The following is a 144,179-nucleotide window of genomic DNA, read 5'->3' on the forward strand; positions in this document are numbered from 1 at the left end:
GACACCGGAAAATACGGGGGACACTGACACTAGGGGACACTGGGAGAAATGGGTACACTGAGACACATGGGGACACTGAGACATAGAGACATTGGGAGACACTAAGACATTGGGACACGGAGACACTAGGGACACAGTGTCCCCTAGTCTCTGTGTCCCCTAGTCTCTCAGTGTCCCCTAGTCTCCCAGTGTCTGTGTCCCCATGTCTCAGTGTCCCTAGTGTCTCAGTGTCCCCATGGCTCCCAGTTGCCCCATGTCTCCCAGTTTCCCTAGTGACTCAGTGTCTCCATGTCTCCCTGTGTCCTCAAGTGTCTCAGTGCCCCATGTCTCCCAGTGTCCCCAAGTGTCTCAGTGTCCCCGGGTCTCTCAGTGACATGGGGACACAGTTAGACATGGGAACACTGGGAGAAATGGGAACACTGGGAGAAATGGGAACACTGAGACACTGGAAGACTAGGGGACTGGGTGACATTGGGACACTTACACTGTGATACATAGGGACACTGAGAGACTGGGTGACTTGCGAGACTGAGACACTGGGAGTCAATGAGACCCCACTGGGAGCAGTCCATCTATACAGCAGAATCAAACTGTGAGTAGTTTCTTGGTGATTTTACAGAATTTTCTCTTATGTCACTCCTTGTGATTTACATCATGTGATGTCACGCATAACTAATTAATTATACAACTGTATAAGGCTGGTATTTTTTTCCAAGAAAGGTGGCAACCCTAACTGCTCTTCACATACTCTTTCTTAAAGGAACACTAAAGGGTCAGGAACACAATCATGTATTTCTAACCTTATTATGTTAAAACCACTATTTAGCACCCCCTGCCTCCCTAAATATAATAAACTCTTACTTGTATTCAAGTCTGCAGCTGCTGGCTCTGTCCCTGTCTGCCTCTGAACTGACATCATCATAAGTGGTGGTCTGAGCAAATTACAATGCTTCCCCATAGGATTGGCTGAGACTGTAAACTAGGGAGATCAGGGGCAGAGCCAGCACAAGTCAAACATAGCCCTGGCCAATCAGCATCTCATCATGAAGATAAATTGATTCAATGCATCTCTATGAGAAAAGTTCTGCATGCAGAGGGTGGAGACACTGAATGGCAGTGAAGCACACTAGGCAGTACTGCCCCAGGAGGCACCTCTAGCAGCCATCTAAGGAGTGGATATCAGAGTTATTTTCTCTGAAAAGACAGTGTTTACTGCACAAAACCTGGAGGGAATGATTCTACTTACCAGAACAAATACAATAAGCTGTAGTTGTTCTGGTAACTATAGTGTCCCTTTAAATTTGGAAGTTTAAGAGGGATGCATGGGAATAAAACCTGTGTGGACTGGCTGACAATAAAATTAGTTAAGATAATGCAGACTTTGGTCTCTCTAACACTGTGGCATGTCCCCTTTCTTCTACACTCACTACATACACATTTTCTCTGTCCCAGACTATATACCAGGAGAAGGTAAGGAGACAAGTGGACATGTGAGTGCTAGGGGACAGACCTTAGAAAGCATGGAGTAGGCACATCATTTGATGCATTTATGTTAAGCTCAGGGTGCTGCCTGCATAGTATGCCTTTAGTTGGACAGCCTGCATGATTGGCAGGCAGCCTGACATGCATTCATGCCAGGCTGGCCTTCCAATTCTTTGGACAAACATGCCCCCTTTTTGGGCATGTTCACGCCGTTTGGCAGGTCTGATCACGTGATTCGCGCCAGTGGCACACCCTTTTACCCTGCACATTGACTTCCTGCTTCACTGGACACTGCTCTTAGGGGATATGGATTTACTTGAAAGATGAAAGCATAAATTAGAGAGAGATTAGCATAGAGTATGTGTTTTCCTATAGCTGCATCTTTTGAGTTTTCCCTCCAACACCATCTCCATCAGAAACATGATGCTTGGGAGGTATGGTTGTATTTTTGGTCGATAAGATTCTGTAAATAGGCCCATCATAATTGTCAGCACCAGGCCCACTGGGCTCTTAATCTGGTCCTGTGTGTTTCATCCCCCCTCACCCCTTAAATATTAGTTAGTTACTGCTCCTCGTACCACAACGAGGAAACAAGACCGTACGTTCAAACCTGTTTGTATTTGTATTTGTTTTGGTTTGTTTAAAATGTTCAAAAACTTGTCAGAACAAAATCCCTCACAAAAACATAACGTTGCATTACCAGATAACTACTATACCTGCATATGCCTCTCTGTATCACAATGCTTTTTTATATGAGCTGTTCGCACTTTGGCTTTTGCATAAGCCCACACAATACCTTTTGTGCAACATATGTGTACCTGTCACTTCTGTCAATCGAAAAATAAAGAATTTATAAAAAAAAAAACAGAAACCAAACAGGATGAAACGATAACATAAAACTACTTTAGAAAGTTTTCTGAAATCCTCAGTTAGTTCTGAAGTAGAAACTATAACAAATCCACAAAGTGATATTGAAGAATTCATGAACACCATTGTAGAATCAAACTGTGGAACAAACAAACACTGAATTAATAATATATAAAATGATGAAATATATAAAAAAAAAAAGTGATAATTATAGTGAGATCCAAACGGTTTGGCATGGAAGTAGCTGTTAATGCTAACCACTTTAAATCAAGGCTCTCTCCCTCTGACACTCTGCCTCTTTATCCTTTGGTGGTCTTCAATTTTCCCACAACCCAAGAAACTCTGAAAATAAAGGTGGTGGCGTAGGGTTTCTGCTCTCACCTCACTGCTTGTTCAAACCTCTACCCACACCCCCTTCCCTCTCTTTCTCATCATTTGAGATTCATTCAATCCGCCTTTTTAAACCCATCTCTGCTAACATTGCGGTTATCTATCATCCCCCTGGTTCCCCACTTCTCTTCCTTGACCATTTTGCTGCCTGGCTTCCTTACTTCCTCTCCTCTAGCATTCCATCTGTAATTCTTGGAGACTTCAACATTCCCATTAACTCACCCTTGACCTCAGCAGCCTCAAAACTACTTTCTATTACCTCCTCACTTGGGCTATCACAGTGGGCTAATTCCCCCACCCATGTAGCAGGCAATACTCTAGACCTTATTTTCACTTTCGCTTATTTTCATGATTGTACAGTCTCTATCATCTGCAACACTCCATTTCCTCTCTCAGATCATCATTTCCTATCATTTGCTCTCAATAGTCCCCTCCCCCAAAAATCTCAACCTAACCTCCCTCAACTCAGAAGGAATCTGAGTTCTATAAATCTCCAGCAGCTGTCAGCTGATATCAATTCCCAACTATTATCCATTCCTGCTCACTCATGTCCCTCACTAGCTATCTCCTCATATAACTCTACCCTCACCTCAGCCCTGGACGCTGCAGCCCCTCTCCAAATACACACCGCAAAGAGGACACGCCCCCAACCATGGCACACTAAATCTTCTTGTTCTGCTGAATGCTGCTGGAGGAAGTCTCACATCGAGTCAGACTTTCTACACTACAAATTCATATTGCGTTCATACAGCACAGCCCTTGCCCTTGCCAAACAGTCATACTTTTCTTCTCCCATTCGTTCATGCTCCCACAATCCCAGGCATCTCTTTGATATCTTTAACTCTCTTCTTTGCCCTGCTGTGGCCACCCCCAAAACTAACCTTACAGCTGATAGTCTTGTTCGCTACTTTACTGACAAGATTGAACAGAGGAAATAATTCTCACCACCTTCCCCTTCACCTTTTCAACCTCCCCTGGATCATGCCTCTCCAACCCTCCCAACCTTCTCCCAGGCTACCGAACAAGAGGTGGCTGCACTTATCCTTTCCTCTCGCCCCACCACTTTCCCGCTTGATCCTGTCCTGTCTGACCTTATTAGATCTCTCTCCTCTTGTCTTGTAACCTCCTTAACACACATCTTCAACTGCTCTCTTTCTACTGGCACTGTTCCTGCTGTCCTGAAACATGCTCATGTAGTACCCGTCTTTAAAAAAAAAAAAAAAAATACATGTCTCGACCCATCCTCCCCCTCTAACTATCGTCCTATATCCCTGCTCCCTTTTTCCTCAAAGCTTCTTGAAAGACTAGTCTTCACCCGTCTGGCCTGCTTCCTCAACTCCTACTCTCTCCTCGACCCTCTTCAGTCCAGCTTCCGCCCCCTCCACTCTACTGAGACTGCCCTTATCAAATTCACTAATGACCTTATCACAGCTAAATTCAAAGGTCACTACTCCATACTAATTCTTCTTGACCTCTCCGCTGCTTTTGACACTGTTGATCATGTTCTCCTTCTCCAAACTCTTCAATCACTCGGCCTCTGTGACTTTGTCTTCTCATGGTTTTCCTCCTATCTCTCCCAACGCTCAGTGTCGCCCTTTTCTAATGATACCTCCACCGTTCATCCTGTCTCAGTTGGAGTCCCCCAAGGCTCTGTCCTTGGTCCCCTTCTATTTTCTCTTTACACTGCCTCTCTGGGCAAGCCTATTACCTCTTTTGGATTCAAATACCACCTGTACGCTGATGACACCCAAATATGTCTCTCCTCCCCAGACCTCTCCCCTGATGTCCTGCAACGTGTCACCTCTTGCCTTTCTTCTATCTCTGATTGGATGTCCTCCCGCTTTCTGAAACTGAATCTTTCTAAAACAGAACTTCTTGTCTTTCTTCCTCCTAATATTAATCCTCCTCTCTCGCTCTCCCTTCAGATTGGTGGTACCCATATCAGCCAATCCTTACAAGCACATTGTCTTGGTGTTACTTTTGATTCTGGCCTCACCTTTGAGCCTCACACGCGGTCTGTTGTCAAATCATGCCAATTCCACCTCAAAAACATCACCCGCATCCGCCCCTTACTTACACAAGATGCTACTAAAGAGCTTGTCCATGCTCTAGTAATCTCTCGCATGGACTATTGTAACTCTCTCCTAATTGGTCTTCCCAATAGCCGTATTGCCCCGCTACAGTCTGTAATGAATGCTGCCGCCAGACTGATTTTCCTCTCCAGTCGGTCCTCTCACACCTCACCCCTCTGTCAGTCCTTACAATGGCTTCCTGTATACTATAGGAGCCAATACAAAGTGCTAACCAATACCTATAAAGCACTGAATAATCTTAGCCCCTCTTATATCTCCTCACAGATCCATAGGTATGGCCCATCTCGGTCTCTCCGCTCTGCCCGTGACCTTCTTCTGTCCGCTAATCGTACCCGTACGGCCAACTCACACTTGCAGGACTTTTCGCGGGTGGCTCCCATCCTATGGAATAGCCTGCCTAACGCCATCAGACTCTCCCCTAGTCTTCAATCATTTAAGAAGTGCCTTAAAACTAATTTCTTTAGGAAAGCATATGGCCTCCCAGACTAACCTCTACCTCACATACCTGTCTCTTGCTCTCTCCTAAAGGGCAGCACTCTACTCTCTCCTCCAGCTCTGCTCCACTCCCACCTAATTTGACTTCTATTCCCTGTCCTAATGTGTTTTATACCCCACCTCCTATAGACTGTAAGCTCGTTTGAGCACGGTCCTCTTCAACCCTTTGTTTCTGTAAGTTTTCTTGTAATTGTCCTATTTATAGTCAAATCCCCCCTCTAATAATATTGTAAAGCGCTACGGAATCTGTTGGCACTATATAAACCGCAATAATAATAATAATAAGGGACCCTTGGAGCCATCATACCAGCTGCACATGGCTGACACTCAGTGAAAATGGCTTACTGCCAACATGTTGGGACTCTCAGCCCATTTCCAACACTTTGAGGATATATTTTGTAGCAATTGTACATTTCTATATATTTTGTAGATTTTGGCACTTTATATTTGTCTAATTACTGATATTGCATACTATTTAATTTGGCTTGATATGTACTTATTGGGAAGTATAAATAATAGAGATCATCATTTTACTAAAATACGGTTTTGTGTGGTAGTTATATATAGATATTTACTACGGTTTCTCATAAAGGATATTGACCATACTATGAGAGGGTTGTGACTCTGACAAAGGATAGAAAAGGGAGGGGTCACCGTAAGAAGGGGTATGTCAGTCTGGTGTAAAAGCATACAAAATATACACAAAGTATACAGTTGTGTAGGCGCTTCCAACCTTAAATATAGACAATTAAAGGGAGTGTGAAAAAAAGGTGTAATCCCTTAACACCTAAAAATAAAGTGAAACAATTAGAGTAATTCACACCCACTCAGAAAGATATACAAAGTATAAAATAAATATACCACCTATTGTAGATATAAGTATGGTGGTTACATCTGTAAAACAAATGGGACATACATAGTGCTTTCCATATAAATAACAACAAACAATTATAATGTATGAGGATTGAACTCACAAAGATGGAGCCTCATAGGCTCTATGTACTTCACCCTTGGGTGCCTATCCAGGCTCTCGGTAAATCCGGTTGAAGAACTCAAAATCCATGGATTCAAGTGTAAATATAGATTTATTAAATAATAAAATATTAATATTGAGGGACAAAGTAGGCAGATATAAATATAGAATACAGCACAGTATTGTACCGCAATTATGGCCAAAAAGTAAAAGCAGTAGAATACCACAGCATTTAGACAATACAATAATACCGTCAAAAAAAAGTTCCAGTAAAAGTCCAGTAAAGTGCAAACGCGTTTCAGCCCTTGATAGGGCCTTCCTCAGTGCTAAATTCCTGGAGAAACTTCAGGGCTTAAGTAGCCCCCTTAATACGTCCAACTAGATCCAGCTGTACTTCTAGATTGTCGACGACCATATCACTTCCGGTTTCGGCAAGACGCACGTGACTTCCGGTTGAATGCGGTCACGTGATGCTTTTGCGTTCCACCATGCGTTCCAAATTCTAGCATGGTGGAACTAGTCATAAAAGTGTCCATATTGGGGGAGGGCATTTGCCCAAACAAGTTATACAATAACACAGTATAAAAATATATATTATTTTTTTTAGCAAGCTGTGAATTAATGAATCAATAAGAAATACATGTTAATAGTAGTACACACAAAACACAGGGCATAATAGGTAAAACCAAAAGGATAAAACAAAGAATATAACAAAAATAATATAGAAGGGGGAGGAAATGTCCAAGAATAAAAAATAAATAAGTATATAAAAGCAATAATATGCAATACATACACATTATAATAAATATATGAATATAAAATTTTATAAAAAATGGACTAATTCAAAATCTATATTAAGACCTTTAGGGCACATAGTGTCCAAGGTAAAAATCAATTTACCCTCTAATTTGCTAAGTTCTCGGACATTATCCTCTCCTCTCCAATTCATCCACTTTTCCCAATAACCATAAAACTTAAAAGAGAAGTGTGCCAATAACCATAAAACTTAAAAGAGAAGTGTCCCAATAACCATAAAACTTAAAAGAGAAGTGTAATGTAAACTGTAAAGTGGATGAATTGGAGAGGAGAGGATAATGTCCGAGAACTTAGCAAATTAGAGGGTAAATGGATTTTTACCTTGGACACTATGTGCCCTAAAGGTTTTAATATAGATTTTGAATTAGTCCATTTTTTATAACATTTTATATTCATATATTTATTATAATGTGTATGTATTGCATATTATTGCTTTTATATACTTATTTATTTTTTATTCTTGGACATTTCCTCCCCCTTCTATATTCTTTTTGTTTTATCCTTTTGGTTTTACCTATTATGCCCTGTGTTTTGTGTGTACTACTATTAACATGTATTTCTTATTGATTCATTAATTCACAGCTTGCTAAAAAAAAATTTTTTTATTTTTATACTGTGTTATTGTATAACTTGTTTGGGCAAATGCCCTCCCCAATATGGACACTTTTATGACTAGTTCCACCATGCTCGAATATGGAACGCATGGTGGAACGCAAAAGCATCACGTGACCGCATTCAACCGGAAGTCACGTGCGTCTTGCCGAAATCGGAAGTGATATGGTCGGCGGCAATCTAGAAGTACAGCTGGATCTAGTTGGACGTATTAAGGGGGCTACTTAAGCCCTGAAGTTTCTCCAGGAATTTAGCACTGAGGAAGGCCCTATCAAGGGCTGAAACGCGTTTGCACTTTACGGGACTTTTACTGGGACTTTCTTTTAGCGGTATTATTGTATTGTCTATATGCTGTGGTATTCTACTGCTTTGTCAGGGTCTTACCTGAGTTGGGAGTCTGTAGCGCAGATATGACGCTCACCCTTGCAGATAGCCACAGGCCGAGGTGGTCAGGTAAGAATTCACCAGGCCTGTGGGTCTGTGCACGGGGGCTGTGCAGGATGCAGTACCAAATTCGCAGGACAGGCAAGGACAGAACCAGCAGGATAGTCGAGGGATAGCCGAGGTCAAAGGATGCCAGAGTTCAGAATAACGTAGTCACAAGCCGAGGTCAAAAATACGAAGCACAATAAACAGGAACACTGGTACGACACAGGAACACAGATCAAAGACTTGACAATGAGTGCTGGGCGAGGCTGGGTTTAAATACCCTGCTAATGGAGATCAGAGTCAGGTGAGAAGCAGGCAAGTCCTGGTGCAGCCCCCGGTGTAGTAGCCAAGCCAGAATGAACAAGGCCGGAATCAGAAGTCTCAGGTAAAGCCGCTGTGGCTCAGAGGTAGAGAGCAGGACTGGGATAGACAAGTACCCCGGTTCAAGTCCCCTGTTGGGAATTCCAGGAGCGACCACGTCTTGCCGTCTGTCTCACAGGTGAGTACCCTGACAGTACCTCCCCCTTCAAAAACGACCTCTGGGCGTAAGCAGGCTCCTCATCGAAGTAATCCGTCTCACCAGTGTCACTCTCAGAATCCGTCGAGTCCCCATAGTGAAAGTCCTCAGCATGGGATCCCTGATTAGTTCGGGATTTCCCAGTACCAGCTTCTGGTACAGCTGACGATCGGTCTAGGTTCCGGGTAGGGGTGACAAAAACTTCCACCACTTCGGGAGGGACAGTGCTCGCAGCTAGCAGTGCTTTTTCGAACACTTCCAAGTCTTTTTTACAGACCGTAGTGCCATTAGAAGAAATGACACAATCCTTGGGTAAATCCTTTTCAAGTGGGTAGGAAGTAGTGGTGGTAATACAGGAAGCAACTTTGGTAGTAACGGCAGACGACTCTGGAGCAGGAGGTCTAGGAGGGCGAACAGGACAAAGGGTGATGAAGTGTCCACCTTCTCCACAGTAAAAGCACAGACCATGGCTTCTCCTTCGGTCCCTCTCTCCCGGTGTGACTTTGCAGTGGACACGTCCAATTTGCATAGGCTCCTCAGGATCAAGTTGAACACAGGATACCTCTGGAGTTCTCCTGGGAACTGGATCATAAGAGGGTATCACTGGGGTGTGGTGACGTAGACTCCGCGATTTTTTAGTAGTAGGAGCTGGCTTGGGCTTAGTGATCCTGCACTGTGAGTCCAAAGCAATAATAAAGGACTCCCAGCTGACAAGGACAGGACTCTTCCTCTGCAACATTTGGTAAGACCAGGCTTTAATGCGTCCAGACAACAGGTTGATAGCCGCTCTGACCCTGATGAAATCCGTGGCGTAAGTTCGAGGCTTTAAAGAGAACAATACCTCGCAATCCATCCTGAATGACTGGAAGGACGTGTAGTTACCATCAAATCTGTCGGGCATGATGACAAAGGGTTCCGGAGCTGGATGTACTGCGCCTTTAAGAGATAAAAGTTCCTGCTGCAACTCCGAAACAATCTGGGCCAGGCTGGACACTTGCTGGAGTGAGGGTGAGCACATTTCTGCGGACTCCATATTGGTCAAGTCTTTTGTCAGGGTCTTACCTGAGTTGGGAGTCTGTAGCGCAGATATGACGCTCACCCTTGCAGATAGCCACAGGCCGAGGTGGTCAGGTAAGAATTCACCAGGCCTGTGGGTCTGTGCACGGGGGCTGTGCAGGATGCAGTACCAAATTCGCAGGACAGGCAAGGACAGAACCAGCAGGATAGTCGAGGGATAGCCGAGGTCAAAGGATGCCAGAGTTCAGAATAACGTAGTCACAAGCCGAGGTCAAAAATACGAAGCACAATAAACAGGAACACTGGTACGACACAGGAACACAGATCAAAGACTTGACAATGAGTGCTGGGCGAGGCTGGGTTTAAATACCCTGCTAATGGAGATCAGAGTCAGGTGAGAAGCAGGCAAGTCCTGGTGCAGCCCCCGGTGTAGTAGCCAAGCCAGAATGAACAAGGCCGGAATCAGAAGTCTCAGGTAAAGCCGCTGTGGCTCAGAGGTAGAGAGCAGGACTGGGATAGACAAGTACCCCGGTTCAAGTCCCCTGTTGGGAATTCCAGGAGCGACCACGTCTTGCCGTCTGTCTCACAGGTGAGTACCCTGACATGCTTTTACTTTTTGGCCATAATTGCGGTACAATACTGTGCTGTATTCTATATTTATATCTGCCTACTTTGTCCCTCAATATTAATATTTTATTATTTAATAAATCTATATTTACACTTTAATCCGTGGATTTCTAGTTCTTCATCTGGAATTTACTGAGAGCCTGGATAGGCACCCAAGGGTGAAGTACATAGAGCCTATGAGGCTCCATCTTTGTGAGTTCAATCCTCATACATTATAATTGTTTGTTGTCATTTATATGGAAAGCACTATGTATGTCCCATTTGTTTTACAGATGTAACCACCATACTTATATCTACAATAGGTGGTATATTTATTTTATACTTGGTGTAAAATCATACCAGGCTTACTTTCAACCTGTCAGTCAGCCCCAATCTGAGCAGATCATGCAGAGAGTCCTAGTGTCCTCAGCACAAGAACGTTTAATGATGCCCTCGCTGTGCTGACTTGGGGCTGTTCATTATGGTCTCTGGAATGCAAGACATCAGGGAACCAACCTGGTGGAACAGGACCCTGAAATAGGAACTGTCCCACTAAAATTGGGAAACTTGGGATATGTGTGCCCTCACATTTAAGGTACAATATAGGCACTCAGACCAATTCATCTCATTGATGTGAACTGGGTGCAGTGTCCCTGTCCCCTTAATCCTGCAATGTAAAACATTGCTGTTTTAGAGGGGTTAAGACAGCCTCTGGTGCTGTCTACCTGCAGTTTTAACTCTGTAAAACAACACTGGACATGCATGAGGATGTCCAGCGTCATTAGGTGGAGGGCCTAATGTGCATGTGCGTGGCGCTCACTGCGCATGCTAATTAGGTCCTCCCTTGTGTTGACAGAGGAGAAGAAGACGGAGCACCAAGTGATCAGGCAAATGGTTAAAGAGATTTTAACCCTTTCATTGCGGTGGTGGGGAGGAGGTGTGGGCCCAGGGGACATTACAGTGTTAGGAATACAACTTTTGATTCCTAATATTAAAGTAGTCTTTTGAGGTCCACTACTTATCCAATATGCAAAACTGTTAGGGCTATTTTTCTTTCCCCCAAGGATCCTAACGTCTGCAATCTGTACTTCAGGAATTTCAAAGAGCATGTTACACCTACCTGCCTGGATAATTAACTCCGACACAGCACCACTGTGATGTCTAACTCATCAGATTATATAGCAATCTGATCCAGGGCCGTCTTTAATATGGATTGGACCCTGGGCAAACATTTGCTTGGGCCCCCTGAACCCTGTCGTCCCCTCCCTGGCATGCAATCATGCCCCCCACATAAACGCAGAGGCGGACGTAAAGTAGAGAGGGCTCTGGTGCATGAATTATTTTGGGCAAGAGGGGGCAAAAGGTAGATCCCCATCTGTCATGCAACTCCAACAATGCTTTGACAGCTGGGGCGCTACCATTTTCCCATGCATGCAGGGTTGTATTTAGCACTGAGCAGTATTTGTGTGTTTGAGTGTAAGCATGTTTTTGTATGGAGTATGTTTGTGTGAATGTAGGGGTGTGTTTGTATGTGGAGATGGCATTTAAATGCAAGTATGCATTTATGTGTAGTGTTGGTTTATATATACACTGGTGTGTTTATATATAATTTTTTTGTTTAAAAAAAGAGGTGTGTTTATATGTAGTGTTGAAATTTGAATGCAGGTGTGTATTTGCGTGTAGTGTTGAATGCTGAGATGTATGCACAAATACACATGCACTGTCACAAACACACACACACACTGTGATACACATACACACACAGAAACACTTGCAGATACACAGATATACACAATCATACAGATGCAGCTATACAGACACATTTACACACACTGACACACACACATACAGACACACAACCTGGCACACATGCACACACTGACACATACGCAGATACACTGACAACATACAGATACACAGACACACACAATGACAACATACAGACACACAGATACATAACATGACAAATGCAGATACAAACACTGATACACCTGCAGATACACACATTGGCTACATACAGATACATGCACAGGTATACACACTGGCACACACACAGATACATACATACTGACAACATACAGATACACACTGACACACACACACACAGACACTGTGACAGACATACTGACACTGTGACAGACATACATACTGACACATACACAGACATACTGACTGGCACACCGACATACATACAGACACACAAACTGACACACACAGACATTCTGACATACACACAGACATACATACTGACACACACAGAGACATACAAACTGACACACAGACATATACTGACTGACACATACATACTGACACACTCACAGACATACTGACACACACACAGACATATACTGACTGACACATACATACTGACACACACACAGGCATACATACATACTGACACACACACATACATACTGACACACACAAAGACATACATACTGACACACTCAATTATGTAACTGAGATATAGAATTTTTACGCGGTCTGGGTATTTCAGCCTAAACTTTGCAATTTATTCTCAGTTTACCCCGTTTCCTGGCTTGGTAAATCCGTGTTTCTCATCTGATTGTCAGAAAAACAAACCATTTATAACACAGCAAAGAATGCATTAACATGGAAAGCCTCCAACTCCCCTTATATTTTACTTTATGTGAAACTGTGGCAGTGTGGGGTGACAGTGGCGGTGTGAGGTGACAGTGACATTGTGGGGTGACAGTGGCGGTGAGTTGTGACAGTGGCAGTGTGGGGTAGCGGTGTTGCATTCAACACACACAGACATACTGACACACAGACATACATACATACTGACACACAGACAGACATACTGAAAGACACACATAAATACTGATACACAGACAGACATACTGACACACACAGACAGACATACTGACACACACAGACATACATACTGACACACACAGACATACATACTGACACACACACACAGACAAACTGACACACACACACACACACACACACAGACATACTGACACACAGACACACACAGACAGACACTCTTCAGTTTCCTACCTTTGAAAGAGGCTTCCTTCCCTGGGGTCCAGTGTGCTGGCTGGGGTAGTTGGGAGTTGGGGGTCTGCTCCCCCTCCTCACTGGATGCTGGCTCAGCAGCCTCCTGCGCGTCCCGATGTCTGTGAGGTGGGAGGAAGTGATTTGCGGACGTCACTTCCTCCCATGCAGCCGTTAAGCAAGGGCCCGGTCGCGCTGTTAAAGGGCCACAGCGCCAACCGGACCCCTGCTGGAACATGCTCACTGGGTGGCCCTAAGGGTATGGGCCACCCGGTGGGCCCCCTTAGTGTGCGGGCCCCGGTGCAGCCGCAATACTAGCACCGCGGGCCCATTAGGTAGGGATATATTTAAAAAAACAACAAATTTTATTGCAGGCAGCGGGGCCCACGGGGCAGCTGCTTTGGGCCCCCCATGAGTAACTGGGCCCAGGGCAGCTGCCCCGTTTGCCCCTCCTTAAAGACGGCCCTGATCTGATCATGTCACATAACATCACATTATACAGAATGAGCAATTATTTTGGACAGCTGTCAAAGATTACTCATAGTCTCAAGGCATGGTTCGTTTATAGTTCATTGACTACGTTCGGACTTATCAAACGGCAACTCTTCCTGACCATTTTGCTAATTTTGCTGAGTTCTTTATTTTTAAAGTATTAATATTTTAAAGGAAACATCTGTTAAGATCAGATTTAGTAAAAATGTTATTTTATATTAAGAATATTTCTCTTGGATAATATTTTTAAGTAGTTATGAGCAGGAAATTTCAAGATGGAAGGAAGGTTAAAACAAAATGGCACATTGGTTATATGATTTTATTCTATCAATAACTATACTATGTATGGAAGAAACCCATAATAAGTGCCAAATCATGACCTAATATGGAGATCTGGTAAGCATATCTATTTTTATTTATTTATATTAAAAGTTATCTCCCCCTGGGCACCACCAAAAACAAAACTTTGAGAAGTAGTTGTCTTCTAAATGTTTTTTACTTTAAAGTAATACTTGAGTCACCCAGAACGCTTAATCTCCATTATATGGTCTGGGTGCAGTGATCCTGTCATTTCAACCCTGCAATGTAAAACATAGCCCTTTTTGAGAAACTGCAATGTTTCCACTCCAGGTTTAGATCTACCTCTAATGTCTGTCTTCCTGATAGCCAGAAGAGGTGCTTCCTCCTCCATAGTGGAGTGAAGCTCGGCAGAATTTGATTGGAGAAGTGTAGAGTTTTGAATCTATTTCGCTCCCCGATCCAAAGCTTATCTGAGAAGAATTGGATTGGATGAGATCTTGGTTAATGTCAACATGCTTTCTGACATCACTGGAGGTGGAGCTGGAGGCTGCAGCGGAGGAGTCCCAGCACTGGAAATGAGGTGAGTAATATTAATGTACATTTTTACACAGCAAAGGTGGGTAGACAATGTAGACAATAGTACCCAAATAATGATAATAGAAAGTTCATTAAAACAAAACAGTCAATATATTTATATCTAGCAAATTCTCACGGTAGGGCAGTTCATTTTCGCACAGTGATGTGGCACACCTAACACATGACCAACAACGACCACAAACTGTGTGAGCTGGGTCATACTCTTGTATATAAACCACAGAACTAGAGTTGCCAGCTTGGTGTATATCTTGGTGTACATCTTGGTGTGATCTTAGAACACAAAAAGTGTTTTAAGCGATGCTGGACGTCCTCACGCTATGTGAGGACCTCCAGTGTTGACAAAATCCCAATAGGAAAGCATAGAATAATGCTTTCCTATGGGGAGGTCTAATGCGCGTGCACAGCCATTGCCACGCATGTGCATTAGGTCTCCCCACCGGCTGACGTCAGCAGGGGAGGAGAGTAGGTGGAGCCTGACCCAGCGCCGAGGGACATTGGCGCTGGACTCCGGTAAATCACTGAAGAAGTTTTAACCCCTTCAGCAACTTGGGATGGGGGGTGGGAAGGAAAGGGGCACTGTAGAGTCCTGCAGTGCCAGGAAAACTAGTATGTTTTCCTGGAACTGGAGAGTCCCTTTAATTCTAGCAATATCTACTAGGTATGATATGTATGAGACCTGACAAAAAACATACAAAAAATACACAATTCCTTGTAACATTTCACGGACTGGAAACCATATCAGGTCTCTCATGTGTTAAATTTGTGATATTGCATGTTGCACTTTAATAGGTTCTTATATTCATTTTTCATTGCATTTCAAGAGCAGGGAGAGCTCTGATGTCACCCAACACAATACAGAGATTAAAAGAACACCTGGCTTTAAAAGACATCTGGCTTTTACTGCTGAAGAAGCTGAATGTGGCTCTGACGTCCAGAGGGACCAATGTTATTAAACGGTTTGAGTACTTACTTGAGCGGGTGTCAGGACACTCCAGTGGATAGTAGTGGTTATGGTACTTGGAGTGTTCCTTTAATGCAAACTGCAGTAATACTTTCCAAATCTGTAGAAATAGAAAGATTTAACTATATTTATTCTTGTGGGTATTATACTCGCATATCAGATTTCTACATTCTGCTGCCAGGGTTATTCAAATTCCGCTGTAGTGGTTATGATGTAACCTGTCATGCCCCAAACTACTTGTGCTCTTCTGGAAGAGCATGGAATTTAAAAGGGATTCTATAGTGCCAGGAAAACAAATTCTAATGTGCCCCCCTTCCGCAGCCCTGAAAGTGTCAAAACCCCATTTAGTCAGGCTCCCCCCACCGACTTCAGCCGGCAGGGGAGACCTAATGTGCATGCACGGCAGTGGCCCCGCTCGCATTAGGATTTCTGCATAGGAAAGCATTATTCAATGCTTTACTATGGGGACAAATCTGACACTGGAGATCCTCATGCAGAGCGTGAGGACGTCCAGCGCAAGATACCGGACCAATGGTCCGTTTCAAAGCAAGAATTCCCTCTAGTGGCTGTCTGGTAGTCAGCCACTTGAGGTGGAGTTAACTCTGGATAGTAATTATTGCAGCCACATAGTAGCCTCGTTTGGCAAGATATAAATATATTTTTTTTACATGTATTGTTTTCTCCTCACTTTAGATATAGTATGTATAATTTTGGTTTATTTGCTCACAATCCTGTGGAAATATTAGATATTATACAGGGTGGGCCAAAATCCAGAACTAAAAGAACACCGGGCATTAAAAGACATCTAGTATTTACTGCAGAAGAAGCTGCAGTAAAAAGAGGAGTCGATAACTTTTCTATTACTGAGCCAATTTCAATCATATTACATACAATGAATAATACCGTATGGAGATTTGTTTGACAACGTACAGAAGATGACTTCTTTAAATGAGTTCCATTTGCTGCCTCTCCAAGTTGGGCTCTTTCACTTGTTTGTAACATTCCTTACAATGACACTATAGTCACCTGAACAACTACAGCTTATTGCATTTGTTCTGGTGTGTATAATCATTCCCTTCATACTTTTGGCTGTAAACACTGTCTTTTCAGAGAAAATGCAGTGTTTACATTACAGCCTAGTGATAACTTCACTGGCCACTCCTAAGATGGCTGCCAGAGGTGCTCTGCAGGCAAACACTGAACTTTCCTCATACAGATGCATTGATTCAATTCATCTTTATGAGGAGATGCTGATTTGCTGGGTTGTGTTTGGCTTGTGCTGGCTCTGCCCTTGATCTGCCTCCTTGACAGTATAAGCCAATCCTATGGGGAAGCATTGTGATTAGCTAACAGAAAAACTTCTGATGATACCAGCAGAGCCAGCAGCAGACGACTGGAATAAAAGTAAGATTTTACTATATTTCATGGGACAAGGGGAGGGTGGGGAAACAGGGGGACTGTCATTTTAACACTAGAGGGTCAGGAATACGTTTGTGTTCCTATCCCTTTAGTGTTCCTTTAATGTTTGAGGCTCTAGCAGTTGAATTTCTGACCGATAACTTCTGGTGAGGCCTGCATCAGTTATCAATAATCTGTGGATTTTCTGTACCCCAGAACGACCGTTTTGATTATTGACGAAGCCATTTAAAGAAAATGAGCTTCATTAGACATGATGAGTTGAATAAATGGTTCTCTCTGGCTAATTCCTTGTTCCTTTGTGAAATGACTCCTGATGAATCTCCCAAGACTCCGTCATCATATGAACCTGCAACAAAACAGTAACTACTAGCAAATAAGTAATTTACTTGTCTAAATCTATTCTGAATTTTGTCCCAACCTGTATGTTTGGTTTTGGTAGCTAGCTGTATATTCATTGTTTTAAGGATATGCATGATAAGTAGTATAAATAAAAATAAAACCCTCTATTTTCAATGTAAAATTGTTTTATTACATTGCTTTATAAAAAGACTTCTCAGTGTGAGAATTTAACTTCATATAGCAAAAATGTGTGTGACCCAGTAGTTTATGGGTTAATAAAGGTTTTGGCTACTGAGGGTGTTGTTGCGATACATTGTGGCTCTGGTTTATCCAGGGTTAGGTCTCTTTTAGGTCTGTTCTCAGTTTGCACACTTCAGATCTTGATAAGGTATGCGTGAATTCATACAAAATGCGTGGGTCATGAACTGAACAATTAGGAGAGTCTCCTCTCCTCTATGCTATTGCTTGTGTGGCTTGTGGATTTAAAAAAATATAAAAATATAACAGAATGTTTGTTTTTAATGCAGCAATGGCACTTTTCCCTATATAGGACACTGTTGATGAACTAAATATTTTTACAACAAAAAAATGCTTGGCAGTGAAGTGGTTAAGGGCTGTAAATCCTTGTTAATGGAATAATCTGTCAGTTGTCAAATATATATGATTTTCAAAACCTGTTATTTTAGAGGTTTTAATGCAACTCTCATCACACACAGTAATATAAATAAAGGATTGTTAACAGGGGAAATTCAGACTGATGATGCACAACCTGAGCAGATCTGTGAACATGTTTTCATTTCTACACTTTCGAACAACATAAATTACAACAGCGCTAATGGAACTTAATGTGGCACGCGATGAGCAGGCTGACGTTATATTAAATATTGTTCAATACCCACCATAAAAAAAGGCAAGTAAAAAAAATCATTAGAAAGTAGTTTGATCTGATACAATTTCCAGACTTTTCAAGGTTTTTTCTACAGTAATGAAGGCAGGATATCTATATTGAAGAGGCAGTGTAGTAGTAACTGGGAGATTAAACAAAATATAAATAGATTTGCATAGTAGAAAGATATAAGATATCGCCCATCTGTCCTGGCTCCACCAAGACAGGCTGATATTGGATCCCAGTCACACTGTCCTGTTTTTTTTATTTTTTCTGCTTAAAGGACCACTATAGTGCCAGGAAAACATAATTGTTTTCCTGGCACTATAGTGCCCTGAGGGTTCCCCCACCCTCAGGGTCCCACTCCCGTGGCGCTGAAGGGGGAGGACGGGGTTAATCCCTTACCTTTTTTCCAGCGCCGGGCTCCCTCGCCGCTGGGGACTCTCGTCCCTCTTCTTCCGTCATCGGCTGAATGCGCATACGCGGAAAGAGCTGCGCGCGCATTCAGCCAGTCCATAGGAAGGCATTCTCAATGCTTTCCTATGGACGCTGGCGTCTTCTCACTGTGAAAATCACAGTGAGAAGCGCGGAAGCGCCTCTAGCGGCTGTCAATGAGACAGCCACTAGTGGCTGGATTAACCCTAAAGTAAACTGCTATGTTTACAGCAAAAAGGGTTAAACCTAGCTGGACCTGGCACCCAGACCACTTCATTAAGCTGAAGTGGTCTGGGTGCCTATAGTGGTCCTTTAAAACATTGGAGAAAAGCCCCCGAAAACCACAAGACAGAATTATTAAAGGGGCTTCAAACAGCTTGAAGCTACTCCAGTGCAATGTGACATACATGAGAGTGCTCAGTAGTGCTCTAGATAATGCCCACTCTCAAGAGGATGCGTTAAAGGGAATCGGTCATTCCCCAAACTATTTGTGCTCTTTGAAAGAGCATGAAATGTAATCTATATATTGTGCTACCAGATCTGTAGGTGAATGTATAGAATGGGAGTAAAACCTGTTTAAATATAGATCTTTTTTCCACTTCTCGGTTACATTTTTGGAAAATACTTTGTCGATGATCTGACTAAGAAGGGAGAGCAGAAAATGCCTCCCACATGCAGTCAATTCTGCTTTCCCAAGCACAGCAACCACAGCACAGTGTTTACAATTGAAACTCTCTAGCCGACGTTTCTAGCCCTAGGAATGACTGATTTTACTCTGTTCAGATGCCATCATGATGGTAACAAAGCCAACGTGTCGGTGTCACACTAAAGGTTTTCCCTGTTTGAGGAGTCACTCGAATTACTTTTTAAAGTGAATTTATTAATGTTTAATATTAGCTCATTACATTTGTTACAGTGTTGTATCATTCCATATCTTCAATAGGTACTTCAGAAGATGATGTTCCACCAACTATTTATTAGTCACTCACCTGTACCAAACTTGGATCCCTTCACACCACCCTCTGAATCCTGCTGATCAAATACGTTTCCACCAAGGAATGACCTGTATAAAAGGGCTCCCTTCTTGTCACTTACTGGTTCCATGCTGAATATTTGCTTCATGTCACAGTCACTCACACCCGTATACTCCATAGCAAAATAAAACCAGTGGTGGTAGTAATTTGACTAGCCATAGACTGGACTTCCTCCTCGACAGTGATTTATCTGAAGACTTAGGACAGATTAAACTGTATATCAGACTCACACATTTATCATACAGAGATATCACCATTCAATATATCCCACATTGTTGCGTATATATATATTGCCATTCCAGGAAGATAGAAAAATCTGTTTCAACAGTCAAACAGTTAACTTTCAGCTTAATATTTTACATTTACTGAACATTTAATGGATCACATATATACACATAGACTAATGGAAAGAATACAGTGTATTATTCCAAAGGGTATTCATTGTATGAATGGCAATGAGGGACCTGCCACATTATGCTGTCTTATTTATTACGTTCATAAGAGACAGGCAAACAATATCACACACCGTAGAGCAGGCAAAAAGATCACAACCCAATTTTCCTGTCATGTGAATCAAGAAAAAAAATATATGTAAAAAGGGCCCAACAAAAGGATGACACTAACAGTGCACTTGCCTTGATTCTAGGAGCTTGTGATGAAAGGTATTAGTAAAATAAAAGTCAATCATCCAGGAATTATAAAAACACAATAACAGCTTTGCCGCAAGATACATTTTAACTTTCATTAAGTTCAACAAATAACACTGTGTACAATTTATGAAATCTTGGCTGCTGGGAAGACCTTTAACTTGGTTTTCTAAAAATTATACCATTGGCTGATAAGGACTTAGAAGAAAACATTATAACACATCTTCAGTATAAGTGACATAACAGGTTGGTCTCAAACAAATGACTTTCCTAACTGTAGTCTTGTATGAATTAAGGTAGATGTTGCTCGGTTATGAAGCCATCTAAAGGCCTACTCCATTGAAGGTTTTTTTTTTTTTTTAATTATTGTTAAATCATTGCTCCCTTCTCTTGTCAGAGAATGACATATGAAGCCAGAGTGTTTCAAACATTTGTCTCCAGTTGGGATCAGTAAAGAGGTTCAATCACATCATGAAAATAACCACCTTATCCACTATTGGACACATTTTGATTTTGTGCATACAGATGGCTTGGAATTTCATGAAAATTTTAAAAGATACCGTGTTAGAACAAAACCCACTGAAGCTATGGATTGTGGGTGAACATTAATATAAACTTACTCCAGAGAAAGGTTTGCAATATGTATTATTTCAACAGGGTGACCCATGAGGTTTCAGGCTAGGCTCTCTCTAATACATTGAAGTAAGCATGTCTAAATGAGAAGAGCCCTCGCTACAATGAGACAAGGCGGAGGCAACACATTTCATATAGTAAATAATATAGAGCTTTATTTTGTCCATTAGGACAGCTTTAAATAGTGGTTGCCTGTATAGCAGTAATGACAGTGACATGTTAAATGCTACCCAATCAAGCTCCAAAAACAGTAAATCATTGCAAATTTTAAAAAAAATTTAAAGTCAAATTCTCAAGAATTTTATTATTATTTCAGTAAATTTGTTTTTACATATTAGTTTGAAAAAGATTGAAATTTAATCAATGTCTCTCATCTTTCAACGCATCTTTCATCGTCCTATCTTTTATTACCGTCTCCACTCTTCCCTCATCATTTATTGCAGCCTCCACTCTTCTATCATCATTTATTGCAGCCTCCACTCTTCCTTCACAGTCTTCATCCTCACCTCATATTCCTTCACAGTGTCCCCTTCCCCTCCTCTCCTTTCACAGGTCTCATCCTCTCCTCTCATCTCACTTGCCACTAGTACCATTATTTTTAGAATGTCTGTTTTAATTACTGGAAAGTGTGGGATTGCATGAGAAATAAAAGATTCTAACGCCCAGAGCTTAAATCACATATGATTTTCCTGGCTAATCCATGTCAGTATCACTAATGGGTTAAGCGCCTCCCTCTCAGCTGATAGGACAGGGATAATAAACTTTGAATTAACATATTCAAAGGACCCTACTCCCCAATACCAGCAGTGTTTTTTCCTGTCCTCCAGCTTCATCTGAAATACGTTTCTCAATATGGCCCACTAGGGAGTTCAGCCTCTCTCCCCAAGGAAGAACCCAGATACAGCCCAAGCGGATTGGGACTCCTTGGGTTAAGATTACTATCTTAGTTAATAGTAATTAAAGAAATCAACTCTATTCTCATCCTCAATATATACATGAATCACAGCATCTTATTATATTTGAGGCGGTAAGGAAGCCCCTCTTTCGTATGAACTATAGAAAGAGGGTCCTTGCTAGAATTCGAAAAAGCTCCAAAGCTTATCATGATTAAGTCATCAATATCAGTTAATAAAGAATTCCAACTGAAAGAATGCATAAAGAAGCTTATACATCAGAAGGTTATATGTCAAGTACCCTACACGGAAGAATTTACAGGGAATTACTCCACAGTTTTCTCGCTCCAAAACTATCAGGAAAATGGAGAATGATACTGGATATAAGCAACCTAAATACATTCCTAAAGAACAGAACATTCAAGATGGAAAGCTTTCAAATCAATAATTCCACAACTGCATACATCAGATTGGCTAAGTTCAGTAGATGCCTACTACCATATACCAATCGCACCCAAACACGGAAAATATCTGAGGTTCTGGACATTCAACAACCATTATCAGTTGCAAGGTATGCCATTTGGTCTTACCGCAGCACTCAGGACATTTTCAAAAAACCTCATCAATATCATAGCAATCCTGAGAGAAAAAGGATTACAACTATTCTGTTATTTGAACGATATTCTGGTGGTAAACAATAGCCCCACTACTTTTTTATTACAACACAAAGACATGGTGATACAGACCTTACAGGAATTCAGATAGATCCTGAACTTCAACAATAGCCAATAAGATCTATTCCAAGATGTAAACTTCCTAGGAGCACGGATCAACTCGAGGACATATTGGATATCATTATCGGCAGACAAAATATAAAGATTACTGAACAAGGGGGGCGGAGCCTGGCAGCTAAGCTAAATGGTTGTGCTAAGCCTCAGCTCCTGCACAAAACAACACAAATCAGGGGAAAAACCCCAAAAGAACTGGCACAAAGCACACACTAAAGTGGAGCCAGCGAGACGGGGACACCCCGGTGAACCTTCTGATACCAGAAACAAACGTGTGACCCACCGGAACCCTGCTCTGCTAACCTGAGGCCTACCGGAGATCGAGATATGGAGAGACGGACGCTCTCCATGCTGACTGGCCTGGGTATGGATCCCTCGGGGCTCCCTCCTCCTACCCTCCCCACCTCCCCCTGGACCGATGGGGGTCATCTAGATCCACAGCGTGCGATGGGAGAGGTGGACACGGATGGGTTCAGCTGCCTGGGGTCCAACAGCAACGGGGCGGCCAAGCACATGGCGCTCCCAAAATGGCGGCGGCAAGCCTATTAAGTGAACATCCTCACAGACCTGAACTGGAGGAAGGCAGCGACATACAGCAGCGCATAAACGCAACCTTTGCCCGATTCTGGACCAGCCTCAGGGAAAAGATGCAAATACCCCAGGCAAAAGCACAAACCCAACTACTCATGGATGAGCGGAGTCACAAGCACATAGAGCGGAGAGAGACTCCCTGGAAGCAGTGGGAGATGAAACGGCAACATGTAAGTGAGCCGCGACCCGCGATACCTATTACAAGGCGCCCCAAGCACCAGCTAGCCGCACAGACAACCCACACACACAAGTACCCCAAGCAGACTCCCCGGGATCCCCGCCCGCGCACAGGCGCCAAACACCTAACTCTACAGGACCGAGCTCGCGGTCGGGGGGCCCGGAGAAGCACCAAATTAACACCGCTTAAACAAGAGGGCCGAAAATCTACACAGCAAGGGAAAATACACCTCAGAGCCAGTCCCGGAAAGACAGAGGACACAAGAGGGCCGAAAATCTACACAGCAAGGGAAAATACACCTCAGAGCCAGTCCCGGAAAGACAGAGGACCCGACCCTTAATCAACCTGTAACCCACAGAATGACGGCACACACCCAGACATCTGGACATTTATGCTCAAATTCTTACCAAGCTAAACACAGGGCAAGGAGAACTTACACAACCACAGGTTGCTGAGCCTCCGGTGAGGGGCATTGGCTGAAGGAGCAGACGGCACAACAGGAGCTTCTCCCCCAGCCATACCTAACCCTTTGAACTGCCAATATATGTTATCTTACTGCCTTTATGATTTACTCCCTTATATGTCTCATGTACAACTCGACCGCACTTAGACACAGAGCACAGCATGCCTGACTACACTCTAGGAACCACACACACTGCACCAGTCGTAGTCTGTCTATTATTAATTGGCTACACATCAAATTATTAATAATGTGTTTACATGTTTGTCAGGCCGGAATGACGGGCAGCTCACTGCCCATTACCAGCTCATGCCAATCCCTAACACTGAAGGGCCCTTACTAGCCAGCAAACTGGGTAAATCTCCAGGCAAACCCACAGCGAGGTGCCCCATCACCGGACTTAACTCCTTCACTCCCTTACTTGTACAACCCTAGAGACCAGGCTTTCTCATAAACATAGCCCACCACTCATAGGAGGGGAATGCGTTCAGCCCATAGCCTCGAGTTGCCATCTACTGCGAGCTTAAGCGATCTAAGATCATTACAGAGGAGAATTAATGGTAGTTAAGCATAGCTCACTACATTTAAGTTAAGCGTATATCCTCAGAGGGAGTGTGAAAGGAAAATGTGCCAGCTCTCTACCAACCTAGCACAGGTCTTGTCGTAGCCTATGATGCGGCCTTCTTGTGATAGAGCCTCACCTAATGTTTATGATACGATCACATTCTCTGGTTGTTTCACCCCATTAGTATAAACCCCCTAGCTAAACAACTAATACTATAAAAGCAACAGTACCCAAGTTTTAGTTTTACACAGCAAAGTTTTTTGGTTTTTTTTTCCTCTTTGTTTTTCACTAGTTTACAAACATGTTGAAACTATTGCACCGCTTCAAGCTATTCACACTAATGTAGCTTAAACCAAATCGACAATGGCTTGTTTACCTTATCGTTACCTTACCTAATTAAAAATGTATGCTAACCCACCAAGCCACACCACTGTGATGCTATGTCTATGATAATCGAGCCTACTGACGCTGTTGTGGCAATACAGGCACTGCTGTACTTACCTGAATACCAAAAATAAAGAATTAAAAAAAAATAAAAAAAAATTACTGAACAAAGGCCCACTGGAGTACCAAGAATGAGAAATGGTGACAACGGATGCCAGTGTGAAAGGTTGGGGTGCTCAATTGATACACCACCTAACACAAGGAGTTTGGCCATTAAACAACTGGAACTTACAGTCGAACATCCTGGAAATAAGAGCAGTATATCGAGCCTTGATTGCTTTCAAGACTTTCCTGAAGAACAAATGGGTAAAAGTGCAAGTGGACAACATGATTTGTGGACCCAGGACATACTTGAAAACAAGAGAAATCTCAATGTATCTTTCCTGGTAAAATATTTTATAAATAAATAAATAAATAACAGCTATGGCATATATAAATCACCAAGGCAGAACCAAAAGCAAGAAGTTAATACAAGAAACAAAACCCATCATCTTCTGGGCTCAGCAAAATTTAGAAGGTCTCCCAGCTATCTACCTTCCAGGGAAATAAAACAAAGTGGCAGACTATCTGAACAGGAATTATATAGACTCAGGAGAATGGAAACTAGACACAAAGATATTCCAAGAAATGGGGAAAGCCGGTAATAGACCCCATGGCAACTTTCAAAAACAAGCAACTTCCTATCTTCTTTTTCCAAGAGCAAAGGGGCAAGATGCACTCTCTATCCATCATGACAATCCTGCTCAATTTCAATTAAGGGCCTGGAAATTGAAAAGAACATCCTAAAGTCAAGACATCTGTATAATAGTGCTGAAAACTATTCTAAAATCAAGAAATAGCAATACTTCTAATGTATACTATACAATTTGGAAAGCCTACTCAGATTGGGCAAGATTTATGGGGGAAAATACAAGTTTGATTAACCTTTCATATCTGCTGGGGGTTTTTCAGAAAGTACTGGAGAAAGGTCTATGCCTGAGCTCCCTAAAAGTTCAAATATCGTCCTTTTCAGCTATATCTAATAGACAATTGGCTCTGGATCCTACTATCAAGCATTTCATGAGGGGTGTAATGCGTATCAGACCCCCAATAAAGAATGTAATTCCCGCATGGGATCTACAGTGTTGCAAGCCCTACATTTGAACCTATAGAATCCTCATCCATATGGGATATATAATTGAAATGCATTTTCTTGATTGCCATCAGGTCAGCTCGCAGAGCTTTGGAGCTATGGGCTTTATCTTCTGAATCTCCTGTTACTCAATTCCTGTGAGAAAAAGCGGTAACAATCCTGGAATTCTTGCCAAAGGAAGTCTCAAGATTTCACCTAAATCAAGAAATAATTCTACCTACTTTTTTCCCAAATCCATCATTAGGGGGTTAGACCTATTGGCATAAACATGATGTAGTAAGAGCCCTAAAGGCCTACCTTGAGAGAACCAAGAATATTAGAAAAACTCTTTGTAATTCCGTTTGGTTATAGGAGAGGTATGCCGGGATCAATTCCAACAACACAAAGATGGATAACATCTGCCATTCAGAAAGTATACAAAGTTTCAGGAAAAGTTATTCCTGAAGGGATTAAGGCTCATTCAGCCAGGGCTGTCTCTGAAATTTGGGAGTTTTTGGCAGACACATCAACTGAAGAAATATGTAGGGCTGCAGCTTGTTCTTCATCCAAAACATTTGTAAGACACTACCGCCTAAATGTCTCAAGTCAAGCTTCACAATCTTTTAGGGAAAGTGTTCTCACTTCTGCAGTTTCCCGCAAATAAACTTAAGTTAGCAGCATTCTGTTTTGTTCGATCAATTCCTGCCCAATTCGCTTTGGAAGTCCCATTACTGATGCTAACATGGATTAGCCAGGAATACAGACAATTTGAAAGATACCTACAGTAATTTTCTTTTCCTGGCTAATATTAATGTTGGCATCTAAAGTTCCTCCCATTCAGTTTTTTTGAAAACTTGACTGCTGGTATTAGGTAGAAGAGTCCTTTATATATTAATTCAAAGTTTATTATTCCTGTCCTATCAGCTGAGAGGGGGGAGCTTAACCCATTAGTGATGATGACATGGAAATTAGCTAGGAAAAGAACATTAAGGTATTTTTTAAAATGTTCTGTTTTAGTTCAGTTAAAGAGGGACTGTCACTTTTCTGGATATTACACCATTGAATAAAACATTGAAAATTACTTCTAACATATGTCAACCTTTTTATCATGTGATGCTTTGTTTCTACTTTAAATGTATTAAATGTACAGGCACAGCTCTCATTGAGGGGAGGAAAAAATAAACAACACATTGCTCTGATCCACATACCATGTTCAATGTCAAGGACATGGATTATAGAGTGACAGTAATCCAAGATTGAGGCACTGAGTTCCAGGACAGAACACTGTGGATATCTATATTTCATTCTATTTTTTTCACACCCCACAAACACATATATAGTGATAAGCAAGAAAATAAAAACTCCTGGGAAGTCACAGTTCACCATTAAATGTTTAAGTGGCTCTGTCACCAATGGTGGTATCGCCACCGGGTGCCTGGTGACCACGGAAAGCAGGGGAAGGTAGGTTATACTTACCTAAACCTGTCCCTTGTGGGCTCCGCCATTCTCTTCAGATCATGGTGCATGTGCAAGAGTACAGCATTGAGGTCTATGATAGAGCTTTTTTTCCCCTACAGCCACCACTGGTGGGAAATGACAAGCTTGACAAAATATAGATCCACATTTTGTCAAGCAGAGGAAACATACTGAGACAAAGTAGTCCTTACTTTGTCTCAGTATATGCCCCGACTGGGCCGGCATTTCAGTGAAATTCCAACACAGTCAATGTGAGTATTTCATAAATACTTTTTCTTTATGATTTTTTTTTTTTTTTTTTGTATGGGGTTGATAGAGCCACCTTAAAATGTCTTGGATCCCTATAGAAAGATTTAATACTTTAATGCCATTTTAAATTTCTAGCAAGCGATACTAATGTAATATATTTGTAAAATTTGATATATCCACATCCATATTATTTTTAATAATTTAATTAATTATGAATGTTCATGTACATGCCATGTTAGGCTACACTAAGAGAAATCACAATAATTTTTAGATGCTAAGGGTCCTACTTTGCCTGTGGCTTAGCGTGACTCCACAATGTTGCCACATAATGAACCTTGATGCCACTCCAGAGGTGATGCGTGGGTTGCAAAGCAGCCATTAAAGGGCACCTGATCTGCAAGAGCCTTGACCTGCACCTGGGACTCGACCAGGGCACCAGGAAAACAGGAGATTTTCCAGTGGGCTGTACAAGGCTGGAGCCATCTGCTGTAAAAGAAAAGGTGATAACCTAGCTAAAGATAGGGGACTGAAGGAGAGAAGATGCAAATAGCGCTGGCAGCCAATCGCTGTCTTCCAGGCCTATGGGATGCAAGATGTCATACCCAGCGCCCGAGATTCCTGTGGAGTAGACCCAGTGACAACACTGTAGGGACATTAGGCAGCTGTTGAGAAGAGAGATATTAATGGGAGTTCACAATATATGTGTGTGTTGCCATGCCCAATGAACAATATTTATTGTCAATCAAAGTTGTGTGTATTTATGGTTTAATTGTCAAAATATAGTTAGTTAATGTTATATGTGTAGTGGATGCATAGACAGGTTACCCAATATAGGTGGTATGATTGATTAGAGCATGGTAAGGGTTAATTCGGCAGCCTTTAATTAGACCTATGAGTTGAACTGCATCTGGAAACCAATGGATGTTGTTGGTGTCTGGAAGATACCCTGAAATGGTACAGCAATTATGGCATATTTCATTTTCCTGTTTGTCAACCAAATAGTGCAGAGGAATATGTGACTGGTATCCAGTGATAAATATTACTGTACTTTGTCAGATAAGCTGACAAAACACTTCTTTATTGTTAGTTCAATCAAGGGTGATTTGCTTAAAGTTTGAAGATTATTCTAGATACGGTCTTGTTTTTGTGGCATTATGTATGAAAAATATACCAAGTTTGTTTGTTTGTTTTTTAAATTAATTGTCTGGGTACACCAAGATGATCTGACCTGTTTACAAAGAGATTAGAAGCATCTGTACATAAGTACATTGCATTGTACATTTTCACCCAGGTTTTGAAAAAATTGGCACACGTAACACTGGAATTCCGGCACCCACCTGCCCCTCCTCAGGATCCGGGCTAGAACTGGAGATGAGCAGAAAGGTTTATATAATCCCTGATATAAAATGAAGTAATGTAATCAATACTGAGAGCTAAAATAAATATGTAGTGGATTTCATTTTTCTTTATCAAAAGCTAAAAATTGTGTTCCATATTTTGCATTTGTATGCACTATGCATATTTTTGTTCATAATAAGCATTCCTTTGTTAAGTTGTGCCTTTGTTTGGTATAAGAATCATGTTACCAAAGAGACTGTGGTTTCACAAATAATTTTGCCAAATTGTGTTTTGAGGGTTTTTCAAATTTGATTTTGTGGGGTAACCCAATGGGTCCCATTTATAAATTGTGTTGGTGGTGGCAGTTTTTATAGGTGTGGATCTAGACTATTAGACAAATAGTAATTTTAACCCTTTCACACACTGAAGTAAAATGTCCACCAGATGGTGGTGGTGTTTGGGACGTGTGTGTGAGTGAGTGTATGTATCAGTAAGGGTGAGTGTGAGTCAGTGAGTGTATGTGTTATTATGTTTGGGTCAATACGTTTGTCATTGAAACTCTTAACCCCTTAAGGACCAAACTTCTGGAATAAAAGGGAATCATGACATGTCACACATGTCATGTGTCCTTAAGGGGTTAATATTTCCCCTGAAAAGGAAAAAGTAAAAAAAAAAAAAAAGTTACATAGTTTTCATTCATTTATATGATTTGAGAGTAAATTATGCATGTGTAAAAAAATAAATACAAAGTAAATAATAATAATATATATATATTGTGAACACTCCCTGATGCTCATCCAGCACTGGGAAAAGGGCAGGGAATATAAGATAAGTATTTATAAAGGGGAATTAAAATACACTCACATGGTGGTCAAAAGAGAATAGAAAAAAAATCTCGTACCCATGTCAACACACTTCACTCACCCCTGCCCAACTCTACATGGCATCAATATTGAGAGGAATGATATGATATGTCAATGCCAAGCAAATCTGGCGAGTTTTGATCCATCAGAAAGTGCTGCCAATTAATTTTAACACTGATTCACCTGTATTATTGATTTATTTGTATATATTTATACACACATTTACTGGGGTCTATTCATAGATTATAGTGGCTGTATTACTGTATACCACTGCGAAACATTCAAAAACACACTACACATTCTCACATGCCAGAAAAATAAAAAAAAACACACTAAATAAGGAAGACAGACAGATGTGTTTCTTCAGAAGAACACTTGAGAGGTATGGTAGAAATAAGTCTAATCCTTACTTACATAAAATATTAAATAAAACGTACATATGTTTACATTACTTCCAAAATTGTTAATCCAGTTCCCTTTGGTCTCTGGCTCAATCCATAATTTAGTTGTTTTTAACTATATAATATACTGTCTGATTAATGCAATAATTTAATATGTTTCTCTTAATATGTTTTTTTTTTTTAATTTTCAGGTGTAACTTAACATGTCACTGTCATACATTTGCCATGTGTACTATATAACTTTTTATTTTAGTGTCTAACATTATGATTATGTGATTCCACTCTCTTCCACCCAAAATATTTTATTTAACTAATTCAAGACCAATGACTTGGGTGAAGTGCCATCCATGATAGCAATGAATTTGCTGATCTTGGTCCTGAAGGATTAATGCAAGGTAGACTTGCAGGATTCAACAGTATGTGACCCTACAATTTGTTATTGAGCTATGAATATGAGGAGTGATTGGAGCTTTAGTACAAAGCAACTGGAGATCCATTGGTCCTTAAGAGCTAGGTTTAGAATGAAAATGAGAATTCTATTAAAGCTAATTCTACAGAACAGACCAACATGTACATGTTCAGCCACAATCAGAGCCTGAAGACCATGTACCAATAAACTATGCTGCATTCAGCAACAGTATAACAGTCAGAACGTAGGGTCTAGAGCAAGTCCCTGAAACTTTATCACGATGTTCGCTTTCTTAATCACTCATGTTACATCTGGCTCATAGCACACTTTGGGCAGTTTTTATAAGGAGACGTATTGCAGCTTCCACAGTTGTCCTCCACCAGTCCTTGGCCACATTTGCAGTACGAAACATTAAAGACACGTTAAATGGACTATTACACTATTATTGTTCATCTTGTGGCTAACTCTGCTCGCTTCATGTTCGTCTTGTCTTTGTTTTTCTGAAATCTTCAATTCCGTTCCTCTCTTGACATCAATCTCCAGATCCATCATGAGAGCTTCGATTGAAGATATCCTCTTGGCAAACGTGATGGTCTATTCCATCGTAATATGAATTGCCATTATGGAAGAAAGTACCTACAGCACGTCCTTGACGAGCATGGCCTACAGCATCGCTGAAAACTTTGTTTATTTGCTCTTCGGATGGCATCCACCAGTCAGGATTTGACGTGCAATGCATCCTAATAAACTCTGGGATGTTTGGGAGAAATAAAAAAACACATTAGGAGAATCACACATTTAAAAACAAGTAAACATAGCATATGGATAGTATTAAGATCAAAATGAATTGGATTAGACATCACCAAAGTTCCCTCCTGTATTAATAATAAGTCTGGTTACCACATTAGAATGATTGAAAATATTTTGAGCTTCTTAGACACATGGATTGAAAATAAGGAACTAGAACATTAATGTCATCAATGGTACTCAAAGGGTTCAGTTTGGTGCTTATGGTAAGCAGTCTACCACGTGTGGAACTGGCAATTCCAGATTTATATTACAGAATCTAAATAGACAAATAATATGGAATGTTTTGCAACAGGCATCTGCTTGCTATAGTTTCAAGGAGACTATATTTAAAAGAAAAGCTACCACAACAAGAATTAGAGGGGCAAAGATTAGAAAAAAATATCAGGAAGTATTACTTTACCGAGAGGGTAGTGAATGCATGGAATAGCCTTCCAGCTGAAGTGGTAGAGGTTCACACAGTGAAGGAGTTTAAGCATGCTTGGGATAGGCATAAGGCTATCCTAGATATAAGGCCAAGGATTAATGAAAGTATTTAGAAAATTGGGCAGACTAGATTGGCCAAATGGTTCTTATCTGCCTTTACATTCTATATTTCTATGAATTGGCGGAGACTGTCAAGGAGGCAGATCGGGGCAGAGCCAGCACAAGTCAGTCAAACACAGCCCTGCTCAGTCAGCATCTTCTCTATGTGGAAAGTTCAGTGTCTCCATGTAGAGGGTGGAGACACTGAATGGCAGTGCTGCTCACTGTGCAGCACTGCCCCAGGAAGCAGCTCTAGAAGCCATCTGAGGAGTGGCCAGTGGAGTTATCACTAGGCTGTAATGTAAACACTGCATGTTCTCTGAAAAGACAATGTTTACAGCAAAAAGCCTGAAGGGAATGATTCTACTCACCAGAACAAATACAATAAGCTGTAGTTGTTCTGGTGACTATAGTGTCCCTTTAAAGATGTTTGTGCCTGATTAAGCATCATGGGAATTGTAGTTAGGAAGCACATTTAGTGCCTCATGTTGTCAGATGTTTAATAATGATATCTCCTATGACACTCATTACACCTCTAAGGCTGCTTGAATATATCAAAGTCTCTTTCCTTACAAGGTCTGGGGACAAGATCTGGGGACCTTGTGAGGAAAGAGACTTTGATATATTGGACTTTTTTGCCATTATAGTGGTATTTTATGTATATACATTATTTTATTATTTTTTAATATATAAGTTATAATAAATTGTTTATTACTTCTATACCACTTTTGGCATTTCCTGCTATTTTTACAAAGAAGGCTTGTAGTCCTTAACCTCCCTGGCGGTATGATTATGTCAGGAATTTTGTACCAAAAGCGGTACCATTTTTTTGCATTTGAATTACCCGCCCAGTTCTGCCCCCATGTCAGGCATGTCAATCCAATTTTAATTAATCAAATCACATAATTACGTTAAAAGATTATTTAAATATACATGTAGAATTTTAATACCGTATATACTCGAGTATAAGCCGAGTTTTTCAGCCCATTTTTTGGGCTGAAAAACCCCAACTCGGCTTATACTCGAGTCAAGGTCTGTATTATGGCAATTTGCATTGCCATAATACAGACCGGGGGAGAGGGGGGCTGGCAGAGCTGTAACTTACCTTTCCTGCAGCTCCTGTCAGCTCTCTCCTCCTCTGCGCCGTCCGTTCAGCACCTCGGTCAGCTCCCAGTGTAAATCTCGCGAGAGCCGCGGCTCTCGCGAGACTTACAGTGTAAGCTGACAGAAGAGCAGAACGGACGGCGCAGAGGAGGAGAGAGCTGACAGGAGCTGCAGAACAGGTAAGTACAGCTCTGCCAGCCCCCCTCTCCCCCCCACTGAACTGCCACTGGACCACCAGTGAAGGAGAGCCCCCCTCCCTGCCATATATCAAGCAGGGAGGGGGGACGAAAAAATAAATAAATAAATAAAATAAGAAATAATAATAAAAAATAATAAATAATAATAAAAAAATTAATAACAAAAAAGGGGTATAAGGTCCACTATGGGAGGGGAGGGGGGGTATAAGGACCACTATGGGAGGGATGGGGTGGGTTAAGGACCACTATGGGAGGGAGGGGGGTATAAGGACCACTATGGGAGGGGAGGGGGGGGGGTATAAGGACCACTATGGGAGGGATGGGGTGGGTTAAGGACCACTATGGGAGGGAGGGGGGTATAAGGACCACTATGGGAGGGAGGGGGGGGGGGATAAGGACCACTATGGGAGGGAGGGGGGTATAAGGACCACTATGGGAGGGAGGGGGGGGATAAGGACCACTATGGGAGGGAGGGGGGTATAAGGACCACTATGGGAGGGAGGGGGGGGGGATGAGGACCACTATTGGAGGGAGGGGGGTATAAGGACCACTATGGGAGGGAGGGGGGGGATAAGGACCACTATGGGAGGGAGGGGGGTATAAGGACCACTATGGGAGGGGGGGGGGTATAAGGACCACTATGGGAGGGATGGGGTGGGTTAAGGACCACTATGGGAGGGAGGGGGGTATAAGGACCACTATGGGAGGGAGGGGGGGGGATAAGGACCACTATGGGAGGGAGGGGGGTATAAGGACCACTATGGGAGGGAGGGGGGGGGATAAGGACCACTATGGGAGGGAGGGGGGTATAAGGACCACTATGGGAGGGAGGGGGGGGGATGAGGACCACTATTGGAGGGAGGGGAGTATAAGGACCACTATGGGAGGGAGGGGGGGGATAAGGACCACTATGGGAGGGAGGGGGGGGATAAGGACCACTATGGAAGGGAGGGGGGGGATAAGGACCACTATTGGAGGGAGGGGGGTATAAGGACCACTATGGGAGGGAGGGGGGGGATAAGGACCACTATGGGAGGGAGGGGGGGGATAAGGACCACTATTGGAGGGAGGGGGGTATAAGGACCACTATGGGAGGGAGGGGGGGATAAGGACCACTATGGGAGGGAGGGGGGGGGATAAGGACCACTATTGGAGGGAGGGGGTATAAGGACCACTATGGGAGGGAGGGGGGGTATAAGGACCACTATGGGAGGGGGTGGGATAAGGACCACTATGGGAGGGATGGGGGGTATAAGGACCACTATGGGAGGGATGGGGGGGATAAGGAACACTATGGGAGGGAGAAGGGGGATAAGGACCACTATGAGAGGGAGGGGGTGGGATAAATGGGAGGGGAGGGGGAAGTAAGGACCACTAGGGGAGGGAAGGGTAAGGACCACTAGGGGAGGGGTGAGTCAGGACCACTGGGGGGGGGGGTGAAGGAACACGGGGGTGGGGAGGTAAGGACCACTGAGGGAGGAGGAGGGGAAGTCAGGACATATGGGGGGGGGAGGGGCGGCAAAAATGTTTTTGCCTACGGCGGCAAATATCCTTGCACCGGCCCTGCACACACTGTATTCACACACTGCATTCATACACACACACACTGCACTCATACACACACGCTGCACTCATACACACACGCTGCACTCATACACACACACATACGCACACACTGCATTCATTATACACACACTGTAAATAAATATTCTATTAATATATTTTTTTTAGGATCTAATTTTATTTAGAAATTTACCAGTAGCTGCTGCATTTCCCACCCTAGTCTTATACTCGAGTCAATAAGTTTTCCCAGTTTTTTGGGATAAAATTAGGGGCCTCGGCTTATATTCGGGTCGGCTTATACTCGAGTATATACGGTATATATGCATTTATAGGTATTTAACCCCTTAAGGACCAAACTTCTGGAATAAAAGGGAATCATGACGTGTCAGACACGTCATGTGTCCTTAAGGGGTTAAATTCTACGTGTATACTAATGTAATCTTTTATGTAATTATATGTATTTATCTATATATATATATTTGCGGTTATTTGTATTTTATATATATATATATATAGATATATATAGAATGTCATTCTAAGTGTATTTTGTTACCGATATATATATATATATATATATTAATAACAAAATACAGTTAGAATGAAATTACATATGCATATATAATTTATATTAAATTTTGTTTCAATATTTTATTTATTTATTTATTTTATTTATTTATTACCGTATATACTCGAGTATAAGCCGACCCGAATATAAGCCGAGGCCCCTAATTTTACCCCAAAAACTGGAAAAACATATTGACTCGAGTATAAGACTAGGGTGGGAAATGCAGTAGCTGCTGGTAAATTTCTAAATAAAATTAGATCCTAAAAAATGTATATTAATTGAATATTTATTTACAGTGTGTGTGTGTATATAATGAATGCAGTGTGTGTGTATGAATGCAGTGTGTGTATGAGTGCAGTGTGTGTATGAGTGCAGCGTGTGTGTATGAGTGATGTGTGCGTATGTATGAATGCAGTGTGTGTGTATGAGTGCAGTGTGTGTATGAGTGATGTGTGTGTATGAGTGATGTGTGTGTATGTATGAATGCAGTGTGTGTGTATATGAGTGCAGTGTGTGTGTATATGAGTGCAGTGTGTGTGTGTATGAGTGCAGTGTGTGTATGAGTGCACACATTTAATTTTTTTTGTCCCCCCTCCCTGCTTGATACATGGCAGGGAGGGGGGCTCTCCTTCCCTGGTGGTCCAGTGGCATTGGCAGTTCAGTGGGGGGGAGGGGGGCTGTCAGAGAGCACTTACCTCTCTTGCAGCTCCTGTCAGCTCCCTTCTCCTCCACGCCGGTCCGTGCAGCTTCTCTGTCAGCTCACACTGTAAGTCTCGCGAGAGCCGCACTTTGACCCCGCGGCTCTTGCGAGATTTACACAGGGAGCTGACAGAGGTGCTGACTGGACCGGCGCGGAGGAGAAGGGAGCTGACAGGAGCTGCAGGAGAGGTAAGCGCTCGCTGCCAGCCCCCAGTCTGTATTATGGCAATGTAAATTGCTATAATACAGACATTGACTCGAGTATAAGCCGAGTTGGGGGTTTTCAGAACAAAAAATGTGCTGAAAAACTCGGCTTATACTCGAGTATATACGGTATTTTAATTATGTCATTTGATCCTGAGGAAGGTCCCTGAGAGGACCGAAACGTCGATTTTGCTTCAATCTATGGAATAAATGTATAACTTTTTATTCAAGTCCGTGAGTGCAACCCAATTATTCCTGCTTTGATTCTATCTACAACCCCATGGGAAGTGGCACCCGGCAAGTAACATTTATACTGTTTATTATCTTTTGAGCAAGAGTGCATGGACTATTCAATTTTTTTGTATATATATAATATATATACATATTATATATATGTAACGTCATTCTAAGTGTATTTTAATATTAATATATATACTTATATTAATATTAAAATACACTTTGTATGACGTTACATATATATAATATGTATATATATTATATATATACATATTATATATATATATATATATATATAAAAATATATTTAATTTATTTTTACACTCTGATATTTCAAACAGTCCCCCTGCTGGCAGATCCACAGCCAGCTATAGGGGGTCATGTGATCGCTCTTTGAGAGCGATCACATGCCCCCCGGGGGCCTGATTTGCCGTGGGAGGGCTGCCTGGGCTGTGAGGCAGTCCTCCCGAAGCGGATCGCGGCGGAGGTAAGTACATCTTACCTCCGGGGGCTCTGTTATCTACCCCGAGCGTGACTCGGGGTTACCGCTTCTGGCAGCGAAAATTAACCCCGAGTCACGCTCGGGAATACCGCCAGGGAGGTTAACTACATATACCCTTAGACCAGAGCCGATGTGGAGGGCTCTGGGTTTGTAAGTACATATTTTACTTTTTTGATATCATTACTGGGACCCACAATATTGCACCATATATGTTTGTGTTTGATTTAGAGAACAAGAAATAAAAAGAACAACCATCCAAGGGATAGGGTCGCCTCTACGGACCCTACAAGCGATTACAGTGAGCTATATATGTTTAGCTCCTGAAAGTGTGAGTGGGCATATTTTCCCTATTTTTGTACACTGTTTCTTTATATCACAGTATACACTATGTGTGGCTATTTTGTCTTTAAGGTACTGCATACCTCCATTGTGATTTCTATATTAAGAAATATCAAAAGGTAGAGGTATTGCTTTATATTCCGCACTTTATATCACAGGATACATATTATCAGCGCTTCACCTTCACCTTTCTACCCAATGTTTTAAGATAAGATTTTGGTGTTATAGCGGCTGTTTTTTGCGGGGTTATATAACAACCACCCATCTTCTCATATTAGCACTAGTACACTCTGTTTTCTATATATGCATATATGTATGTATGTATGTCTGTATGTATGTCTGTATGTCTGTATGCATGCATGTATGTATGTACGTACATACATACATACATACATACAGTTTTGTTTTGCTTTTTTTAAATGGGCATAGTTTGCTACACAGTATCTATGCAACCAATTATCCATATCTTATTAATCAAACAGGAAAAGTCTGCATCCCTTTAATACAGTAATTCTGCTCAAGAATGCTTCAGTATATTAGTTTATAGTTTGTAATCTCTGCTGGCTTAATTTATATAGCAGCAACATCTGGCAAGGATTTAAATAATGATGAAAAGGCACATCTGTTAATCTGTACTTATGGAATGATATCATTTGTTCAAATGTTCATTGAGGTTTATAGATTTTAATTAATGAGCTCATATCAGCCCCCTCTTTGCAGCAAATTGATATTAAAATGATTTACACAAATTAAGGCACATAAGGAAAATGGATAACAAAATATAATAATAATAATAAAAAAAAAACCTTTAAAGAACCCCATCCCCCCCCTTCTCATCATTATTAACTATGTGAATGCTAAAGGCTGGACAAAATATTTCACAGCCTACTGACCATTAAAAGACAAATAAGATAATACAGTCATTATTTTCCACGTGATACACCTGATGAAGTCAAAGGATTCCATAATTCTGATCAGATATTAAAGTGCATCTGTCATTGTACATACAATTTAGCTTTCATTTATACAGTATAAAAAAAATGTATACATTGTGTTTGCAAAAATGCCAGTATATATAGAGATTTTATTCAAGATCGGTTTAAAAACGTGCCGCCTGTCCATCTGTTGATCACTTCTCGGCATAGACCGCACAGGCATTCCTTTCAACAATCACACCAGGATAACTGGGACGCGTTTGGCGGGGTAATGAGGGGGCATTGTAAGTGACGTGACTCGAGTCGTTAGCGACGCCTGCAAGGTGTGGGCCTACCCTCTGACAACCTCAACCAATCAGTGACAAATTTATATTAAAAAGATGCTAATACTAAATAAATTATTACAGTTCTATACATCTTGTTTAGCAAAAAATAAAATATATAGATTTTTAAATACACTTTCTCTGCAGAGAATTATACATCTTCATCAATGTTGCTATAAAGAACCCTTTCCTATGCTGTAGGCCAAATCTCAATGTATAAATTCGTATGCCTTGCACAGTCCTGCTAGTGAACAGTTCATTAGAGTAAGGCTCCAGACAAGCAAGCTATCACTGGCCACCAACTGTCAGTAAGGCTTCAGACAAGCAAGCTATCACTGGCCACCAACTGTCAGTAAGGCTTCAGACAAGCAAGCTATCACTGGCCACCAACTGTCAGTAAGGCTTTAGACAAGCAAGCTACCACTGGCCACCAACTGTCAGTAAGGCTTGAGAACGATCTACTGAAGTTCCGCCGGAGCTTAAAAACAGCTTTATTTGCTCAGGCGTACGGGATGACATGAAAATTTTTAACTTGGTCCAAATGCATGTGATTATAATGCTGTTGTTTGCTGGATATTGTTTTGTCTGTTTTTTATTGCTGGTATGCGCATCGAGACCCTATGGGTAATAAGACTGCGTTTCTTAAGAATTTTTAATAAATAATAAATAATAGAGAGAACCATTTCCACTATTTTTTCCAAGTTTGTTAAAAACTAAGTTGTTTGCCTTTTTTTGGATCAACAACAAAAACAGATGTGAGAAAGGCTGAACTTGGACACATCTTTTTTTTCAGCCTCTATATCTATGTAATTATATGTATGTACTGACACTGAAAATAGTTGTTATCACATTCCCTCTGAGATGCCTTTTTATCCAAACTAAGCAAATTTGACTTTTCTAGCCTTTCCTCTTAACCACGGTATTAAAGGCCTCCTTTATGATTTTGTTTTAGTCTCCATTTATCCTTCTAAAGAAAACAAAAAAAAATGAAAACAAACTGGTGCACACTTTGCCAGCATTATGACTTTGAGAGTCCAAAACATCTGGAGGCCTGAAGGTTTGCTAACCTTGTTCTATAACATAATACAACATCTTGAACATATTACATTATCTTACCCTCTTACATTGTTGTAATGTTTTCATGAATAATAAAAAAAATTAAAAATGCCTTTACTTACTTTGAATTTCATCTAATGTGTCCAGATCTGGATAAAGAAGTAATATCTTGCTCAGAGTGTATTACCTTATCTGTGTATTACTTAGGTATAGGTAAAAACAATAATTTTCATGTAAAACAATGGCCTTCAAATTATACCGTAACCTTTTGTATGGCACTCTATAAAATGCCTTAGCAAAATCCAAATAGATCATGTCCACTGCAACACTGATATTCACTTATGCTGACTTCTTCATAGAATGCAATTAGGCTAGTTTGACATGAAGCGTCCATCATAACACCTTTTATTTTTTCCATTTCTTACACTTATCCATTTCATATGCTCAGATTGAATTTCAGAATACTGATCCTTTATAACCCTTAAACAGATGTTAAACTCAGAGGTCTGAAATTTCTTGACGGAGATTCTGCCTAAAATAAATATAAATTTCAATATAAATATCGGCACCATGCCTTCTTTACAGTAAACCTCCTGGAAGATAATAGTTTGGCTTCTACTAACCTATCTCTAGTGGCAGTGGCGGAACTACCATGGTCGCAGGGGTCTCAAATGCAACCGCGCTCGTCGCCGCAGAGGGCCTGGCCGCACAGTCGAGCCCTGTGACCGTGGGCCACCCACATCACTTCAGGGCCGGTGCACAGCACAACAGGCCCGGGGCCCGCGGTCGCCTGAAGACCGGAAGGAGGGGAGCACACAGCACAGTGTGTAGCGTGGCTGAGCGGGTGCACAATCTGGCAGGCCGGCAACTGCGCACGCTGAGCAGGTAAGGAGGGGAGGGGGAAAAGAATCATGGAGGGGCATGAGAGAGGGGGGGGAAGAGAACATGATGGAGGGGAGGCATCATGGGGGGGCAGGGGAGGAGGGAGCATGATGGAAGGACTGGGGAGAGGGGAGAGCATGATGGAAGGGCCGGGGAGTGGGGAGAGCATGATGGAAGGGCTGGGGAGGGGTGAGAGCATTATGGAGGGGCTGGGGAGGAAGGGAGAGAGCATCATGGAGGGGTAGAGCATCATGGAGGGGCTGAGGAGGGGGGGGGCATGATGGGGGGGCTAGGGAGGGGGGAGAGAATGATAGAGGGGCTAGGGAGGGGGGGAGAGAATGATAGAGGGGCTGGGAAAAGGGTGAGCATCATGGAGGGGCAGGGGAGGGGGAGAGCATTATGGAGGGGCTGGGGAGGAGCATCATGGAGGGGCTGGGGAGGGGGAGGAGCATCATGGAGGGGCTGGGGAGGGGGGGGAGCATCATGGAGGGGCTGGGTACAGGTGAGGGAGAGCATGGTGGAGGGGCTGGGTACAGGGTGAGGGAGAGCATGATGGAGGGGCTGGGGAGAGAGTGAACATCATGGAGGGCAGAAAAGGGGGGAGGAGGGGGAGCATGATGGAGGAGCTGTGGAGGGGGGAGAGCATCATGGGTTGGCTGGGGAGGGAGAAGAGAATCATGGAGGGGCTGGGGAGGGAGGAAAGCGTCATGTAGGGACTGGGGAGAGAATCATAGAGGGGCTGGGGAGGGGGGAGAGAATCATTCAAGGGAGGGGAGAGAGAAACACAAGGAGGAGCTGTGGTGTGGGAGAGACTCAGAGGGGCTAAGGGGAATGAATGAGACACAAAGAGGGGGGATGAGACACGTGGAGGGTCTGGTGTAGGGTGAGACACGTTGAGAGACTGTGAGGGAGAATGAGACATGTGGAGGGACTCAGGGGGAAAATGAGACATGTAGAGCATCTGGGGAGCAATGAGACACGTGGAGGGGGAAGGGGGGGAATGAAACACATGGAGAGGCTAAGGGGGAAGAATGAGTGTTGGGAATAGTACACTTTGCCTATATTTACCCAGGGCTTAATATACAGATGACCGGCTGGCCAGTCTGGTTAACATGTCAGCTATTTGCAATAATATATTTTATCTATATCCAATGCTTAGTGAATATACCCCTAGACAATTAAGAGCTGTAGAACATCATGTATCAAGTGATAGGCGTTATATCCTGTATTCTTCTGTCTGTCGGCCTTATTTCCTGTTTTTCTCCCTTTGATCATAACTACATAGTAATGTGTAATTTTGAACTTAGTAGTAGTAAATATCTTTAATTCGTAGTGCGCATGCATATTAGTTTGAAGTGCGTAGTTATAGTGAAACTTAGCTTTGGGCAAGGTCCAAACATGAAGATACACCTACAAGATTGCTAGAGGTTAAGATGTTAAGATAAGATAGATGATTTTATTGGGATTGGATAATGCTTGTAATGACCACCCCTGTTTCCTGCTCTATAAAACCTGTTAGACATCTCATTAAAGGCTCAGAAGTCACTTTGAACCTTACCTTGTCTTGTATCTTTCATTGGGGCTACTCACCATATGGTTTGGAGAAGAGGAGAAATACAGAGAGTTGCAAATTAATACAAAGGGCCAAGGCAAGGGAAAACGCCTGACAGAGAAAATTCCTCACTATCAATGAGACACGTAGAGGCCGGGGGGGAGGGAGTGGGGAATGAGACACATGGGGGAGCCCCAGGGCAATTTTTGCACCGGGGCCCGTGGTTTCTAGTTACGTCTCTGTCTAGGGGCATTTATTTTCATCAACACATTTTGCCAACACAATGTATACAGTAACTATAAGCCTGTCATCTGCATTTTGCAACATAAAATGTTGCACTAGCTGTTGCAACTAAGAAGGGGAGTCGACAATTAGTCTGTGAATATAGTGATAGGAAGTATCGATATATGTGATCTTAGTAACTTGGCCATGCATCAAATTTCAGCCAACAATTTCTGAGGTTCAAGAATAAATGAGTTCCTTCAGAATATGCAAGGAAAACACATTAACTCTCTCACAGTACAAGTGTAACATTTCTTCATAACAGCACTATAAACATTTCAATAAGTCTGAATATGATCAAATGTTTCCGATATCGTCTGTACCTTGTGGAGATCAGGGCCGTCTTTAACTTTTAAGTGGGACTCTTTTAAAGATACTCTACACATATTTTTTATTGCTTTTGTTAATAAATGGTACATGTTTAATCTTTTAAAATTTACTCTATACCTTCGATTTTTTATTTCCTGGTTACCATCATACTCCCAGGTGGGGATTATACCACCCATGCTGTATACACTAGAGCAAGTTCTGCTCTAGTAAATGTGAGTACATTACTTTATTTTCTTTTTAACATCTATAAGTACGGACTTCACTATCGGATTATTTATCCATGTCTTTTTATATATCACCTACCAAAGACGCCAATTTCTTCATATATCCTGAGACGGGGATTGTTCTGTCTACGCTTACTAACAGCTGAGCTCTGAGTTAGCTCTGACAAATGTGAGTGATACCATATAAGAGTACTTAAACACTCACTCACTGAATATAGCATATTGCACTATTATTTATTTATGTCCTTTTGTTTTTTGAGGTCAATTGTATATATAACACCACTAAAGACTTGTGTACGTATACGATTTTTAATTATACTGTCTGGGGCGTGGTTTCCTCCTCCTTCTCTATACTTTAACACTCACAAGGTCGGGAATCCTTGTATTGGTTACTGCTGCCCAACATCATCCCAGGTTTATTACTATAGTGAGCGCCTATTCCTTTTTCTTACAATATTAAAGACGGCCCTGGTGGAGATGATTCTCTTTTTTTTGAATGCCATAGGGAAGAGGTAGGTGATAATACAAAAAGTAAAATACAATAAAAAGAGGGAGACTGAACTCTTTCTCTCCGGTAGGAGCTAAAAAGCTGATTTGAAAAGGAGCATGTTTCCCTGCCGGATTTAAATATCCCAATAATTTATTTTAGCTTTCAGCGGTAAGTCACCTCTCTCTAAACCACACATACCTTAAAATAAAGCTAAAGACTAGCCTTACAATAAAGCAGGTGCAGTGTCAACTTCACTGAAAATTGAGTGGTTTTAGTTATGCAATGTGGTTTTCATTAAAGATTAGGGTGTATAACTAGATTAATATCTTGGTGGTATTTATCAAGGAAAATATCTGACAACATGTACACTAAAACCATATTAAATTATTATTTTCATCTCATAAACCTCATGCTATTTTAAAAAGAAAAGGTCTGTAAATAGCACATACACTACCCAGGAAAGACTTTTTCCATACGCTTAATAATAATTTATATATACACACAAGGACCTATTTTCTATTCTGCAAATATAACTTAGAAGAGGGTGCCAATCAGTTCCAGTGAATCTCTGACTGTGCATTGGCACAAAAATGTCTCGCATATAAGTAAATAACTCACAAAACCTGAACCAGGAGTACAGAGGTGTGTCTTGTCCCCCCCCCACAGCCCCTCCATGTGTCTCATTCCCCCCCAGCCCCTTCATGTGTCTCATTCCTCCCCCCCAGCCCCTCCATGTGTCTCATTCCTCCCCCCCAGCCAGCCCCTCCATGTGTCTCATTCCTCCCCACAGCCCATCCATGTGTCTCATTCCTCCCCCCCAGCCCATCCATGTGTCTCATTCCTCCCCCCCAGCCCCTCCATGTGTCTCATTCCTCCCCCCCAGCCCCTCCATGTGTCTCATTCCTCCCCCCCAGCCCCTCCATGTGTCTCATTCCTCCCCCCCAGCCCCTCCATGTGTCTCATTCCTCCCCCCCAGCCCCTCCATGTGTCTCATTCCTCCCCCCCAGCCCCTCCATGTGTCTCACCCCCCAGCCCCTCCATGTGTCTCACCCCCCAGCCCCTCCATGTGTCTCACCCCCCCATGTGTCTCACCCCCCCAGCCCCTCCATGTGTCTCACCCCCCCAGCCCCTCCATGTGTCTCATTCCCCCCAGCCCCTCCATGTGTCTCATTCCCCCCCAGCCCCTCCATGTGTCTCATTCCCCCCCAGCCCCTCCATGTGTCTCATTCCCCCCCAGCCCCTCCATGTGTCTCATTCCTCCCCCAGCCCCTCCATGTGTATCATTCCTCCCCCAGCCCCTCCATGTGTATCATTCCTCCCCCAGCCCCTCCATGTGTATCATTCCTCCCCCAGCCCCTCCATGTGTATCATTCCCCCCAGCCCCTCCATGTGTATCATTCCCCCCAGCCCCTCCATGTGTATCATTCCCCCCAGCCCCTCCATGTGTATCATTCCCCCCAGCCCCTCCATGTGTCTCATTCCCCCCAGGCCTTCCATGTGTCTCATTCCCCCCAGCCCCTCCACGTGTCTTATTTCTCCCCCAGCCCCTCCATGTGTCTTATTTGAATTTCCCTACCTTAGATACAAAATTCACAGCCACAGTGTAACTAAACAACAGAAGGGAATCCTATGGAAATCTGCTGCTCATTTGTGGGGCAGTAACTGAAAACAGTCAAGAAACGACTTCAAGGAATGAGTGATGTTTGTGTAGAGACCATGTGGCATTTATTTAAAGCTTTGGTACCAACTATCTAATGCCTCTAAGGTGTTGCACTCCTTTTTAAGGACAGTCCTGGTTTTATGTCTAAATCAAATTGTCTCTTTTTTGAGGGTTTCAGATTATTGGCATGTTCAAGTGTAGAACAGGCAGTTCACAGTAATAAAGCTCAAAAAGAGCTTCAATTGTTCAAACATAGTCACATAATTCTACATACTTTTGAACTTCTCCTAAATTAAACTTTCAGTAACATAAACTGTTATCTCCTAATCTGTCAAATATCCTTAATCTTTGAATCATCTCAAAAACTGGTATCAACCGCTAACAGATGCCTGGAAACCCACTGACAGCCCTACAAATAATTGTCATATTATTTGTTGCCTTTTTTGTGGCATATCTCCCATGTAAAGCACAATAAGACATCAGTTACTCTCTGTGTTCCATTCTACGTTCTATGTTTGACACATGATTGTGACTGCACACTATTCCTGAATTCCTGAGAAAGCAGGAAAAGCATATTGAAATCATTTTAGAACTTTGTGGCCAAATACACATATTCACTTGCCCAGGAACTTGACTGATCAATATATCAAGGCCATAAAAAACAGTGACAATGCAGTATTGATTTTAAAGGCAGGTGTAGTTTTGCAGGAGAGGAATGGATACCTTGGGGCAACCAGAGACTGTGGAGGGTTGGCAGAAACTCCGTATAAATGATATCAATGAAATGAGATCATGGACAGTTTACGCTGAGTGAAAAGATGCAGTACCTCTGAGACATGTAACTTTAACAGGATCCAGAGGACGTCTTTCAGGACCAGTGTCTCCTGACTGCACTGACCTTTTCCTTTTCCCAAGGCCGCACGAATATTTTAGCTCATCTGTTGAGAATACAAATCTGATGAGGTACCGGAGGAGTCGTCTTCCATCTTTCTTAGACGAGTTAACTGCCTCATCCCATTGCTTACTAGTGATGTATACAGGATAGCTGTTCAGCAGCTGTTTGCTGCCCTGGGGGAAAAAAAAAAAATGTTTAGGGAGAATCACACTTTCTAATTATAATACTTGATTTTTCTAGAGAGAATGTTATATTAAAAGTACAACCAATAGATGGCAAACATTTAGATGGTTATTTTTTTTTTTTTTTTAGTATACAATTGCTTTAAAAATGTCCTTGATAGTACTCTCTATGGTATTTCACTTCACTGTTGCAGCCACATCGAGGCCCATCAGAAACGAGTTTACAGAAGGTATTTAACTCCCAGCAGACTCCACCACATATATCCCAATGTCCCTTCCACTTGTTGGTGGTGTGGAGAACGAGAAGATACAATGCTGCATATTTGGTGGTCATGCCCAAAATCGGAACCCATTTAGAAACAAAGAGCTCAATTGTTGGCTAAGATGGAGTTATTTTATTTTTTATACCATTTATACTATTTCCTTTACATCAGCCATTATATATCTCTTGTTGCTGTTCCCTAAAACCACCCCGTCACACACCAAAACTTTTTTGGACAGAGAGTCCTAGCTTTGTCAGGTTATCAAGAAAATTAAACATAACTTTAAATGAAATTACAATGCCAATTGTTAACTTATATATGCTCTGTTTTTTTTTTAATATGTTGTTCTTTTAATCCATTGTCTTTACTGTGTAAAGAAAATGTATGCTTGTGTTATTGTATCTGTAGCGGAGAGCCGATCTTGCACAGCTATTCTCCACTAGAGATACCAGTGAGGCTCAGGAACAAGGTGATGTTAAGTCCACAGGCAAGGTTTCCAGCAGGTAGAGTAATACAGCAATATCCCCATCGCAATCCCAATAACTGGACGACACACAGTTTCAGGAGTAGAACTAACTAGCTTTATTTCACAGTTCCTTATAAAGCCCTCTCCCATGCAAGGGAGGAGGTTCTATCACTTAAGACATTATCCAATCTACAAGCAGTAACCTCCCACAGATCTCCTCCCCTCCTCTAGCATCATAATCCCCTTATCGTGTACACAGTTTTCCCCGAGTTTTGGATGTACCCTAAATACTTGGGGTACATCCACAAATCCAACATCCCCAGATAGCTCTATTCTGGGGGACCAACATACTTTAAAATTAGCCCATTCGGATAAAGCGTTCGGGAGTTATGGGACTTTGAAGTTTGGACCGACCGCAGAGGTAAAGTATCCGAAAACAGTTCCATGTATTCTGGCCCTGCGGTCGGTCACAAACAGGCGAATGCAAAGGGGTGAAATATTACTGTTAAGTGGCCTGACGGGGATTCGGATGAATCCCCTAGTTTGTGGGGTTCTTTCTACCGAACGGCGGGCCGTTCGGTAGTTTCCCCACGAAGTATTAGGAGTCTGGAGGTCTCAGCGGTGTTTGCCTAGTCAAGTGTCCGATTTTGGTTCCAGACACTCGACGGCAAAACACCGCTGTTCGGCAGTCCAAGATGGCCGCCTCCACGTGTTCGCATCCCGAATGGCGGCCACCCAGAGAACAAAGACCACACTGCATGAATAGGTAATTACCCGTTTGCAACATTGTTGCAAACGGTAATTGAAGGCACACTTTACACAGGGTGGTCTGGTTGTTCGGTAGTTTCATTCCCTTGTTTTATTTGAATGATTCTACCGAACAACCAGAGGAATACAGTTCTTTACATACATTCAACTGTCAATATAACCGGATACCATGATTTCTATACATGTTCACACACATTAAACCAGCAATATGACCAAATACACTTATTCTCATACATGTCGTGGGACAGCCCGGTACCAATCCGCTACAGTATCCATATACAAAAATTCAATTAACTACAAAATTAAAAAAATCCCTTAAAGTAACACTCCAAGCACCCTAACCACTACAGCTCACTGTAGTGGTTAGGATGCCTGGACTGCGCTGGCAAACCCCCATTTTACATAGTTAAACTGTTTTTAAATGGTTTGATGTCTTACCTGGAGTCCACCAGGTGCATCTCCCCACTCAAACAACTAGTGCTGGAGACCGAGCAGTTCCTAAGCAAGAACTTTTGTAAGCTCAAAAAAAAGAGAATATAAGAACTCTGAAAACAGGAAAAAGCTCAAAGAAACCACAATAGCCTTCCCGTGGGTTAGTCCACGCTCAGTTCTTAAAATGTTTTACTTCCTAACCATAAGGCACCGGGCCCAGATGGGTTTCCAAATAATTATTATATAGTTTTTGAGGCCCAACTGGTCCCGCACCTTACCAAACTTTTCAATTTTTTTAATAATTCAGGTACAATACCCGAAGAGATGTTAGTAGCCCATATAATTACGAAAACCAGGCAAATCACCAACACTATGTGCAAATTTAAGACCCATCTCATTATTAAACTCGGATACAAAATGATATGCTAAATTACTAGCAGCATGCCTAAAACCGTTAATAGTGGATCTGGTTTCACCAGAACAAGTGGGATTCGTCCCTAATAGACAACCAGGAGACAACACATGCCACTGTTTAAATGCAATTACTTGGGCACATCTTAGTAACCAACAGGGGTTATTGCTGGCACTCGACGCTGAAAAAGCGTTCGATCGCTTGAATTGGCAATACATGGAAGAAGTATTTTTGAGCATGGGTTTCCCTTTAGCATTTCTTCAAAGTATTTTAGTTCTTTACTCTCGACCAGCAGCGAAAAGAAGCAATTCTGGTTTTCTTTCCCGTCTGTTTTATATTACTAATGGTTCCAGACAGGGATGCCCTCTTTCACCATTAATCTTTATTTTGTGTATGGAGCCGTTAATAAGACATGTTAAAAATCATAATGGGATACAGGGACTGAATACCCCTGTGGGTGTCTCAAAAATAGTTCTTTATGCGGATGATGTTTTGCTTTTTTTTTAACTAATCCAGATTTATCAATTCCAAATTTTATTAAAGACACTACAAAGATTTGGAGAGATATCCTACTATAAAAATAACCCAAAAAAATATCAAGCATTGTCTATTGGTCTTCCCACATCTGTGGTACACGCATTACAAAATATAAATCCTTTTGACTGGCGGAAAAAGTCAATAACATACTTAGGAATTAAACTTCCTTCCGCACATAATTTAATTATAACAGAGAAGCATATACCACTTATAATTAAATTAGAACAACAATTGAGAAAATGGGAAGCCAAAAGCATATCTTGGCTGGGCCAAATACATACAATAAAAATTATGGTTTTACCACATATTTTGTACCTCTTCCGTACTCTCCCAATTGCTATACCGAATACAATATTAAGTAAATTTCAAATCTTAATAAATGCACACATTTGGAAAAGGAAACCTCCTCGAGTAAAGCAGAACTTACTGTGGCTTCCATATGAGAAAGGTGGCCTTGGTATTCCGAATGTTAAAATGTATTATAAAGCCTCAATATTAGCACAGGGCATATCAGTATTAGAAGGGATACCTTCCCCTTTGTGGTTAGCATTAGAAAATGCTTGCGTGCATCAAGGCACATTACCACAAGCCTTGTGGACAGGTAAAATAAAAATAGGGAAGAAAAATGATATGCTACCAGTTACCAAAACACTACTTCAAATTTGGAAACAAATTATCCCCAAAATTGTAGCTGATAAGGTTTTGCTATATGCAGCCCTGCTACAGATTATTACTGCCTTCCCATCAGACTTACGAGTGGACACCTGGTTAAATCATGGTGTCACACAGGTTTGTTTTTTTATAATACTATAGGCATTAAGCAATTCCCTGAAATACTTAAAGATTATTCCATACCTCAGAGAGAGTTGTTTTCCTACCTACGCATTAGGAATATACTTCATGGATTTAATATAAAAATAGAGAAATAAAAACACTTCCACCTTTGATATACAAATGTATGGGTAAATTACCGAGTATTAAAACTTTATCATTATCTTATAATAACATTATGAATATAGGGAATGAAGCAAAACCTATATATATGCAGAAATGGGAGTTAGATTTAGATTTAGGTTATCAATTTTCTTTATCCAAATGGTATCAAGCATTAAAACTAACCAAAAAGGCATCATGTGATTTACAACACAAATGTTTTTTATTACATATGTTTTCTATACCGCTCCCAGAAGAGGTTATTTATATTATTATTCACAGTTTGATAGCAACTAAAACTGCTATGGCATACAGCTGGAAAAAAATACAGACTCCTTTATTGTCAGAGATAATGATAAGACGACTCCTCATGTACTTAAGAATTGATGGCTGGTCGTTTGAAAGGACAGGAAACTTTATACAAAAAAAGGTGGAATAAATGGTTAGAAATAAGAGATAGATATGTTTAAGGGTTATTATATTTTTCTCCCCTTTATGCTTTTCTTAACGTTTAAAGACTATAATGAGAGCTAGACTCAAAAGGGATTTAGCTAAATAGGCTGTTGTTCTATCCCCCATTCCCCACCCCTCCCTGTTACAATACTTTATAAGAACGTAAATTAATCTTTCGATTTGGACCGAGAGGAAATGATAGTTTTCAGTGGTTTCTCTAAACTTTAAGCAAATGAATATTGATTGATTAAAAAAAAAAAAAAAAAATAGAGAAAGGAAATAATCTGAAAAATATTGTTGTAATCAATTGTTTTACATGAATTAACGCATACTGTTACGTGAATAATATTGTTTTTTTAATAGTATGTAATTACAGATTAAATTATGTACTGTTCCCTTTTTCCCACTTCTCTCTTTTGTATCCCAATATTATATATATATATATATGCATAAAACATTAACAATAAAAATTATACATTGTAAAAAAATAAATAATTAAAATGTTTTTACTTGCTTGTGCCATTACACAGAAAAACTATACCATTTATATATCAGATTGATGGATCTGAAATGCTGGCAAGTTTTATACTACAATCCCAGACTATCGTTTTGGCCTTCTTTGGGCCTCTTAAGCGAGGTGTAGCTGATACCCCTCTAGGCACAGTGTGCACGGTGTCCATGTCTGGATTACCCTTTTAACTTGGGGAGAGCCAAGTTAATGCACTGCAACAAAAACAGAGAATATGAGAACTCTGAGAAAGGGCAAAAGCTCTCCTTGCATCTGACCACGCTCAGCCAATGAGGTAAGCCCTGCAATGTAGGACTTCGCACACTAGAACTAATCAAAGTCCCTGCTTAGGATTTCCTGGCTCGGCGGCATTAGTAGAGGATGTTAGGAGTCTAGATGACTTCATAGATTGTGCGGGGTGGAGCACCAGGCACCCAGGGCCGGATTAACATAGGGGCTGATGGAGCTGCAGCTCCAGGCCCAGGCCCATGGAATAGGCCCATTTAAAAAAAAAAAAAAAAAAAAATTCTTTTTTTTTTTTTTTTTTTTACACACTACTCTTAGGTTTGCCACCTGACTGGTATTTTAAGGCACAGCCTGTATTTGAGGCTGCCTGGCCGTGATGGTATTGCAGTAATACCAGCAATACAAATGCAAATATTTTTCTCAGTATAAAGGGAGATTACTCTGCAATACCAACACCGGCCAGTAGGGGTCACTGTGTATGGAGAGAGGCAGGGATAGGAAGTTACAGCATATCCCTCCCTGCCTCTCTCTACTCACTGATACGCAGAGGAGCAGCTACACAGCACAGAGAGTTCAGACAGCAGCTCCCAGCCTGCAGAGAAAGACTACAGCTCAGGGAAGTGAGGGATGAGGGGAAAGGCATCAGGGAGACACGGGGACACTGAGACACTAGGGGACACATGGTGACACTGAGACACTAGGGGACACTGGGAGATGTGGGGACACTGAGACACATGGGACACTGAGACACTAGGGGGCACTGTGAGACATGGGGACGCTGTGAGACATAGGTAGACACATTGGGACATGGAGACACTAGGGACACAGTGTTTCCATGTCTCCCAGTGTCCCCATGCCTCCCAGCCAGTGTCCCAATGGCTCCCAGTGTCCCCAAATGTCTGTTTCCCCATGTTTCCCATATGTCTGTGTCCCCATGACTCCCAGTGTCCCCATGTCTCCCAGCCAGTGTCTGTGTCCCCATGTCTCCCAGTGTCCCTATGTCTCCCAGCCAGTGTCCCTAGTGTCCCCATGTCTCCCAGTGTCTGCGTCCCCATGTCTCTGTGTCCCTAGTGTCTGTGACCCAATTTCTCCCAGTGTCCCCAAATGTCTGTGTCCCCGTGTCTCCATGTCTCTCAGTGTCCCCATGTCTGTAACCACAAGTGCCCTCATGTCTCCCAGTCTCCCCAAGTGTCTCAGTGCCCCCATGTCTCTCAGTCCCGTGTCTCTGTGTCCCCATGTCTCTGTGTCTCCTAGTGACACAGGACACACTGAGACATGGGGACACTGGGAGAAATGGGGACACAGACACTGGGAGAATAGGGGACTGGGCGACATGGGGACACTGACACTGTGATGCATAGGGACACTGATGCCAGGCTGGCCTTTCAATTCTTTGGACAGACATACCCCCTTTTTGGGCATGTTCGCCCCTTTTGGCAGTTCTGGTCATGTGATTCACATCAGTGGCCTTCTCTTTTACCCCGCCCATAAGCTTCCTGCTTCACTGGACACTGCTGTTGGTATTGATTAATTGAAAGATGAAAGCATAAATTAGACGAAGAGATTAGCATAGAGTATGTGTTTTCTTATAGCTGAATCCTTTGAGTTTCCCTCCAACACCAACTCCACCAGATACATAACGCTTGAGAGGTATGACTGTTTTTGTGTTTTTGGTCGATAAGATTTTGTAATTAGGCCCCATCATAATTGTCAGCACCAGGCCCACTGGGCTCTTAATCCGGCCCTGCAGGCACCATAATCACTACAAGCTGTTGTGGTTATGGTGCTTGGAGTGTTCCTTTAAAATGAAATACTGAAATGTACCGTACTACCTTGTAAAGTCAGATTTAATCATGATGATCAACCAGTACGAAAAATTTTGTTAAAATGTATGATTATTTTGTTTTCATGCATATTCAAGCACGAGTACTTATTTGTCCCATATTTGTGCAAGTTGTGTTCTCAAGTCCCCATTAATGTTAAAGAGGAATTCATTCTGACAAATATATAATGAAACATGCACATTGTTCCAATTTAATTATACTTAAGGATATGGGCAACATTAGGATGAATGAAATGCACACATCACTCCTTTTATTAAGGTTTTAGTGATAAAACTTTTATGTACTTTTATGTACTTTTATTAATCAATACATATTAAAATAAAGTAATGAATAAAAATATGAATATCACAACTGCTAGCAGCCTAAATACGCCAGGTTTAAAAATACTCCTATGTCAAAAATGACAATTACTGTCTAAACTTTCCACATGTGTTAGAATGCACATACAGAGCAAAAATAACATCTTTTATAATCTTGAGATAATTAAGTTTAAAAATCCATACGCACTGGGAGTTACTTACTAGAAAAAATGAGAGATAACGTATCCATTAATTAGAGGACAAGATGCTGCAAATGTTGCTTACTAATGCCATTCTTGTAATGATTTTCCAGTGTGAATGTGAACTATATGTCACTGCAGTGACAACTTTAAATATTAAGTAAATTACATGAGATAGGCACAGTGCTCATGGTACTTGGCATCCCTAATCCAATGCAGTAATTAAAATGAAGACAGATAAACAGGTTAACATATTGGCTACATATATTTGAGAGAAATAAAATTAAAATGCCAATGTGCTACCCCCAAAAAAATACAGAGGAGCAAATGTGAATGCGAAAATACAAGGATGTTGTAAATAAAATAAAGATAATATATATATATATATATATATATATATATATATATATATATATATATATATATATATGAATTAGCGAGAAAAAAAAAAACAGCAGGAAATGTTAATGTGAAAATACACAGTGTGAACAAATTGCATAATATATTTCTTTAAATAGAGTTTCCCATCCTATGACCTAACCCCAATTCTAGAACTGATTCAGTGCAGCCACCCCATTATTGAGCATGTGGCAAGGATTACTAGAGTAAATGTTCTAAACTGCAAGTCAACCTCATGTGCACCCATGCTCAATTCTGCTTTTATACTGTTAAGAAATGAAACTAGCCCTGAATGACAGAAAGGGTATATGGTGACCCAAATTGAAAATGGTGACGAGAAAACTACAGGCTTGTTACAACAGACATATTAGAATGTCGGCACTCACTTACTGAATGTATGTCGCAAAGAAACTTACTCAAGAGGTTTCGCATGAAAAATAAAAACAAGTTCTTACGCCGACAATAAAAAAAATGCATTAAAATGAACAAGTAATTGCTCATTCTAAAGGCTGACACTTTTAAATTACATTTGCATTTTCTATAACAAGACCCAATGAGGTATAATGAACACCTTCGAGAAAAGTAGTTATTTATAATTTGCACTTTAACAGGTAGGAGCAAAAGTGTCAACGATATAGTGACTGAGAACATCATTTAAATATAACCCGTAACCTTCCGATTCCTCCATTAACATGTCAAAGGTCTGATGAAAGAGTTGTCTTTATGGAAGTTGACAGCCACACAATGCACAAAACGAGGGTTTATCATCTACTCTTTAAATGACGGTTTCAGAATTATAATGGCGTAAAATGCGATGTTCATTTTACGGTGGAATAAAAACTATGGGTAAATCATGTACAAGAGAAGTATTAAATTAAGATAATTAAAAAGCTGATTAATAGTTATGCAAAGCATATTAGCTTAAGTTTGCAGAATTAAACAAATGCCACTGTGTCAACCTCAGACCATCTCCACAGCTCGGAATTTACACGAGCTATAACAGCTGAAGGCTAACGTAAAGTGCCAGGACTAATTGCTCAAATTTGTCGAACCAACACAGCATTTACAGATGATTAGCCAATTATACCTAAATGGTATAACTTTGGTGACAAATGCATGTGGCATTTAGAACATCGACATTTCAAAGCAAATAGTTTTTTACATTTTTTTTTTATTAGAAGTCACACAAAAACTTCTATACAAAACATATTTAACATCTTTTTACATTGCGAGGGAATTAAAGCTATGATGGTGGAATCAAGGGTTTATTTCTTCAGTCCAAAAAAATAAAAAAAACAATTAAAAATCATAAATACGAAACCAGAACCTAGCAAATGCACTTAACTTGTGTTGGAGTCCTTAGTGATCCTTTAATTGTGCTGAGGACTACAAATAGTTTTAATTATCGACAAATTAAGAGCTGCCAGTAAATGATCACAATCCCACCTTTCTGATAATTTTCAATAGCACGGCTACAACTAATGAATCAAATAAAAAAACGCCTTATATCTTATGTCAAACATGAAAGATTCAGAGTTCACAATCTGTTTAAAGAAGACCAATAGACAAGTTAACAGACCCACTGGACAGTTAGCAAATTCTCCACTTAAAAATACTTTAAAAACTTGTAAAAGACACGTTATTGTGAATAAACCAATACCCCAAAATATTCCCAAGTGTTGTCAATGTGCAGAACAAACACCTCCCATGCCTTGATGTATGCAAGCAATTTTAAGTAAAGATGCCTTGTTAATCAGTAATGCCAATTAAAGGATAAATAAGCACTGTACAATGTACGAGTACAAAATCTGTAACATAAACACACATGTGCACCTGAACCTGAAATGTCAAATGAAACACGCTAGAATATCCATATTCAACTCAATTGGTTAATGGACACCGGTCACCTAGTAGCAAAATTAATATTTTTGGCTTTTTAACATTCAGCCTGTGATGTAATCAGAAAACCATCACATGTTCCTATATCATCAAGACTCCCCAATATGAGGGAATATCTTACATGGTTTTATTAATATCTCTTAAAAAAAATGTAACAAAAATTTTTTTTTGAAGAAGAATGGGCAACACAATGGACAATTTTAATGACGATGTTAATGGACTGCTCAACACATTGCAGCACAAATTTAATTTCAATAAATTAATTTTAGTTAACGAGACAACAGAGGTATATTTAACTCATCTGCAACATGAAAAATTGATGAAAAAAAAAATAGCACGTAAAACAGAAGAGAAAAAACATTAAGACACCTTACAAAAAAATCTCCATCCCATCTTCAAAACTAGATAAAGGTAAAACAAATGTTTTTAAAAATGAAAACTAGTTACAAATCACAATCAATGCTTCATGGCTAACTGATGTCAAAAGGATTTTAAAAAAATGAGATAATACGATGTACGCTATCTTAATCACTAAGGACTCGGCATTGTCAGCTGGAGGAAAACAGATGTGCTGGCATTTAAAAATAGAACACGGACACTACTGTAGTAATTTCTAAAATCACACGTTAGCAGTGGCCACTGGCATGCTTAGCAGCAAGGTCAGAACATTGGCTCTGGCAAACTTATTTGAAGCCTTGTCACACAAGAAACATTTTCCCAAGATAAGGGAAGGATGCCTAGGTAAATCATCTCCACACGGAGGGAAGACTTGTTGATGGATATAAATTCAAATAGCTCAGAGTGGACTAGGGTTACTTTGGAAAGATGTTAAAAGCAACTCTTCTACAGTTTAGGTGGCAGGAAATCGTGCATTTGTTAGCGGTTGGAAAGTAAGCAACCAACGAATGAGCTAAATGCATTCTAGAAAAATCAAAAGAATAAAACAAAACAAAAACAGACAAAACTCAGTATGGTTTAGAAGTTCTAGTATTGAATACTGTTTAGCAGATATACCCACAATAACAAACATGCATGCATTTAATGATACATTTTTTTTCATTGGGGGTATAATACTCTAATAAGAGTTTTTGTTCTCTTATCTACTGCCTTTGTAAGCCCTCCCCTTCTGACTCCGCCCAGACTTTCTGTGGCTGTCCAATTCCCAACTAACAGCCAAAAACTGAGAAGACCTGTTGGCTTACTGGAAGGCAGGGGGATGTAACAAGGTTAATTTAGTGTCAAATTATATTGAAATCTGCACTTTTTTGTAAAATGAAAAAACAAAACCAAGAGGACACACTCATCAAGCTAAAGCGCTTTAGGTGTTTTGAAGTTTTCCTTTAATATTATTCATGTTATCAAACTTGGAAAAGTGAATGGCAGATGGCTACCATACTTCTTCAGAGCATCTCACTGTGGAATTGTGTGCATGTGACTCAGAAAAAATAAAAATACACACCTACATTCACACATTGGTCTATATGCATATTGCTATCTGAATAAAATACCGACCACACACAGCCAATAAACTCAGCACAAAAATCACACACATTCAATACACATGTATATCACGCACATTCAATATACACGTATATCACACACATTCAATACACACGTATATCACGCACATTCAATACACACGTATATCACACACATTCAATACACACGTATATCACACACAGTCACCATCACACATATATCACACATAGTCAATACACACATATATCACACACAGTCAATACACACATATATCACACACAGTCAATACACGCATATTATACACAGGCAATATACCAATTACAAAGATCACACACTCCCAACACATAGCATACATATCACACACAGCCATCACGCTGATCACACACACAGACAGCACACACTTTTTTTGTTGCTGGGAAGCTCAGTAATAAATCGATAAACAGCGCATTACTGTGAGTTGTTTAATTTGAAGGAGGTCAAGGTAAAAAGTAAAAGCCAGAGCTCCAAAGCAAAACAAATCACAGTACAAGATCACAACGACACATATTACTTAATCTACCCCTCTGTAATGCTGGGGAGGAAGTCTGGCACCTCTAGCCTGCACCACTGGTGGCTGTAGACCATAAGTAGCTGTTTCCCGTGGTTCGGACGTTGCTGCGGATTACCTTAGCAAAACTCTTACACTGTAAGTGCCTGAGCTCACAAGACAGTTACTCATGGTCTGCAACCAACAGAGGCGCACACCAGATTCCCCTCCCTGCAAGGTAACCACAGAGAATTGGGAATGAATGTTTGGTTTAAAAAAATTATTAATGTAATAAATCCTCCATACACACACTATACGTGGACCAGGAAGGGGCACTGTTAAGATTTTTCACACAGGGCGCATAAAAGTGTAAGGTCGGCCCTACTTACTTGTACTTACTAGAGTAATTAGGGAAGACATTAAATATAACACTTACACAAACTACTTAATACACATAATGACTGCAGTTTGGATGGACATTATCGCTGTGGAGCTCCATGATACATTGTTGATTGATTACATAGGAAGAATGGATGCTTAAAGGGACACTATAGTCACCAGAACAACTACAGCTTATTGAATTTGTTCTGGTGAGTAGAATCATTACCTTCAGGTTTTTTGCTGTAAACACTGTATTTTCAGAGAAAATGCAGTGTTTACATTACAGCCTAGTGATAACTTCACTGGCCACTCCTCAGATGGCTGTTAGAGATCCTTCCTGGGTCATGGCTGCCTAAAATGCATCCAAACATTCAGTATCTCCCACCACTGCATGCAGACACTGAACTTTCCTCATAGAGATTAATTGATTCAATTCATCTCTATGAAGAGATGCTGATTGGTGAGGGCTGTGTTTGAATCGTGCTGGCTCTGCCCCTGATCTGCCTCTTTGTCAGTCTCAGCCAATCCTATGGGGAAGCATTGTGATTGGATCAGACTACCACTTCTGATGATGTCAGCAGACTGCTTGTTTTTCTGAGACAAACAGCATGCATAGTTATAGCTCCAGGCTTGAATACAGTAAGATTTTGCTATATTTCTGGAGGCATGAGGGGCCCAGGATGGCTAGATGGTGGTTTTAACCCAAGGAATCAGGAATACGTGTTAGTGTTCCTGACCAGGGATGTATTAGCCATGAGGCAAACAAGGCATTTGCCTTGGGCGGCATTTTCCAGGGGGCGGCAAAAAAAGCCGCCCCAAATGCCTAGGGCAAATGTTCAAGCAGGCGGGCGGCTAGGTAAAAATCTGTGACGTCATATTCCGGCTCCCAGCCTCACTCTGTGGCGCGCGAGGGAGCTGAGCAGAGAGCTCAGGCCCGACAGCCTAGCAGCCCGCACGCCCCACTAGACCCCAAGGAGAGGAAGAACCCCTCCCCCAGCATTCCCAAAGGTAAGGAGGCTGGGGGGGGGGTTGAATAAAAAAAAAAAAAAAACACAAGTGAGTGTGTTAGTATGTGAGTGAGTGTGTCTGTTAGTGAGTGAGTGTGTCTGTTAGTGTGTGTGTGTGTGTTAGTGTGTGAGTGTGCTAGTGTGTGAGTGTGCTAGTGTGTGAGTGTCTGTTAGTGTGTGAGTGTCTGTTAGTGAGTGAGTGTGTGTGTTAGTGAGTGAGTGTGTGTGTGTTAGTGAGTGAGTGTATGTTAGTGAGTGTGTGTGTTAGTGAGTGAGTGTGTGTTAGTGAGTGAGTGTGTGTTAGTGAGTGAGTGTGTGTTAGTGTGTGTGTGTGTGTGTTAGTGAGTGTGTGTGTGTGTTAGTGAGTGTCTGTTAGTGTGTGTGTGCCTGTTAGTGAGTGTCTGTTAGTGAGTGTGTGTGTGTCTGTTAGTGTGTGTGTGTTAGTGTGTGTGTTAGTGAGTGAGTGTGTGTGTGTTAGTGAGTGTGTCAGTGAGTGTGTGTGTGTCAGTGAGTGTGTGTGTGTCTGTTAGTGTGTGTGTGTCTGTTAGTGTGTGTGTGTCTGTTAGTGTGTGTGTGTCTGTTAGTGTGTGTGTGCCTGTTAGTGAGTGTGTGTATGTCAGGGAGTGTGTCTGTTAGGGAGTGTGTTACTATGTGTGTGTCTGTTAGTGAGAGTGTATGCATATCTGTTATTGAATGTGTGTGTCTGCTAGTGAGGGTGTATTTAGAAGGCGGGGCAGGGGGGGAAGGGTGAGGTGGTGCGGGGGAGGGGGAGAGGGAGGTGCGAGTTTTTTCCTGCCTAGGGCAGCACAAAACCAGGATACACCACTGTTCCTGACCCTATAGTGATCCTTTAAGCTGACAGCAACTACACTCAGGCTTCTATCAACTTTCCTGACAGTTTAAATGTCAGACATGATTTTGCAATTGAAAAAAATCCCCACAGAAATAAGTTCTGCGTCCACTACTCTTGGGCGGCAACAATGGCTATAGTATCCATCAGCTCAAATACATAGAAGACAAACTAAAAGATGCACATTTAAATTAAAGAGGTTTGCACCCTGTAATGGCTATTAAAGCATAAGCTCATCGTTCGCAATAAGACAAATGCATTTTAAGTAAGTCCTAAAATAAAAACCCACCTTAAAAAGCAAAATCTTGAAAGAGATAGAATGAATGTTTGCCTTGAAGCCTTGTATTTTAGCTGCCCTATTAAGGGTTAATAAGTGTGTAGGTGTGAATAGACATATGTGCCTTAATAGAGATGTTGCTTTTTAGCTGAAAGCAAGATGAATATTCTAGGTAATTTATAGAGTTAAAGGGTTACTTCAATCACTATGACCACTTCAGTGTTTTGAATTGGTCATTGTACCTGGAGTCTGTAAGTGTAGTGTTCACTATGAAACATGCACATACAGAGTTTAAAACCTTGCTGCAGGAGTTGTAATTCCAGTAATTCCACTACTGGCAGGATCTTTGGGGTGTCATCAGCCAGGTCAGAACTAGATTTCCAGGATAGTTCACATAAATTCTGTGCAATGTTCATTGCACAGAATGTCAGCCACTGGCTGAGAGCATTCAGCTCTGACTCTCTCAGCCAATGAACGGCAATGGACGCAGACTCAGAGCCCGGCCAAGAACCCAGAAAAGGAGGCAAAATGTTTACCAGCATTTGGCATTGCCATGGAATCGTACTCCTAGGATCAGACGCACTACAACTGGCTATAGTGGTAATGGTGATTGGAACAATTCTGTATATTCAATTATGGCTTATTTGCCACTTAAGATCTAAATCACTTGTTTCTGTTTATGCAGCCTTAGCCACGCCTCCCATGGCTGTAACCCACACAGCCTGCATAAAAAAAAATGGTTTCATTTTTAATTAGATGTTATTTTACTTTAGAAGCATTTATCTCCCGCTCTGTGAATGGAACTTTAATCACACACAGGAGACTCCTGCAGGTTGTATAAGTCTACTAACAGAGTAGAAGATAAGAATTTCTAAATTGAACACAATTTGCAATAAAATAAGTTTAAACATTAGATCTCTTTACAGTAAATGTGTAGGGAGACTGTGTAGGTCACATGCAGCGAGGTGTGACTAGGGCTGCATAAACAAAATTCCTAAAAACTCCTAAATGGCAGAGAATTGAGCAGTGACATTGCATGGGCACGATCTATACACCAAAACTGCTTAATTAAGCTAAAGTCGTTTTGATGCCTATAGTGTCCCTTTAACCACTTTTCCCAACCATTTCTGCTGTCCATGCTATCACTTTAACCCCTTAAGAACGGCGGGCGTGCTTTGCCGTCCTTGGGGACCTGGCTCTAAACGCTGGGGGGGCAGCATAGCACGTCCCCGCCATCCTATGTACTTACCCAGTCGCCGGTGATCACAGTCTGGGGACTTACCTGGGAGCCCAGGGAGTCCCCGTCCTTCCACTTCTCACAAATGGCACTTACACGGACGATATTGTTGTGATACGTTTTACTGTTTTGAAACACTAATATTTGTGTTCAGCAAAGTCTCCTGAGGATAACAGTACCCTTCATTTACAGGTTTTATGGTGTTTTCAGAAGTTACAGAGTCAAATATAAGGCTTGCGTTTCAGTTTTTTCACATTGAAATTCACCATATTAGTTACGTTGCCTTTGAGACCGTATGGTAGCCAAGGAATGAGAATTACCCCCATGATGGCATACCATTTGCAAAAGTAGACAACCCAAGGTATTGCAAATGGGGTATGTCCAGTCTTTTTTAGTAGCCACTTAGTCACAAAATTGGCGTTCATATTTGTTTGTGTGTGAAAAAGGCAAAAAACTAATTTGAACACTAACTTTGGCCAGTGTTTGTGACCAAGTGGCTACTAACAAAGACTGGACATACCCCATTTGAAATACATTGGGTTGTCTACTTTTGCAAATGGTATGCCATCATGGGAGTAATTCTCATTCCTGGGTTACCATATGGACTCAAAGGCAAAGTGACCAACCAATCTGGTGAATTTCAATGTGAAAAAAACTGAAAAATTTTACATGCTATATTTCACCCTGTGACTTCCCACAACACCATAAAACCTGTACATAGGGTATACTGTTTTATACGTGAGACATTGCTGAATACAAATATGTGTATTTTATTGCAGTAAAAGCAAACAGTATTATGACATCCACAGTTAGAATGTCATGTAGAACTAAACATTTTTTTAAAATTCTTATTTTCTAATTTTTTTATATTTTATTCATATTAAATTATGTTTCATACCAAAATATTTTATGTTAAATGAAAGCCCTGTTTCGCCTGAATAAAATGATAAATAATAAGTGTGGGTGCACATAATATGAAAGAGGCAAATTACGCCTGAACAGACATATAGCGCAAATTCAAGTTTTTGTTTAAGTTTTGTTTTGATCACAACGTGTACATTTGGCTCAATCCTTAACCCCTTAAGGACCAAACTTCTGGAATAAAAGGCAATCATGACATGTCACACATGTCATGTGTCCTTAAGGGGTTAAGGGGTACACAGAGCTCAAAATGTTAGTATTTTAACATAAACTGCACTTAGAATCATTGGTATTATTTTTTGTACATTGAATGCTTTACTGTTTTTATGAAAATATTTGTCCGTGTGAGGAGGTAGTCTGTGTCAGTGTGAGGGGGCAGTGTGTGTGTGTGTGTGTGTGTGTGTGAAGGGTGCATAGGGTCTATGCTGTGTGAAGGTGGGTGAGATGTGAAAATTTATCGTAATGTCTCCCACTCCCTTCTTCTTACCTTTTACCAGGGAGGGGGGACATAATGCTGCAAGCCCTGGTGGTCCAATGGTGGCATGTTCACTTTAGCCTGCAGCTCCTCTGGCTGCAGGCTGACTCCTGTCCTCCTGCGAGCACAGCACTGTATCAGAGTGTTGCCATGGTAATGCGCAGCAACGCTCCGACCAGCCTGCTCGCGGGAGGAACACAGAGCCTCCCACGCCCTTCCCTCCCTTGGCTGGAATTAAGTGCTAGCAGGCCAGTGACGGAGATCTTTGATTTCCTCACCATCCCGAGTGTGCTTACAGCAAGGCTGACCCGGCATTGGCCAACAGGGGAGATGAAAGGATCTCCGCTGCCGGCCTTGGTCTGTGGCCATCGAGGCCCACTAGGCATTTTCTGCAGAACCCACCACCGCCCAGCTGAAATCCCTACCCCTGGTTTAGAGTATGCGTGGTCCTTTAAATCTTTAGAAGCATTAAGAAAAACAAACTATGGATGCAAAAAGTATTTAAAAAAACCCAAATAACTTATGATAGAAAAATCAAAAGATGACAGTAGCATTATGGGTAGATAGTATGATATAAATCTAAATGTGTAGGAAATGCAACTATAAAGCAAACACAGCTTGTTCAGCTTCTTGGGAGATAAAAGAAGATACTGTAACTTATCTGTAATAAGCTCGAGATACAGATGGGCAGATAATTTGTTTGATTTAGCAGTAAACCAGCAGTCAGCCAGGTTCGCAAATACGGTAGTTTAAAATGGGACACTCTGGGACATATTCTGACTGCAATTGGAGACAGGTAAAAAAAAAGATGAGACATGCTTATTTCACGGAGAAATGATTTACCAGGTAAAAAAAAAAAATTAAAATAAAACTATAGTATGCCCTATTAATCCTTATTCAACACAGGCTTTAAAACACATTTTTTGATAAAATTCTCTCTGTTCTTTTCTGTACTGACATTATACAATTGATTTTTGTTAAGGCTGCAAAAACTACACTAGTTAACATTAGGCAATAGAACAGACACGCTCTCATTGGGAATTACAATAACATAAAATAACTTCATATCTTCTGTACAGTACTGTGTGCTTTATAAATAATAACAATAATCATAATAATAGTTTGTGATTTACAAAATTATTTTTTCAGTGTGCAGAAAAAGAATCCCCCAAACATATACTTGCTTTTGCTTTAAAGAGAGGAACAATTCATTTTTTTATTCCAAAAACAAAACAATTTGATGAATATTTACCAAGCCCACTTATCAAAGGCATCAGCAGTAGCTGAAATTACCACATCTTCAGGTGCGCATTCAAGAACTTTACAGCTCTCACTGTACAAATCTGTTCCTTTGATTAAACAGAGCCTGCCACTAACTCAGCCTCCGCTCTACTACCGCATTCTCATTACAGAGGTGGGTGTTACACTACTGTAACGATCACCTGCAGTCTGCCCTCGCTCCTCCTGCTCTCTTTACTGATTTGCCCTCCTTGGGGACACTTCTCAGAGCAGGGCAAACCTCCCCCATAATTCGTTGCTAGGCAGGGCAGACCTGACGTGATGCCAATGACGTGATCATGTCACTGACCCGACGTTTTCCCTCCCTCCTACTGGTGTCCCGATTCACAGGACGACAGAATTGAGTCATATGTTTACAAATTAAAACTATGGCCTTATGGTGCAACTGAATCCCCATATTTGTTTGCTAAGATAGGCAAATTTAAGTAGCATTGTAGCACTGCGAGGGCAGTGGTTGTCTAAGTACCAGATATTACATGTGATGTTTAAATTCCACTTCTGCTCTGCTGCCTTTTTTCAGTCATGCCTCCTTCAATGATCCACTACTGTCTATTTCAACAACCTCTGGGCGTAATCTAAAGCAATTCATTTTCCAATTGATCTGTGACATAGCGGAATGGGAACCAGAAGACTAATTGTGCTGAGATGGATCTGACAACCCATATGCCAGGATATTTCAAAGGTGCAGCTGTCACTGAATACAGCTCATCATTGGTTTGAAGATTTCAGATGGTGAGTACATCGGGTTCTGGGGTTACAGGAACAAGGCCAAATCAATTAATTAGTCAATGCTTGTAAGATTCCATTCACAACACATACTGCAGATCACAGTGTTAGGACAAAATATCTATGTTCTGCATCAGAGATATGCAGATTTTAAATAGAAACAAGATTATGAGAGTCACGAAAACTGTCCCCTATAGCCACACAACCCAAAAATAGTATACGGTCTTCAACTCTGAAATAATCAAAATCCCAGTTACACCAAAAATGTAAACAGTCCTCATCTGTTAAAGAAAGAACAGTTTATTCATTTTATTATATTTAAATTTTGGCTGTTCCAGTATTAAGCTGCCACGCTCAGGCTATTCCCAAGGATTACTTTAAAAAGTATCCCATATTTACACCTGTTTATTACAGGTGGGTGAACATAGTTAGGATGAATGGGGTAACTTCTGAGATGTCACATGTTGACACCAGCAACTTCAGTGCAGCTGTGACCTGAACATCACACCTTCATATGCGTAATATGTGAATAAAAAAATTAATAAAAATAAAAAAGTGACACGATTATGAGATTTCTATTTCAATGGGCATTGTATTTTCAAACTTTGTACCATGTGGTAGGTGGCCTCATTCATGACATGTGCAGTACAGGTGTCAGTGCAGTATCGTGCTCTAATGTCAGGACATAACCAACATGTGCATTCCCTGATCTGCCCAATATTACCGGACATTATGCTCCAAGGGGACAGCTTGCACAATCCGTCTTCCGATAATGATATTGCAGGAGGAGTGCTGAAGAAACATTGCAATTCTGTCTCCCCAGTTCCTCTGCTAGCTTATCACTAATACTAGAGGGCTGAACTAATGGTGGAAAGTGAAAATAGCAGCTGCCGCCCAACAAAGTAACTCCCATCAATCTTAGGCAGATAGGGACATGTCTGTTGCTGTGCTAAATTAAGATTAATTGAACCCTCACGTCAGGGCTAGATCAAGAGCCCATTGCTCCAGGTGCTGACAATTATGATGAGCCTAATTACAGAATCTTATAGACCGAAAACACTGAAAACAGTCATACCTTCCAAGTATCCTGTATCTTGTGGAGGTGGTGCTGGAGGGAAACTCCTAGGATGCAGCCATAAGAAAACACTTACCCTATGCTAATCTCTCGAACATGCCACAGTGTTAGAGAGACCGAAACAGCAAATGCTGGATCGACGCTCCACCTCCTCCGATGTCCCGCAACAAACGGGCACTAATGCGCATGTGTGGCAAATGTTGCGCGCGCATTAGACCTCCCCATAGGAAAGCACTGAATCAGTGCTTACCTATGGGGAAAAATCTGACGCTGGATGTCCTCATGCGGAGCGTGAGGAAGTCCAGCGTCAGATACCGGATCAAAGGTTTGTTTCAATCCACGAAGCCCTCTAGTGGCTGTCTGGTAGACAGCCACTGGAGGCTGCTTTAGTGCTGCAATGTAAACACTAGGTACAAAAGGGACACTGCACCCAGACCACCTCAATGAGATGATGTGGTCTGGGTGCCTACAATGTCCCTTAAACTAATTTCATTGTCAGTCAGTCCACACAAGTTTTGTTCCCCTAGATCACTCTGAAGTTTCCATACTTAAAGAAGAGTAGGTGCAGAGTAGTAAAAAAAAAAACATTTAAAAATAAATAAATTATTATTTCTTTTTAATCAATGGGCCTATTCCATGAGCATGGGCCTGGCTTATTATGATGTCTTCAGAATGCCTCAATGGCATTATTTTTCCACAATGCACGAGTAATGTCACCATCGTGCTTGAATATGTATAATTTTCATGTTCACAGACTACTATAAAAGATATCTAAGATATACATTTATATGCATTAATTTCACTTTAAAAATTACCATTATATATGTTTAGTATTTTAGTAGAAAGCCAGACTTTGCAGAGGGTAAGTTCTAACCATTGCCATTCGGTTTCCTTCAGGCACAAATAAATATGGTACTAATTAGCTACAAATCGACATCTTTATGTTTAATTAAAATTAAATGTGGCCCAAACTAAATTTATTAATAGGATGGGTTGTTAATTGTTCTAAATATCGCTGTAAATAACACTGTGTGACATTGCTTATTTACAAGGGCAAGATGTGAACAGAATAGGCACTAAAATAGTATCCTCTAAAAACAAACCAATGGCAGGGAATTCATGCACCCGAAATAACAAAACTTACAGACTGCTAAATGCACGGAGAAAACGCCATAAACTTATAAATAGGCAGAATGGATACTGCAACCCTGTGTATAGACCTGTTCACAAAATCTCCGACCAATGGGATGCTGAATAACACTGTCAACCTATACCTGTATGCTATTTACTTTACTGAAATGTTTTGTTACACAGTAATCATATTTATATCAGAATATATCTTCATTAGCTTACAATAAAATTCAAGAAACAACGTGATTACTTGAGAATGGAAATGTGAAGCCCCATCCACAGCTTATGAGGCAATATTAACCCAGAGGGAGTTGAGAAGTCTTTGTTTTGCCATTAAAGCTATGCAAACGAGTAATTTTCAGCTTCAATCAATGTATCAAGACTTCTTCCATCAAAGCGTTTGGAAATTTTGTAAAGTTAAAGTGCGTTCCACCTCTCAACACATCTGAAGACCAAGGGGAATTGCGAAGATACATTTCTTATACAAATGCCCCAAGAACAAATGTGAAATTATCATAATGTTTTTCCTTTTCTTTTTTTTTTTCAAAAAGATTCCATCTCTGCAAGTCTCCAAGAGGAACAGAAGACGAGAACTCTCTGTGTACTTTATACATTAATCAAGTATTCCATCCTAGCGAGGAAGGATTCTGAGTAACAGGCATTGCACTTTTCTTGGAAAACAGAATTGTTCTGCCATGCCCAATGTAAGCTACGGAGGCTTGTCCGATGAATGTCTTACACATACGTTTACTTGGCTGACCTGAAGTCAACAGTACTTTCTCCAGTGGAAACAAAACAAACCAGAAGATGATTTTGACTTATTGTGCATCTCTCTACGTCAGTTTCTGGTGCTTCACTCCTTGGTGTCTTCCCTCCCTGAATCTGCATCATTTTCTGGTGTTGCAGCGGTTTGCATTTTTACAGTAATACCCTTCCCCTAGGTTTTGAAACTATTTTCAGCCAATAGCGTCAGTGTCAGGACTATTTAAGACCATGACTCAGTTTGCTTCTTGCCCTTTCGTGGTCTTTGTTACTCCATATTGCGTTCTGTTTATGATTGGTGATATTGTGGTTTTTGACTTGGCTCTTTTCCTCGTTTATTCTTATCTAATTTCTCCCTGACTGGCATGCTCATCGACCTTTTGTTCTGCATCCTTGATCCTGGAGTAACTTGGACTACTCTCTATTGCTCTCTTAAGCGCAGCCACTCATAAGACCAGTGAAAGTTTTTCTTGTACTGTTTGCCCTGGGTTTGCGTACTGGGATATAATCACCTTAACACTTATTACTGAATGCTGGAAAGCTTCATTGGGATGAATCCAGAAATCTGGTTATAAAGATATTTAAATAGCCAACATATACTACCATATGTCACCAAGGCTACACATGGTGGTAGTGTGTTCTGTCATTACTAATTAATTAAAGACAAACATATGTATCTATTAACATATTAAATAATATGTAATACCCTATAGAAAGTTAGCTTACAGGGTTTAAAAAAATCTTGTTTTACCTCTGTTGGTTGCTCTACTGGCTGCGGTATCACTAGTTGATTGTGGTGTTGGAGTACAGTCTTCAAGTAGTCTAGGACGGTCTGGCAGGGCACTAAGAGAAACAGAATAAACTTTGAATAAATCAGTTTTAAGCAGAAACATTTGTCTTGGGTCTTTTATAAACCATTTAAAGAAAGCTCTTGCAAAGACATGAGTGGGGTTTTTGGGAGGAGGTGTATGAGGCATAGGAGATGCACAGTTATGAAGGGAGATACAAGTGGGTAAGATTTGTGACAGAAGTGTAGTGAGGTAGATGTGGAGAAAGACAAAGAGTTTGATAATAGATAGACATACAGGTGGGTTGTGTAAAGACACAAATGATGGAGAATGGTGAATATATACATTGAGGAAGAATGAGAGAGACATAGAGTCAAAAGTAAATGGGGGAGTACGAAAGATAAAAAAATAAAAACATTTGTACCTTATAAATACACCCCTCATTCTCACACAGGCAGATTTCAAATACATCCCTCATTCACACACACCCTGATCATAGAAACATAGAATGTGACGGCAGATAAGAACCATTCGGTCCATCTAGTCTGCCCAATATTTCAAAATACTTTTTTTAATTAGTCCCTGGCCTTATCTTAAGTCTGGGATAGCCTTATGCCTATCCCACGCATGCTTAAACTAAATGCTTGATATGAACTATTTTTCCCACAGACCAATTTACTTATAAGCTTCTAAAGGTTAATGCTATCTAATGGAAAGGTTCCACTGAGATTTGAACTTGGATCGCTGGATTCAGAGTCCAGAGTGCTAACCATTACACCATGGAACCACTGATCTGTATTTGTAATACACTCTTTATTTACACAAGCTTACAGGCAACACACATTCACACTCACACATCTCACAAGTGCACACCCATATTCACACACTGCTCAAAAATACTCCTACGTTGTTTACACATAGACAGGCAACATAACTATAGCCCACCATTCATACACAAACTCTCACACTTTTACATATTAGCCTTCATACATCAACACCCGCTTGTATTCTCACACACACTCCATGAAAATACACCCCTGCGCTCACAGGTACTTAACATAAATACACCCTTACATTCATACGTTACCAATTTAATAGAAATACACCCCTGCTTTCACACACATCTTTTCTACTCAATTGTAAAACATTTAAGCTACATACAAATCAATCCCTCCATCCCTCTGACCGTAAATAAATTATACTTTAGGATTGGCATACATCAGCATTACACACACAGATACACACCTACTATGACATATAGATTGACAATATGTAATCACATTGAAATTCTTCATTGCATCACAACATCACAGCAGCTGTACTGCAGACAAAAGTACATTCCTCTATTCACATGAACTTTAACTGCATTCAACTACATACTCATCCAAAGGAACATAATATTCTTATTTGAAAGTAATATTTAACATTTCCCACCTCACCTCTTTTTATATAAATCCCAACCCTGTCATTTAAGCTCCACCTCCCCTCTCAGTTATATACATAAATTCATTCTGTCACCTAACCCCTACCTCACAGCCCATTTATATTATATGGACCCTGCCACTTAGCCCCCACCTTGTCACCTAATCTTCCATTTACATACACATCCGCACAGTTACCCAGTCACCTAACCTTGGCTCCCCATTGTCTTCCCGTTCCATCCCACTGGTGTACATACTTTGTTTGATAATTCTTGGTGTACATACTTTGTTTGATAATTCACGGTTGGTTATTGTTGGAGTTGTTGGAATTACAGGGCCTGTAATTTCATAGTCATCCCATCTAACTGCAACCCATAAACCAATGTAGGTTCCAAAGCCTTATACTCCAACCCTGTATGTGAAGTACAGTTACTCATCATATTGTAACAATTATCCTTATTGTTTCTACTGTATACAATTCTTGTCAAATAAACATATTTAAAGAGCAGTAAATATTTGTTCATGGGATGTGAATTATCCCACCTGGAGGTGCCTTTAAAGGGACACTATAGTCACCTGAACAACTTCAGCTTAATGAGGTTGTTTAGGTGAGTGCTACAGCTACCCGGAGCCTTTTTCTTGTAAGCACTGTATTTTCTGAGAAAATGCAGTGTTTACATTGGAAGCTTGGAACACCTCTTGTTGCAGTCAATCAGACGGCCACCAGAGGGACTTCCGAGTTCAGAGGCCCTAAAAAGGCCTCTCGTCCGATGCATTCTGGGTGAATGCATCAGACGGGCTATCAGCACACAAAGCACTGTGAACGCGCTTTGTGTGCTGACAGCCTGTCAGCACTGCTGTGGGCGTGGCTTCAGCTGACAGCTGAAGCCCGAACCCACAGGGATGCTGTCTGGCCACAATAGTGGTTGAAGGGAGGGGGGGGACGGACCTACTCTCCTCCCCCCCCCCCCGGCCCCCACCCCTGAGCGGTGAGTGGGGGCCCTAAAAATAAGGGTGGCACATACTGCCCCCCCGACCCCCACCCCTGTGCGGCGGGTGGGGGCACTAAAATTATCAATAAGGGGGGACCTATTGTCCCCCCCCCGGCCCCCACCCCTGTGCGGTGGGTGGGGGCCTTAAAATAAAAAATAAGGGGGGGACATACTGCCCCCCCCCGGCCCCCACCCCTGTGCGGCGGGTGGGGGCCCTAAAATTCACAATAAGGGGGGGGGGGCCTACTGCCCCCCCCCCCGGCCCCCACCCCTGAGCGGTGGGTGGGGGCCCTAAAATTCACAATAAGGGGGGGGACCTACTGCCCCCCCCCCCCGGCCCCCACCCCTGAGCGGTGGGTGGGGGCCCTAAAATTCACAATAGGGGGGGGACCTACTGTCCCCCCCCGGCCCCCACCCCTGAGCGGTGGGTGGGGGCCATAAAATTATCAATAGGGGGGGACCTATTGTCCCCCCCCGGCCCCCACCCCTGAGCGGTGGGTGGGGGCCCTAAATACAAAGGGGGTGGGGACCCTAGTTAACCCTCTCCCCCCCCCCCCCCCCCAAAAAAAAAAACTTATCTCCCTACCTACCCCCTCACCCTAAAAATAATGAGGGGGGACCCTTTAACTAAAAACCTGTAAAGAAAAAAAAAATAAGATAAAAACAACTTACCATTCGATGTTTTCTTTCTTCTAAAATCTTCTTTCTTCAGCCCCAAAAAAGGCCAAATAAAAATCCATAATAACCGACGCAATAAAAAAAAAAAAAAAAAAACCCGAGCGCAAAAAAAATAATCCATCTTCACCCATGGAGGGCTCCGCGCAGACTGAGCTCCGCAGGGCGGGGGAAGGCTTATAAAGCCTTGCCCCGCCCTGCAATTAGGCTAAGAACACTCTGATTGGTGGGTTTAAGCCAATCAGAGTGCTCTTTGTCATTTTACAAGCGTGGGAAAGTTCTTTGGAATTTTCCCACGCTTGTAAAATGACACAGAGCAATGTGATTGGATGGCTTGAAATCCATCCAATCACAGTGCTCTTTGTCATTTTACAAGCGTGGGAAAGTTCTTTGGAATTTTCCCACGCTTGTAAAATGACACAGAGCACTGTGATTGGATGGATTTCAAGCCATCCAATCACATTGCTCTGTGTCATTTTACAAGCGTGGGAAAATTCCAAAGAACTTTCCCACGCTTGTAAAATGACAAAGAGCACTGTGATTGGATGGCTTGAAATCCATCCAATCACAGTGCTCTTTGTCATTTTACAAGCGTGGGAAAATTCCAAAGAACTTTCCCACGCTTGTAAAATGACACAGAGCACGGTGATTGGATGGCTTGAAATCCATCCAATCACAGTGCTCTTTGTCATTTTACAAGCGTGGGAAAATTCCAAAGAACTTTCCCACGCTTGTAAAATGACACAGAGCACTGTGATTGGATGGCTTGAAATCCATCCAATCACAGTGCTCTGTGTCATTTTACAAGCGTGGGAAAATTCCAAAGAACTTTCCCACGCTTGTAAAATGACAAAGAGCACTCTGATTGGCTTAAACCCACCAATCAGAGTGTTCTTAGCCTAATTGCAGGGCGGGGCAAGGCTTTATAAGCCTTCCCCCGCCCTGCGGAGCTCAGTCTGCGCGGAGCCCTCCATGGGTGAAGATGGATTATTTTTTTTTGCGCTCGTTTTTTTTTTTTTTTTTTTTTAATTGCGTCGGTTATTATGGATTTTTATTTGGCCTTTTTTGGGGCTGAAGAAAGAAGATTTTAGAAGAAAGAAAACATCGAATGGTAAGTTGATTTTATCTCATTTTTTTTACAGGTTTTTAGTTAATGGTCCCCCCTCATTATTTTTAGGGTGAGGGGGGTAGGTAGAGAGATATTTTTTTTTGGGGGGGGGGAGGGTTAACTAGGGTCCCCCCCCTTTGTATTTAGGGCCCCCACCCACCGCTCAGGGGTGGGGGCCGGGGGGGGACAATAGGTCCCCCCCCCTTATTGATAATTTTAGGGCCCCCACCCGCCGCTCAGGGGTGGGGGCCGGGGGGGGGACAGTAGGTCCCCCCCCCTTATTGATAATTTTAGGGCCCCCACCCGCCGCTCAGGGGTGGGGGCCGGGGGGGGGGACAGTAGGTCCCCCCCCCTTATTGATAATTTTAGGGCCCCCACCCGCCGCACAGGGGTGGGGGCCAGGGGGGGGCAGTAGGTCCCCCCCCTTATTGATCATTTTAGGGCCCCCACCCGCCGCTCAGGGGTGGGGGCCGGGGGGGGGGACAGTAGGTCCCCCCCCTATTGATCATTTTAGGGCCCCCACCCGCCGCACAGGGGTGGGGGCCGGGGGGGGGACAGTAGGTCCCCCCCCCTTACTGATCATTTTAGGGCCCCCACCCGCCGCTCAGGGGTGGGGGCCGGGGGGGGGCAGTAGGTCCCCCCCCTCATTGATAATTGTAGGGCCCCCACCCGCCGCTCAGGGGTGGGGGCCGGGGGGGGACAGTAGGTCCCCCCCTCATTGATAATTTTAGGGCCCCCACCCGCCGCACAGGGGTGGGGGCCGGGGGGGGGACAGTAGGTCCCCCCCCCCTCATTGATAATTTTAGGGCCCCCACCCGCCGCACAGGGGTGGGGTCCGGGGGGGGACAGTAGGTCCCCCCCTCATTGATAATTTTAGGGCCCCCACCCGCCGCACAGGGGTGGGGGCCGGGGGGGGGACAGTAGGTCCCCCCCTCATTGATAATTTTAGGGCCCCCACCCGCCGCACAGGGCGGGTGGGGGCCCTAAATTATTATTGATAATTTTAGAAAGCGAGCTGAGCTGTCAGTCAGACAGCTCAGCTCGCGAACGCGCATTCCGCGCACATGCGCGGTAAAGCGCTCAGGTTCTTCATAGGGCGGCATTCAATGCCGCTCTATGAAGAACGCGATTGGTCCAGCGCGAAGCCGTCCCATTGGGCCCCGCGATTTCGTCATTTTGACGAAAAAGGGGGCGCAGCCTAGCGGGGAGCTCGGCGCTGGAACGGAGGTAAGTTTTTAATATAAAAACACCGATTTTTTTTTTTTAATGAATGAAAGTTCATATAAAAGCAAGAAGGAAGGCTGGGGGACCTGTCTTTCTTGCTTTTATATGGTGACTATAGAGTCCCTTTAATACACGTCATATAAATATGACATAGCAGTATTTGGTGGAATTATATATATATATTATATATTGGGCAAGTTTAGCAAATATATAATCAAGACAGCAATGGTCAATATAGTTAAATATCTTGTACATCAAGTTAGGAAACCACCGGTATAAAAGCATAAAATATAAGTTAAAGGAACACTACAGAATCAGGAACATAAACATGTATTCCTGACCCTATAGTGTGAAAAACACTATTAAGGTTCCCAGCCCTCCCTTAACCCCCTTAAATAGTGTTAAACTCACCTTTCTTCCAGCGCCTCATGGGCCTACAGGTGCTATCCCTGCCCCTGATTTACAGCCTTGGTTGACAACATCAGAATTGACGATCTCAGCCAATCCAATGCTTTCCCATAGGAAATTCTGATGACACCCAGGCCAATCAGCATCTCCTCATAAAGATGCATTGTATCAGTGCGTCTCTATGGGGAAAGTTCAATGTCTTATGTAGAGAATGGAGACGCTGAACACTGATGGTGCCCTTAGGCTGTAATGTAAACCCTGTCTTTTCTCAGAAAAGGCAGTGTTTACATATAAAATCCTTTAGTGAACGGATTATACTCACCAGAACAGCTACATAAAGCTGTAGATTTCTGGTGACTATAGTGTTCCCTTAAATGTGCATGTTCCTTTGTGTGCATGTGTAACTCTTTTCAAGCCTGCATACGTCTTAGAGCATGGCAGTGGTGTAGTAGCTTTATATGACATTATTAGTTAGATACTTAGTACCAGGTGGATTGCACATTTCACTGGGACTGTTCGTGATGGAAAATAGCACTATTCGTGCCAGGACAGTTGGATACCTGATTCACAGTGTTGTGAGTTGAGCTGAGATGCTGCAAGCATGTAAATCATCTATCTCTATTATGCACAGAGAGAGAGTTTTGTTGGAGAAGGTCTAGACAAAGGTGGATGTAAAGGCACACTATAGTCATCAGAACCACTACTGCTTAAATGGACCCTATAGGCACTAGAACAACTGTAGCTTAATGAAACAGTTTTGGAGTACAAATCATGCCCCTGCAGTCTCACTGCTCAATTATCTTTCATTTAGGAGTTAAATCACTTTGTTTACACAACATAGTCACACCTCCCTGTATGTGATCTGCACAGTTTCCTAAACACTTCCTGTAAAGAGAGATCTAATGTTTCAACTTCCTTTATTGCACAGTCTGTCTAATTTAAAAGTTCTTATCTCCTGCTCTGTTAATAGCCTTCTACACCATGCAAAAGTCTCCTTAGTGTGATTTAAGTTCAATTTACAGAGAGGGATATAAAAAACTTCTTAAGCAAGTTATGTTATAACTGCTATATGCAACAGAAAAAGGGAACCAGCTGATGATCTGAAATTAAAGAAATATATAAAACATAGTGTAAATCTATATAACCAAATAATATGCACTATAATTAGATGCACTCACAATATACTTGTATAATGTGTATATACTTTGGCTGATGTGAGATCATCGACTGGGGGTGACTCAAGGGAGGCTGATAATTTTTGCTTTTGGAGGAGTATAACTTTTGTGATCACTATTATATTATATTGTATTTTAGGTGAAAGTATATTTAGTATGATATAACTGCTGGGGGGGGGGGGAGGGGGGGGGGCTAGTGCCACTCCTAAATGGCCGTAAATTGAACAGTGAGACTTTAATGTAATGGTTCTGGTGTCTATAGTATGTACCTGCAGTCTTAGAACTGTTAAAGCTACCTGTAAAAGGCAGTTTTTGAATTGATGCCTGGTAACATATTTGGATGCAGTCACCCAGACAGCCAGTAGATGTGCTTCCTATTCGAGTGATGCATTCATCGCTCCTCATAGAGATGCATTTATTCAATGCAGCTCTTTGAGGAGATGCTGATTGGTGCAGCACAGCACTTTGCCTCTCTATGGTTTCCTATGGGAAACATTGAATTGGCAGAGATCATCAAGATTAATTATCTCAGCCATGGAGGCGGGGCCAGCTACACCAAGACCAACTCAAGGATGAATAAAAGGTAAGTAAGCTACTTTTTTAACTCCTTACTGAGGGGGGCAGGACACCTAATTAGGTAGTTCAGCACTATAGTGTTAGGAATACGTGTTTGAATTTCTAACACTATAGGGTTCCATTAAAGGAACACTATAGTCACCTAAATTACTTTAGCTAAATAAAGCAGTTTTAGTGTATAGATCATTCCCCTGCAATTTCACTGCCCAATTCACTGTCATTTAGGAGTTAAATCACTTTGTTTCTGTTTATGCAGCCCTAGCCACACCTCCCCTGGCTATGATTGACAGAGCCTGCATGAAAAAAAAACTGGTTTCACTTTCAAACAGATGTAATTTACCTTAAATAATTGTATCTCAATATCTAAATTGAACTTTAATCACATACAGGAGGCTCTTGCAGGGTCTAGCAAGCTATTAACATAGCAGGGGATAAGAAAATCTTAATTAAACAGAACTTGCAATAAAGAAAGCCTAAATATGGCTCTCTTTACAGGAAGTGTTTATGGAAGGCTGTGCAAGTCACATGCAGGGAGGTGTGACTAGGGTTCATAAACAAAGGGATTTAACTCCTAAATGGCAGAGGATTGAGCAGTGAGGCTGCAGGGGCATGTTCTACACACCAAAACTGCTTCATTAAGCTAAAGTTGTTCAGGTGACTATAGTGTCCCTTTAACCTTGCAACATAAATATTGCCATTTAAAAAAAAAAAAAAAAATTCTATATTTTACATGGATTTTGCAGGATTAAAAAAGACAGGGAAACTGCACCAAGAGTACTTCATTGAGATGACTTCGTCTGAATAACTATAGTGTCTCTTTAGTGCTGCAGTCCCATAAGTGCTGCAGTCCCATAAACACTCAACATTTTAAACTCTTATAAAAAGAGTGACAAAACAAAAATTTCAAAGCAAAGAAGATCATTATTTGGAATCTTTTCATCTTAAACATACAGCGCCCTCCTAAAGAGGAACACTTATGAGGCAAGTTTAGCCAATAACCCACAGGGATTGCACCAATTGTAACCTATTTCTTGATATGATGTAGGATAACGAAGGACATAATCAAAACAGCTTATTGATCCACAAAGAAATCTAGCTTTCATTTTGAAGTCAAGAAGCATTTTCTTCTCTTTTTAAGCAAGATTAGATATGTCAGTCTAGAGATTGTTTGCCTTCTTTTGAATCCATAAAAGTAAGAATGGTGTGTGAAAAGTTGAGCTCACTGAGCTTTATGTTCTTCTCACCTTAAACATCTATATCTTTATAGAGCTTGGAGACTTAACTGCTAGCTCCAACACATGTGAAGTACATATTGACCATATTCTGTATCCGGAGTCACCTCTTTTTGGAGAATACCTAGAGAGCAGTGGATAAACAGTCCTCTGCGCTTCCTTACTGTAGGTGAAGAGATCTGCCAACATGGACAACTTCCATTCACGGACCACACCTTTTTATGAGGACAATCTACCGTATATACTCGAGTATAAGCCGACCCGAATATAAGCCGAGGCCCCTAATTTTTCCCCAAAAAACTGGGAAAACTTATTGACTCGAGTATAAGACTAGGGTGGGAAATGCAGCAGCTACTGGTAAATTTCTAAATAAAATTAGATCCTAAAAAAAATATATTAATTGAATATTTATTTACAGTGTGTGTATAATGAATGCAGTGTGTGCGTATGAGTGCAGCGTGTGTGTATGAGTGCAGCGTGTGTGTATGAGTGCAGTGTGTGTATGAGTGCAGTGTGTGTATGAGTGCAGTGTGTGTATGAGTGCAGTGTGTGTATGAGTGCAGTGTGTGTGTGTATGAATGCAGTGTGTGTGTATGAGTGCAGTGTGTGTATGAATGCAGTGTATGAATGCAGTGTGTGCAGGGCCGGTGCAAGGATATTTGCCCCCCCCCCATATGTCCTGACCTCCCCTCCTCCTCCCTCAGTGGTCCTTACCTCCCCACCCCCGTGTTCCTTCACCCCCCTCCCCCAGTGGTCCTGACTCACCCCTCCCCTAGTGGTCCTTACTTCCCCCTCCCCTCCCCTAGTGGTCCTTACTTCCCCCTCCCCTACCCTAGTGGTCCTTATCCCCCCCTCCCCTCCCCTAGTGGTCCTTATCCCCCCTCCCTCCCCTAGTGGTCCTTATCCCCCCCCTCCCTCCCATAGTGGTCCTTATCCCCCCCCTCCCTCCCATAGTGGTCCTTATCCCCCTCCCTCCCATAGTGGTCCTTATCCCCCCCCTCCCTTCCTCCCATAGTGGTCCTTATCCCCCCCTCCCTCCCATAGTGTTCCTTTTCTCCCCCCTCCCTCCCATAGTGGTCCTTATCCCACCCCCCTCCCTCCGATAGTGGTCCTTATCCCCCCCTCCCTTCCATAGTGGTATAGTGGTCCTTATCCCCCCTCCCTCCCACATAGTGGTCCTTATCCCCCCCTCCCTCCCATAGTGGTCCTTATCCCCCCCTTCCCTCTCATAGTGGTCCTTATCCCCCCTCCCTCCCTCCCATAGTGGTCCTTATCCCCCCCTCCCTCCCATAGTGGTCCTTATCCCCCCCCTCCCTCCCATAGCGGTCCTTATACCCCCCTCCCTCCCTCCCATAGCGGTCCTTATACCCCCTCCCTCCCATAGTGGTCCTTATCCCACCCCCTCCCTCCAATAGTGGTCCTTATCCCACCCCCTCCCTCCAATAGTGGTCCTTATCCCCCCCCTCCCTCCCATAGCGGTCCTTATACCCCCCCCTCCCTCCCATAGCGGTCCTTATACCCCCCCTCCCTCCCATAGTGGTCCTTATCCCACCCCCTCCCTCCAATAGTGGTCCTTATACCCCCCCCTTCCCACAGTGGTCCTTATACCCCCTTTTTTAAAAAAAAAGTGGTCCAGTGGCAGTTCAGTGGGGGGGAGAGGGGGGCTGGCAGAGCTGTACTTACCTGTTCTGCAGCTCCTGTCAGCTCTCTCCTCCTCTGCGCCGTCCGTGCAGCTCCTTCTATCAGCTCACACTGTAAGTCTCGCGAGAGCCGCGGCTCTCGCGAGATTTACACTGGGAGCTGACCGAGGTGCTGAACGGACGGCGCGGAGGAGGAGAGAGCTGACAGGAGCTGCAGAACAGGTAAGTACAGCTCTGCCAGCCCTCCTCTCCCCCAGTCTGTATTATGGCAATGCAAATTGCCATAATACAGACCTTGACTCGAGTATAAGCCGAGTTGGGGTTTTTCAGCCCAAAAAATGGGCTGAAAAACTCGGCTTATACTCGAGTATATACGGTAATTACCAAAACAGCTTTAGCTTAATGGAGAGATCCAATTTTTAAACTTCTTTTAATGCAAAGTATGTTTAATTTAGAATCTATTATCTCCTGCTCTGTTAATAGCCTGCTACAACCTGCAGTTGCCTACTGTGTGTGATAAAAGTTAAATTAACAGAGCAGGAGATACGATCTTCTTAAGTAAACACAATGCACAGATTGAGAATGAAAATAGTTTTTATGCAGGGGAGGTGTGACTAAGGCTGCATAAACAGAAACAAAAGTGATTTAACTTCTTAGGGCATTAGCTACAGTTGTAATCAAACATTTTCAACCCCCAATAAAAATCAGGTTTATTGTCAAAATCTACAGACGTTCAGCTGGGGTATACAGTTGTAATCAAAATTATTTAACCCCCATTGAAAATATGTTTGCAATGAACAAGTCAAACAAAAGCAATTGAAATAGCTCAACACAAAAAATGCTTCCAGTAGTTTCCCCAAATTCAACTCAAACCCATAGCATGTGGAAGGCAAGATGGATTCATTGACATATCATGAAATCATAGGAGAAAATATCATGCCGTTTGTGAGGAAGCTGAAGCTTGGGCGTCCTTGGACCTTCCAACAAGACACTGATCCCAAGCAAACCTCAAATTCCACCATGGCTTGGTTGCAGAAGTCCTGGAAAATTCTACAGTGGTAACCTGACTTGAACCCTATAGAAAATCTCTGGTGGGATTTGAAGAAGGCGGTTGTAGCATGCAAACCCAATAATATTACTGAACTGGAGGCCATTGCTCATGAGCAATGGGCTAAGATTCCGCAGGAACACTGCTGGAACCTGGTGTCTGGCTATGCATCTTGTTTGCAGCAGGTCATAGCAGCAAAAGGCTACTAAGTACTAAATATGCTTGCCACGAAGGGGCTGAATAATTTTGAGGCTGGAGAAATTGTTATAAGTTACATTTTTAATTGAATTTGGGAAAACCACTTGAAGCATTCATTGCGTTGGGCTATTTTAATTGCTTTGTTTGATTTGTTCATTGCAAACAGCTGAAAGTCTGCAAATTTTTTACAAAAAACAAACAAACTGATTTTCAATGGGGGTTAAATAATTTTGATTTCAACTGTATACCCCAGCAGTTCCCAAACTGTGTGCCGATGGGCAAGATATTTTCCTGGTGCTCTGCTTATATGATCATTGCATCGGGAACTGTGCCTCCCTCTTCCCTGCCGGCTCTGCAGGACCGGAGGGGAGATCAGAGATTTCCCTCACCGGCCAGTTGGCAGTGTTATGCCGGCAGAGGAGGGAGGGAGAACCCGGGGGAGCTGTAACCTGCAGCTCCGCCAGGTTCTACTCTCCCGAGCTTGACACAACGGCGCCCCAAATCTTGCGAGAGTGAACTCTAGCAGCTCCTTAGGCTGCTAGAGTTCACTCTTACCACTGGGACCACCAGGGCTTTCACAGGTCTTGCAGGAAATGTCCCCCGTCCAAGGCAAAGGTAAGCAGGGAGGGGTATATCAAAATTATTTTATTTTTATTTTTTAAGTTTTTAAGTATATATGTATCTGCCCTTCTACCCCCAGACACCCACAATAACTCCCCCTATACACACACACCTTATCCCCCCTATACACACACACTGCTCCCCATACACACACACACACACTGCCCCCCATTCACACACAACTTCCCACCAAAACACACACACTGTACCCCTCACACAACCTGCCCCACACACACTGTAAACCTCACACACACTGTACCCCACAAACACACTGTACCCATCATGCACAAACTGCCCCACATACACACACACACACACTATATCCTTCACAAACACAATGCACCACTGTACACTCACTGCACCCCACACACACACACACTGCATCCCTCACAAGCACACTGTACCCCTCACGCACAAACTGCCCCACATACACACACTGCACCCCTCACAAACACAAAGCAACCCCTTATAGTCACTGCACCCCACACACACACACATATATATATATATATATATATATATATATATTGCACCCACACCTCACACACACTAGTGCCCGTATTCCCTACAGCACCTATCATGGCAGATCCCAGGTAAGTTGTCAAACTGTTCTTAAACAGTTTGACTACTTACTCTGAGAGGGCACTGCGGCACTACTGGCACCATAGCCACTACAAAGTGCTGTAGTGGTTATTGTGCCTGGATTGTTTCTTTAAATAATTTACCAGTGCCCCTCCCAAGATTAGGTTCTGGATCTGCACTTAAACGGCAAGCATTTCTGCAGTACAGGGGCCCAGTATATGCTGCTGCACTGTACATATATACAACCTAGGAAATTGTTTTAAATTAGGGCCCCTTGGAAAAATATTAAAATATTAAAGGCGCCTTGCACCTAAAGTTTGGGAACCACTCCTATACCCTAAGATTGCTTTATTAGGCTTAAGTTGTTTTGGTGTTTAGAGTGTCCATGTAATTTTGCCATCCCAATTTAATTGCTAAAGAGGATCCAAAGGATACTAGTTTGGGAACATTTTATTGTAAACCAGTTTTCAGTCTTTTTATTTGGAATAGACACTAACATTTGAAAACACACTTAGCATCATATTTGCCAGAATATGCAAGATTAAAATATGTTTGAAGGTCTAGCATTCCACTAACCACACCAAATGGATAACACACTAAAAATTCTCTCCATGAACGTTAAGGGTCTCAACAGCCCTCACAAACGCCGGCTGGCTGACAAGAAATGGCCAAATCCACGGCGGCTATAGTATGTCTACAAGAGACTCACTTTAGCATACGCAAACCACCAAGCTTTAGAGTAAAACAATACCCTCAGGCCTACCATGCCATGGCCAACACAAAATCCAAAGGGGTCTCGCTTTACTTCCATAGGGATTGGGCTTTTATGCCCTCCATACAATACATCAGTAAAGACGGCAGGCTGCTCATATTGGTGGGCTCCCTCAATGGCCTCCAAATGACGATTGCCTCCCTGTACGCCCCGAACGACACACAGAAGGACTTCTTAACTAAGGCGTTTCGTAAACTAGATCAATACCAGTCAGGGCACACCATTGTCTGTGGAGACTTTAATTGCACCCCTGACCCGCACGTTGACACACAGAGGGCCCATAATCGACCTCCGAAACAACCATCACTATCTATTGGCCGACACTTAGCGAATCTCTTGCACTCTTCAGAACGTTATGATGTATGGCGCAACCTCTATCCGAGTGCAAGGGACTATTCATATTACTCCCCTGTCCACATGACCTATTCTAGAATAGATCTATGCCTTTTTGACAGAAGCACACTCCCGCATGCCGTTGACATGCACATTGGCCCCATCACATGGTCCGACCATGCCCCCCTGATAATAACGATGAAAATTCCACACCCAGCGAGAGGTCGGGGAGCATGGCGCCTCAACGAGGCCCTCCTGGAAACCCCTCGCCATTTCGAACATCTACGCGAGACCCTAGATGCATACTTTACAATTCACGAACGCTGCGAAACCACACTCGCTACACAATGGATAGCCCACAAGGTGGTTATGAGAGGGGAATTCATAAAGCTAGGTGCAAACACGAAGAGAGCAGCACACTCGATACAAACTAAAATCACTCAGGACATAGCAGACATTGAGGCTGACCATAAATCGAACCCATCCAAGCAAACACACAAGCGACTACAAACGCTCAGGACCAAACTCAGAGATTTGCAATTACAAACCACAGAAAAACATATGCGATATCTGAAACAAACTCACTACTCGCTAGGGAACAAAGCTGGTAAGCTTTTAGCTGGCCGCTTGAAACAAAAGTACCTACAAGCCAAGATCCCTTATCTTGTCTCTAGGCACGGAGACAAGCTTTATAACCCCCAGGACATAGTGAACTCATTAGCGGAATACTACGCCTCACTTTATCAACTCCACACAGACCCAGGGACTTACCAACCTTCTGAGGCCGGAATAGACTCCTTTTTGGAAAGGGTCACCCTCCCCTGTATATCCCAGGCCCTTAGTGCACAATTAACCAGTCCCTTCACTGAAGAAGAGCTCAAGACAGCCATAAAATCTCTCCCTAAACGCAAATCCCCGGGCCCAGATGGCCTCTCAAATTATTATTACATTAAATTCATGGATCAATTAGCCCCACACCTCTTACGACTGTTCAATTCTATCAAAGAATCTGGTGAAATGCCCCGAGAAATGCTAGAAGCTTTTATTGTTACTTTGCCAAAGCCTAACAAACCCCCCACACACTGTGCCAATTTGAGACCAATCTCGCTCCTCAATTCGGATACTAAATTATATGCCAAAATGTTGGCCACAAGGGTCAAAGCACTTTTCCCCACGCTCATCTCTGCTGAACAAGCAGGGTTTGTGCCAGGCAGACAGGTGGGGGATAACACCCGCCACTTCCTAAATCTTATTGACTGGGCAAACCACTCCTCTCAGCAAGGCCTGGTGCTGGCGTTGGACGCCGAAAAGGCGTTCTACCGCCTGCACTGGGGATATATGACACGAACTCTGACTAAGATGGGCCTCCCACGGGACTTTATTAATAGTATCCTGGCTCTATATCAGTGCCCGTCGGCAAGGGTCTTTAGCACCGGATTCCTGTCAGCACCCTTCACCATACGAAATGGCACCCGCCAGGGCTGCCCACTATCGCCACTAATCTTTATTTTATGCCTCGAACCCTTAACACGAATCATAAAAGATAGTACACTGATCCAAGGCCTGTCAACCCCGGGCGGCATACAGAAGTTGGCTTTATTTGCCGACGACATACTCATGTTCATAACGAACCCCGTCAGCTCCATCCCAGCCCTCCTAGACCTTCTCAGAGAGTACGGAAAAGTTTCGCTCTATAAGAACAACACCGCTAAGACACAAGCGTTACCAATCAACCTGCCACATCCAACACTGACGCACCTCACCTCCAAATACACCTTCGATTGGCGCAAATCGTCCCTCACGTATCTAGGGATTAAACTGACAAAAAACCACCAAGCCATACCAAAAGAGAACCACTTCACTGTCATACACAAACTAAGAGCGACCCTGGAAAAATGGGAGAATCTAGAGATCTCCTGGTTGGGCCGAGTAAATACAATTAAAATGATGGCTCTGCCCCATATCTTGTACCTCTTCCGCACGCTTCCAATATCACTCCCTACCAAACTGATCAAATTAATGCAATCGGTCATCAATGCACATGTCTGGAAACGAAAACCCCCGAGAGTAGCCCAGCGCAACCTTGGCTTCCCCTTCACCAAGGGGGGCCTGGGTCTGCCGGATATCAAAACCTACTATAGGGCCACGTCCTTAGCACAGGGTGTACATATCTTGAGACTCAAGGATAGCTCCCAAAAGCCACTGTGGCTAACATTGGAAGATGCCTGCCTACATCCACACAATACGTCCCGCATACTGTGGACCAGGGCCCCCGTTCAACATGATCTGGCGTATTTATCACATTGCTCCCGCTTCCTGATGAGCTCGTGGCGGGCGTGGAGCCACCTTATCGTGGACCCGCACCTGCTCTTCAGGGAAGCGCCACTTGAGGTCATGTCCATTTTTTCCCCTGACCTACCCACAGCGAACTGGACAGCAAAGGGCATACATAAAGTTAAGGACCTACTAGAAGGAGGCGAGATCCAACCGTTCCCTGATCTCCAGCGCACATTTTCCCTCCCACAAAGGGACATGTATCTCTATCTTAGGACAAAAAGCATTTTACTGCCCCAGACGAGCAGAACAAACGAACTGCCCAAAGACCTACCTCTGTTACCTGCTCAGGTCCTGTCTACTAAACTAGGGAAACCCCTGTCCATGTGCTACAATGCCCTACTAGAAGGTCAATCAGGTGAAACAAGATCATATATGACACAATGGGAGGGAGAGCTGGGCGTCCAGCTGACATTAGCACAATGGTATGAGGCGATGACAATCACAAAGAAGGCCTCCAAAAGCCTCTCGTTATGGGAGGCATATTGCAAAATAGCTATGAGATGGTACCTGGTACCGCACAAGTTGGCGCGTATTTACAAGGGTTCCTCCGGGCTATGCTGGCGGTGTGAGGGGGGTGCAGGTACCATGCTACATATGTTTTGGAAATGCCAGGCACTGAGTGCATTCTGGAAACAAATACAGAATCTTGTTGCGAACACGACCGGTCTTCTAATCCAACTGAGACCAGAACATTACCTGTTGCACATGGTGCCTGGGCTCCCACTGCATCCCCACAAGAAAGTGCTAGTAAACATACTCACCGTAGCAAAAATTCTTCTGGCCCAAAACTGGAAGAGCAAAGCGATACCCACCATGGTGGCAATCATAGAGAGAATGGATGTCATCAGCTCTTATGAACGTATGGCCAGCAGAGTTCAGGGTCAGGGGGCTAAATATGACAAAGAATGGTCAAGTTGGAACCTTACGCCATAGGCCCAGCAACCAATACAATGCCCCATGCATCAGGACACACTGGCCACTAACTGGATTTGTCAAACTGATATGCTAGTACCCGAAGACAAGCAAACAAAAAAAAAAAAAAAAAATTGTTAAGGTGGGCTACCTAGCATGTGCATGCATTGAGTAGTAAGGCTAGGGACTCCAAGTCTCCATTCCAAGTTAATCCCTCTCCCCCCCCATCCCCCTTCTTCTGTTCCTGTTCCCCCCCCAAAAAAATGGCCACCGCATCACCAATTGCACAAAGTCCGAGCCTCGGCAAGAGCAGATAGCTGTCAAGTTTTTGTTGGACTGCGTGTGCAGTAACCGTTTCCTGTTATATAACCTGTACCAAACGTATGACCGTAATGTCCGCATTGCCATATCTTGTAAAACCAGTGTAACCAAAACTGATTGTACTGTATGCTTATTCCTGATGTTGGCATAATAAAGATTATATATGAAAAAAAAAAAAAATATGTTTGAAAGTTGTTAATAGTACCAACATAACAATTACCCTTCTGAATTAACTGTGGCAATTAACCAACTATTTCTGAATGCTAAAAATTATTTTAGAAATGTTTCCTCTAGAGATTCATTTTGCTGTTACTTAAGTATATTTTCTATTTAAACTTTAGAAATAAAAAGTCAAATGAAGGATACATCAGACTTTTAAAGCGTACTTTGCATAGCTACATCTTTTGATCTATAACATTTTAATTCTGACAGGGATGGAATGTTGTGGGGTGCATGCACAAAAACGAAGGATTCATCTCTGAAGTAACCAGAGTGCATTTTAAGCATTGAATTTTGAGTATGTATGACATACATTTTGAATGAGAGCTAGGATCTCTATGGAACAGCAATAAGAGATTAAGATGTTGCTTCCCAATTGTGTTTTGATTTTTTTAGTTTTTTTTTAAGTGCACTCTCTCTATTACTTAAAGAGACACTCCATAAATCGATTTTTTTTTAAATCACTATTTAGTAGGTATAACTCTCATGAAAACATGCATTCATTTAATTCTTTTTTTTTTTTCATTGGGTGTATACAAAAACAGTTTGTAAAAGCTACATATTTCTTGTCTGCAGCCTTTGCAAGCCCTCCCATTCTAACCTAGACTTTCTGTGGCTGTCCAATCACAGACTTCCTAATGCAGCTCAATGAGAAGTCTTTGTAAGGCAGGTGTTCTGGGTAATTGTCTGCATCCTGAGTTTAGCCCCACTGAGCTAAACAATAGGGAGGGGAAAAAGTGGACAGTAAGGTGAGGTTTAAAAAAACAAAAACAAAAAAAAAAACAGAACAAACAAACAAAATAAGCTATGTGGAACAGAATGAGACAGAAGGAAATGCAGATTGGCTGGGAGGGGAAATCTATCTTCGCCTTGAATGCGCTCTGCCTGCAAGGAGAAGATTTTATCGTCTGTCGGCATTGTGCAGTGTGCGCTGACAACAGATATTTTATACACATAATTGACATTGCCAGGAACAGAGTCACATGCCAGTCATGTGTCTGGGGGTGCAACTAGCACCCAGTACACAATTACATATATCTGAGTATGTGCAGAGTTTCAAGCTGAAACAAGCACATACTGACTCCTACCACCATGACCACATCAAATCACCAACGTGGTTATATTGGTTGGAGTAAACCTAACCTAACCTAATTGCAGTAAATGGTGGAATTTGCAAATGGCTAAAGCAATATTGACTTTTTATGATTTGGTTTTGCATAAAAACAAAAATGCTAGTATTTTAATACAATTTGTAACAAGTAATTTATCATTTTTACTTTGGTACATTCAAAGGTATAGAACGTGTATTTGTCATATACGTATATGTATCGCAGAGGAGAGCTACGTACTATCTAATATCACCATTCACATTGAATCACTATTGTACATTACAGCTTCCATACATGCAGACCAGGAGTGAACAACAGCAGGTAACGGACATCTGATAAACTGCTTGGGACAACCCTTCTTGTTAACCTTTTCAAACATGTCGGGTGATCATATTTCTGCTCTGCTGGAGCTGTCCTTCATGGAAGTGAATCAAACACTGTGTGTGCACTGGGAACCTATTATTGTCAGGTTCATCAAACACTTACTTTATTTTCTTGGTGTAATATCAGTTTTCAAATGTGTGTATATTAAAGGACCACTAAAGTTACCCAAATCACCTGATCTCAGTGTAGTTGTCTACGTGTTTCTGTCATTTTAACCCTGCAGTGTAAAATAGCGCAGTTTTGTAGAAACTACAATGTTTACATTTTACGATTAAACACACATCTAAAGCAGAGCTGTCAAACATAGGGAGAGGCCTGCAGCAAATGCCCAGATGGACGTTCTGCAAAGGATGAGGCACAGCGTGCACTTTGTGTGGTGGCTACAAATGAATGAGGCATGTCCTGCTGCCCCCTGTGTGAGCTGTGCTGCCTCTCTCTCCCCAGTGCCTATAGCTGCAGAGGGAAAGGTGCAGGGGGCGCCTGCGCGGTCATACAGCCATGCAGCTGCCTTCCCAGACACAGAGTCAGGATGCTGCACCCTCTGGTCCAGCCTTTCAGTTTCAGGGCCGAAGCTAACTTAAGTTTGCCGCCCCCCTAACAGTACCAGACTCTGATGGCTCCTGGCCAAACTGCTGCTTGGCTAGGAGCATAGAATAGCTGGGAGTCCATTCAACTTCAACCAACAGCAACTGCTGCAACTCACCCGAATGACAAGTTTACAGAAAGACAGCCTTTAACCCCCTCATTAATGTACCCCATATAAAATGTAACCTATTTACATACTAACACCTCACAAGGTCACATAACCTCCTTATAGACCTCACATAGTCCCCTCATTAATACACCAGGACTGACTGTGCCATTAGGATGTGGATGCATTTATAAGCATTTGGATGTGTTTGTGGCACTTTCCCCCATGTGCATTAGTCTCCAGAGCTTCTCTACGATATTAACCAAAGGGCAAAATCTAGGGCAAAACATTCACACCCTTCAAACTTATATTTAATGCAGGGCTTGACAAATTTGCTTGGAATCTTGGAACCAGCAAATAAAAGTTAGGAGCCAGGTTTTTCAATTGCAAAAATAAAATTTTTAAAGGGACACTATAGTCACCAGAACCACTACAGCTTAATGTGGTTGTTCTCGTGTCTATAATCTGTCCCTGCACACTTTTCATTGTAAACCCTGCCTTTTCAGAGAAATGCAGTATTTACATTGTTGCCTTGCAACACTTCTAGTGACAGTCACTCAGATGGCCTCTGGAGTGCATCCTGGGTCAGTGCTGCACTGCACAGTACCTATGTATAGCGTCTCCACGCTCTGCATCAATGCATCTCTATGAGGAGATGCTTATTGGCGCAGCATGGCATTTTGACACACATGCGCAATAGCCTCTCAATGCTTTCCTATGGGAAAGCATTGGATTGGCTGAGATCATCAACATTGATGATAGCAGTCATGGAGGCAGGGCCAGCTGCAGAGAGATCAGTACAGCGTGGGAGAAAAAGGTGAATAAAAACCCCTGTCCCATGTGATTGAAGCGGGGCCATAACCCCATAGCATTAGGGGACCACCATGTTGTGGTCAGGCAGGATAGCAGGGCGGCGGCCGTCCGCCCTACTCACCGCCCGGGTAGGCTTGACTAGGCCTCGGTCACAGAGCTCCATTTTCTCCCCAAAAGTGGCCCGGAATCAGGTTGCTGACCGATCTCCAGATTTAGCACCTCACAGTGCGGTTGTCTGCTGTGTGTCAGCGCCAGAAATTGCATTTTTGAACCAAATTGCAGGAAAATAGCAGGAGCTGTAGTGTCATGCGTCTGCTCCGCTTGGCGGTCCGGCCCCGCCCCCCGAGTTATGTATTTTGATGTAGTTTTTGTAACAGTTTTTGGACTAAGAGATGTTTCCTGTACCTGGAGATAATTGGCTTACCACACCAACTTAAGCCAATTATCTCCAGGATAGAGGAGAAGATAGACCGGCTGCACAGCCTAAATCTGTGGAACTGTTTTGGGCATGAAAGCCATGCTTGCAGTCGGTCAAATATGACTTCCAGCTATCTTCCGAACCATTGGATCAATTTTCGTATGATTTTTGAATATGTTTGTTCACTGATTATGCTAGTTCAGAAACTATGGAAATTGCATGAATAGTTTTGAAGTTATGAATATTGTGTAAAACTGTATATTTTCTTTCTGTGATAATTAAGTTAGTCCATTGTGTTAAGTAATTATATCACAGGCAGAGGGGAGGGCTTGTGTGCCTTACTGGGAGTGAATGTACTGTACTGTGTTGATTGGCTGTTGTAACCCTGTGTACCACAAGGTCCACGTGGGTGGTAACCTTGTGGGAAAACCTGTATAAAAGAAAGTCCTGTGTGCTCATTAAACCTGTTCCTGCTTAACCCTCAATACGTAGCCTCGTCTCGTTACTGTAGGGAACAGCTATATTCATGCTGGGGATTGCTATACTTTGTATACTCCCCTGAGCTCTAATCACTTAGCACGTCTAAGAGCTGTTCCTGATACGCTCTCCTGGAGGAGAGGTCTCTCCCACACGGTCCTGGAGGACAGAGGCTGATCCAGGGTGGAAGGAAGACAGTGAGACTCCAGTAAAGCTACGGCGGTTGTGGAGTCTGTGGTGGTTGTGGTGTCTGGTGCAGTGCTTATGGTCCTCGGCGTCAGCTAGGAAGCGTCCGTCAACGGAGGTGCCCAGTCGGGGTGCCAGGTTATCCGTTACAGTGTCACTGTATGCCTATCATTTGTTTTTGACTGAGTGACTTCACAATTCCAAAAACTGAAAAAGTCAAAGACTGAACTCCTTGTTTTTCCACCCTCTAAAGCTACATCTTTACCCATTTCCCTTAAGGTCAACAGAGTTATACTAATCTCTACCACAGGGCACATTACCTTGGTGTGCTTTTAAACTCAGACCTTCACCATTCACATAAACTCTATCACTAATTCCTGCTTTCACCTTAAAAAAATGTATCGCATTTGCCCCTTTCTCATTCAAGATATAGCTGACATGCTTGTCCATGCTCTTGCTTCCCGCCTTGATTATTATAACTCTTTGCTTGTTGCAATCTACAGTCCATAATAAAACGCCTCCACTTTATGTCTAGGAATTTTCCCACCTCGCCCTTCTGACTCGACACTGGCTTCCGCTTTCTTTTAGAATTCTGTTCAAAGTGCTTTCAGTGCTTACTTACAAAGCTCTCTATACCCACGCACCTTCTTACATCTCCACCCTCACAAATGGAAATGCTGCAGCTCGGCCTCTTCACTGAGCTGGCAACTTGTTACTGACCTCGGCTACTCAACTGTAGGACTTCTCCAGGGTACCCTTCTTTATGTAATGCCCTCCTGTGGGACATTTTACTCTCCCCATCTCTGCAGCCCTCCAGAAATATCCATAAAACACACTTCTTTAGAGAAGAATATCAGTTCTCCCCTTAACTCCCCAGCTCCTACAACCTTCCTATGCCATCTCCCCCCTACTGTCCTCCCTCCTCCCAAACTCCCATCCTCAGGTACATTCAAAGGAGTTGATTATTTGCCTCTTACCCCTTTAGATTGTAAGCTGTTTGGGCAAGGCCCTCATCACCTACTGTTCCAGTATGTCACACATGTTTTTTTAGAATTGATTGTTCATCTTGTTTCCTATTCAGCTCTGCAGAATATGTTGGCGCAAATAATAATTTTAGTTTAAAACAAAGTTGTGTGTGTCATTAGAACTACGCTGTAATGGGAGCACAGCGGGCAGAAAAATGATAAATTTCCCACTCCAATGGGGCAATAGAAGAGAAAATTAACTACTGCCAGTGACCTTTAACCTGAGTTAACATCCATTAGCGGGTTTCACTGGATTGAAAGCGTGATCTCCACATATGGATTTAATTCTAGCTGCAGAAATTTAACAAGAAACTCCACTTTTACTGTTACAATGTTCTATACTCTACCCTCTCAGTGGCATTTATGCATACATCTACAATTTATAAGAGTCTATAAAACAAAAAAGGCTAAAAACCTGTTAGATTTTCACTTAAATTCTGTGTTTCAACCTCCAGTATTTTACAGTCACTTGCCAACACATGAGCAACTTTGCATTGATGACAAATAACGCTAGCCTAAATATGACAAAAAAATACACTATTTTGGGATTTTAGGACTAAAGTTTATCTCTCATGTTCTATTAAAAATACCAATGATGCCTAACCTCATACACCCTCCCACTTCGCCCTACTCCCCCCTCTTTTTTATTTTCTCTTCTTCTCTCCTTTCTTTTCTCTCTTTTCCTCTCCTTCCCTCCCCTCCATTCTACCTTCCCCTCCCCTTCCCCCCACCCCCCAGACCTCCCCCTCACGGCCCACACAGAGACAACCACCAATCACCAGACAGGATCCACACCACCACGACCTGTACACCGACCACGCCACCCACCAAAACCACACCAACAATCCCAACCCACCAACACAACCATGACACATTCCGCAAACCCACCACATCCACACCCCAACCAACTAACCACCCCGGACCTCCTCCCACACGCTTTCCCTGACAATGGAAACACGTGACGGAAAGCAACAGAACGAAAGTACCCTCCATAACGGGAACGGGTACGACAAACTCACTAACTTCTCTTCAGTCTGAATATAAACTATAAGAATTTGTACGCTGCAACTATGCAGCCTTATGAAGGCTTTTGCACAAGCCATGTTTTTACTTACCTTTACGCTTTCTGCCATTACAAAATAAAGAATTAAAAAAAAAAAAAAAATACCAATGATGGTTCTCATACTCATATATACTGCCCCTTCCAAAAAAAGGATTTGTTCTTTACAGCTCATTTACTTCTAAATTAATTTCATGTTAACAGAACACCAATAGTGTATGAACACATAGTGTATGAATCAGTTACTGATTTTAGCTCTTAACAAGTTGATTTAGCAATATTATTGGTAAATTTTATGTTTGTCATCTTATGATATCTTAAAATTTCAGAATAAAATGCAATTTACAGGAAATATTGACCAATTATCTCACTAACTCAGGGCCGGCCCGTAGATACCATAGATACCGGTGGGGCGACGGGTCCAGGAGGCACACTGACAGGGACAGCATCATCTAAAACAGGAGTTCCTAACTCGTGGCAGCAGTGCAGCTGCATCGCACGGGTTGGGAATCTGTGTAAAGATTAAGAGCGTGACCGGGCCCCTTCTATCTGCATGGAGTGCTGGAAGGAAGCTCACACTCCCCGAGACCAAGCCACGCAGGAGGAGGGAGCCGCGAGAATGGGGCCAAACCAGGAGAGCAGGTCCCCAACTCCCACCAGCCACAGATAGCAGAAAGTAAGAAACTGCTGGGTGGCTTAATTTTAAAATGTGTGTATGTGTGTAGTGTGTTTATCTGTGTGCTTGTATGTGTGTAATGTGGGCATAGTGTGTGTAGCTGTGTGTAGTGTGTATCTGTGTGTGTATGCGTATGTGTATCTGTCCGTGTGTAGTGTGTGTATCTGCATGTGTGTCAGTGTGTGTATGTTTGTACATCTGTGTATCTGCAGGTTTATCAGTCTGTGTATATCTGTATGTATGTCAATATCTGCATGTGTGTCAGTGTGTGTATGTTTGTACATCTGTGTATCTGCAGGTTTATCAGTGTGTGTATATCTGTATGTATGTCAATATCTGCATATGTGTCAGTGTTTGATACATATACTGACACACAAGCAGATGCACAGACACACATACAGTTGCACAGACACACTGATACACATGCAAATATACAGACACACAGATACAAACACTGACACGTGCATTTACACAGACACAGAATATAGGTAAGTGTATTGGCTGCAGTGCACACACAGACACACGTTACATCCCCAGCACACACACAGACATACGCTACATACCCAGCACACACACAGATATACTACATACTCAGCATACACACACACACACACACACTTCACTCCAGCACACACGTCATCCCCAGCACACATACAGACACGCATTTCATCCCCCAGTACACACACTTCACCTCCAGCAAACACACAGACACACACTTCATCCCCCAGTAAACACAAAGACACACACTTCACCTCCAGCAAACACACAGACACATATCATCCCAAGCAAATACACAGACACATATCATCCCAAGCAAACACACACATAGATACACTAACATTGAAAAAACATATGCTTGTTTTTGGGATGGGGGGGGAGGGGGCACCTTTTCATCCTTGGACCCAGGCAGCACAATGACCTTTGACACCCAGGAGGATGGTGGACGTCCTCTAATGCAACTGATAGGTAAGCACTGGATCCAATACTTTCCTATGACAAGCATTTTATTGGACATGCACATGGAACATGCTGTGCACACGAACAAGAAACGGGAAAGTGATATCTTTAGGATAATAGAAGTGGATGGCCAGGGCCGGATTAAGAGCCCAGTGGGCCTGGTGCTGACAATTATGATGGGGCCTAATTACAAAATATTATCGACCAAAAACACAAAAACAGTCATACCTCTCAAGCGTTATGTATCTGGTGGAGTTGGTGTTGGAGGGAAACTCAAAGGATTCAGCTATAAGAAAACACATACTCTATGCTAATCTCTTCGTCTAATTTATGCTTTCATCTTTCAATAAATCAATACCAACAGCAGTGTCCAGTGAAGCAGGAAGCCAATGGGCGGGGTAAAAGAGAAGGCCACTGATGTGAATCACATGACCAGAACTGCCAAAAGGGGCGAACATGCCCAAAAAGGGGGTATATGTCTGTCCAAAGAATTGAAAGGCCAGCCTGGCATCAGTGTCCCTATGCATCACAGTGTCAGTGTCCCCATGTCGCCCAGTCCCCTATTCTCCCAGTGTCTGTGTCCCCATTTCTCCCAGTGTCCCCATGTCTCAGTGTGTCCTGTGTCACTAGGAGACACAGAGACATGGGGACACAGAGACATGGGACTGAGAGACATGGGGGCACTGAGACACTTGGGGAGACTGGGAGACATGAGGGCACTTGTGGTTACAGACATGGGGACACTGAGAGACATGGAGACACGGGGACACAGACATTTGGGGACACTGGGAGAAATTGGGTCACAGACACTAGGGACACAGAGACATGGGGACGCTAGGGACACTGGCTGGGAGACATGGGGACACAGACACTGGCTGGGAGACATGAGGACACTGGGAGTCATGGGGACACAGACATATGGGAACAATGGGCAACATGGGGAAACAGACATTTGGGGACACTGGGAGCCATTGGGACACGGGCTGGGAGGCATGGGGACACTGGGAGACATGGAAACACTGTGTCCCTAGTGTCTCCATGTCCCAATGTGTCTACCTATGTCTCACAGCGTCCCCATGTGTCTCACAGTGTCCCCATGTCTCACAGTGTCCCATGTGTCTCAGTGTCCCCACGTCTCCCAGTGTCCCCACGTCTCCCAGTGTCCCCTAGTGTCTCAGTGTCACCATGTGTCCCCTAGTGTCTCAGTGTCCCCGTGTCTCCCTGATGCCTTTCCCCTCATCCCTCACTTCCCTGAGCTGTAGTCTTTCTCTGCAGGCTGGGCGCTGCTGTCTGAACTCTCTGTGCTGTGTAGCTGCTCCCCTGCGTATCAGTGAGTAGAGAGAGGCAGGGAGGGATATGCTGTAACTTCCTATCCCTGCCTCTCTCCATACACAGTGATCCCTACTGGCCGGTGTTGGTATTGCAGAGTAATCTCCCTTTATACTGAGAAAAATATTTGCATTTGTATTGCCGGTATTACTGCAATACCATCACGGCCAGGCAGCCTCAAATACAGGCTGTGCCTTAAAATACCAGTCAGGTGGCAAACCTAAGAGTAGTGTGTAAAAAAAAAAAAAGTTAATTTTTTATTTATTTATTTATTTATTTTTTAAATGGGCCTATTCCATGGGCCTGGGCCTGGAGCTGCAGCTCCATCAGCCCCTATGTTAATCCGGCCCTGTGGATGGCAAGTGAATCTCTGCGCTGGAAAAAAGGCAAGTGAAATATTTTTTGTCTATTTTTTTACAGGTTAATGGGGGTGGGGGGCACAGGAGGGTGATGAATTTCAAGAAGGACTAAGACTCAATAGAGTTAGGAATATATATTTGTATTCCTAATTCTAGAATGTTCCCTGGGCACACTGTATAGGCTTAAGAGAGAAATGTGTAAGGTTGACAGATTTTGTTTTCGTTTTGGCATGTCAATGAAAATGTGCATATTACATGGGTAACGCAATTAGAAATGCAATCCTCTAGTAAAGATTATTTTTATAGGGTTCCTAAGTCAAGTGCTGGGCTAGCAAATCTACAACCTGGGAGTCCTTGCAAGATTTCATTACCTGGAATACTTTCTAGCTTCTGTCGTAATTCTTCGTTCTCCTGTTGCAGAGAAATCACCTCCTGCTCCAGTTCTTGACACCTAGGGCAGTAACCTTCTTCATCATCTTCCTCTTCAGGGAGTGTGGAAGAGGATGGATGACCATGAGATTCAGAGGTCGCTGGAGATGTCCAGCCACCCAATGTATGCACTGGAGAAGAAGATAGAACGTCCATATCAGACATGTGTCCATAATCATTGTTGGATGAGGTATTCCGAGTCGGGAAGTTGCCAGCCAACAAGTAGTTTTGAAGTGAATCAGTGAAGACTCTCAAAAAAGCTGAGGTTTGCTGCTTTTTCTGCACATACTGCATTTCAATGTCCGGTTTCTCCGAAGGTTGGTTATAAAATGCTTTACTGAGCTGGCACTGATCTGGTCTCTCATAAGTGTTATTTTCCTGTTTTACACATGAGACTAAAGATTGTTTTGAGTCCAAAAGTTTTCCTCCGCAGTTTAAAAGGCTGAGGACTCTACTGCACTGCTGGGCAAAGGCATCCAGGATCATTCGACTCTCTACAAAAAAAAAAAAGGAAAAAAAAAAGAAATATTAATTAGGAACATTGCAAGAAGAAAATGGTGGTTCTTTCATTTGTTCATTAAATGCCAGAATTAACAATTATTCAGTTTGATCAGAAATACATGCTTTCATTCCAAAGTAAAGATAATTGGTTACATTCACTGATTTGAATTAACATTAACAGGAGGTTACAAAAAGAGATCTCTACAGATTTGTTTCCCTTATTTCACATGTAGTGATGACAAACAAAGATGCCAAGCTAACCATTACCGTTTACAAAAAAAGCAAACTATAAAATTATTCTGACACAACACTATTTTCAATTGCTAGTAAATTTGCAGAATCAACCATTTAAAGGAACACTCCAATGGAAAATGTTTTAATTTGTTAACAATGTAGTAGATATACCCCCCATGAAAACATACATGCAATTATTGCCTTTTTTCCCATTGGGGTATATCTAAAACGGCTAGCAAATCCTGCAGATCTGCTGTCAGCAGGGCTTGTCAGTCCTCCCCCTTTTCCCCAGCAAAATCTTTCTACAAAATATAGAATAAGAAACAGTGCGCACATAAAAATACATTTTTAAATTTTTTACAAGGCTACTTAAAATCACTTATCTCCGCAAATAAACGTGGATTCAGTTCCATTTCTTGCTAAGCCCACCACTTCACCACAGTACACCAATATTGGTGAGTCCTACAGTAATTTTTTTTTTTGTAGTGCATATTGATATAACAACGCGTATGTGGTGCCCCAACGGCAATCCAAGTACGCTTCAACGACAATTATTACAATGGGGTACATGGAAACTGTTGCACAATTTATAATAATAAGTGAGGTCGGTTCTAGTGCGAGTAGCTAGTGTGTAGTTCGACTACGTGAAACAAACGAAAATTAAAATAAAGTTATGCATAGAGGTTGATCAAACAGCAGTGCCCTGAAACTTGTACAAAATCGCACCTGGTCTGGTGTTGAGTACTATAGGAGTAAACTGGAGTAATTTCTCGTGCTTATAATATGTGCAAGGCATTGTGTGAGACTCTTGCCTGTCTGGTTTTCTGTGACTAGAGATCGTGAGTGTCTCTTGCATAGGACCTGTTGGGCTAGAGATAAGTATGTTATGCTGTACCTATAGGGGCTGTAGGGCTCATGTCAGCCAGTCTGGGGCTGGGCTATATGGGTCAGTAGTGAGTGTCTGTCCGTCTAGTGCTGGCCAAACGGGTTTAGGGCCCCTTCTTGTTGTATGCTGCATCTGGGGTACCTTTAGGTACGGTATGAGGGGTGAGCGATGTTGCCAGGGGACTGTCTGTGTGGTCCGGGTCTGGTTCCGGTCCCGTTTATTGTGGTGCGGGGTCGTGATGGCGGTAGTGTAGTCTGCGTGTGAGCCCTCCGTCGTCCTATTGGTCCCCACTTGGTTTCATTTTTGTATATAATAAAGTAAAGTAAGGTAAAATAAAAAATAAAATTAAAGTTGTAATAAAATAATAACAATAAGGTTGTAATTCGACTATGCAATAGAAAATAGTGTCCCGGTGAGGGGCCTGTCAGGCTCAAGTCGTGGCTGCCGCGTAGGTCTCCGTGGCTCTCTGTCTAGGCTTGAATTCAGCAGCGTGTACCGGGTCAAGGCCTCGAGAGGTTGCAGGTATCGCCCTTCCGAGGGAGTCCAAAGGGAGATCTAAGTCTCTCAGTGCTGCTGCGGCTTCTTGCATGTCGTGTATTATATGCGTTGTTTCTCCTTTGGTGACGTGCAGTGTGTAGGCTGGGCCCTAACAGTACCGGAGCTGGTGTGTGTGTAGTAGGGAGGTGAATGGTCTCAGGGCTCTCCTCCACGCCAACGTTCCTCCCGAGAGATCAGTATAGAAGGAGAGCTCTATCTCCTCAAAGAGGTAGGTTGGTTGGCCTCTGATGGCTGCTTGTACTGCTGCTTTGTCCGTGCGGCTGAGGAATTGAATAATCAGGTCTCCAGGAGCTGAAGTTGGTGCCTTAATTGATTTTGGTATACGGAATATACCGGTTATTTGGGTTGCTTTAGCCGTTTTGGAGTTCAGAAGTGCAAATAGTAGCCGCCTAGTGAAGTGCAGTAGTTCGGCTTCTGAGATATTTTCTGCTACTCCCCGCACTTTCAGATTATTTTGGCGCCGTCTATCTTCCTGGGCGTCGAGCTTGCGTTCCGTGAGGAGGTTTTGTTGTTGGAGCTCTGAAACCGCCCGTTGCAGCTCCTTGATATGGGTGGCCTGGGTGTTAGAGTGTTTTTCTACCACTCCCAATCTGCTAGACAGACCGCGCAGGTCGTCTCGGATTGCGGCCACTTCTGCCAAAATTTTCCGATGGTGGTCCTCCATTAGCCTGCCGATCGCTTCCATTGTTACCGGCGTGGAGGTCGCCATGGGCGGTGAAGGTATCTGTGGTGCCGTCGAGGGCCCCTGCGGCTCTGCTAAGTACTCCTCCTCTGCTTCGTCCGATGTTCCATCCTCAAAGTCGGAGCAGCCGCCATGTAGGGATGCCATATTGGGGCCCTTTTTAACATGGGAAACAAATTAAATCATGCTAATGCTAAATGAACCAACGCGTATTTAATTAATCTGTTGTAAGAGCAATATATATAATAAAAATACAGTGTCAGAACTAAACAATTAATGTGATAGTGCTTTCATGTATATACACTCACAATGAATATCATATCTGCTCTATATCAAATAAATATTATTAAAGTGACATTGTTATCCAAAACCTCTTCTAATTTGTACTTTCCTGTGGTCACCTCCAAAGGGACATCTGATGCCCCTTTGTATGTTTGGATTCTAGATACCCCTTTAGAGGTGACCACAGGAAAGTATAAATTAGAAGAGGTAGCATAGATAGCAATGTCACTTTAATAATATTATTTATTGGATATAGAGCAGATAAGAAAAGGGAGTTTTTTTCCTGTTATGACACAGAAGTACTAAATAAAGTTATCATGCTTAATGAATGTAGATTGCTATACTAAATATCTCAATTTTTGGAGGAACAATCGGTCTTGGGTATCTCAAACCTGATACCCTAGCAGGCCATTATGTTCCACTGATCACATGCATTTTATCCATTAACTTGGTTGTGCAAAATGTTTCCTAACTCCAATAACCTAAGTGGATCCATAACTTAACAGGATACAAATATTTGTATATGGCGGGTGGAGCCTGACCTCTGAGCCAACAAGACGTGGAAAGCCAGAGCTCCTGAAACAAAACTTGATTTTGGGGTATTTTACCTGAATTTGGGGCTTCCACGAACAGTAACCCACATACCGAAGGTCATGGGACCCGGGCTTGCAAAAATCTAACACAAGCCAGCACTCACTCACCCAGAGAGCCCGGAAGCTCTGTTGTGGCCTACCTGGGATGAGGATGTGGGGGAAGCGGACAATCCACCTGCGCTTCGACCCAGGGCCTGGTACCGCAGCACTCCTACCCCCTACCCATCCCCCGGACTGGTGGGATCACCCCAGTCCACTTAAAACCTACCAGACTGACTAAACTAACACTTACCACTCAGACAAGATCGATGAGCACAAACACAGCCGCTGCAAAATGGCGAACGCCGCTCCCTTGCAATCACACGCGGTGAGTCCAAAGCAGGCGACCACCAACGACCACATGGCAGACTGCCTGAGGAGGCTGGATGCCATCTTCCATCGTTTCTGGCTCCGATTAAAGCACCGTGCCCAAGCTACTGAGGCAAGCAAACGCAAAGGAGCCAGGAGTCCCGTGCGACTGCCTAGGAGGGGACCTACTCAAGGCGGCACTCCGGTGAGGAAATCCACGAGACCTACAGCTTGCCTTGCCAGGCTGAGAGCCACAAGGGGCATACACACCCCGCATCACCCACAAGTTCGGAAGATCATCCGCGTCACGCGGCGAATACCACCTCGACCCTCCGATCACTCCCTGCAGGGAATAGACTTGGACTGTTACAGGAACCAGGTCTGTGGTACACAGATGCCGGCCCTCGAACAAGCCTGGGGCTGGAGAGGTCCCCGAGCAGGCGAAGAACGCCCGATGGATGATACAGCCACTCTAATAAGGATGGGAGTTGGTTGACCCAGAGGGGGGGGACTGTCACATAAGCCTGCTGCCACAAGAGCGAAGCAGCTAAGTTAAACAAACACTCTGCATCAGTCATTCGCAAGGGAAATGTTTAACTATACTTTCCATGTCTCCAATTTGCTTTTCTCTGTCTATGGCTTCTCACTAGCTACTTCTTTTCTCTATAAACTGACACCAACCCACTGCTCAGGGCAATGGTGACAAGCTATATATTCCACTCACTTGTCTGAGACAATTACCCTGCTATTAAGATGTTAGTTACCTGTTAATTGCTATTACACAAAAATTGTGCTGATTTTCATAATGCTCCTATTGCTAACCATGAATAGAAACTCAAGGATTGCTATTTGGGCACCCCAAGCATGTATGTTAAAACCGCTATGCACAAATAAAAAATATTAAATATAAAAAATAAAAAAAAAAAAAAATATTTGTATATAGTATGGGTATCACACAAAAATCACAGAATACAAAGATTTCAACTGGTGAATTTGAGATTCTTGGAATCTGCCCAAAATGTAATTTGGCCATTTATTAAGAAAGCACGAATATATGCATTTTGGAAGCTTTCATCACTTTTTTTCATATAACTTTTTATTGTTTTGCAAGTTACGGGGTACAGAAGAGAGAGGGGGGGGGGGTACGAGGTTACATATTTCAGCAAGTTATACAATATGCGAACGTGTTATACAGAAATAAGATACAAATTCTACATTACTATACAAATTGGGATGACACAGTGGGGTGGTAGTAGGGAAGAGAAGGCCTGCAGGGCAAAGAGGGGTAGAGGGATAGGTAGGGTTGAGCAGTGGTGGGTCAGTGTCCTTGCATCTCATGGTATGGCCATGCACATTGGTAATAACCTGATAAGTTATCTGTCGGCTTTGTCACCACCAACCACCTGGGTAGCCCTCGGTTCAAACGTGCGTCGGGGACATCCCAGACGGCCGTTGGGGTCCGTCGGTATTGTTATCAATCGTACCTTTGAGCATTCGTTACGGGTTTTGTTTGTTCAATACTCTAGCATATATAGTCCGCCATGGTTGCCATGCGGTTTCGAACCGTTGTGTGTCTGCACTTTGGTGCGCTGATATGCTCTCATAAATCTGATATTGTTGGATTTTGTCCCATAACTGAGACTTGGATGGGCAGGCTTGTGACTTCCAGTTAGTTGCTATAAGGTTCCTAGCAGCCAATAGTATGAGAGCACTAATTTGCTTGTGTTCCCTAGGAATCCTGGTCGGGAATATAAGCAGGAGGTACATTTGGGGATTCGGGGTGAGGCTCCCCACGCCCAGCGCCTCCAGCAAACTCCGGACTTCTGTCCAGAGGGGCTGAATCACTGGGCACGACCACCATATGTGGAAAAAAGTTCCCATCTCCTTGGAGCACCTCCAACACGTTGGCAGCACAGTAGGGTAAATTTTGTGTAGTCTCAGTGGTGTCAGGTACCATCTGTAGAGCAGTTTTCTATGTGCTTCAATGTGTGTGTAGCATTTAGTGAGTTTAGAGAGACCATTGAGGGCCTGAACCCAATCTTCAGTGGATAAATTGAGGGAGCAGTCTTCCTCCCATTGCTTTTTACACTGGGGAGTTTGACGGGGGACTACTTCTTCCCACATTTTATAGCAGAGGGAAATAGACTTGGGTTTGCTTGGTACGGCCCAACATCTTTCTATAATTCCCTCTGTTGAAGGGTTTTTCTCACGGGTATCGTCTTGTTTTTGTACGTGAGTCAGTATGGTACCTTTAAGTCTGAGGTATGTGAATAGTTCCACCGGTGGTAGGTGCCATTTCGCTTGTATGTCAGCGAACTGTAGAACCTCCCTGTCCTCCAGCAGGTGTTGTATGTTGGTGATACCAGCTTTAATCCACCTGTTTAGAGGTAGGTGCGGTGAAGTGGCTTTTAAAGCCGATAGTGGTGCCCTGACGTGATACAAGGTTTCACATCCTAGTGAGGACATGAACGTGTCCCAGATGCTGAGTGTGAGAGTGGTGGTTGGGTACAGGGCTAGTCCGGGGGGTCTTAGGTGTTTGGGTGTCCACAGGGTGTCAACCATGTTCCCTCCCTGAACCTGTTTGTTCTCCATATCTACCCAGCTTAATTCTCCTTTAGGGGAGTGTAGAAGGATCCCGGCTGTTAGCGCCGACGCTTTGTAGTATTGGGCTATATTCGGTAACCCCACCCCCCCTTGTTTAACTTGTGTGTACAGGAGTTTGGCAGGGATCCTAGGTCTTTTATTGTCCCATATAAAGGTATTACATATTTTTTGTAGGGTTTTGAGTATGGGTTGTGCCATCTTTAGGGGAAGCATGCGAAAGATGTATAGGACCTTGGGCAATATGGTCATTTTGAAGGCGTTAATCCTTCCCAACCAAGAGATATGTGTATGTTTCCATTTCAGTGTCTCCGTTTTGCACATGTTGGGGAGAGTTGAAAGATTTAAGCGGGCAGTTTTGTCAACTGAAGGCGCAATTTTAACCCCCAGATATGTAAGGGAGGATGACCTCCAATCGAATTGGTGTTTGTCTTTTAGAGCTGTTATGCGGCCTGAAGGCAGGTTAACTGGTAATGCCTGGGTCTTGTCCTGATTTAATTTATAGTGGGAAACCAGGCCAAAGTCTTTAAGGGTATGTACCAGGTGGGGCAGTGAATGTTCCGGGTCTGTTAACGTCACTAGGACATCATCGGCGAATAGAGCCAATTTGTGTTCTTGGCCTAGTACTCGTATTCCTTTGATGTTTTGATGACTGCGGATCTTTTGGGCCAAAGGTTCTAGTGACAGAATATATAGGAGGGGGGATAGAGGGCAGCCTTGGCGTGTCCCATTGGTGATATGGAATTTGTCCGAGATGAAGCCTCCACTAGAAACCTTGGCAGCTGGCGTGCTATACAGTGCATTGATACTTGTGATCATTTCTGGTGGGAACCCATATTCTTCTAAGACCCTAGACATGTATGTCCAATTGAGGCGATCGAAGGCCTTCTCCGCGTCCAGCGCAAGGAGAAGGCCCTCTGTGTTGCTCTTATCCATACATGCCAACGTGTTTAGAATGCGTCGGGTGTTATCCGAGCCTTGTCGGCCGCGGACAAACCCTGATTGGTCGTTATGCACTAGTTGCGTGAGGAAGGGGGCTATTCTATTGCTAAGTATTTTGGCGTATATTTTGGCATCTCCATTCAGCAATGATATGGGTCTGAAATTTTTGCACTGTGTAGGTGGCTTCCCGGGTTTAGGGAGTGTGGAGATGTGGGCCAGGAGAGTTTCTTCTGGTAAGGCACCTTTGTTGCTACTCTGCCTATATAATTTTAGCAGGTGAGGTGAGAGGACAGCTGCAAACTGCTTGTAGTATGTATTTGTGAGTCCGTCAGGTCCTGGTGACTTGCCTGTGGGCAACGCCTTGATCACTGCCGAGATTTCGTCCAGTGATATAGGCTTCTGCAAGGCCTCTATTGCGGTTGGGTTCAGTGAGGGTAGATGTAGGTCCGATAGGAAGCTGTCTATGTCTGTTTTTGTCGGGACTATAGTTGTTCCTTCGTGTTGAAGGTTATATAGTTGACCATAGTACTTTGCAAAGGCATTTACTATCCCCTGAGGGTCAATAATTTTGTGGTTATTGCTATCTTGTAGGTAGGCAATTCTGGAGGCGACAGTTTTTTGTTTTATTTGTGCTGCTAATTTGGCTCCCGCCCTGTTCCCTGCTGCGAAGAATTTGTGTTTTGATTTTTGTAAAAGGTAGGTAGTTTTAGCCAGTTCAATATCCCTCAACTGGGATTGGAGTACCAATAGTTTTCTCTGTAGAGTGTTATTGGGTGATTGTTTGTTCTCGTGTGTGAGAGTTTTAATCTCATTGACTATAGTCAAGTATTGCGCTTGGCGTACTTTTTTGGTGTGGCTAGCGTGCTTGATAAAGCTTCCTCTAATGACCGCTTTGTGAGCTAACCAGACGTAGTCTGAGTTAATGTCCTGTTGATCGTTGTCTGTAAAATAGTTCTTGAGGTCTGTTGTTATTTGTTTGACTATGTGTGGTTGTGTTAGCAATTGGTTGTCTAGCCTCCAAGATGTTTGGCCTGTATTAGGGAATCTCTCTTTGAGTGTTAATGTGATAGGAGCGTGGTCTGACCACGTGATGTCTCCAATTTCTGTGTCCAGTAATTTTGTGAGGGATGTGGTCTTTATTAAGAACCTGTCTATCCTGGAGTAGCTGTTATGCACCGCAGTGTAGCAGGTGTAATCTGTTTCAGAGGGGTGTGTGATTCGCCAAGGGTCTACAAAGTCATGTGTTGCTAAGACTTCTTGAATGTTGCGTGATTGTGTGAGCCTCCTCTTGGAGGTGGTCGTTGCCACTGTTTTCGAGGCTGATGAGTCTCTAAAGCTATCTAGAAGAAAATTGGTGTCGCCTCCAAGTATTACCTCCCCAAATTTATACAGGTTCAATAATGCAAACATTCTAGACATAAACTCCTCTTGGTTATCGTTAGGCCCATATATGTTCATTAAGGTGAAGGGGTTATTGTTGAGATGGCATTGAATTATCAGGTATCTACCTTTTTTATCAGTGATTTTTCGGATCAGTTCAAAAGTAGTTTGTTTGCTAATTAAAATGGACACTCCCCTTTTTTTTGTGGAATAGCAGGAGTGATGGTCTATAGGAAACCAGGGTGAATTGAATCTGGGGCGAGATCCCCATTTAAAGTGGGTTTCTTGAAAAAAAGCGACATGCGCCTTCTGATTTTTGGCCTCTAGCAGTGCCAATCTCCTCTTATTGGGTGTATTTAGCCCTTTTACATTAAGAGAAAGTACCTTGAGGGACATGTCACCAGTGGTAATTCTAGGCTCGTTGTCTACCTGAGCTTTGTGACAGCGCCGTCGGAGTGTGTTGGCGACACTGGTGGGGGGGGGGGAGGGGGGGGAGGGTTAGGTAGCACTATATAACAGAAAAACTTGAACTATATACAAGCCCGATAGCCAGGTGGCTGGTGCAGAAATCTGCTGACGGGTAATAAAGTGGCTTAGTACTTAAGCCTTGTGGGGTACCGTGGGTGCCGTCGTTGCGTTACTAATGGGGTATGCACACGTGGGGAAAAGCTATAATAAAGATAACTCAAATTAGTGGGTGTGCTCCACTGGTAACACTCTGTATCAGAAATCACAATTCGTAAAGAAAGCGAAATATTCAGTATTATAACAATATCTAACTAATAGTTGTAACAATCATATATAATCAGCCGCCTCGTGTGGACTCTCGGCTGTACGACACCATGAAAGTGAAGACAGGTATGAGGGTGCACAGGGGGGATTTGCGTGTATAGTCTCTGTTAACATATACATATCTGTGGTTTATCAACGATGGGCAGGAACGGTGCGCCCCAAGTTGTCGTCTTGTCGCTGGTATATTTCTGGAATGTTCATGTTGTGCCAAGGGAGCGAGTTGTGGCCTTTTGTCTGCTTTCGGGGTGGTGATGTCGTCGGGGATCTGGAGCTGCCTGGCGGTGGTGGTATAGGAATGTCCCATTCTTTGAGTAGTCTCGCGCCGTCACGTGGCGTGGAGATTATCTTGTCAGTTCCATTCCTTTTAAGTAGTAATTTCGTTGGGAATCCCCATTTGTAAGGGATGTTAGCCGATCGTAAAGCAAGGGTTATTGGTGCAAATTCTCTTCTCTTGAACATAGTCGCTGCTGATAGATCAATGAACAACTTTATTTCTGCAAACTGTTGCGGCAGTGGAGGGTGCTTCCTGGAGGCCTGCATGATTTGGTCTTTCACTGTAAAGTAGTGGACTCTGGTGATTACGTCCCTTGGTGTGGAGGAAGGCAGGTGTCTAGGCTTAGGCAGTCTGTGCGTGCGGTCTAGCCGGAGGTCTGAGGCCTCTAACTCTGGGATGAGTGCCTTAAACATGTCCTGTACAAATTTAGGCAGGTCTTGTGGGCCCACTTCCTCAGGCACCCCCCTCAGTCTTATGTTGTTTCTTCTGTCTCTGTCCTCATTGTCTGCTATTTTCCCTTCTAAGTATTGTACCTTTTGCTGCAATGCAGTGTGTGCTTCTGCTAAGTCGTTGTGGGCTTCCCTTAGCCCTTCTGTCGCCTCCTCTAAATGCGCCGTCCTGTCCCCTAGGGCCTGGATGTCTGCTCTGACGTCCGCCGCCATTTTAGAGAAATCGGAACGGAGAATGGACTGCAGGGACTGCAGCATGTGGCTCACGGAGGCATCCGTGGCCGGCTGGGTACAGGGGGGGTCCGTTGGATCTTGACTCTCACCCGGTTCGCAGTCTATAGCTGTGGGGCTGCGGTCGTCGGCGCCATCTTGGCTGTCACTGCGGCCCGTTGTGAGGTGCGAGTGGAGGGTTCTCTGCTTCATTTTTTTCGTTGATTTAGTCGACATGACTTCCCCTGAGCTCTCCTCGGTTTTTCAGTCGTGTTTTTGGTGGTGTAATGCTGTGTTACACGCTGTGTTAGTCCACGGAATGGCGGAGCACTCAGATTATGCGACTGCTTCCATGCGGAGTCAGGCCACGCCCCCAGCTTTCATCACTTTGACTGCAAACTCAAGCAGAACGTCTTTCTACTTCAAAGCTTAAAGGAACACTATAGTCCCCTAAATGACTTTAGCTAAATAAAGCAGTTTTAGTGTATAAATCATTCCCCTGCAATTTCACTGCTCAAGTCACTTAGGAGTTAAATCACTTTGTTTCTGTTTATGCAGCCCGAGCCACACCTCCCCTCGCTATGATTGACAGAGCCTGCATGAAAAAAAAACTGGTTTCACTTTCAAACAGATGTAATTTACCTTAAATAATTGTAACTTTAAATCACATACAGGAGGCTCTTGTAGGGTCTAGCAAGCTATTAACATAGCAGGGGATAAGAAAATCTTAATTAAACAGAACTTGCAATAAAGAGAGCCTAAATAGGGCTCTCTTTACAGGAAGTGTTTATGGAAGGCTGTGCAAGTCACACGCAGGGAGGTGTGACTAGCGTTCATAAACAAAGGGATTTAACTCCTAAATGGCAGAGGATTGAGCAGTGAGGCTGCAGGGGCATGTTCTGTACACCAAAACTGCTTCATTAAGCTAAAGTTGTTCAGGTGACTATAGTGTCCCTTTAAAGCAACTTCATTCTTGCGATGTCTTAACCTCAGTATAAAAAACAAAAACAATACAATACAAAATTTATATTTTAAAGTGTTTATTCAGTCAAATTACTGCAACAGTTGAATTGCTCATAGCAATCACAGCAAAAGACATTTTATGACATCATGGAGTCAAATTCAGTATACACTGAATGCACTGAATCACAAATTAAAAATAGTGTTCTGTGGCTGAGTGACAAATATTTCATGGCATAAGCAATCTAGTTGTCAAAATGGCTTGTGCATTGACTGTTATAATGTTAATCTGTATAGGCCTTTGGTTGGAAATATATACACAGCTCTTTAAAAAAAACAAGTGTGTACTCTGGGTAATGTATATAGCAGTTCCAGAATTATTCTTACAATAACAATATGATTAGAATGATCAACACAGAAGAAATTAAAAAAAATGAATGCAATGGAGAGATAAGATGGACTGTAAGCATAATGTCTCCAATTTGACAGCTAAGAGGTTATTGAACACATTTTACATAGCATACTGAACTCATCCATAAATCAATAACATCCTTTATTTCAATATATTCTATGGAGCTGCTGCAAGAACAGCACATCACATTAAGAGTCATTTCAGTGCTTGGAATTTTAATAAAACGAGTCACTTACTGTACATGATGATGGTTACAAGCCTGACTAGACCATGGCCTGCTTATAGCAGCCTGTTCGTCGCTTGTTACATATAGGGTTATTCACTAAAACATTGAATTAAAAAGTTGGAACACTACATTTTAAATTCAGGCTAAAATAGTCGATCTACGAATATAGAAGAATTTTGTCCAAATGAGCTATTCAGGCCTATATTTCAGAATTTATTGTTTTCAATTCACTTAATTTCACGGTTTAGTAAAACAACTCCAAAGACTCCATTTTACTAGCACGCAGATAAAAAGATCACTTAGTGCCAACGAGAATCATACTACATAAACACTATAGGTGTGTAACCTTATTGTGCAGTATATACTGCTATCACGGTGTAGTCACTATACAATTACAGATGGAGCCATACACTTAAAAGGGTTTATCTATATGTGCCCTATTGGGCACGTTGTACCCAGACATTGTCCCCTCTGTTGTTTTGGTTTTGAACTGCAATAAAAGCAAATTTACCTGGAACCTTCTCTAATGTCACGCCACGTAGTTCTCTTTGCATCTGTGGTACAATCAAATGCTTTTCATAGAGAAGCATTGTTGGATCACTTAAGGCTCATCAGCCCTACAGCCCGCCCTCCTCCCAGTCGCTAAAGAGGGAGGTCTGTATAGAGGGTGGAGGGGAGTGGACAAGTGGCTGGGAGGCGGACATGCCTGAAAGCGAAGAATCTAATTAATTCCATTGCCAGCTTGCTGATGATAGATGTAATTTTTTGCAATCAATTAAAGGTATTCTATAGTGTCAGGAAAACAAAGCCGTTTTCCTGGCACTCTAGGTTCCTACATTGCCCCACCGCCCCCCTTATTACCCACCTCCTGTGGCGGTGAAGGGGTTAAAACTCCCTCAGTCACTTACCTGAATCCAGCGCCGCTGTCCCTCGGCGCTGGGTCAGGCTTCACCCACACTCCTCCCCGCCGACATCAGCTGGTGGGAGAGACCCACTGTGTGCATTCGCAGCAATGGCTCGCATTAGGATTTCCCCATTAATCAATGCTTACCTATGGGGATTCCGGTGACCCTGGAAGTTCTCATGCATAGCATGAAGACATCCAGCATCATCTAGACGACCAAAAGTCGTCTAAGCACCCGAAAGTCCCTCTAGTGGCCGTCTGGTAGATAACCACTAAAGGTGGAGTTAACCCTCAGCGGTAATAATTGCAGTTTCTCAGAAACTGCAATAATTACCACTGTAAGGTTAAGGCACATGGGCCATTTCACCCAGACCACATCAATGAGCTGAAGTGGTCTGGGTGCCTATAGTGTTCCTTTAACATAAGTAAGCACCTGAACTTTGAATAATGTGCATGTGCGGCGAGCGCATTAGACCCTCCCCTTAGGAAAGCATTGACTCAATGCTTTCTTATGGGAATTTCACTGACAGAGTGTGAGGACGTTCTGCATTAGTTAGGCGACCAAAAGTCTGCTAAAATCCCGGAAGCTCCTCGAGTGGCTGTCTGATAGAGAATGTCTTAGTACTGCAATGTAAAAATTGCAGTTTCTCTAAAACTGCAATGTTTTACATTGCAGGACTAAGTGTGACAGGGACACTGCACCCAGAGCACTTCAATGAGATGAAGTGGTCTGGGTGCTCATAGTGTCCCTATAAGCTGAATTGATAAAATAATTATTTTGATAAAATATTAAGTTTTTCTCTATAACAATATCATTCATTTTTATGGATATAAATTTAAATATTTTCTATCATGATGCCAACTAATGATCTGTATGAAAATATATTTTCTAGTGATCTCCAAATCTAACTAAATTTATTAAGTTGTAAATAAAACAAACCACACCCACAAAAGACAGCAACACAAATATTTCATGCTCAGTACATATTCAATATATACACATTCTCATTTTCTAAACTGTGATGTATGATTCCAATGAATATTTTATTGATGTGGTTTTGTGAGAAAGAAAAATAAATAAAGCATATTTCCCCAGGACAATTTGCATGTCACTCAAGAAAAATCAATCGAGAATTAAGAAGTATTAACAAATCAATGCAGGGAAAAAAAATACAATCCAGCGAATTCTATTTTTAAAGAGCATTATCAGAGATATGATTAGTTACATGTCAGTTCTGCTGTTCTGTGATGAGATCGAAAATCATTTTCTAGGAAATAAAGACGTTTATCAGCCACATCTTTTGTATAAGGTTAAGATTATTATAAACCTGACACCTTGTATCAGAAAGGGATATTTTAGCATGGCTCCTTAAATATTTGCAGTCAGTTAAATTATTGTTCATCCGTTTAGCTCATTATTAACCCTTTCCAAGACGCACAATTGGTATGCGTGAAGCTGTGATGCAAATCAAAACACTGCAAACAGAACATTTCTCCCATTTTAATTTTATGACGTAAGGGGTTAAATTACAGAGCCACACTCCCCTACTTTATTTTTATTATAACAATTTTTTGTGATTCGTGAGATGAAAGGGCATAAAAGAAAATTAGAATCCTCTGTTGAAATCTAGCAATATATTAATAGATGCGCCAATATTCTGACGCCATTTAAAGCGGGTAAGCTTTCCAAAACATGTCTAGATCAGTCAAATTTGTGAATATATTTTTCAGAACTATCAGTGTAAGAAATAGGTTGTTGCTATTTGTGATGGCAAACAAAAGCAATCATCCCTGCCAAGAACACACTATAGAAAGCAGGATCTCAGCTCTACTAGACAGAAAGTAATTAGAATGCATTTAATGTCCAAAAGAATGAAGCTGATAGGCTGCCACAGATGTGTAGATCTATGAATATTTATATGGTGGTTTATAGCTGACACTTTTATCAGTTGAAGAAGATAAAATATCTGCCTGACTCAAAAGCTTGACAGTCAGGTTAATAAAATCTCATTAAAGAGAATGACCTATGCAATTATATAGGATTTATTGTAATTCATTTTTGATTGTGAGCTGCTTAAAGATGCAGTTTCCTATTTCCTGATGCCACAATTAGGTTACACATCAGAATCTTTCTGTGTTAACTCCAAGATGCCCACAATTTAAAACAAAATCCAAACATTCAGGCTAAGGAGAGATCGAAGAAGTGGTTAAGGAACAACTAGATAACACATACATAGTAACAGATTTTACCAAACACATTTTAAAATAGCCTTTTTTTGTCTAGAGAATTTGCTACTTTTAAATAAGATTTTATTATACACAATGCATTTAGTTGTAAACACTTATATTTTTACACGCCAATACAAGCAAACGCATTTAGAGAAATGTTTACGTCTTCAATATCCATCTGGCACACAGGGTGAGGGTTCAGTAATCATGTACAATATGGGGAAAATGTGTGTCCAAAGGAACGGACTAGTGTCTAGAAAACCAGAATGTCACAGACCAATCATCAGGACTAATCTGTTGATTGTTTTTATATTGGAACACAGTCTGGAGTTAAGCTTTCAGGATAAAAAAAAATATATAAAAAGTCAGAGGCATTAAAGGAACTGGCAACCACTTGCAGAAGAGGTTGTAATGATGTTGCTGGTGGGATACACTGGATTGACCTTGAATACAAGTTTCCACTTATTGTTTATTTTTACATTCTTTGGAAACATTGCTTGTGACCGGTTTGCTCATGGGCACTTGTAAGGGTACTGCATAATTCAGTGCCAGGCTGGACTACAGCAAGGGAGGGCTACATGTAGCCATGGGGGGTTGGAGGAGGGGTAGGGGTTACTAGAAAACAAAACTATGTCAAGTTGAGGTCAAAGCAGCACATCATATACCATTAATTTTCATAATTTTATACTGAATGTTATACTAATACTGCATTAAGTGGACTTCAATAATAATAAACATATAGTTACGTAATAAGATTAGTAAGGTGCTGTGAGGAAGCAACCACAAATGCCCCCATACCTACCTTCCCATCCCTCCCCTGGACTACAGAGAACTGAATGGTCGGGTTCTCTACCAATGGGAGGAATAGGGATCTGGGATTCTGTTTTGAGAGTAGGACATGGTAATTAACAAAATTGGGGCTTGCCCGTAGAATCTGTAGTTTGGGCCAAAATAGACAAGCAGAAAAAATAGTTGAGCTGGACAATTTTTAGCTTTAGAGGTATAATTCCCTGGCCAAATCCCAACAAATACCTGTTTAATGAACAACCCTGATAATATTCTGGTACCCTGTGGAAAAGAGAAGATGATGTACTCTCCAAAAGCGAGGACAAGCAGGTATGCTCCTGTTTTGGAGAGGATGTTTTAGGCATGCACCCCATTCACTAAAGCAGGAACTGACAGAAATTTTAATTCAAATGAATTCAGAGAAGATTTTAAATGTACAACCAAAATAGTGAAAGTGAAAACAGAACTGACAAGACATTTGTTTTGGCATTTTTGGCCTAAAAGTCTGAAATTTCCTTTGATTTTTTGGAAATGATCATTTCCGTGTATAAGTCTGTAAATGTCATGGATGGCAGTGTATCTCTTACACTTCTCTGCCAGGTATATAATGGGGCAACATTCTAGCTCAGTCCTAGCAATCAATCATTTAATGATAAATAAAGCCTTGATGTGTTTCAGTACATAGAAACACATTAAGTCTACGGGCATGACTGTGAGTAATATATGCATTTACTTATGATTTAATGACACCTTAAGCAAAATAGATAGGTTAGATAGCTTTAGTATTTGTTATCGTGGTTTATTAACTAAAATCTAATCTAAAATTCAGGCTTAAAAAGCCAAGATGTAACAGTAGCTACATTGGTGAATTTTTCCCAAAAAAGCTATTTATGCTTTATTTTTGCCTTTCGGGTTTCACTTTGCTGCAATTTAACATTTTGTGAATAATTTGTATACTTTACATATTCTAAAAACCTCCTAAAACCTAATTGTATTATACATACTAAAACATTTTGTGTACTCAATCTCCTAATTGTCCTTTCTGTGGTATATCTTAAAAACAGCCCATAAAAGGTGTTACTCCAACAACCATGTCCACTTCTGGTTTTAGAACTGGTCATGATGGTAGGAGTCTGTATGTGCAGCGTTTCTATATTTGCACTTTTGTGCCTGGGAATAGTCGCACCAGCAGCACACATCACTTTGGTAGACGGAACCCCGCTCCAGACTGCCAAATGTCAATTCTGTGCAAGAAGTATATGGTCAGCGCACACTGCACACTAGCAATGGGCATAATTAGTTTATCCTTTGCAGGCAGTGTCTGTAAGGGAAGGCATGTATATCCCCTCTCTCGCTGCTTTAATTAACATCCCCCTTCCCCCAGAAACCCTGCCTCCTTATGCCCTTAATGTTTTTTGTTTGTTTTTTAAAGCTCCAACTGTCCCTCTGTATATCCCCACTCTTTCCCTTACCAGCTCAGAACGCAGACATGAGTTCTAAACCAATAAAATGTCCTATCAATTGCTACTCTATGAAAATATTCGATTGGACCAAGGATGCACAGTGACGGGCCGTGGAACATGCTCGCGTGGCGCTAGATTCCAGGTAAGTTTTAACCTAATTTTGGTGGTTTCTTAGCCTAATAAAGATGGGAGACCTATTATAGTGCACTATAATAAAGAACGGTTAAGTTAAAATATGTTTAAGGCCATAGCTTGCGCCATACATAAACGTTTGTGAAACAAGCAGAGGACTGGTATTAAAGCGAAACTGTCCCTTCCAGGATATTTAATTTTTACTTATCGCCTAGGACTCAACACCTCTTTATCAATCAACTAGGCACTCTATCATGGCTCCCTGTCAATCATTGTAATAAGATCTGGCCGTTGCACCTGCTTTTCAGAAAAGAGAAAGCATATAGAGAAAAAAATTAAACAATAATTTTATTTCTCATCCACATTTGCAATGTGTGCCCTGGGTGTGCCTTCACTGAACTGGACTGTATTGTCATTCACAGACACAAAGACCACTTCATTTAAATGAAGTTGTCTGTGTGCAATGGTCCTGTCCTTTATGTGGAATTGGCAATGTTTTCATTCCATAGTTGGTGGTTGTCTTCCTGACACCGAAGTCAGATTTGGATATTCAATCCAATGCTCATTGAAAAATATAATTGACGCAGAGTAGCATTTGCCACCCATGTGGAATAACCTTTTAATGTATCTCTATGGAGAAGCACTGGATTGGCTGAGATCATCAAGACAGGCAGGGCGGCAGTGGAGATATTTAAGCAGGATATAAGGTAACTAATACACTTAGACAGAAATACTAAATAGTGAGGTGAACATGTTTGCATTCCTAACGCTATAGTGTTCCTTTAAATACATTTTAAATAAAATGCAGGAAGTTAAACGTGATTTATCCATGTTTTATTTTGGTGTTATGACTCCCATTTAAAGGAGAATCCATCACTTATTCTTTACTATAACCTATATGGGCATAATATGAATAGGGGAGCTTATTCATGAAACCTGTGAGTTATAGACCATTGATAAAAGAATTGAACAATGTTGGGCCATAAAACCCAAACTGGGAAATAATAGTTTTTGGTGAATTCTACAAATGTGCTTGGGTGTATAGTACTGAAATCTATTGATCTGCATCTTAGAAATCTGGCTAATTTCACTTTTGGAATAACTGGACACAAATGATGGACAATGGTTTAAAGGTTCCTAAGCTTGGGCAATATATCAATTAAGTACTGATCAAACATAAAAAAAAAAAAAAAAAAAATTAAAAATGGAGAGGAGCAATATCATGATAACATACAATTAAGCAATTCTTTGTCAAAACAACATTCTTTCAAGTTCAAACTTGCAGCTGTGCACAAGGCTGATAGCACAATTAAAGTCTGATAATACATAAGGGTTTGGTCACTAAACATAGAATTTTAGTTAATCGCAAATTGAAATTAAAAAAAATTGAGCCTAAAATATAAAAAAATGTGGCTATAGTGGACTAGGAGATTTTTTTTTCCCAATTATTTCATTTATTTTTAGCCTAAATTTCACAACAATTTGGTTAGTAGGGTATAAATCCCGCGGAACATACGTTGTGACCATGTAGTAGTTTATACCAGAACAAACGGACTAAACCAAGGTTCATTTCATGTACATGTAAACTCCTATTCTCATACTGAGAAGAATCAATGTCTGGTTATGGCTGTTACTGATGTATAATTTGTAGTTAAACACGTTACATTTACTATATTCATAAACACATTCCAAAAGAACAGTACATTGGGATCTGTATTCAGATATACTTTTTTTTTTTGTAAGAACCTAAAACTCCTGAAGAAAAGTCCTTACCTGTGCAAATTAGTTAATTCACCTTTTGACTCATTGCATGTTATATACAACCATCAGTAAAACAAGGGTTAACAAACTTTAATTCACATTCTTTAGTAGGCCAAGCCATTTTTAAGGACTCAGGTAGTAGAAGCATCTGGTTTAAAATAATCAGATTTTTCATGCACCTTAATTCACAAATTAGCAATTACTGACAATACTTTGCTTTAAAATGTGCATCTATATCTACACAATACTGAATGCACATTATCTGGTGAGCAAGCATCTGTTATGAAGTACACTTGTAAAGACCACATTTGATGGGAAAGATTAACTAGACTGAGGAAGACCAGGAAGCTAAAATGAAAGGGCAGCAACACACGAACACAAATGACAGTGATTACACACAGGAGGATGCAATGACACTTATTGTATGTAGACTTCTATTAGTTATGAGGGTTACATAAAACAAGGACAGCTGTTAATGAATGTAAACCAGCTGCATTGGTATTACATGTCTCCAACACAGCATTCCAAAATAAGTAAAAGAAACTTTAGTGAACTGAAAGTGATGTTGGGCATAAAAAAAGATGCCTTGATACTGAGTAGCAGAAGTTTAAAGGGAGATCTTCTCCACGTCCAAGGGACTCTTGCTACCAGCAGTGACCCTGAATAGGGGTATCCCATGACCTACAAAGAGTTCCCCAATAATGTACCCTGACCCCAGAGGGTGTCAGACACTTTCAATAACAATGGACTCCTGGAGGTGAGTGAGTTCCTGGAGGGCAGGTGGTGAGTGAGTTCCTGGAGGACAGGAGGTAAGTGGGTGTGGATTGGCCAGTGTGAGCTAGCAGGGGTGGGAGGTACCTACCTGCACTGAGTTCAATGGAGCCCTGGCTGGCCGGCTGCTGGCAGAACCTGTTGTTGGAGCCCTGGTGCCCAGCTGGGGCACCTCCCCTCTGCTGGCACTGGGAGGAGGAGGTGGCTGTGGCTGTCCTGGTGGGCCCATTCTGATAGGAGCTGTGAGCCTGCTGATAATGCTGCTGATGGTGATCACTGTTGCTGATGGAGGCTGGGTGGTGCTGAAAGTGTGCTTGGTGCTGCTGCTGCCCTGCAGGTGCCCCTAGATGTGGGATCTCCACCATGGTGGGTCTGTCGTACCTCCTGGCCAGCCCCATGGACCTCTTGCTGGGGAAGGTTTTGAGGACGCTGTAGGGGCTCCTCTGTTTGTAGATTTTAGGGATGCAGGGCCCCTCCTCTGCTGGCTGCATCTCCTCCTCCATCTCTCGGCGGGTGCTGGCTTTCCCCTTCCCTTCCCTGGGCTCCGGCTGCCTCCTTGTCGCCGCTGTTGCGCTGCTGCTGCTGAGCCGTGCAGGGGTGCCGCGTGATTGACAGCCGGCCTCGCCAATGCCTGGAGGGAGAAGGGAGGTAAAGAGCAAGTGTTTAGGGTAATATTTGCTAATGATGATGGGGGGAAGGGGCGGGCCTTGCAGTGGCTGCCTTGGAGCTGGCTGTGCTCTGCTGGGTGCTCGGAGCCAGGTGCTCAAAGTGTGGAGACACACAGAGAGAGGGGCTACCTAACTGGCAAAGTGCTGGCTGTGCACACACTACAATAATCATCACAGGATCACACTTATTGTCACTGGCTATAACTTGCAATCATTGGCTGTAACTTGTCATCACTGTCTCACATGTCAAATCTCTTGCTATAACTTGCCATCGCTTGCTCACACTTATCACTGGCTCACAGTTATTACAACAGGCTACAACTTGCCATCACTGGCTCACAATTATTATCACTGGCTATAACTTGCCATCACTGGCTCACAGTTATTATCAGTGGCTATAACTTGCCATCACGGTCTCACACTTATTATCACTTGCTCACATTTATTATCACTTGCTATAACTTGCCATCACTGGCTCACACTTATCACTGGCTATAACTTGCCATCATTGGCTCACAATTATTATCACTGGCTATAACTTGCCATCTATGGCTTACATGTATAATCACTGGCTCACCCTTATTAAGTGTTCTTGCATAGCAAGACCACTTAATGTTATCTCACATATATATTATTCTTATTATAGCCAAATTTATCACCCTAACTCCTCCCACAGTTTTTACACTTCATAGACAGTAATATACCGAAACATGCGGATTGTTCCCGATTGGTGTGCTATTACTTTGTGCAATGTTTCGCCAAATGGTTAATCAAATATCCAAATATCGTCGTTTTTGAGGTGAAATTGGTCCCATAGGAATTAATGGCGGAATGTTCAAAACTAGAGTGGGAGCTGGCAAAAGCTGAAAAATCAGGACATGATTTCTAAACTGCCACCACTCCCTCATTTTCAAGCCCACAAATCCTACATCAAAATTATATATCAAAATCCTACACAAATCCTATATCAAAACGTTCAGCTATCCCTGCTGCCAGTAAACATGTCCACGGCTAAGCCATAGTCCTGATAGTTTTCACAATATGACCATTTGTTTGCAACTCATGCTGTCAATTGACATTCATTGAGACTCCACCCTAGCCAGCTCAAATTTGAAGGGCAATTTCTAAACTGCGACTGTGCCTTCATTTATAATATTTCAGAGACATACTATGCATCAAAATGTAGGCCTGGGTCTTGTGATTCTCACAATATAAAGCTCTTCGCTGTAGGATGTACAGTTTTAAAAATACGACCGTTTGAAGATGGCAACCGCCAAAATACTCTGACCTGTGCCAGGCTGGAGCAGCAAGTGATGTCATAGACAGGGCCTTTTGTACACCGGCTAATGTTTTTATAAATGTATGTTTTAATGTAACTGTGAAGCACTTTGGGCAACAACGTTGCAATTAAATGTGCTATATAAATAAGTAATAACAGTTACTCTGCCCACTCCAGTTGTAGAATACTGGTGGAGGCAAGAAGACTTCACACAATTTCCCCAGAAATTGTAGCTTTTCTAGTTATTACTTGCTCTAACTTGCCATAACTGGCTTACATGTATAATCACTGGCTCACCCTTATTATTACTGGCTCTAACTGCCATCGCTGGCTCACATTTATAAACACTGGGACAGAGTTAAAATCACTGCTTCATCAGTGGTTCACTCAGTAATGCCTCAGACTTACATTCACTGGCTCACACTCATTATCACTGAGTTAAACGTATTACTGGCTCACACTTATCATAACTGGTTCAGTCTGCATTGTTGCAGATTAGGTCTGCCAGATGCCTCCATTCGGCGACTGGGTCAGTGGAAATCAAGCAGGTTTCGATTATATGTTTGTCTGCACCTTTTATAGGTGCCTGAGTATGGTTAGAGTTCTGTTTGGTTCTTTCAGGTTATCTTCGATATGTTTTGATCCTTGGGCCTTCTTTATTTATTGGTAGCAGGTATTGGTAGCAGTATGTCGTGCAGAGGAGAGGTCATATGGCAAGAATCTGTGAATTCCTCATCGCAAGTTTATCCGAGTGCATCACACTTCGACAGTGTCACGTATTCATCCACATATAAAAATGTGATTAATGACATTTACTGTTCTGACAGGAAAAGTTGTGCCAAGCAACATTACTGTCCATACAGGGAAAGTTCTGCCGAGCAGCAATGAAATCCACATGAGGGTTTGTGCTGAGCAGCAATTATGCAAATGGAAACCTGATAACTGCCTTTGGGGTCAAAGGCCGATTACAGCCTATCAGATCCAGAGGAGGGGTATTTAGGCCCAGTTCTCATCCTGCTCAGTGCCCTGTCGTGGTTTCCCTTGTAGTTGCCCGAGAGCACGTTCCTGATTCAAGTTTCTTCTGTTTTTGACTTTGGCTTTGATTTTGACTTCCCTGTATTCTGGTATCCCTGACTTCTGGCATTCCCTTATCGTTGTGTTTCTTTCTGTATCCCCTGACCTCGGCTATTCCTGACTATTCTTTGGTACGTTAAGTCCGGCCATTCTAAGGCCCGGTAATATATTACCTATTAGTCATCTGTGTGACACAATTCTACGTGCTGGATCAACTAGTAATCCTGACAGACAGCATGTGACAGAAACAGTTATTCTGTTGATCCACTCTAGTGAAATTTAACTCGGTTAAGGGCGCACGGTGGACTTATCCCATGTGAACTGCTTAACCTTATTCGTGTATTTGGTTCTGATCCTGTCAGAGGTCATTCCTCAACCAATATGGTGGAGCAAAGTAAAGGTCGCTTCAACATGACGATTTTGCGATTTGTACAATGCCTGGGTGGATTAGTGATTTGTCATGTAGAACTACAGGGAGATAATCAAAATGTTTTTGTACTGATCGGGAACACCATACTCATATTGGTTTGGATATATTTCATATGGAGTTACAATCAGTAATTGAACAGGTGCTGGCTCTGGGGGTACACATCCCCCCCACTTAGTAGGAGTGGGGTCAGCGGTTCCAGGTTTCCTGCACCAGCAGTTTTGGTAAATGAACAATGCCCGGACGGGCTTGGGGAGTCGCAGCCTGAATTTGGTTGATGACAAAGGACAGGCTGAAGAGGCTCAGGAAAAAGTTCAAAGTTTAGCGGTTTGCTGGGTAAAACCAGCAGCTGACAGTATTTGGTAGTGCTAGTTCAAATAAAGCTGTGGCTGTTGCCCTTACCTGCTTTACATGGTGTGGCCTATTTATTGGGAAGGGTTACGGGATTTGGTGATCGAATGAGTCGGCAGTTAAGGCCAACCCCCGAAGTGAATAGGAAGTAAAGACCATGACATCTGCCCTGAGGGGCTGGCATAGCAAACAAAAGGGATACAGTTAGTTTGACAGTTGGAAGCAGGGAATGTTTGGAAGCTTACCAGACTACTGGCGAACACGAGGTGTCTTTCCCTGCCCATCCTCCAGATTTGTTCTGTTCTAGAATTGTTGTTTTGTGTTTTTTTTTGTTTTTATTTTTGCCACAGGTGCAGGTTTCCTGTGCCAGCAAGTTTGGTAAATGAATGCTGCCCGGACGGCTTGGGGAGTTGCAGCCTGAATTTGGTTGTTCGTGAAGGACAGGCTGAAGAGATTCGGGAAGAAGTTCTAAGTTTAGCTGTGCGCTGGGTAAAACCAGCAGCTGACAGTATTTGGCTGTGCTGGTTTAAATAAAGCTGTGTCAGTTGCCCTTACCCACTTTACATGGTGTTGGTTATTTATTGGAAAGGGAAGGTCAACGAGACTTGGTGATCAAAAGAGTTAGCAGTCATGTATTTTTGTGTGTGTGACTAGTTCTTTATTTTGGGTCAGACTTACAGTCATGGCTCACAGTTCTAATCACTAGGTCAGATTTACAGTCACTGACTCAGAAGTTACTGGTTCACACAATGCCTGGGTTACACTTACAAGTTACTGGCTCACACTTACAATGACACTAGCTCAGACTTACCAACACAGGCTTACACTTACAATCACAGAGAGACTTACAATCAGGGTTCAAACTCACAGTCACTGACTCAAATGTATAATCTCGAACTCACATTAATAGCCAGTGACTTCCAATCACTGCATCCAGACACTGCACTTCATCCCACAAATAATACATCCATTAATACATTCTATTGTTTGCATTACACCTTACATATTCCTTTGACCTGGAAAGAATGAATCCAAAAATAAAGGATAAAGCCAATGGAACTTATTTTTCTAGCATAGCTTTTGCACACTATAGGTCATATGTCTCAACACAAAGCAGTTGCTAAATGATGTGTTAAAATGCCCTGCACTAATTTTGGCACCTTTGATAAACCTGAGCAAAGAAGGCTGTAAAAAAATGTCTTTATTGTTTAAGATTTTGGTCTTTTGTTTTAAAAAATACACAAAAATACTCTGCTCCCATGGATATGAAACAATTACAAGCACAGCACAGCTTTGTCCAAAAACGATATTTAGTAAATATATGTGTTTCACAATTATTGGCAGCTTTTTAGTCAATACTTTATGCTATCTCCCTCTGCCAAAATAATAGCTCTGAGTCTTCTCCTATTTCTCCTATAATGCCTGATGAGGCACAAATGGCAAGGGATTTGAGACCATTCCTCCATACAGAATCTCTCCAGATCCTTCAAATTTTGAGGTTCAACGCTTGTGGAGTCTCCTCTTCAGTTCACACCACAAGTTTTCTATGGGGTTCGAGTTAGGGAACTGAGATGGCCTTGGCAGGAAATTGATTTTGTGGTCTGTAAGCCATCTTTGTGTTGATTTCGATGGATGTTTTGGATCATTGTCCTGCTGGTAAATCCAACCACGGCTCTATTTTTAAGCTTTCTGCAAAGCTAGTCAGGTGTTCATTTAATATCTGTTGATATTTGATAGTCCATAATGCCACGTGTTCTAACAAAATGCCCAGGTTCTCTGGCAGAAAGACAGCCCCAAAACATTAGAGCCACCACCATATGCAACCGTGGGCATGATGTACTTTTCCATATGGCTACCTCTAAATCTCTGGTGTTTATTGCCAAAAGCTCTATTTTGGTTTCATCTGACCATAGAACTTGATCCCATTTGAAGTTCCAGTAGTGACTGGCAAACTGAAGGTGCTGGAGTTTATGTTTGGATAAAAGTAGAGGCATTTTTCTTGAAACCCTTCCAAACAAGTTCTGGTGATGTAGGTGACGTCAGATTATTGTATTGGAGACGTTCTGACCTCAAGACGCAACAAACATAAACTATTCTTCAGCTGTGATCTTTGGAGATTTTTTTGTCACACAAACCATCCTCTTCCCACTTGTCATACCTCGTGTCCTGCGCCATCCCGGTCCCGCCGGGCGATGCGGATCTCTGGCTGGCGTCAGGCGCGCACGCGTCTGGAAAGGTGTTCGAGGACGTGCACACGCGCACGCGGTAGCCGACAGGGGTGACGTGACCTTAGCATTTAAAGTGATGGTAGCCTATTGCTACTATCTATTTATATCCTGCCTCATTTCTGTCCCTGCATATCAGAATACACCTTGCCCTATATTAACCTCCTTCTGACATCACTTCCTTGCCCTGTCGTTGTTTATTATAGCCCGAGATTGCGTTCTGTTTAGTTTTATTTCTTTGGTTTCCGACTTCGGCTTGTTATTTGGTTATTTTCGTTTCTGGCTCCCTGAACTTTTGGCTCTGTCTATTCGCTCACCCTCTATTTCCCTGACCTTGGCGTGTCTGACTATTCTTATGTCTTATTCCTAAGTTAAGTCTGGACACTTTAAGGTCCGGTAATATGTCTGCCTGTGCTTGCCTTTATTGTTCTCTGGTTTGTGTGTTGGGGAGTGTTAACCTTGACACCACTGCATTGAGACAATATAGACACACGTCCTCTTCCAGGTTGATTCATAACATTTACAGTAGACTGGAACTTCTTAATTATTGCCCTGATGGTGGAAAAGAGTATTTTTAATGCTTTTGTTATTTTCTTAAAGCCACAACCCATTTTGTGAAGCACAGCAACCTTCTGCCACTACCACAACTATATTACTTGGTTTTAGTCATTGTGATGAATGACTAAAGAAATTTGGTCCATGTGTTACCTCTTATTTATACTTCTGTAAAACAGGAAGTCATGGTTGAACAGAGGAATCAGGGTGCGGGGGGAAGCTATTAACAGTTTAATTGATATGCTTTCCTGAGAAAGTGAGTTTTCAATTATTTTTTTGAAAGAGTGGAGACTGGGTGAATGTCTAACGGAGAAGGGAGTTCCAAAGGAACGGTGCAGCTTTACAGAAGTCTTGAAGGCGAGAGGTGGGAGTACAAAGAGAGGATAGACGTTGGTCTTTAGCAGAGCGTAGGGGCCTAGATGGGACATACTTGTATTTTAGGGAGGATAGACAGGTTGGAGCAGCATTGTGTAGAGATTTGTAAGCAAGAACCAACATTTTTAACTGAGCCCTATATCTTACAGGAAGCCAATGCAGGGACTGACAGAGGGGTGAGGCGTGCGAGGTGCTTGTGGACAGGAAGATGAGCCTCTCCGCCGCATTCATTATAGACTGTAACTGGGCAAGTTGGGAGCACGTAAGACCAAGTAGTTAAGGCAAGAGAAGACAGTGGCATGGACCAGCACCATAACCATGTCCGGTGGTAAGAGGGGGGAATACGTGCAACAGGATTTGGCGATCCACTAGACATGATGGGCAAAGGAGGGGTTGGAGTCAAAGAGAACCCCTAGGCAGCGAGCCTGTGATGTGTTGCTGATGGTGGTGCCGTTAACTTGGAGGGAGACAGAAACAGGAGTGGTAACACTTGAAGGAGAAAACAGAAGTTCTGTTTTAGACAAGTTGACTTTAAGGAAGTGAGCAGCCATCCAATTAGAAAAAGTGGTGAGGAAGTCAGAGACATGAGTCAAGACGGGCCCGGCAAGATGTCAGGAGAGGACAGATAGATTTGCATGTCATCTGCATTGAAATTATATTGGATATTGGAGCTTATGAGATCACCAAGGGAAGCAGTATAGATTGAAAACGCTAGGGAATCAAGGACTGAACCTTGGGGAACACCAACAGAGAGAGGTTGGGTGGGTGGGGGGAGACAGAGCCAGAGAAAGAAACACTGAAAGAGCACTGGGAGAGGTAGCAGGAGCACTAGGAGAGAGCAATATCTCATAGATCGAGATTATGGAGGATGAGAAGAAGCGGTTGATGATCAACAGTGTCAAAAGCAGCAGTAAGGTCAAGTAGAATTAGTATAGAATAGTGACCACAAGATTTTGCATTGATTAGATCATTGGATACTTTGGTGAAAGCCCTTTCTCACAGAGTGCTGACCGCAGAAACGGGTCGAGCAGAGAGTTGAATTCAAGGAAGTCTGTCAATATCGCATAAACAAGTCTCTCAAGGATCTTGGCTTTTTAAAAATTGGGGTTACAGTTGCATGTTTGAAGGGTGATGGAAATGTGCCAGAGGAGGGGAGATATTGAACATTTTTTTTTTTTTAATTCTTTATTTTTGTTGTGCACATATATATCACAGTCAGGTAAGAGGTGCCCCAAAAGCAGTCCTCCAGATATTGAACATTTTAATGAGAGGCAGAGCAAGAGAAGGAAACAGAGGGCAAATGAAACATGAGGGAATAGAATCAAGCGAACAGGTGGTGGGGCGGGAAGACTAAAGCAGAGCAGAAACCTTTTTCCACTATAGTAAGTGCGAATGTACATAGAATAGCAAAGGGAGTGGGGTTGGGGTAAGTATTGGTAGGGGAAGAAGAGAGAAGAGAGGTTGCTTGCCTGATTATAGAAATATTTTCAGTGAAGTAAGTTGCAACATATATATATATATATATATATATATTTGGGAGTCTAGCCAACTCCTTGGTTTTGCACCCCTCCCTGTTACAGGTGCCTCATCTCAAGTCCCTATTTAGCCTTGTACTGCAGAGAGCCTCAGATGGAATTTTTTCCCAAGTAAGTGGGTTAATCTCATAAGAGCAGACATTGGACTGTGAGAGTAGGACCTGCCAAAGATGGGGTACATTGACGTTGTGGCAGGCTTATGCAATGTATGATCATATAATGTAACTAAATCCCCATAATTTTTTTATTTGTTTTGCCTAGATTAGGTGTTTTTAAAAAAACTTTTAAAAACTAATAAAATCTGTCAACATTGAAGTTGCTGTTTAGTAGATAGGAGAGTGCGCTGGATCTTGTGTATTGTTTATTGTATAATATGGCCCCCAGCAGCACCCCATTTAAGCATGTTCAGGTGAGTGCAACCATCCCCCATGTTTCATATATATATATATATATATATATATATATATATATATATATATTTGGGAGTCTAGCCAACTCCTTGGTTTTGCACCCCTCCCTGTTACAGGTGCCTCATCTCAGGTCCCTATTTAGCCTTGTACTGCAGAGAGCATCAGATGGAATTTTTTCCCAAGTAAGTGGGTTAATCTCATAAGAGCAGACATTAGACTGTGAGAGTAGGACCTGCCAAAGATGGGGTACATTGACGTTGTGGCAGGCTTATGCAATGTATGATCATATAATGTAACTAAATCCCCATTCTTTTTTTTTTAATATTTTTTTGTATTTTTTTTTATTTTATATATTTTTTTTTTGCCTAGATTAGGTGTTTTTTAAAAAAAAACTTTTAAAAACTAATAAAATCTGTCAACATTGAAGTTGCTGTTTAGTAGATAGGAGAGTGCGCTGGATCTTGTGTATTTATTGTATAATATGGCCCCCAGCAGCACCCCATTTAAGCATGTTCAGGTGAGTGCAACCATCCCCCATGTTTCATAAAAGATTTACAGTTTAGTAAGTTTGTGTGATTGCGCAATATGTTACTGTGATTACTGTGTAGGTAAAATTCACCTGGCATAAAATGTGTTGCATCATTTTGAGTAGACTCATTTCTTATATCAGTCTTCTAAATTCCTTCCCAACAGCTTTTATGATCTTGTGTACACACCATGGGTGATGTGATCCCCTATGCCCTGTGAGAGACAATGTTAATATAACCAAGGTATATAACTAAAAAAACCTTTTTAGCCTGATCCATACAGGTAAAGGACGGTTGATTAAAGCCAGTTAATGAAGCTGTAATTTGAGAAAGATGTGAGAAGGCCATCATTTCTGGGTAGGATATTCTTGGTAGAATCCTGGAACAAGTAATAAGTCAAATTCATCAATGGTTTCTTGTAATGTAGGTTCCAGAGAAACATTGCTGGGGTGGTCTTTTTAGAGCAGAGTACTTGGCTAGTATTGGTAGAGAAACAAAGAATATGGGAACTCTGAGAACGAACAAAAACTTATTAGCTTGCCCTTCGATAAATCTCTAATCATGTCTCAAAGTAGTTTTTGCTCACTTTTGCCATTACAGAAAGAACATATTCTGAAGCATATCAGACTAATCCCACCCATAAAGGGTCCATGTCTTAAATACCCTTTTACCTTAAGGAGAGCCAAGTTAATGCATTGCAACAATAGATTAACTTGGTAGCAACAGTATTGGTAGCAGATACTCTTACAGCATCATTGCTTGCCTTGGTGATGGCGTGGACATTGGTTGTTACCATGGCATTGCCTTTGCATGTATTTTCTTCTGTGATTCAATTTTACACCTTCTATAATGTATATAAATAATGATAATTGTTGTCTTATTTCCCTTATGGAAACATAACCCTTTTTAAGAACTGAATATGTATAGGTTATTGGAATCAGCAAAATACCTATGGCAATTCCTACATTGGTATTTAAAATAATATTGTCCTGGTACACTTTCTTTAAGGTTACATTTGCTTTTTTATGCAAAATCTCTAGATATTTTTGTTATAGTTGATAATTGAAAACCGATAGTAAATAATTTATTCATGTTTCTTTGTCCTGCAGGAGAGAAGACAAATTATTATCCAAGTTACAATTGGCAAAAAAATACTATATCATGTTTCTATTATGGTTTTAACAATATTTGCTAGAGATTCAGATTTTCTTTGAACATACTTTTACAATTGAAGGTAAAATAGGGGTCAGGATCTTACAAAGGTCTTTCAGCCAGCATAAGAAATCTCGCATAGTCTCGGATACGGAGTAGGAAGAGTCTTACCCTTATTGATATATCTTCCAGTTGCTGGTGGATGAAGCTTAACCCCTTCAGGACGGGTGACGGATGAGGTCCGTCATCCTGGGGATGCCCTTAACGACGGGTGACGGACCTCATCCGTCACGCGGTAAAATTAATGCCGCGATCGCACAGTGCCGGCGATCGCGGGGTTAACGCTGTTGCTGGGTCCCTCTGAGTCAGGGGCAGACCAGCAACAGCAAATTGCGATGTCCCAGCACATGTGATCGCTGTGACAGCCAGTCACAGCGGTCACAATACTGCTGGGATATCTGATCCGCCTCCCTCCACCTCTTGTGGGTTTGTGAAGTGGAGAGAGACAGATCGTTGCAACATTGTGTCCCAGAAATATACTGAATATCTTTTAAAGGTTCCTAATCCCTTTCCCCTTCCTTTTAAAAAAAATATTAACCCTTTCCCTGCTGCTTGATCACTGCTAGCAGTGATCAATATACAGGTCACAGTACTTTACTGTGATCTATTTATTTTTTTTACACTTAAGGATTAAATTTTTTTTTTTTGTAACCCTAAGGGGTTCAATTTTATTATTTTATTTTATTAATTTGTGATTTAGTTAGTTGGGTGGGTGGAATTTAGTGGTAATTGGGGAATTTAGTTAGGGGTTAAAAAAAAAAAGTTTAGTTATTTAGTTAAGGTTTTCTTAGCTGTGTTAACTGTATTAAAAATGTTGCGAAAGTATAGCGCAGAGGAGGCTTATGCCCTGTTAGCAGCCGACTCAGAGGCGACCGACACTGCCTCAGAGAGTGACGCAGGGAGTGACGCAGGGGACAGGGACTATGTGCCAGATACTGCAGTAACATCAGAGGAAATCGCTGATTCCCCTAATGTTCAATATGAAGCAGATGACTGGGTACCCCCTAATCATTTTTCGCCAGACATCCCAGTGTTCACTGCCAATCCTGGCATACAGGCTGACCTGTCTGGCTATAATGCGCTGGATTGTATGGAGCTGTTTTTGGGGGAGGTAGTTACCCAGACGAATCTGTATGCGGAGCAATATCTTGCACGCAACCAAGACTCCCGAATCGCCAGGACAGAGAGATGGTACCCAACCAGTGTGCCAGAAATTAAACAATTCTGGGCACTGACCATGTTAATGGGGATAGTTAAAAAGCCCACAATTAGAATGTATTGGACTAAAAATCCTATTTTTAATACCCCAATTTTTTCCCAGACTATGCATAGGGAGAGATATGAGGACATACTGCGTTTTGTGCACTTTAATGACAATATGAAGTGCCCCCCAAAAGGTCATCCGCAGTATGACATTCTTTATAAAATACGCCCTCTAATTTCCCACTTAAATTAAAAAATTGCCACTATTTACACCCCCAAAAACAAATTTCAATTGATGAGTCCCTCATGAAATATAAGGGAAGACTGGGATTTAGACAATATATCCCATCCAAAAGATCCCGGTATGGGATCAAATTTGATAAATTATGTGAAAGTGGCAGTGGCTATGTATACACCTTCCGTGTATACGAAGGAAGGGATAGCCACCTTGATCCCCCAGGTTGCCCAGATATAATAGGGACAAGTGGGAAAATTGTCTGGGACTTAATAATGCCATTACTCAACAAAGGTTATCACTTATACATCGATAACTTTTACAACAGCATCCCACTCTTACAAATGCTGTACTGTTTTGAGACCGTGGCCTGTGGCACTATCAGGAAGAGTCGCACAGGTTTCCCAAAGGCTCTAGCAGAAAAAAAATTAAAAAAGGGGGAAACAGCAGCTCTCTGCCAGAATGAACTGCTGGCACTCAAGTACCGCGATAAAAAGGAGGTTTTCATCCTAACTACCATCCATGGGGAAAACACTCGCAGGGTCGCAGTTCGTGGCAGAGAGGAATATAAACGGGTGCCAGTCTGCATACAGCAATATAATCGGCATATGGGGGGAGTTGATCTGTCTGATCAACTAATTCAGCCGTATCTAATCATGCGCAAAACCAGGGCATGGTATAAAAAAGTGGGCATATATATAATGCAGACGGCAGTCCACAATGCCTTTATTATTTTTAAAAAGGCAAATGCTGAGCTGAAATGCAGATTCCTTTCATTTCAATTTCAGCTCATTTCTGGGTTACTTGAGTGCCACAGTGGGGGACCATCAGTGGAGCCTAGTAGAAGAATGGAGGCAGGTCACTTCTGCTTTAAGATTCCACCAACCCCTAAAAAACAAAACCCCCAGAAAAGGTGCAGGGTGTGTTACAAGAGGGGTGTAAGAGTTGAGACCAGCTATTACTGCCCTGATTGCCCCTCTCAGCCCGGCCTATGTATTGTCCATTGTTTTAAAGTTTTCCACACCCAGGCCGAATAAGCAGACCAGTTTTGGGGTGTGATTTTAGTCAACTGTCTGGTTACCAAATCTTGGCTTTGTCTCCCGTTTATCCTGTCTTCTCTGATCCTTGACCTCGGCTTGTCCTATCGTTGTTCCGTTTCTCTTTACCCCTTTGACCTCGGCTTGTACCTTGACTATTCTCTGCTTGTATAGCCCGGCCATTCTAAGGACCGGTATTACAAGTGTCTGTCTCTGTGTTCTCTCTCTTTGTAGTCTGTCTGTGTTTTGGAATCTGTGACAGCGTTGCCCGTGACACAGATTACTGGGTACTACCCCCAGATAGGTTTAAGCCAACTATTCCCCCTTTTCACAGCAAATAGTATGCACTTGTTCATAATTTGAATTGATGAGCTGCTTATACTTAAAAATATATGTGGTCTTTGAGAGGTAATTTGCAGTCCTGGGCTGCTAAAATAACACTTTGGCCCAGCATCCACTTTTGAAAAATATGAAAGTGGTGTGTCTCCAAGGTGCCCCTTCAACATCCACATAACCCTGAAACATGTGAAATATACAAAATGCCTAGCAAAAATGCAATCCATATGTAAAAAACGCACAAAATTATTTTTTACCACATAATTTGGCATATATTGGTGAAAAAATGGGGGCATGTTAAGGCACAATATGTACCTTATGAGATACCCTGGAGTGTCTACTTTTACAAATGGTAGGCCTTTGTGGGGTTTTTTTTTGAACAGTCAAACTGTTATGATACCCCAAATGGACACATAGGCTCATTAAATCCGTCTCTCAAAATTCTACTGTGAATACTGAAATGGATAGGTTTCCTATATGGCACTGTAACTTCACGAAATAGTGCCAAAGACATACAATGGGGGTGTCATTTTACTCAGCAGATGTAACTGAACACAAGATAAAACTTTGTACAGGAATAGCACACACCAACTTTACAAAATAAACATGAGAAGTTCATTGTTATAAGTTTGTGTGCCAAAAAAAAAACAAACACAATTTTACTCCAATATTTAGCAGAGGTTGGCGGTGAAATGGCTATGTAGAAAGTGTCAAAACCACCTTAGGTAAATAGCCTGTGATGTCTACTTTATATAAATATATACTTTTGTTTGGCAATTTTGTTTTCTTTTATGGCTATTAGGCTTACAAGACAAACATACCAAATTCTAAAATCGCTCCACATTAAAATTTTATTTTACTCCTTGTGCTTTGTGACCTGTAACTACCAAAAAAAAGTAAAATCCCAGACACATTGTATATTCTGTAAATCAGAACAAATAAATGAATTTATTTTTAATTACTTTCCTTAACCTGCACTAATTATACACACATTATGATTGCAAAAACTGTAAAAAATAACAATATTTTTCATTTTTTTTTGCATTTTTCTGTATTGTTTTTATAATAAGTAAGCATTTATATATATATATATATATGTGTGTGTGTGTTATATCAAATTAAAGCCCTTTCTGTCCTTTAAAAAACAGTATATAATATGTGTCGGTGCAATAAATGAGAGAGATGCAAATTGCAGTTGAACGCAAACAGCAAGAAAATGCAAAAATTGCTTGTGTCATTAAGCGTAAGTCAAGCTTCTGAAGCTGTGTCCTTAAGGGGTTAAGGTGATTCTGAATTGTTGTATGTGAGCCAAGAAAGCACTCATATATAGAAGTTTTAAACATATAGGGGGTATATTGGAAGACTGAGCCTGAAGTTGTGGGAGGGGTTATCTTTCTTATAAATACACAGTCCTCCGCTTTCCTCTGGGCCTATACTGCCTGGTTCAGCCCACCCAACCCTTTCTCTATCAAGCCATTAAATTTTGGTAGGCTTTTTTTTTCCACCTGTTTGCAAAAGGCGACCTCTATTATTGATTTTCACATTTTTGTCATATATATATATATATATATATATATCTCACCTGGAAGAGTTAATTCAGAACAGATTTTTTTTCTCATTTATCGTTTTTATTTATGCATAACTGCATCACATATCAGAGCATGTAAGGTACGATACATAGATAAGAACATTGCGCGTACATATCCTTTACAGTCTGCAACATACAAAACTTAATGTGATGCATATAACGGTTTTAGTGTAGTTTTGTAAGGAATTTCGTACTAACTGGGGAGGGGGATGGGGTACAGAAGAAAAGAGGGGAGAGGGGTGGGGGGGGGGGCCCTGGACTCTTACACAATAATACATAATAGTACAAGTGTAGTATCATAGCAGGTTGTTATGCAGAACATATTAGTGTGAACACACACTATACTACTCTTTTGTCCATCTGGACTTCGTGTCTTATCTCGCCAAATGTTTTTTTAAGAGGTCAGCCAGCTTGCCCACTCTTGTTCATATTTTTCCAAACGCCCTGACAGTTTATATGCCATCTTCTCATAAGCACTTATTGTATCCAATTTGGTTGTTACCACTTCCATTTGAGGGGCCTGCTTGCATTTCCAGTTACCGGCTATTGCTATTTTCGCTACCGTAAGTATATTTAAAACCACCTTTTTGTGGGGGTGTGTGCTAAGGTCAGGTATAGTATGGAGCAGATAGTTTTCTGGGCGTAGCGGTACGTTGAAACCCGTCTTATGAAAGATTAAGGTTTGGATTTGTTTCCAAAAATCTTGCAAAGAGGGGCATGACCAGAAGGTGTGGAGCATGTTACCAGTGCTTGCCTCACATCTCCAGCACTTGTCCGTAACACCTGTATACATTCCCGCTAACCTCTGTGGGACTAAGTACCACCTCATGTTCACTTTACAGTAGGCTTCCCACAATGAGAGGCCACTCGAAGCTTTTTTTGTGTTTTTCATTGCCACCTGCCAGTCCTCCCGGGGAACTTGATATCCTAGTTCCCTCTCCCATTTCGTCATGTATTGCAGTTTGTCAGGGATATTGTTGGTGGTGATCGCGTTGTAACATAAGGAAAGGGGTTTAGCAAATTTGGACAGCGATATTTGGCTAGGAGTGAATGCAGGGTCTATCTGTCCGCATAGTGTCTGTTTGCTGCGGGTTTGCAATATGTTTTTAATTCTTAAGTACAAATACAGGTCTCTCGAGTCTAGTCCTAATTTGACTTGTAGTTCTGGAAAAGGTTTTATCTCACCCCCTGTCATAAGGTCACCCACCGCCCTGGCTCCTTTAGCCATCCATTTTCCTACCTGTATGTCTGGGGAGTAGGCTGCCAGTGTTAATAGCGGAGCCTTTTTGAAAAGTTGTGTTGGGTCCAACACCAGAGGGCACCAGATCCTCCACGCCCTGAGCAAGATGCTCGAGCAGTGAAGGTTCGGGCCCGCTGATGTCTTAGGCGTTGCACATGTCCACAAATAGTGGACAATGTCTTTTGTGTCCAGGCATGCATTTTCTAAAGACATCCATAATGGGGCGTGGGGTGAATTATATTCTCTAATGAGTCTTATCCCCTGTGCCAGAAAGGACGCTTTGTAGTAGGCTGTAATGTCGGGTACGCCTAACCCTCCCCTGTTGTATGGGAGACCCATACTTCCTTTGGCTACTCTTGGGGGTTTTCTCTTCCATACGTGTGCATTGATGGTGCTTTGGAACTGTTTGAGCAATGAACTTGGCAGGGAAATAGGCAGGGTTCGGAAGAGATACAGGATATGTGGCAAGATCATCATTTTAACCAAGTTGATACGACCTAGCCATGAAACCTCCATTCCCACCCATTTGGCGAGGGTAGTTGTGATGCGTTTAAGCATAGGGTAATGATTTTCTTTGGTTAATTTATGAGGGGATTTGGTGAGTTTAACTCCCAGGTATTGTATAGAGTTTGTGCGCCAGTCAAAAGAATGGTGCGACGTCAGCCTGTCCGTTACATCTTTTGGTAAATTAATCGGTAGAGCTTGCGTTTTGGATATATTGTTTTTGTAGTATGACACCAAACCATAGTCTTTCAACAGGTTTAAGAGAGAGGGCATGGAAGACTCTGGTTTGGTAGTGAATAGTAAGATGTCGTCAGCAAATAGAGCAAGTTTTTTGGTACCCCCTGGGGTGTGCAACCCATGAATAGACGAGTCCTGTTTAATGATTCTGACTAAAGGTTCCAAGCACAAGATGAAAATTAAAGGGGAAAGTGGGCAGCCCTGGCGGGTCCCGTTACGAATGTCAAATGATTTGGATACAAAGCCAGTGCTAAACACCTTGGCTGAGGGGTTTTGATACAGGGCCATTATGCTAGATTGAAAGGTCGGTGGGAACCCCATTTTAGCAAGTGTGAGTAGCATATATCTCCAATGTAGACGGTCAAATGCCTTCTCTGCATCGAGCGCGAGTAGAAGTCCCGCTTGCTTCGAGGCATTTGCCCAGTCTACCAGGTTTAAAAAGTGTCTGGTGTTGTCACCTACTTGTCGGCCTTGTACGAAGCCGGCCTGTTCTTCCGAGACCAGGTCCGGAAGTATCTGTTTTAGCCTGGAGGCAAGTAGCTTGGCGTACAGTTTGGTATCCGCATTTAAAAGGGAGATCGGGCGTAAGTTTGCGCATTGTGTGGGGGGTTTGTTGGGTTTGGGGAGAGTTACAATGTGTGCTTCCAACATTTCTTTGGGCATAATCCCTACATCTTTGATATGGTTAAACAGCGATGTGAGGGGACCGGTTAGCTGTTTGACTAGTGTTATGTAATAATAGTTGGATAGTCCATCAGGGCCGGGGGCTTTGTGTTTGGGCAAGGAGAGGATCGCGGTCTCTACTTCGTCTTGCGTGAAGGGGCTCTCTAGTTGAGTGCATTGCGCCTGAGTTAGTCTAGGTAGAGGTGCTTTATCTAGAAAATTGGAAATTTCGTCGTCTGTAGGTTGATGTGTAGTGGTGTTGGTCTCTAGTTGGTATAAAGAGGCATAATATTTTGCTAGCTCGTCTACTATATCTTGGGGGTTATACAGTTTATCCCCTGTATCTGAGGTGATGTAAGGAATTTTAGATTGTAACTTTATTTGTTTCGCTTTCCTTGCCAACAGTCTACCCGCCTTGTTACCTAATATGTAGTGTGATTGTTTCAAAAAACGTAAGTGGCGCTCGGTTGTGGCTAGGTGGAGGTTGTGTAGTTGCCTGCGGAGTATCATCAGTTTCTTGTGTGTGGATTTGTTTGGGTTTGTTTTGTGGATGGTCTCTATTTTAGCCAGGTCCTGCTCTGTACTTTCTAGCAGCGTTTTTTGACTTCGCTTGGCCCTAGCTCCCATTTGAATCAGTTCGCCCCTCACGACCGCCTTATGGGCCAGCCATTGCATGGTAGTGGGCGACGGGCAGTTTGCATGGGTCATAAAATACTCCCCTACTCTGGTTTGAAGCCTCTGGAGGTGGACCGGCACGTCCAGTAGCCCCTCATTCAGTCGCCATGTGCCTCTACCTCTAGCTGGGTATGGTATGCGCATAGTCACTATATGTGGGGCGTGATCGGACCAAGTAATCGGACCTATCGACGCCTTGGTGGCAAAGGGTAGTGTTTTAGTGTCTAGTAGGCAGAGGTCAATCCTCGTGTATGTCCTGTGGACTGCAGAGTAGTATGTGTAGTCTCTGCCACTCGGGTTAAGGCCTCTCCAAGTGTCGTAGTAGTCATGGTCATTCAATAATTTCCTAAGGTGTTGACCCAGGGAGACTGAGTGGAGTTGGGGTGATTTATTGTCTTCCCTTTGGATATCGACCTCAGGGTCTGGGGCGCAGTTGAAATCCCCACATATAATTGTATGACCCATTTTCATGCTGTCAATCTTGCGGAAAACCTTAGTGAGGAAGGATTGTTGTTTAACGTTAGGCGCATATATAGATGCTATCGTCATCAACAGGCCATTTAGAGAGCCTACTAATATCAATATTCTCCCATCGCGACTTGCGAATTGTTGGGAAGGAGTGAATACCCAATCTTTGTGAAAATATATAGAGACACCTTTGGCCTTAGTGGGGGACATTGCATCGTAGCTCTGGGGGTAGTGTTTAGTATAAAATTTGGGTGGGTTTTTAACACAAAAATGCGTTTCCTGTAAGCTAACGATGGCCGCTTTAGATTTGGACATCTCTACCATCGCCATTCTTCTTTTATGTGGGCTATTGAGGCCTTTAACATTTAGATTAAATATTATCAGGGAGTCACCCATAGTCCTGTGGGAACGTCGACTGGCGTTGGGGTTTAAAGGGAACACTTGCACCTCTTGTTGGGCGTTGTGGGGTCAGTCCAGAGCATAGGAGGTTTGGGGGGGAAGTAGGGGAACAGAGGAAGGGTATAAATAACGAGCAACTATAATACATATAAAGCGCCATTAAGAGCGTCGGCGCTCTTCGTGGGTGAGATGCGAGGGGGCATCCGGCCCTCCTCGCAGTACTCATCCTGGGGTCGCACCGGTAAGACGGGCCGAGTGAGAAACAGCCTGTCATTAAGCGGTATTGTTCTCACCCATGTTGTCTGTATTTTGCCCCGTACTGTACTTTCGCGTATATGGTTTGGTTATTATCTACGGCCTAGAACTCATCTGGGGTAACTGGGGTGTAACATACAGATTTCACGTAATATTCACATTTGGTATTTGTCATACTCACAACCCAATGTATTGCATGGTACTTATCATGGTGACATTATAAAGGCAGAATGTCTTTTGGTTGGCATATGTGACAAAGTTCAAGTTCGTGACAGTCGGGGCAAGTACCAGGTCTCAGACGTGTTTTCGTGGCGAGCCCGCCATTTGCCATTCTGCACGTGGTCTATTCGGCGATCTTGAGCTCGCAGCGTCTCGGTCTTGTAGCGGGAACAGTCCCCATTCTTTCAGCAATCGCATCCCCACTTCCGGATCGTTAATAACGTGTGACTTGGCGTTTCTCCATACGAGTAGTTTTGTTGGGTAGCCCCATCGGTACTGTATATCGTTGTTTCTCAAAGTCTTTGTGACCGTAATAAATTCTCTGCGCCTGCTCATCGTCATGGCCGACAGGTCCGCAAAAAGCTGTACAGTAGCGTATGGGTCCGGTAGTTTAGGTAGTTTTCTTGCCGCTTGCAGTAGAGAGTCTTTCGTCGTATAATAATGAAAGCGCACTACCACATCACGTGGCGTGTCTTGCCGCAGGTTTTGCGGTTTCGGTAACCGGTGTGCTCGGTCCATGAGCCATTCATTATCCGCCATGTTTGGCACCACTGCTTTACATAGGGACAGGAGGAATTGTGATAGTTGGTCTCTCGTGACGGATTCTGGTACGCCGCGAAAGCGTATGTTGTTACGCCGTGAGCGGTCTTCCATGTCCGCGATTTTGCTTTTAAGGAATTGGTGTTCTTCCAATAGGGATTGAACTGTGTCCGCCATGGTATCTTGCGCAGCACAAATATCGTCAGTGCGCGCTTCTAGATTGTTCTTCTTTCCCCCAACTCAGCTATCTCCTTCTTAATGTCATTTGTGGCCTTCTTTAAATCCGATTGTAGGGAAAATCTGAAGTCTTGCAGCATGGCAAATAACTTCCTTTCAGTGACCGGAGCGTCTGTGTACTGCAGCTCCTCGCCTTCAGTGTGGATATTTGCGGCCTGCACTGTTTCCAGCTCCTCACCTCCGCCATCTTGCGCCGGTCGCGGCCGGTCACGTTTAGTCTGGCGGATCGGGTCTTTAAGTTTGGTTTGTTTTGCAGGGGCCATACCAGGTGTTGTAAGGGTATCTCGCCCGGGTGTCGGTGTCTGTCGGGTGGAATTGCTGCTGTAAATCACGCTTTAGGCTGTGTCGGACCGGGAGCTCTCACTCCATGCGTCCGTCCACCTCGGCAGTCGGCCACGCCCCCCCATTCAGAACAGATTTTAACGTCCCTCTGGCTAAACCTTGGCAGTGTTTAAATGTTGTTGTTTTTCTCTGATATTATAAACAAAAGTCTGAAATTGTGGTGGAATCTCGGTAAAAATAAATTTAGTAGGCCGAGATTACCACGTGGCATGTGTACGTGCATATGCTGACGTATCGATCAGTTGGTTGCACGAGGCAAGATACGATCAGTAGTGTACGGAGCATGTGCAAGAATACAGGATATAGTATTCCCCTCCTCCATTGTGCTGGACAAGCCATGCGGTCAAACAGGAAGTTAATTCTTATTTGTGTTGATTGGTTAAGAGAATGTGCGGGTGGAGCTTAATATGGGAGGAGTTATATGCCTATATAAGGAGCCTGCACTATTGTCCGGGGCTCAGAACTTGTGGTATTTTGGTGACGCTAGTCCCTCTGAGTCCCGATCGGTGATCCAATAAAGAATCTCTTCCTTCCTGAAGAAACCTGTGTCCATCTCTCTGTGCTTGGCTTCCGTCAGTTTCTCCGGTATCATTTGGTGCATTGGCCGGGAAGCTGAGAGGCAGAGGCGTGAGACGGTCTATCTTTGCCCACGTTCTCTACGGCTGCACCCCTGAACTTCTGCGTGGACCTCCCTTCGTCTCGGCGCCACTGGGCCGTTGTCCAGGAGATCATCGGCCTCTACGTGAGAAGTGCTGGGGTGTCCCCGTCGATGAGTGTGAACTCAGGTTCAGGAACGAGGAGGTAAGACAACTGCCGATTGTGCGGTAGGCCCAAAGGGGTTTTGAATCTGTGTATCTGCCCCCTCTGTCGGAGGGAAGGAGCGAAGGCGCACCGCTCGATCGAACGCTCTTTAGTCAGACCGTTTGATTTTGTTAGTCAGGCGGGGTCCTGGTGTAAATAGCCCTAGCCGGACACCGGTGTCTTGTCTAGACTAGCGTTCTAGGGTGTATATTACGTTCGCTAGGTCGGAGGGACCGGGAGACTAAGCGGCGCCTGTGTAAATTCGGTTCGCTAGCTCTCAATCTATCTGGGCTAAGTGGGAAGGCGTGTAAATTTGGAACCCACTAGACTTTTGATAGTGCGACTAAGAGGCGCCTGTGTAAATTCGGTTCTCTAGCTCGCTATATGTGGTGATTGGGCAGTGTGGCTAACCAAAACGGGTGTATATAGTTTTAGGTAGTCCATTCAAGGTACTGGCCAATAGTTTAGTTGGGAATTGTAAATGTGTTAACGATTGTTTTAGTAAAGTGTATATCTTGTTAGATAGCGCGAGCTCAGCCGTCTAGCAAGAGTGTTAATAGTGTGTTGCTGTATTATAGTGCACGGTACCATAACCCTGTATATTTACTGACACTGTATATAAGTACTAATAATTGTCGTCCATTGCATGTTTAACACCATAACCACTAATAATTGTATTGTGACCTTAACTTGTGCTTTGACCTATGCTAACCGTACTGTAACCGCTATTTGTAAAAGACGATGTTACTGGGGTGTGTTATAGGCGGGTAATTCGTATATAGAGAATTATAGCGTGGGTGACTGTACAGTTACGCCAAAGGACATAATATTGATTATATAGTGACTGGTGTAACAGCTGTGTGTGTACGGGAATTCCCTGAGTGTTTATTGTTATTGTGTACGTTTCACTTGGTAACTGTACCACGTGGTGCTGTTGCCAGAGGAAACGGGTGTGACTGTTGAATAGTACGCGTGTATAGTATTCGTTGTCGACGACGTTCCATTGTTAAGTATGGGTGCGTCGCAGTCAACGATTCCGGATCCCTTAGGTTGTATGGTGAAGAATTTTAAAAAGGGATTCAAAACTTGTGATTTTGGGGTTAAAATGTCTCCTGTACGTTTGGTTACTTTGTGCACTAGGGAGTGGCCTACTTTGGTTGCGGCATGGCCGCCACGTGGCAGTTTGGATCCAACTCTGGTACAGCGCTTATACGTGGCTGTATCAGGTAGGCCTGAACTTTACGGCCAGTTTCCTTATATTGATTGTTGGAGACAGGCCGTAAATGACTCGCCAAAATGGCTCCAGACATGCCACGAGGAGCAGTGTCGCCTCATGGTAGCTAGGACTTGTTCGTCCACTAGGACTGGTGTTAGGCCCATTTTGGACACGCCCCCTGAGTCCGAGATCCCTTTGCCGCCCCCTTACTTTCCGTTAAGAGGAAGTGACGCAAACGCAGGAAGTCCTGCACCCCTCCCCTCATTACCCTCATCCACTTCCGCTTCCTCCTCCAGTACAGGATCCACCCCCCCTCGTACTAAATCTCCCCTTCCGGAATCAGAACCAACCCCCATTAGAAACGAATATCCTGATTTGGCGCCACTTCAGACTTCCGGTCAAGCTTCATCTAGCTCGACTCGAAGTGTTTTATTTACAACCTTTTCCCAAAACCAACCTCCCACATCCCCATACCCTATCTCTCCCCGACCGGAACCCATGACTGACGCCCCTCTACGTAGCCCCATCCAAACCCGACAGTTGACTGGTGCCCAACAATTAAAGCACTATCAGATGCCTCTTCGTCTGAATCCCGGGTCAGCTTATATCGATGCCGCAGGTCAAATGGCACACGCTGACCCAGTCTTCGTATATGTCCCATTCACCACAACCGATCTTTTAAACTGGAAGACCCATAATTCCTCGTATACTGAGAAACCACAAGCTATGACTGATCTGTTCACCTCAATAGTACAGACGCATAATCCGACATGGGCTGATTGCCAGCAGTTATTAATGACTTTATTTAACAATGAGGAAAGGACAAGAATAAATCAAGCAGCCATTAAAGCATTAGAAGATAAAGCCCGTACTTTAAACCAAGCCAATCCATCAGCATGGGCCGCAACACATTATCCCAACACTGATCCCGATTGGAACGTAAATGGTGCTGATATGGTTCAACTCAGAGCCTATAGAGACGCTATAATTGCTGGCATGAAAGCAGGAGGAAAGAAAGCTATTAACATGTCGAAAACAGTTGAGGTGATCCAGAAAAGCGATGAAGCGCCCAGTGTCTTTTATGACCGATTATTGGAGGCATACCGCTTGTATACCCCCTTTAATCCGGAAGACGCAGACAATTCCCGAATGGTTAACTCCGCCTTTGTCAGCCAAGCATACGGAGATATTAAGCGCAAGCTACAAAAGTTAGAAGGGTTTGCAGGTATGTCCATCAACCAACTAATGGAGGTAGCGAATAAGGTTTATATGAACAGGGATACAGAAAGTAAGAAAGAGGAAGAGCGCAAGATGCGTAAAAAGGCTGATATGCTAGCGGTAGCGATCGCAGGCGTAGATAGACGGGGCCCGGATAGAGGCGATAGTAGATGGAATAGGGAGCCTTTGAGTAGGAATCAATGCGCGTATTGCAAGGAAGAAGGGCATTGGAGGAACGAATGTCCACAAAGAGAGCAGTACGAGAGAGACCAACCCAGGGCAGGCTACGGAAACTTTAGAGGCAGAGCGAGAGGTAGAGGAGGCCCCGGAGGGAGTAATGGTTATAGAGGGAGTAATGGGAACAGAGGAAGTGTTAGGGAAGACAGGTATATTCCAGCAGCGCAAAGGTCCCGCGATAGAGAAGGTAGGGACTTTGTAGGATTGGCTGACACGGTCATGGAGGACTATTGATACCGACCGGGCTCCATCCCCCTTGGTCGAGCGGAGCCTATGGTCGATGTATCAATAGGGGGAAAAAGGAGTGCGTTCATGATCGACACTGGTGCTGAACATTCAGTGGTGACTAATCTAGTTGCTCCTCCATCTGGAAGGACTATTACTGTGATAGGAGCAACTGGAAGAAGTGCTGAAAAACCGGTTCTTAAAAGTCGACTCTGTACATTGGGAGGCCACGTAGTAAAACATCAATTCCTTTATATGCCTGAATGTCCAGTCCAATTGCTGGGACGTGATATGCTATCAAAATTACAAGCGCAGATTACGTTCCTACCAAATGGAACAACATCTTTAAAGTTTAATGGACCTTCAGGTATTATGACTTTATCCGTACCAAAGGAAGAAGAGTGGTGACTTTATACAGTGTTGACTAGCCAAAACCCTAGGAGTGATGAGACATTATTCAACATACCAGGAGTTTGGGCAGAGAACAACCCACCAGGACTGGCCCGCAATATTCCACCTATAAAAATTTAACTAAAACTTGGGGTTTATCCAGTGAGCCTAAGACAATACCACATCCCGCAGAAGGCTAAGAAGAACATTCAATCTTACTTGGATAAGTTCATACGGTATGGTATCCTAAAATTCTGTACTTCCCCCTGGAACACCCCATTGCTGCCTGTTCAAAAGCCCGGTACAGATGAGTATCGACCTGTGCAGGACTTGAGAGCAGTCAATGATGCGGTTGTTAGTATACATCCAGTCGTACCCAATCCATATAACCTGCTTGCTTTAATTCCGGGCGGGGCTACTTACTTCACAGTCTTAGATCTCAAAGATGCCTTCTTTTGCCTCCGAATTGCCGCAGAAAGTCAATGTATCTTCGCTTTCCAATGGGAGAACGCTGTAACGGGCTCAAAACGCCAAATGACTTGGACAAGACTGCCCCAAGGGTTTAAAAATTCACCTACCCTATTTGGTTCAGCTCTAAGTCAAGATCTACTGGATTTCGAGTCTATCCCAGGAGAATGTGTATTGTTACAGTATGTAGATGACTTGTTGATAGCAGCAGTTACAAAAGAAAAATGTCAGCAAGCAACGCACGATCTACTACACATTCTCTGGAAGGCAGGATACAAGGTGTCCAGAAAGAAGGCTCAGTTGTGTTTGCCAACTGTCAAGTATCTGGGATTCCATATCTCTGAAGGTCAAAGAATTATGGGGCCAGAGAGAAAAGAAGCTGTCTGCCAAATACCAATACCCAAGAATAGAAGACAAGTGCGAGAATTCTTGGGGGCAGCAGGCTTCTGTAGGATATGGATTCCCAGCTATGCGATACTGGCAAAACCTCTGTACGCAGCTATCAAAGGTACAGAGCACGACCCCTTCTTATGGACTCAAGAACAGCAAACGGCATTTGAAGATGTGAAGAAGGCTTTGATGAGTGCCCCAGCATTAGGTCTACCTGATCACACACGACCATTCTACCTGTATGTACATGAGCAAAGAAGAATGGCTGTGGGAGTATTGACACAGTACTTGGGATCATGGCAAAGACCTGTTGCCTATATGTCTAAACAACTGGATGCAGTGGCCAGCGGACTTCCACCTTGTCTAAGAGCCGTAGCTGCAGCCGCCCTGCTAGTAGCTGAAGCCGATAAACTTACTCTGGGTCAAGAACTTTATGTACGAGTCCCACATGCAGTACAGACGTTGTTGGATTACAAAGGAAATCATTGGTTTAGTAACAGCCGTATGACCAAGTATCAAGCAATGTTGTGTGAAAACCCAAGAGTGCATTTAGAGACTGTAAACACCTTAAATCCAGCTACCCTTTTGCCACAACCTACTGAAAGTCAACATGATTGTTTGGAAGTAATGGATGAAGTATTTTCAAGTAGACCAGATCTTCGTGATTTTCCCATCCAGAACCCCGATGTTCAATATTACACCGACGGCAGTAGTTATGTGAAAGAAGGGATCCGCTATGCAGGATATGCAGTAACAACAATAGACAAGGTGATAGAAGCTCGGCCACTGGCGAAAGGAACATCAGCACAAAAGGCAGAATTGATAGCACTGACACGAGCGTTACAATTGGCTGAAGGTTTAAGAGTAAACATCTATACGGACTCCAAGTATGCGTTTTTAACCACTCATGCCCACGGAGCTTTGTATAAAGAAAGAGGACTACTGAATTCAGAAGGCAAAGAAATCAAGTACGCAGCTGAAATCCTACAACTATTAGAAGCAGTGTGGGAGCCGAAAGAAGTCGGTATTATACATTGTCGAGCGCATCTGAGAGGAGATGGTGATGTAACCAAAGGAAATCGGATGGCAGATAGTGCAGCTAAGCGTGCTGCTGAATCAGGAAGACAGGAGTATGTGGGGCATATAGCTGCTCTAATACCAACCCCACTGTCTCAATGGACTCCAGTTTATACAACTCAAGAAGAGGAGTGGTTAAAGACTGAACCGGGAAAGTATTTGGAGAACAAGTGGTATCAGCTAGAAGATGGAAGAATAGTCATACCAGCATCACTAGCAGTAGAAATTGTCCAGAACTATCATAACGGGACACATTCTGGGAGAGACAGTACAGAAGAA

At 42.6% G+C, this 144,179-nt stretch overlaps 1 protein-coding gene and 1 non-coding gene across 2 annotated transcripts; both read right to left on the reverse strand.

Annotated features, from left to right (window-relative positions):
- Window positions 1-30,149: 30,149 nt before the first annotated feature.
- Window positions 30,150-117,816, reverse strand: BEND4 (BEN domain containing 4). Its single transcript, XM_063457913.1, has 5 exons — window positions 117,154-117,816; window positions 96,629-97,180; window positions 68,943-69,034; window positions 46,137-46,377; window positions 30,150-31,583 (listed from the first exon to the last, which is right to left on the reverse strand). The coding sequence occupies exons 1-5, from the start codon at window positions 117,563-117,565 to the stop codon at window positions 31,366-31,368; spliced, it is 1,515 nt and encodes a 504-aa protein (XP_063313983.1). The 5' UTR covers window positions 117,566-117,816; the 3' UTR covers window positions 30,150-31,365.
- Window positions 69,695-69,766, reverse strand: TRNAQ-CUG (transfer RNA glutamine (anticodon CUG)). Its single transcript has one exon. It is a non-coding gene; the product is annotated as a tRNA-Gln (tRNA).
- Window positions 117,817-144,179: the final 26,363 nt, after the last annotated feature.

This window comes from Pelobates fuscus, chromosome 6 (assembly GCF_036172605.1).
Source record: "Pelobates fuscus isolate aPelFus1 chromosome 6, aPelFus1.pri, whole genome shotgun sequence".
NCBI lineage: Eukaryota > Metazoa > Chordata > Amphibia > Anura > Pelobatidae > Pelobates > Pelobates fuscus.

Excerpts from the sequence above, each read along its gene's own strand:
- BEND4 (XM_063457913.1), bottom strand. The coding sequence starts at position 117,565 with ATGGAGGAGGAGATGCAGCCAGCAGAGGAGGGGCCCTGCATCCCTAAA. Across the intron at positions 69,035-96,628 it reads GAAGCTAGAAAGTATTCCAG|TGCCCTGCCAGACCGTCCTA; the intron begins GTAATGAAATCT and ends TGTTTCTCTTAG. Across the intron at positions 31,584-46,136 it reads TAAAGTTACATGTCTCAGAG|AGTTTATTAGGATGCATTGC; the intron begins GTACTGCATCTT and ends CAAACATCCCAG.